This window comes from Dromiciops gliroides, chromosome 3 (genome assembly GCF_019393635.1).
Source record: "Dromiciops gliroides isolate mDroGli1 chromosome 3, mDroGli1.pri, whole genome shotgun sequence".
NCBI classification, from domain to species: Eukaryota; Metazoa; Chordata; class Mammalia; order Microbiotheria; family Microbiotheriidae; genus Dromiciops; species Dromiciops gliroides.
In genome coordinates this window covers 47,990,452-48,134,630 of record NC_057863.1, presented here as the reverse complement: position 1 = coordinate 48,134,630, position 144,179 = coordinate 47,990,452, and the positions used below count along the sequence as shown (strand labels likewise).

General features: G+C 40.0%; 2 protein-coding genes and 1 non-coding gene across 4 annotated transcripts; 2 read left to right on the top strand and 1 right to left on the bottom strand.

Moving 5' to 3' along the window:
• Nucleotides 1-43,641: 43,641 nt before the first annotated feature.
• LOC122752107 lies at nt 43,642-43,748 on the top strand. The gene has a single exon (XR_006355907.1). It is a non-coding gene; the product is annotated as a U6 spliceosomal RNA (small nuclear RNA).
• Nucleotides 43,749-49,547: 5,799 nt separating this feature from the next.
• On the top strand, nt 49,548-94,498 carry GYG1 (glycogenin 1). 2 transcript variants are annotated; one of them, XM_043991730.1, is made up of 8 exons: nt 49,548-49,789; nt 55,572-55,707; nt 59,854-60,028; nt 60,329-60,491; nt 78,632-78,758; nt 90,139-90,358; nt 93,273-93,323; nt 93,607-94,498. In XM_043991730.1, the coding sequence occupies exons 1-8, from the start codon at nt 49,783-49,785 to the stop codon at nt 93,778-93,780; spliced, it is 1,053 nt and encodes a 350-aa protein (XP_043847665.1). In that variant the 5' UTR covers nt 49,548-49,782; the 3' UTR covers nt 93,781-94,498. The 2 variants fall into 2 exon arrangements, with proteins under 2 accessions (XP_043847665.1, XP_043847666.1); XM_043991731.1 differs by lacking the exon at nt 93,273-93,323 and having other exon boundaries at nt 49,566-49,789.
• A 10,225-nt stretch (nt 94,499-104,723) lies between these two features.
• Nucleotides 104,724-140,433, bottom strand: HLTF (helicase like transcription factor). Its single transcript, XM_043995967.1, is given in 26 exon segments — nt 104,724-106,931; nt 107,586-107,666; nt 111,220-111,400; nt 111,672-111,784; nt 112,424-112,549; nt 115,577-115,755; nt 116,463-116,587; nt 117,978-118,157; nt 119,153-119,288; nt 120,632-120,770; nt 121,210-121,353; nt 123,678-123,745; nt 123,748-123,774; nt 125,506-125,592; nt 127,255-127,299; nt 127,379-127,458; nt 127,976-128,069; nt 128,438-128,510; nt 129,059-129,148; nt 130,177-130,368; nt 130,566-130,640; nt 131,982-132,079; nt 132,583-132,716; nt 134,725-134,891; nt 136,154-136,361; nt 140,162-140,433. Coding segments are annotated over 26 exon segments (3,015 nt in total). The 5' UTR covers nt 140,182-140,433; the 3' UTR covers nt 104,724-106,778.
• Nucleotides 140,434-144,179: the final 3,746 nt, after the last annotated feature.

The window sequence follows — 144,179 nt, the reverse complement described above, 5'->3', positions numbered from 1 at the left end:
GAAAAGATAAGTAAGGACCAGAGAGATCAAGAGATCACACAGGTAATAAGGAACAGAACTAAGAATGATTGATTCTAAGTGCTCCAACTGCAAATCCAACATGAATTTCCACTCTGCTCCCAATTCTCACCTCTCCACCTAAACTTCTCCCTCTCAGTCTCCCCACAAACCCTGCTCTCTATCTGCTTGGTCAATGATACAACAATCCTACCTTCCCACTATTTGGATCCCCCAAATATTCCAGTGGAAATACAATTGCAGTTGAAATCCAATTCAAATGATTTCCACAAACATTTATGAACTACATTCAGTGTTTTCATGGTCTCAGTATGAATAAGCTGCTACCAATGAGCCTACATGAGAGCCTGTCCATGCTGGCTCTGGCTTCTCTACTCTCCTGACCCACAGGCTTCTTTCCACTTACTAAACTGACATTATGTCTCCTTTATAACTCTTCTTTATACTGCTGGTGGCTCTGGTAGTAGTGACCAACTTAATCAAATAATTGACTTGGTGGTTTTGAAATTAGTGAAGTGGAATTAAGATGATCTGAGAACACAAGGTATGGTATGTTCATTTATCTATGTTTTAGTGTATAAATACATATCCAGCCTCAAGGCTTCTAGACATGATTTAAAAATTAAAGATAGAGGGTAGCTAGGTGGTGTAGTAGATAAAGCACTGGCCCTGGATTCGGGAGGACCTGAGTTCAAATCCAGCCTCAGACACTTGACACTTACTAGCTGTGTGACCCTGGGCAAGTCGCTTAACCCTCATTGCCCCACACACAAAAAAAAAAATTAAAGATAAATCAAAGATAAAACCCAGAATTCGGATGACACTTATCAATAGTCATATTCAATATACTCAAAAGGATTTGTGATCTCAATGATGTGATTTTGTTGCTGTTCGATCATTTTAGTCATATCTGACTCTTCATGACCCCATTTGGGGTTTTCTTGGTAAAGATACTGGAGTGGGTTGTAATTTCTTTTTTTCAGATCATTTTACATATGAGGAAACTGAGGCAAACAGGAGTAAGTGACTTGCCCAGAGTCACATAGCTAGTAAGTGTCTGAGGCCAGATTTTAATTCAGAAAGATGTTTTCCTGATTCCAGGCCTGGCACTTGGTAGATATGAGTGGGTTATGACACATTACAAACAAGGTATTATAATGGAACTCTGGATGTCACCATAGAAATACATGAAAGAAAAAAGATTGCTCAGTCAGTGGCAAGCGTAAGGGACAAGTATGTAAGTTATATTCTTTTATATGGTCTTGTTTAAATGTGACTCACAGGTACTACCTATCAGATTGGGTCATATGACAGAAAATGGGAAATGTTGGATGTTGGAGAAGATGTGGGGAAACTGGTAAACTAATGTACTGTTGGTGGACCTGTGAACTGATCCCACCATTTTGGAGAACAATTTGGAACTATGCCCAAAGAGCTATAAAATCATGCATATCCTTTGATCCAGCAATACCACTGCTAGGTCTATATCCTAAGGATATCCCCCCAAAAAAGGAGAAAGACCTATTTGTACAAAAATATTTATAGCAGCTCTTTTGTGGTGGCTAAGAATTAGAAATCAAAGGAATGCCCATCAATTGGGGAATGGCTAAACAAACTGTGATATATGATTGTAATGGAATATCATTGTGCTACAAGAAATGACAAGCAGGATGATTTCAGAAAAACCTGGAAAGACTTACATAAACTGATGCAAAGTGAAATGAGCAGAACCAGGAGAACATTGTACATGGTAACAGCAATATTACAATAAAGAATTATGAATGACTTAGCTATTCTCAGCAATGCAATGATCCAAAACAATCTCAAATGACTAGTGATGAAGCATACTATCTGCCTCCAAAGAAATAACTGATATTGTTTGAATACAGACTGAAGCATGATATTTTTCACCTTCTTTTTTTCCCTTTTATTGAGCTTTCTTGTAGAAAATGGCTAATATGGAAATGTTTTATATCATTGCTTAGCATCTCAGGGAGGGTGGAGGGGAGAGAAGAACAGACCAATAGAATTCCGAACTCAAAACTTTTTTTAATGTTAAAAATTTAACATGTAATTGAAAAGATATACATCTTTTAAAATATGTTTGAAAGATAAATGTGAGATGTGATAATAGATGTCTCTAGCATCTCCTACCCTCCCCTACCCCCACATCTCCAAGGAAGACTTTGTTTCCATCAGAAAGAAATGTGGAAAATTGGGGGCAAAAGCTGGTCACTTGGCAAAGGGAATAGGAGTGCCAGGCTAGAATTATATCCATCTGCTTCCTTAAATACAATTAGTCTAGGAGAAACAATCATGTGCCTTTCCTCTGTTGATTATTTCCAATTTGTACTAAATATAACTGGTTTGTACATAATTGTTTGCAAGTTCTTTTCCCCATTAGATTGTGAGCTCTTGGAGAACCAGAACTTTCTTTTGCCTCTCTTGCTTAATAAACATTTATTGATTGACTGACTCCACCTTTCCCTCTAAGGCAGGGGTTCTTCAGGGGTCTGGGAACCTGTCTTTTTGAAAAATATTTTGATAGCTGTATTTCAACATAATTGTCTTCTTTTGTGATGCTATATATTTTATTTTTTGTATTTAAAATATTATTTTGAGAAGAATCACTAAGTTTCCTCAGAACACCAAAGACCAAAACAACTTAAGAACCTGTGATCTAAATGTGGTCCTAGCTAAAATGATGAAGTAGGGGAATTTACCTATTAAACTACCAACCTCCCTGTCCTTTACCATTTTTTCTCTAATGGCACTCACTACTCTTCTCCCCACCCACCCCCCATAAGTTATCACAGGGATCCAGTGTCCCCCATCTCCCTACCAACAATTACTTTCCTTCATTCACACTGAGATCATAACTTATATTCTCATTCCTTCCAGAAGTATCTGTATTTCAACAGGAATCAAAGCCTAAACTGGAGCAATTGGGGTGGGCGGGGGAGAGGGTTTCAAGTATCCCAAAATGGAACCCATAGGCTTCCATTTTATTTATTCCTAAAATCAGTGCTGACTCTTTTGGATTTTACATGTAGTCCAGGTCATTTACACTAGGTTCATTTTGGGTGAGTTCAAGCAATTATACAAAAATGACTTGAGTCCCAAGCAGCACATTTGCTACCAACAGAGAGACACTACAGAGAGACAAATAGTAAAGCTTTTCACAGGCTGTCCCCTATTCCTGGAATGTTCGTTCTCCTTCCTCGTGTCAGACTTCTGGTCTCTCTGGCTTCCTTCCAATTTCAGCTAAAACCCCAAGAAGCCTTCCTCACTCCTCCTTAATGTTAATGCCTTCTCTCTGACTTATCCATGTATGCGTTTTCTCTCCCACAAGACAGTAAGCTTCCTGAGGACAGGGACTAGTTCTGTCTTTCTTTGTCCCCGGCACAAAATAAACATGCAATAAATATGTCTTGATTTAACTTGACCAGACTTCCTCCAAGGGACTCTCACCATTCTTATTATTGACCTAGCCTAGGGCTATTTGTGGCAGGGGAAAGGTAACAATTTCCTCAAACTTCACATAATTTTCAGCTCTTTTGTTAGTGAAATACACAGTTACAAAATGTCAGCATAAAGAAGAGTCAGAGCCAGATCTTTTTTTGTTTTCTACACACATGGCCTACCTGAGTCTACCAACATCCCTGACGGTTCAGTTGATATTTAGACTGGGTTGAGGAAATTCCTTTCAATGCCACTCATCCCCTGGTCCCTAGTTCCAGGGATACAAAAATGTCCCTGGAGCACCTACAATCCTAATGGATGCACTTAACCATAGTGTTGGGAAAACAAAATGTCTTGAAATCTTTGCCCTGTATTCCTAGGGTTACCACGCACCATATGCACCTTATTTTGTCTCATCTGCTTCTTGGACAATTCAGATGGTTAAAATAAGGAAAGAAAAAGAAAGATCCTGTGTTTCGGGCCTGCCAGATCTTTGCCTTTTCTATAGCCATAGATTGTCACCATCACCCAATCTGCTCCTTCACAAATGGGTGACAATAGTCAGGAAAAGTGCTACAAGGGTTTTGCATCAATACACTCATTCTATCAATCTATCAATTCTATCAATCTAATCTTTCCATCAATATACTTTTCACTATTACTGGGGAAAAAAACAAATCAAGGTGAAAAACAGATCAGAACTGCTGGACTTGAAAGTCAGAAGACCTGAGTTCATATTCCAGCTCTCTCACTTATTGTTTCTGTGACCTTGGTCAAGTCATTTCCCTTCTTTAAGCTTTATTTTCCTCACCTAAAAAAACAAAAAACAAAAAACCTGAGAGGTTAGACTAAGGTTCCCTTCAGCTCAAAATCTATGATTCTATAAACTTGTAGACTCATGACCTCTTCTCACAATTCTGTTCTCTTCCTCAATTGAAGCCCATCTACAAAAGAAACATGGGTCATAGAGAAGATAAAGAAAGTTACTTTCTTAGAGAAAAATGAATACTCTATGTAACATTGACTTAACCACTGGGGATAGATAGGTTCAATAGGTAAATATAACAATAGATACAGTACCTATGGGGGGGGTGCTACTCATTGTTAATAAGCTACCATTTTTCTTCTAGAAGATAGAATGATTTCTGTTGTACTAGGAAAAAAAGAGTTTATCTTTTTATATTTTTATAAGAGAAGTGCTTTCTAGCAAAATAACAGATGGTCTTTTCTACTTGTCATTGGAGTTGGAGTATTTAACAATTTAAATTTTTTAAATTTACAGCTGGAGTGGTTAACTTCCCAGGAACTTAGAAGTCATGGGTTGGGGGCAGGGAAAGAGGAATCTTACTTTTTTTTCCAAGGAAAATGGACATATTTATAATATTTAATGGGTGCAGTGGAAAGAATACCCAGCCTGGAGTCAAGAAGATTCCTCTTCTGGGGTGTAAATCCAGCCTCTGACACTTAGTAGCTGTGTAACCCTGGGCAAGTCACTTCACCCTGTTTGCCTCAGTTTCCTCATCTGTAAAATGAGCTGGAGAAGGAAATAGCAAACTACTTCAGTATCTGTGCCAAGAAAACCCCAATTGGGGTCACAAAGAGTCAAATACGACTGAAACGACTGAATGACAAGGTCCCAGGTGGTCATTTGTTGTTCCTTGTGCATGACAGTCCATCTCGGGCTATTTCCCATGCCAGGGGATGCTCTGCCTCCTGGTTTCCCTGGCCTCCTTCAAGATGCACCTTCTACAAGAGGCCTGTCCTTTTCTCTCCCCTCCCACAGAAATTAATTTTAATTCACACCATACATATCATTTCTATACATAATTATTCATGCGTTTTCTCTCCCATTCGATCGGCAGCTCCTTGAAGGTAGGGATCATGGTTTTTGCCTTGGATGCCCCAAGCTTAGCATAAGAACTGCCTGTCACATAGAAAGCCCTTAAGTGCTTGCTGACTCTTTGCCCAAAGCACTATCCAAGTGAACGAGGAAAGAAGGAGGAAACAGCAGAGGGCACTCACACCACAACTTCCAAAATGCTTTGGCTGTGGATTGAAAGAGTTTGCCCCTTGGTGAACCCAAACAAGCAGGAGCCGCATTCTTTCCTAGGTAGCTCACAACTGCCTCAGCCAAGCAGCGAGGAAAAGGGAAGATATTCAGGGGAGGGGAAAAAACTGTTTGGGAAGAAATGCCAGGGGCAATGACCAAGCGTTCTCCTCTCTGAGTTCTTAGGAGACAGTGCTCCTTAAAGACATTTAATAAGGAGATGCCAAAAGGAAAATGTCCCTACAAAAATGGTTCAGGTAACATTCTTGATGAAGATAATTATGGAGGGAAAATATGAGGAGGAAAAGGAGGAAGAGGAAAAAGAGAAAGGAAAAGGAAGAAGAGGAAAAGGTGGAGGAGCTCTGTGCAGTGGGAAAGCTCTGGACTTGGGAGCAGGAATGACGTAGATACAAATTGTTGCCTCTGACACTGTGTGAGTGTGATCAAACCACTAAACCTCTCTGATCCTCAGTTTCCTCATCCACAAAATGGGATGGATTAGAAGGACCTACCTCTCAAGGTTGTTAACAACAACAACAAAATGTATGTAGAGTCCTTTGTAAAACTTAAAACTCTCTATATTCAAATATAAGCTCCTAGAAAGTAGGGACTATCTGTTTTGTCTTTTTATCTTTAGCATCTTAGCCTGACTGCTGGTATACAGTAGGTGCTCAATAAGTGCTTCTCAAATTGGACAACCAGTGATCCCTTACACTAGGGTAGGACTATACCTGAGAACTTTTGGTCACTTCTCTAACAAGTGGATCAGTCCTTTTTAAGGGGAAGGAGGTGTAAAGACCTCTACAAACAATCCGGTAGCCTGATTCTTGAGAATCCTAACTTGTCTTACTCCCTGAAGAATCGATGATTATTATTCAAGAAGAGAAAAGTTCTTTTTTTTTCTTTCCCTTTTCAACACACTGTAGCAATCAACAACCTTCCTCCCCTGTCTCAATACAGTATAATAACCACAAACATTTTTCCTTCTCAATCCACTGTAGCAATAGACCACACACAGCCAACCCAATGCCAGATGGGCAGATACATTGAGGTACAAGTCACACCTCAATCTTTCTCCCAGAATACTACATCTCCAAAGGCAAACTCCATTAGAAAAAGATTTCACTGATGTGCAGGTTCATGGGCAAACTGAGTCATTTTTAGGTTTTAGCCCTTTGGAGGGACCTGAGATATGTCTTCCTCATCCCTACTTACAGATTCTTAGGCACGCTCATAGCAATCTTTGACATCCCATGACTCTCATGGATCTGTGATCTCATCAGTGTGAGACAGTAAAGATGGAAACTCATTGTTTTCTTTGCTTCATACGTTATCGGTCAAAAATGTTATCCTCAAGCCTACTAGTAATGAGGCTCTCTGACTTTTGCAAGGCTAGGCAAAGACAGCAGTTGTACAACCTATCACCAAGTCCCTCCTTGAAGCTTTTCCAACATCTTTGAAAAAAATCAGTACTTTGTCTTCAAGAACTGAGGGTCACCTCCAAGCCACAGTGTGACATCAAACTAGGACCAGAACCCCATTGATCAATCCACAGTTTCTGCACATGTCCCACCCTAGTCTTTTCTCCAGGGCTATAAGCCTTTCAAAATCATTTGCCATCAGAGATTTCCTTCATGTAGGCCCTTAGGGTAGGATCTATGTAACACTACAATTCAGTAATGACCCTAAGTCCATGAAGTTGACTGCCATTGTTTGGGAAACTGACTCAGTCCTGAAAGTGATGAACTGGGAATCACAGAATCTCAAAGTTGAACAGTCCTAGGCTAAGGACAGATCTGGGACAGAGAGGGAGCCTCCTCCTGCCCCCACCCCTTCCTTGTCCTTCTACTAAACAATCTGCCACTGCTTCTATCGGCATCTTAGTCCTTCATGCATCTCCAGACCCCATCTTCTCCAATCTACTCACAAACTTGAGAGACTCAAATTAGAGCATCATTTCTAGTCCTGGGTTCTACAATTAAGGAGAGATCTGGACAACTTAAACCGGTTGAGAGAAAAGCCACGGAAAGTGATTAGAGAGGCTGAAAAATAAGCTCTTGGGGAAAGGTTAAAGGAACTAAGATAATTCAGCCGAGAGAAGAGAAGGTTAAGGGGGTCACTTAATAATGGCTTTATATGCACAGTATGTGATGGGCTCTCAGGCATCACAGGATGATAATGAGCTGTTCCCTATAGAGAACAGAACAAGACAAATGGGTCCAAATGCATCATGGGGAATTCCTGTTAAAAGCAAGGAAGAATCTTCTGACAGAGCAGGTTGTTAGTGAAGAAATGGACTACTGAAGGAGGGTGTTGAACTCTTCAGGAAAATTTTTTCAGTTGTTCAGGGGTTTTTACGGATGATCAAATACAGGGAAGGACTTGAGGAAGGAAGGACTTTAAGGAAGGAATTATAAAGGAGGTGGTTCCCACCGAATTCAATCCCCTCATTTTACAGATCAGGAAACTGAAGAACAGAAAAAAGGAAGAGACTTGCCCGAAATTCATACAGATATGCAGTAAATAACACAGTCAAAAACAGGGCCAGTATTTGTTCGCAGGTTTTTTAACTCCAAATCTAGCCCAAATCCGCCTGAAGAGCACTTTCAATTTCATTGAAATTAACAAGGTACTAGGAAGAGCCTGGGTTTGGAGTCAGAGGACCCAGGTTCGAATCACTACTCAGCTAATAATAATTGTGTGACCTTGGGCCTTCATTTCTGTAAAATGATGACCCCTAAGGTTCCCTCCAACTCTACAGCTATAATCAGGTCATCTTCCAGGCTGCCCCTAGTACTAAATCTATGACACTAAAAGCCTTTCTCACGCCTGAGCAAATGGAGACCTGAAGAGGTTAAGTGAGTGTCCAGTACCCCCTGGATCACCTGGGACTCAATCAGACTAGCATTTCAGCACTATGCACTTGCCCAGCTTGTCCACACTAACACACAAGAATCGTTTTAAAGTTTAACTATGGTGGGGATGAGAACTTTCAAAAACCCCAACTGCAATTTTCTAAAATCAGATTATAAATGGATTTGGGTTTTGTGTGGTTTTTTTCTGTTTTTTTTTAGTGAGGCAATTGGGGTTAAGTGACTTGCCCAGGGTCACACAGCTAGTAAGTGTCAAGTGTCTGAGGCCGGATTTGAACTCAGGTACTCCTGACTCCAGGGCCGGTGCTCTATCTACTGCGCCACCCAGTCGCCCCTATAAATGGATTTGTACATCCAGAATAACCCTGCTGAGTGGCCCTCCGATAATAAATTGGGGGTGGGGGAGGGGGTCACAAAATAAAACAGGGAGACATATGCTCGCAAAAGTGTTTGCTGTTGTGATGGAGGAGATCTAGAGCAGAGTCCAGACTCAAAAGGGGTTCACTATGGATGGTGAGGTTTTACAGATGCTCTTATTTATGGATAACATTGTGTTGATAGTATCAAGCCTTAAGACATAGCAGAGCATTCTATAATTGTTTTAAAAAATATGGGCACCAAAAAAAAAAATATGGGCAATCCATCCACACAGGAAAGACCAAATGAATGAAGAATAATCATTGGCCAGATTTCAACATGCATTGAATGGAGACCTCTTATGGAGCTGAGAGAGAGAGAGAGAGAGAGAGAGAGAGTGAGTGAATGAGTAATTTCAATAAGCTCCAAAATGTATATATGACATACACATATATATAACCATATGATATATATATATATAATATGTATATCATATATGTAATGTATATGAGAAAGATAATACAGATGAGCCCAAAATTGAAAAGGAGAGTGGAGTGGATTGCTTTCCAAAAATTTCAAAGTATTTTTACTGACCCCAAGCTCCCATAACTGCAAAGGCCCATCTTCTCCATAAAAAATGGTTAACCAGTGTTGCTTTATGGCCACGAGACCTGTAATGCCACTAACTCCAAAGAACTAAAGATGAGCACTACACTGAGGGCAAAGGAGAGGTGCATGGTGGATAGGAGCAGCTGTGGTATAAGAAAGCAATGGGGGGGGGGGGCTGCTAGGTGTCTCAGTGGATAAAGCACTGGCCCTGGATTCAGGAGGACCTGAGTTCAAATCCAGACTCAGACATTTGACACTTACTAGCTGTGTGACCCTGGATAAGTCACTTAACCCTTATTGCCCCAGAAAGAAAAAAAAAAGCAATGTAGTATTATTGAGTTTTTAAAAAATCAATTATGTAGAATTGAAGAAAACTGAGGAAAACTAGTATGAATTACACTAAAGCAAAGTAAGTTGAACCAAAAAAAACCAATTTACACAATGACTAAAGCAATGTAAAAGAAAACAAGATCGAATGTTTTTAGCACTTTAATGGATGGAAGTCTGAAGTTGGCACAAATCACACTCCTCTCAGCAGAGGCTACTGGCCAACTACCAGTGCAAAGTGAGCTCCGTGTTTTCAGCTGGGACCTTTGTGCTAGTTTGTATGTTTTGTTTAACTGTACATCTTTGTTACAAGGGAAGGTTCTGTCGTGGGAGAGAAAGGACAGTTATTATTTAAATTGGGTTGAAGAAGCAGTGTAGTATAGTGGAAAGACTACTGACTCTAAAGGTGGAGAAAAGGGGCTCAAATACTATGTTATTTCCTACCCTTTGACCTCTCTAGAGTACACTCACATATCACTGTGGTATGTATGACCCTGGATCCAAAGACAGACTAACCCAGTTCTAGGTTACTCCTCACCAGAACATGAGCCATAACAGATGTTGTAATAGAGAATAAAGGGGTTGCAATCTATAGCTTCTGCATGAGTATCTACGCTCACAAAATTTCACAACTACTTATTGTTATTTTACCAGAAAGTTACTGGAAATTTCCTTAAAGAGCTATATAACTTGTCTTTTCCTTCCTTCCTTCCTTCCTTCTTTCCTTCCTTCCTTCCTTCCTTCTTCTTTCAGATAGGACCAGAAATTTCAATCCACATAGGGTGCTCCTAGGAAAGTAAGGGACTCCCGTACCAATGAAGAGTGGCACCTTTTCAACCTGGCGTACTGAAAGGGTGACCTGTCCAGAACACATTCATAACCAGTATGTGTCACAGACAAGAATTGAACCCAGGTCTCCCTGGCTCAAGGACCAGCTCTTTATCATTATGCCAGGCTACCTCTCATAAATTTTGCTTTTTAAAGGTCAGGAGCTTGTCATCCATTAAACTGTGCTTAGTAACATGATATCATGAGAATTAGTCTCCAAGGCTAATCCTAGGCAGCATCAAGAAGTGTGGGAGTACTGGCTCAGTTATATATCAATGCTCTTGCTTAACTGCTGCTATTGTTAGGAGCCTGCCTGCTTCCCAGTCCTGGGACATTATCATCGTTATCAGCTGAAGCCAAGTTATCTTCTAGCTATTTGGAATAAAGCAAACAGAATAACTTGCTCCTCTTTCCTGGGCTCCAGCCAGGACAATAAATTGAATAAACCTAATCAGTCATATGCATTTTTCATCTTCCATCTCATCTTATATAGGGTCACAAAGAGCTGGGCATGACTTAACCCAACAACAAATATCTACTATGTGCTAGCCACCGAGCTAAGGGTTGGGGTTACAAAGGAAGCCAAGACACAGTCCCTGCTCTGGAAGAACTTACCACCTAACCTGGGACGGGGGACAATGTAAAAACAATGATGTACAAACAAGATGTTTTGTTGTTCAGTCGTTTTAGTGGTGTCCAACTCATCGTGATCCCATTTGGATTTTTCTTTTTTTTTTCTTGTTTTTAGTGAGGCGATTGGGGTTAAGTGACTTGCCCAGGGTCACACAGCTAGTAAGTATCAAGTGTCTGAGGCCGGATTTGAACTCAGGTACTCCTGACTCCAGGGCCGATGCTCTATCCACTGCCCCTCCATTTGGATTTTTCTTAATAAAGATCCTAGAGTGGTTTGCTATTTCCTTCTCTAGCACATTTTACAAATGAGGAAACTGAGGCAAACAGGGTTAATGACTTGCCCAGGGTCACATAGCTAGTAAGTATCTGAAGCTGGATTTGAACTCAGGTCTTCCTGACTCCAGATCCAGAGCTGTAACCACTGCACCACCTCCCTGCCCAGTAGAAATAATATATATACAAGATAAACTAGAGTTTACTATGTGCCAGAAATACAAATATAAGTCTCCCTACCTAGAAAGCAAAAGAACAACCAGCAGTCTCCGATTGGGGGGGGGGGGGGTTCTCTTTATCTCTTTCCATTCATTTTTTTTTCCTGGAAGTTAGGAAGTCAGTGTGACCCAGATCCGTAATTAGGGAAGGGAGTAAGCATTTATATAGTGTTTACTATGTGCCACACTAAGCGTTTTTGACAAATATGACCCTCACAAACAACCTTAAGAGGTAGGTACTATTATTATCTTCATTTTACAAATAAGGAAACTGAAGCAAACAGAAAGTGACTTGCCCAGGGTCACACGGCCAGTAAGTGTCTGAGGTAAAATTTGAACTGAGGTCTTCCTGACTCCAGGTGTAGCATTCTATTCACCACACCAACTGCCTCTGCAGAGTTTAAGGGCAGAGTATCCAGCACTTTGACCCAAAGAGAAAAACTGGGAGAACACCAACACCTCCGTGGCACTTCCTCCTCCCCTGCCCTGCCCTTTGGAAGCCAAGACAAACCTTGTCCCCTGGCCCACCCAAGTGTGTTTCTTCCCCTGCCTGACCCGCTACCATCTTCATGCACAGCACCTTCTCCTTACCTGGATAGCCCTTCTCAGAAGCAGCAGCTTGTTTCTTCCCCTCAGTAGCAATATTTCCACCTGGGTAGCAAGCTTAAGGTTCCTCCCTGCTCTGAAGCTTTACCCCAGATGAACTTAGCACACTTTTATAGACAGATGCAAGTCCCAGGATATAAAGTCCCCCTACTAGTTCAATCAGCACCTGCTCTTCAAGGCCAGGTCTCCAGTCACTCCCTCAGGCTGCCTCTCTGGATGTTTATTAACTCAAATTAACTTCCAATTGGTAAAACACGTCGGAGAGATTCTCTTTACTAGTAAGAGGCTTTTCCTCTTCGATAACCCCTGGGTCCAGCTACCCCTTCTGGCTCTGCCCCCTACATCCTTCCACCCTCAGGGCCTCCTCTCATGGCTTTGTTTGGTAGCTGTAAACTCCCACTGCTTTTCCCCTTCCCACATGCCTCTCACCCACCTCTCCACTGAAGGGGACAAAGGTTTCCACTTTCCCCCCTGCCTGTATTGTGGAGACCAGAACACCACCCTACCTTAGATGTTCCAAGGGGGTCTTACTGCTAGGATCTCTAAGAAAGGAGGCAGTGTGGCATAAGGGTTAATGTGTTGAGCCTTAGAATCAGTAAGACCTCAGTTCAAATCTTGCCTGTGATACCCTATTGCTGTTTGACTAGGGCAAAGCCCCTTAACTTCCCAATTTCTCCAATTGGGTTGTGGAAAAAAAATAGTCCATAAAAGAGGGAATCTTTAAGCCTTAGAAACCTAGAGGAGTTGGGCTAATGCAGAATGTATATTTTATTTGCTAATTCTCTTCTTATTCTTGTCTGACCTGCCCAAAGCTTCCCATTTCCTTCTTTCTGGTTTCCTCCTTTTCCTTTTCTGAAGGAAGTGGAATCAAATCCCTCTGATTAGTTTCATTTTTATCTTCCTAAATCTCAAGATATGCATTAAAAGGATTTCCTGGGGGCAGCTAGGTGGTGCAGTGGATAGAGCACCGGCCCTGGATTCAGGAGTACCTGAGTTCAAATCTGGCCTCAGACACTTAACACTTATTAGCTGTGTGACCCTGGGCAAGTCACTTAACCCCAATTGCCTCACCCAAAAAAAAAAAAAAAGGATTTCCTGGGGGCAAGTATGTGGCACAGTGGATAAAGCAGCGGCCCTGGATTCAGGAGGACCTGAGATCAAATTCAGCCTCAGACACTTGACACTTAATAGTTGTGTGACCCTGGGCAAGTCACTTAACCCTCATTGCCCTGCCCAGAAAAAAAATTCAATAAAAGAAAAAATGAATGAAAGTGAAAAATAATATGCTTCAGTCTGTATTCAAACAATATCAGTTCTTTCTTTGGAGGTGGATAGTATGCTTCATCATTAGTCCCTTGGGATTGTCTTGCATCATTGTATTGCTGACGATAATTAGGTTCATTCACAATTCATCTAACAATATTGCTGTCACTGTGCACAATGTTCTCCTGGTTCTGCTCATTTCACTATACATCAGTTCATACAAGTCTTTCTAGGCCTTTCTGAAATCATTCTGCTTGTCCATCACAATCATATACCACGGCTTGTTTAGCCATTCCCCAATTAATGGGCAATCCCTTTGATTTCCAACTCTTAGCCACCACAAAAAAAAAAGGGCTGCTATAAATATTTTTGTACAAATACACCTTTTTCTCTTTGGGGGATGTCTTTGGGATATAAACCTAGCAGCAGTATTGTTGGATCAAAGGGTATGCCCTTTGGGCATAGTTCCAAATTGCTCTCCAGAATGGTTGGATCTGTTCACAACTCCATCAACATTGGCTTAGCAACATAGGATTCTTTTTAAAAAACAATTATAGTAAAATATCATTTTCAAAATATTGAAAAAATTTCAGGGACCCCAGGTTAAAAACCTCTGTTTTCAGACTTTGAGCCTTCATCTTACCTTCTTTGCTGTGGTTTCCAGGGTGAAGGTCATCAACAACCTTTTCTTCATACCCTCCATCTTCCTGGCTGCTGACCCCTGGCCTATAGCATAGGGTAAACCATTAGGGTCAGCACCTGTTAGGAATTTATCTGTACAATCCAGGAAAAGGGAAGGAGGGATTGTCTACCAGAGCATCTGTCTAGCTCAAGCTGGGAAATAAGGACCAAAGAAGGCATCCATCATTAGAATCAGCTTGGAGTTTATGGACTCTTCTATTTGCTGAGCCTAAAAACCATTCATGGAATTGATGGTTCCACCAAAAGCCTTTAATGGAATCCTATCCTTATAATTTCTAGATGGCAGAATAAGTGTTTATTAAGTAAGCCCTTGCTATGTGCCAGGCGCTAATTATCTTCCCCACAGTCCACTGGGTCACTGGAGTCCCTTGTCTACTGGAAGCTCTAAAGAAAGTATTTTATCATAAGCATGCCATTTTAATGCTGTGAGCCTAAAAATGAGACTTATTTATGCCAAGAAAAGTTTGAACCCTAATTAGAAAATGGAAAAAAAGATTCCATAAAAGTGTCATCTTTGAAAATTAAACAAATATTCCTGAGGAGAAACAATGTTCGTATTGTGGAAATTGTGTTGTTCTTGTGGTCAGAAGGCCAGGGTTGGAGTCCTACCACTGACACTGACTGTGCGACCTTAAGGAGATTTCTTAGCCTCTCTGAGCCTCATTGTCCAACATGTCCAAGACTGAACTCATTATTTTTCTCCCAAAACTCTCCTCTCTTCCTAACTTTCCTCTTACTGGTGAGAGCTCCGCCATCTTCTCAGTCACCCAATCCAGTAGCTTCACCTGTGTGACCTTGGATTCCTCACTATCTCTCATCCCCCATAGCCAATCTGTTAGCCAGAAATACGTAGATAGATCAGCCCTCCCTACCTAGAAAGCAGAGGAATGAATAGCATTCCAAGGGACAGGATAGAGATGAGTGGCTGGCTGGGAGAGACAGGATTTGAGTAACTATCTCCACTTCTTGGCACCCCGCTCATGCTTATCAAACTTTTTTTCTCTTGGGAACTCAACGAATGAGGGTTACATCCTTTGTTTGTCCTCCATGCTTTGTCCCTCCTTCTTTTCCCTTAACATTTCCCAAGAGGGCAGATGTTAAATCCAAATTCTGTTCATTAAGGTTCCACTTGTCATTTCTGAACTAATTCGCATTAATGCCACCTAATTCTAAATCAAGAATTGATTGACCATTACACCTTTCTGATCTGTGTAAGCACACATTGTCGTAGATGTTCTGATCTGCGGGCTTCATTGTTTTAAGAGAGAAGCCAGAGAAAAGGAGGTGGTGATAACAAGGTTATATAGATAAAAGTGAAAGGGACTAAGGGTCATATCCTATGTCTAAATTGTTGGGATTTCATCTTTACTAGGAGTTCAGGAGATAGAATTTTATTGATAGAGCATTTTGATTTTTATAGACCTCCCAAAGTGAGACAAGCATGGATCTTGGTATTCTCTTCCTAAGATCTAAAAAGTGACTGCATACTAAAAGAGGGAAGGAGGCATGGGGTCATCCCTGCTGTGATTATTCTGCCTTCTTCCATGTTTTCCTCTAAGCATGCAAAGAGAAATTATTGCATGTGGGTGGAGTGGAAGAGAGTAGGTCATAGATGATAGGAGAAGAAGAGGAGTGACTACACAATGCTGATGACACCTATATTCCAAGGGTGGGAGCAAGAGGGAGTGAATATCTCCTCCCTTTCCTGAAGTAGCTCAGTAGGTGAATCTTTTTCCACTTTCAACCAAACAACCCCTCAAACTTTCATAGGCACCCTACTACACTACCCTACTCTTCCTGAAATGGAAATTCCCAAAAGGCAGTTTCAAGACCCTCCAACAAAGAAAGGATACCTATGAAGGAAAAGTATGCTGAATTTGGATTCAGAGGACCTGGGTTTGAATCTCAGTTCCATTAATACCTAGCCATATGAACTTTGACAAACAACTTTGCATCTCTGTGCCTCATTTTCTTCATCTGACAGGGCTGGGCATGATGACCTGTAAGGTCTCCTCTAAGGGACCTAAGATCTAGATCTACAATCCTTTTGATGCCATGTTGCTTTATTAATACAGTAGGTGTTTTTAAAAATCTCAATCTCTAGATTCTTCTCCTTTGTGCCCAATTTGGAAAGTGAAATAAAATGCAAGTGCTTACTTTTGAAGAACTTCTTTGAAGAAAGCTACTGTTTAAATTTCAGATGATCTTCCCTTTAATATAACCTGTTGTACCATGTCACAAGGAGACAAGAATCCTTTTCTGATTCCTATGAAGGCTAATCGTTCGTTGTCTGGACAAAGCAAACTAATCTAGCTTGATCTCTTTAAATGATAGCTAGAAGATAGATAGCTAGATGATGAATGGACAGATGGACAGACAGACAGACAGATGGGAGCTAGACAGAGATGGACATGCAGATAGACAGATAAATAGATTAGATAGATGGGTAAATGATAAATATATACATATGCACATATACGTATCTGCCACCTGAGTCCGAAAGTCTGGAATATCTGCTAAAATATAAATAAATCTTATCTTGGTCCTGGAAGACCATGTGGTCAAGTCACGTGAGGGTGACAGGCAATTAGCAGACAATAGCATTTCTATGATTTATAAACTGAGAGTTGTCTAGGGGGGTGTGACTTATAGTCTAAGACAATTGCCTACGATACTGAGAGATTAACATAGCTTGTATACAACAAAAGCAGGCTTAAAACCAGGTTTAAGAGAGGTATAGATGGGGGTAGCTGGTGGCACAGTGGATAGAGCACCAGCCCTGGAGTCAGGAGTACCTCAGTTCAAATCTGACCTCAGACACTTAACACTTACTAGCTGTGTGACCCTGGGCAAGTCACTTAACCCCAATTGCCTCACTAAAAAAAAAAGAGAGAGAGAGGTATAGATGGATTGCAATTTCCCCGTTCCTCATCAGTCATGGATTGATCATTTCTTAAGTGCTCCTGAAGAATCAAACCTTGTGATGTTAACTTGAGAAAAGGAAACATGCTATAAAGAAAGAAGAGCTGACTTAGGATCAGAAGACCTAGGTTTGAACAATAAGTCTGCCACTAATTGTATACCAAAGTATTTCCTCATTCCTCCCCCACCACCTTCACCCCAAGAACCCTTCTTTGCCACAAAACAGTTAAACAACACCACCCCGTATACATTTTCCAATATATACACCATTCAGTAACTATAGTCCCCACACACATATACACACACACACACACGCACACGCACACACTTCTACTGAGAGGAAAGACAGATAAATCTACAAGACATTAGAAAAGTCTGAGGAAGAACTCCAACAAGGGAGGTAGATTCTTTGTGGATATTTGTGTAAGGTCATGGACAAGATTTGCACAGGATGAGATGGCATGGATTGGGATATTAACACTATCAGCTTAGGTCAGAGAGTAGAAACTATTGAGACCATAGACTGACCCAAGTAAATGAACACCCCTCACGTAAGAAAGAGCTCTATGCATAATAGGTCCTTGATAAATGTTTGCTGAATTAATGTTACTTGATCTTTTCATTTTCCACAAAAAAGAGAGAAAATGAAGACATGTATGTACTATGATCATTAGAACCTCATAATCAGCCTTGACTACATATGGTTCATATTCAGCAAAACCATAAAGTATTAACAAGTCTGAGTGCTTAAAAGATCTTGAGTGGGTATTGCTTGATTTGAGAAAAGCTGATGACAATGTACTCAAAGGACAATAGATTTGGTCATTCCTGAGGATGACACATGAGGCCACAATGAGCTGCTGACAACCTTGCCCACCCTGCTAGTTTTTCTTTTTTCCAAAGAATGTGCTTTTACTTTCTAAGAACAGTAAGACATACTCATCTTCACTTAATTTGGGGAAATGGTGCAATGGAAAATCTGCTATACAAACCAAGGTCAAAAATATATTCTTGCTAGCATGAAGGGTGATTCTTCAAAAATGTGAAATACTGTAGGAATTGTTGTTGGTCCTTTCCCACTTCCCCATATGCATAGTCAGCATTGGGATCTGACAACCTCCACTTTCTCACCCCCTACTATTCAACCCTGCAGTCTGGATTCCATCCATCCACCACTCTAGTGAAATCATTCTCCTCTCCAGAAGGAATCATATAGCATTCTTTGTGCCATCTCCATCTTCACTTCTGCAGCATTTGACGCTGTTGGACACCCTTTATTCTCAATACTTTATCATCTCCTTGTTGCTATGATGCTGCATGCTTGTTGTTCACTTCCTATTTCTGTCTCTTCTGCTGACTCCTCTTTCTCTTCCACCTCTCTAAATGTGAATGCTACCCCACTAAACTATCTCCCATAAGACTTTGTCTTCAACCCCTCTTCTCTTTTCTTAAAAATTATAGTTATTTTTATGAATAGAAATCTGTTTTCTCTTCCTCTTTACTCTCCAGCCCATTGAAAAAAGGGGGGGGAGTCTTTGTAACAAATACATCTTAGTATTATGATAAATTAAGAGTTGTGGTGGACATCAAGTCATGAGAGACTGGGGATCAGCCCCACTTTTGATACTTGTTTTGTTCACTTGTTCAATCATTTCCAACTCTTCATGACCCCATGGACCATACTATACATTGGGTTTTCTTGGCAAAGACACTGGAGTGGGTTGCCATTTCCTTCTCCAGTGGATTAAAATACATAGAGGTTAAGTGGCTTGCCAAGGTGTCATGTATATTAACACATGCAAGTCACACAGCTTCTCTAAGCCTCAGTTTCCTCATCTAGGAAGTGAGCATAATAATATCAGAAGAGCCTACTCTGTTGTTGAAAACTAAAGAAGATAATATATGATGATATATTAATATAATATATAATATAATACATGATCTATATATTTATTATTATATAATATATGATCATATAAGATAATATCACAAAATGCCACACAAATGTCATCTATTATATTTTCACCTTTTTAATGTAGCACAGAGAATTGCACATAGTAGGTGCTTAATAAATGCTTGTTGAATTAAACTTCATTTTCTAGATAAAGTAAAAACCTATCATGGAATTTCAAGATAATATGGGATTATTCTGTTCTATTCTGTAGCCTTTTGCTGTTTCTCTAAAGCTAAATGAGATCCCTGAATCTTTCTTTGGGCCAAAATAAGCCCATTTGTTGCAAGTGTAATAGCTGTTTGTGTTAAAAATTGGACTCATTTATAAATAGAATGGTTATTTCCTTATAGCAAAAGAACAAAATATATTCCTAACCTCTGCTCACATAGGATGTTAAGCACTCTCATTTCAAATAGAATTTCCGAATATGTGATGTCAGCACAAAGTGCTTACTACTGGTTAATATATTTTCTCTTTTTAAGTGGACTATTAAGTCCATTAACATTTAATGAAACAATTTTAGCTTTATACACAAAGAAATTCCACATTCTATGGGTGCCTTTCCATCAACACCCTAAAGGCAAATGGACATAAATTTAAAAGAAAAACAACTCTGACATTTCATTGTTTCACCAAGTGGCAAAGATCTCTAAAAAACATATAACCTCCAAAAAATTCCCCCTTAAAAACAAATGCGCTTTTTTTTAAAGAAAAGCAACCAGCCTAATCTGGTATTTAGTTAATTAACCCCCTTACCAAACATCACATAACATGGTTAGCTATTGATAACATGGTCAGTATCGATCTCACACTTTTCTCAAAATGTTTTTTTTATGTACACTAAACCTTTAATTCCATAATTACAAAGAGATGCTATGAATGTTTGTATATGTATATATACAATACACACATATATTTATTTATCTGTTTAAATAGCATATTTTCTCTTACCTCTCCAGTAATATATAAGCTTGTTGAAGGTAAGAAGTACTTTTCCTTTTGTCTGTGTTTGTCTGTGTTTCCCCAGAGCCTAGTGCTTTGCAGTTAGTAAGTGCTTCAAAAGTTCTTGCCAAATGAGTGAACAGATAAGTAAAGGATTATTACATATAAAAATTCTATCAGTAGATTTTTTTACTCTTCCACTGTCTCCACTACATAAAGGAGAAGTAGAGGTCCCCTTATAGTCAGAAACAAATACATTAGTTCTCAGCTTCTTTGGAGAGAAGTTAAATGCAGGACACAGCAGTTAAGGATAATCCACAAATTATTGCAAGATTAAAGGTCTATTCATAGATTAAGAGATCTTTGTTACATGTCTATTATGGAATATCTTCCCACACAAATACTTTTTTCTTCTGGTTTCCCAAATATAACCTTCAACCACAAATAATTCACAAGAATGAATGGTCAAGAGTTTAAAACCATCTTTCTATTATAATAATTATAGTAATTAGGTAAATATCAAATAGGTACAGGGAAGATATATAGCATATACATAGAAGAAGACATTTACTCATCATGCTTCATCCTTACCAACCTTCAAACCATGGGGTTTGGGGTTGGTTTTGGTCATGTGAGGGTTTTTTTAGGCTTATTCATGTTCTGGCCCTCTAGTCTAAATCTGAACCTATTTGAATGCTCCCTTTCTGAAAATCATTTTGGGGTTCTTTCAGAGGGGAAAAAAGTAGTCCTGTTTTATCCCTGTTTAACTTTAAAAAGAAAAAAAACATCCAAGAACAACCACCAAAAAAAAAATAAAGTGTGCTTGCATCCATTAATACCCATAATCTAACACCTTGTACAATACTGTCAATTTAGTGACACCATCCTCTCCTCCCTAACAACTGATTCTCCTGAACTCAACAAATAAAGGACTACAGATGCTGGGATTCAGGGCCACGTTCCTAGAAATTGTATTTAAGTGTCTAACGGAAAAGTCATATTATATATATATATATATATGTAGATATGTGTGTGTGTGTGTGTATATATATATATATATGTAGATATGTGTGTGTGTGTGTATATATATATAAACACCTGTCTTGAAAAAAAAGTCACTAGGCAGCTGCAGGGATTTGAATACCTTTGAGCAACTTGAATATCTAAAGGCTTGAGCTGGGCCGGTGCAGTTGAGGAGAGGCCTATTTGACATGGCAGTTGTGGAAGCTGCAAATGTCCCCCAGTAGGAAGCTGCTTTCTATAGACTTCAAAGCAAAAGGCAGTTAATTATCCTGCTTTCAGGAGAGGTCTGGACATACTTATGACAGCTGTTAGGCGAGGACACATGGGTATCTCAACAAGGAAACATCCAACTTCCCATTGTGTCATTGTTCTGTTCCTGATCACATTGGGAAGAAATGCGGAGGGCCTCAGCTTGGTTCAATTCAAATTAATCTAATCGTTTTCCCAGATGGCTTCTGAAGCACTAGCTTATTTCTCACTCTGTAGCCTGGGATCCACTAGGGCCTCTGAGCTGGAAGCTCACATGCTGTTTGCATATGCTCAAGTCCCATTTGGAATTCTGTGTGAAGGATGCCCATTTGTACCTTTTGCTTCCCATCATTATTGCCAATGCAACCTGGAGGTCTGGCAACTATGGGGTAAAGGAGAGGGAAGGAGGGGAGAGGACAGTTTTCCTTCCTCCTGAGCCCCCTTTGAATGTCCTTGCTTGTTGATTTTTATTCACAGAAAACACTGACTGCTCCTGACAGGTGGGGAAGGAGGATGTTCTCCATGGCTGACCAAATACAGTGGGTTGGATGGCTAACCAATTTCCATTCTTGATGTGAATCCAATATTCTGGCTTAATCACCAGGAATTAGTTCTAGGCTGGCCTGGTACAGAGTTTCCCCAGTTGAACCTAAGTTGCTCTTAGCCACTTTCCCCAGACACTTTAGCTCAACCATGCAGAGGAAATTCGGTTCTTTCTGGGCCCTCAGGAGCAGCAACAGCAGCAGCCAGGGTTGAGGCTGTAACTCATGCCCATAAGCTCCATCAGACCTTTCCCTCTTGGTTTTCTGACTTCTCCAGGATTCCTGCTGTCCAAGGTCACTTCCAACACTCAAATCTGTGATCCTCTGACAATGCCAAGCTATTCATAAGCACGAAGGGGAAGAAGACAGAAAGATAAAAGGCTAGAGGGGCTCACTGGACATGCAAAGAGAAGGGTATCAGAACTGGGAAAGTAATCAAAGAACAAAGCTCAATGTAATTCAATAATCATTTAATAAACCAGACATTAGGGAAGGATTTGAGGGGGGGACAAAAGTCCAGAAGTTAACATATGAAGAATGAATGAATGAATGAATGAATGAATGAGAAATTTGCTTACTTTGTGCCAAACACAGTTCTGAGTAGTAGTGTCACAAATACAAAAACAAAGGTAGGGGCATCTAGGTGGCGCAGTGGATAGAGCACCAGCCCTGGATTCAGGAGGACCTGAGTTCAAATCCGGCCTCAGACCCTTGACACTTACTAGCTGTGTGACCCTGGGCAAGTCACTTAACCCCAATTGCCTCACCAAAAAACAAAACAAGACAAACAAAAGAAAAAAGATAAAATCTACCTTCAGGGTGATTACTCTCTAACAAAGGAGAGTGGTGGACATGTTAGGACACTTTGGGGAATGACCTTCAGGACTATAGGAGAATAGATTAATACACTCCATCCAGGAACAATGATGGAGTTGATTTGATTCCTGCTTCTGGTTGCAATACTTGGGTTGGAGAAGGGGAAGGAGCAATACAGGTGAGAGAGGATACTGCAAGGGCAGTTAGCCAGACAGTGAAGAAAATACCAGAGAGGAGGGGGTGAAAGCAATGCATGGCTGAGACTTTTTTTCTGAAAGCTTTTCAGGAGATGCATTCACCAATCAGGATAGCAGTGCCCTTAGAGGGACATTTCTCCAGGGTAGCAGGGCAGTTGGCCAAGAAGAGCATTGGGAAAAGAAAAAAAAAATTACACTTGAAGAACTGAATTCTTTGACATGACCTAATCCAACTGCAGGCTTTTTTTTTTTTAAGTAGAATTTTCTGGTATTAAGTCCTATAAGTTAGTGAACTCATGCTCTTAAAATTGAAAAGTAAAAAAGACAACACTTGAACAAACACCACCCCCTCCCGCCCCAGTCATTTCTGACCTCTCCCTGCCCTGGGTTTCCAGCTATTCACCTCAATCAGCCCCATACTGTTTCCTGACATGTCCAGAGTTCCAAATGAAATCTTCCTGATTTCAAGCAGTTGGTAACTATCTGTGACATATGCACAATCACCTTCTGGGTGAAGTTACAAAATCCCAATTCTGTTCCTTTCCCTTCCCTCCTCCTTCCTCTCAACTAAGCTAATTCCCTGTGAGGCTTTCATTTTTCTCAAGTGTACAAAATGTTCCTAGGCTGCCTGGAAAAGTGTGTCACATGACTGATTTTGAGGGAAATATGTTAGAAATTTTAAAATTTGCTTTGAGCATGTCACTTGGTAACTGGCATGTCATTGACCAACAGTTCATCATTTTCTTCCAAAAGGCTGAACATGAACTGGAATTTTTTTTTTTTGGCCACTGCATAGCTCAAGAATGATTTAAAAAAAATTAATGTCCTTGCTTTCTTTGAATGGTTTTGCTTTCTTCCTGAGGAGTCTGAACACCCTAGAGGAACAAACTGGGCAAGCTTCCATGATACGAAGCAGCAGATGGGAGTACTCAGGGGATAGACCATCACTGTGCCCTCTCTAGCAAAGTTACAAAAGGTGCAGCTCAGCCACAGCCCACTGGGCAAATGTCTGGTTGCCTGCTGGGTGGTTTGACCTGGGCTTCTAAATAGGTGCTGGGAAGCAAGATCCATGAGTCATCCCATTAGTTCATCGATTAGACCTTGGATTTCATCTGTAATGGGGAACTCCTAGTATGGAAACTTCCTCCACTGAGCAATATTGGCAATTTATAGTCTTAAAGAGTTGCTTCAGGCAACAGAAGGTTAAGTGACTTGCCCAGAGTCATCCAGGTAGTAGACAGCAGTTAGGAGAACTTTGAGTTGTCAGAGATGTCATCAGGCCTGTGAAGAGCAGTGCAGAAAGGACTAAAAAGAGTAGAGGGATTCTCCAAGAATGTTTTTTGTTTTTTTTTAAGTGAGGCAATTGGGGTTAAGTGACTTGCCCAGGGTCACACAGCTAGTAAGTGTTAAGTGTCTGAGGCTGGATTTGAACTCAGATACTCCTGAATCCAGAGCCAGTGCTCTATCCACTGAGCCACCTAGCTGCCCCAGTTCTCCAAGAATGTGAAGAAGATATAGCCAGAGAGAGAGAAAGAAAGAGAAGAGAAAGAGGAGAGACAGACAGACAGACAGAGGGAGGGAGGGAGGGTGAGAGAGAGAGAGAGAGAGAGAGAGAGAGAGAGAGAGAGAGAGAGAGAGATCTTGATCAAGAAAAAAATGGAATAAAAGAAACATGTTTTTAGCCTCACTTTTGGAATTTTCTGACTTCTGAGAGAGTAACAAAGTGCTTAAGTAGTTGATTCTAAATATATTGGTTCCATTATCAGCAATGACAAGAGTAGGTCAGGAAGAGCCAAGATGGTGGAATAGCTTCTTCTTGTTGTTCAGTCATGCCTGACTCTTTGTAACCCCTTTTCAGGGTTTTCTCAGCAAAGATACTAGAGTGGTTTGCCATTTCCTTCTGAAGCTCACTTTACAGATGAGGAAACTGGGTCAAAAAGGGTGAAGTGACTTCCCCAGAGTCATATAGCTAGTAAGTGTCTAAGGCTGGATTTGAACCCCAGAAGATGAGTTTCCCTGACGCTAGGCCCAGTACTCTATCCTCTGTGCCACCTAATTGCACTAAACCTCTACTACCTAATGGTAAAAATATTTTGAGTTTAATTTTAATACTATGCCATTGTTGTCCTTTCTTATACCATCGATAAAGGCTTAAGTGTCTGAGGCTGGATTTGAACTCATGAAGATGAATCTTCATGATTCTGAGCCCTCCCCAATCCCAAGCAGATCTAAAAAAATGCACCAGGCTAAAACACAACCAGGAAATCCAAGAAAAAAAATCACAGTGAATCATTTTTTCCAGCTCAGGTCAGCATAATGAGAAAACCAGATAGGCATATAGACACTGAGGATGAAGTCGGACCAGGAGTGAGTCATGTGGAGTATTCTAGTCCAGAGAGAAGCTGAGCACCAGGGCAAAAAGTGGCAGCTCTGTGGCTCACTATCCAGACCTGGGCCATAGATACAAGGTGGACTGAGAAGACCTGTGTCTATGGGTAATATTCCAGTATCAGTAGCAATTGCAAGTCATAGGCTATGAACGAATCAAAGAGCAAATCCAGAAGCAAACAGCAGCTAAATGGTTTGGACTACAGGAGTAGAATGGGGTTTCAGTTCCAGCTTCTAACCCAGTATGAGACTGCAGACAAATAGGCAGGAATCCTAGACCAGCTGGAGCACTCGGCTTGGAGTAAGGAAGACCCAAGTTCAAATGCAGCCTCAGACGTGAGAATTGATTGTTTGTAATCAATATCTTGAAGGTTCAGTTAATGTGAGAAACCAGAATCTTAGAGACTCAATCCTGACTTCCCCCCATTCCAAAGTCCTTCTTGATAAAATAAAGTCAACTCTCCTTGGCCCTGGTCAGGGTTATAAGCTTCTAGAAATCTTGATAAGATAATATTGATCCTTCTAAATTCTTGTTAGGGCAATACAAATATGGTGTAGGGTAAAGACTAATAGTGAGCCCAAGACTGGGGTGGGGTCTGCTATCAGCCCTTCATTTTAATATAGCCTACCTCCAAAATAAGTTAAGCAAACAAAGGTGATTCGGCATCTTTCAGGAACACCTCCTCTTTGAATGGCGTATAATCTGTGACCCCACCACCATTAGGGGTCTTTGGTCTGAGAGAGACAGTAAATGGCTGTCCTTTTATTAAAAATCCACTGACCTATTTATAAAATGATTAAGTTACCCAGAAACTGTCTCTCATATTTTTAATCGTCATGGACACCTACTAGCTGTGTGACCCTGAGTAAGTCCATTTTTAAAAAAATCTGTTTGACTCAGTTTCCCAAACTATAAAATGAGGGTAATAATAGTACCCAACTTGTAGGGGTATTGTGAGGATAAAATTAAATATTTGTAAAAAGTGCTTAGGACAGTGCCTGGCATGTAGCAGGTGCTAAATAAATGTTTATTGCATTCCCTTTCCATTTCTCACTCATGCCAACCTATTTACAGCCTTATTTCCAGCTCCTTTTTATGTTTAATTTTTTTTTTTTGCAGGATGATACTGCTAAGAGTCATTAGTTATACTCTTTTATAATGTTTTGCAAATGAGCTCCCACTCTACCTGGGGAGCTATCCTTTGACAGCTAAATCTCCTCTGTTAGCAAGATTAAGGTTCTGTCATTTAGATAATAAATGTTTTCTTTTGCCTTCTTTGTTATGGTGACTGATTTGCATCCTCTAAATTTCTCAAGAAAATGGCAATAGGATTAATGCTTTTGCTTTCACCCATTTCCAACTTTTCAGAATTGACAGCTTGGTCTGCTCTAATGGTGTGTAGTTTCATGTGATTGCTTGCGTTTTCTTCTAAATGGAGTGTTTACCTTCCTAAATCTAGTCCATAGATGGACTTTCTCTCCATCAGGAGTGGCGATGACCCCTAACCTTGTGAGGGTTCTGTCTTTCCACTTCTATCTTCAGATACTTCCTCTATCAGTCCAGCCATTACCACTCAAGTGCGCTCTCCTACCAAGTCCAGTTGTCAGTGGGACATGTCTGATGGTAGCAATGATTCTCTTGGTCGTCTCTCAGAATATTCATTTACCTAAGATTAAAAAAAAAAACTAAGCACAAAAGTAACACAGGAAGCATGTGCTCATGGACACATAGAGATGGGAGATATAACAGCTGCCCTTTCCCCCTTCCTCATACCTAGCAGTTCATAACAGTTCTGCTTTCCCACGAGACAAGAAAGAAACAAAAGGGCTGGCCAAATGCAGGTCAATCCTTTTGTACCCAAACTCAATTGTGGCTCAACAGCTCATGAGTCATCACTTCTTCCAGTTCCCCAGACAACCAGAAGGTTCTTCTTCATCTGCATACAATACCAGATCCCCAGTCTCTCTGAACTGTGATAAAATAATGGGATTTAGCAGGTACTCAAAGGCCCACCTGGAGATTAATATAAACTGACCAGGCTGAAACTCTGGGCTATATAGGCCTTTTCTTAACTTTCTGAACCTGGCATGCTTTAATAAATGCTTAATGTCCAAAGACTAGTACTAAAGCTTCTAATTTAAGGCGACCACACATTTAAATTTTAAATGCCACAGAACCAAAACTAGGCTCACCAAGTTTCCACATGTTGGATTGGGCAAATGCTAGGAAGAGCCAAGCAAAGCATGCCCCAAGGACTGAGACCTGATTGGCTAACCCTCCAGTCCATTAAGAACAGTCAATTTCATCTTTGATTATTTCGTTTGGTGCTACTCACATACAGTGCCTTCCATCTCTCTTCTTTAAGAAAGTATTCCAGGGGGCAGCTAGATGGCACAGTTGATAAAGCACCAGCCCTGGATTCAGGAGGACCTGACACTTGACACTCACTAGCTGTGTGACCCTGGGCAAGTCACTTAACCCTCCTTGCCCTGCAAAAAAAAAAAAAAAAGTATTCCAGGAAAAAAAAAATGTTTTTTAAAGTGCAGGCAGCTAGGTGGCACCATGCATAGAGCACACTAGCCCAGGAGTAAGGAGGACCCAAATTAAAATCTGGCCTCAGACACTTGGCACTTACTAGCTGTGTGACCCTGGGCAAGTCACTGAACCCCAATTGCCTCACAAAAAAAACTATTCCTGAAAAACAATATAGACCATGACAATAATCATGTAAATGAAAAGGATGCTGAAATTAAACCAAATTCTGAGTAATTAGAAAAACCATTTTCCATCCTTTAGAACAAACATTGGAGTATATCTTTTCTCCCCACCCCAACCCCAGCAGAAAATTTGGGAACTACAAGGACAGACTATTACATACATTTCCTAATGAAATTACTACATCAATTATTTTTTATTAGCTATATTTAGTTCTGAGGGTGGAGCATGAAATCATGTATATAGGAATGACTATGATGTAAAAAACAAAAGGCATCTATAAAACATGTAAAAATAATGAGAATCACAAAAAAGAGAAAGTATCTATGATATGAGGTTACTTAATAGTGTAAATTCAATTCAACAAACATATTAAGTGCCTACTAAGTTTGGATGTGCAAGACACTGTCCTAGGCACCAGGGATACAAAGACAAAAACAAAATAGACACTTCCCTCAAGGAGCTTACATTCCACTGGATGCAGGGACAACATGTACAAATTTAAGTATATGCAACTTGATTTTTCTTTCTTTCTTTCTTTCTTTCTTCCTTTCTTTCTTTCTTCCTTTCTTTCTTTCTTTCTTTCTTTCTTTCTTTTTTTTTTTTTGGTGAGGCAATTGGGGTTAAGTGACTTGCCCAGAGTCACACAGCTAGTAATTGTTAAGTGTCTGATTTTAACTCAGGTCCTCCTGAATCCAGGGATGGTGCTCTATCCACTGTGCCACCTAACTGCCCCTGCAACTTGATTTTTAAAAGGGACAAAGCAATAACTGAGTGAAAGTAGGTGAGAGCTCCTGAACTCTGCTTTGAAAGAAGGTGAAAATTCTAGGTGGAGGTGGAGAGAAGGAGGGCTTGCATTCCAAACATAGATGAGTACTTGTGCAAGAAGAGTAGAGTGCATGTAAGAGGAACAGCTGTTTGGCCATGTGAAGGGAAGTGATATGAAAAATGCTCCAAAGGTAGGTTAAAGAGTCTTGAGGTCTCTGATTTCTTGATCATGATCCATATGTTTCTCTTATGCCCGGTTTCCCAACCAAGTCCCCAAATATAAAGGGATATGTTAACTTGACTTGAAGGATCTTTCCAAGGTATTTATAGACTAACTCTCTAATTCTCTTCAATAGATGCTTTTTCATAAGCTGCAATTATCTTCAAATTAGCATGCATATATATATATATGTACACCACGAGACAAGATGGCCAAATAGCTCATGAAATGTTTACTTGTGTCTTTGGCCACATGATGAAACTAAATCTGTCCACTATTTATTTGCCAATCTGAAGTAAGCCATTATTTCATTTAGCTATATTTTTAAATGTCCTTTTATGTTTCCTGATTCTATTTGTAGTAAGAATATAAATATAGATGTGGTTCAGTTCCACTAGTAATGTACCATCTTGAGTATATTCATAGGTTTCTGAGCTTACAGATCATCTTTACTCTAATATCATCATTTTGTAAATGAGGAGACTGACACTTGTGTAGGTTAAATAACTTGTCCAAGAAACAAAGCCCAAGATTCAAAAGCAGATCTTCGGATCCCAAATTTGGTCACAGCTGTCATGACACCAAAAACTCTCTCTCTTTTGTTGGTCATTGAACAGCAACGGTATATTGAATACCAATATATGATCCAAGAACTGGCTGGATTTTGGCACAGTGAATAGGTCATGGTACCAGGAGTCATCAAGACTTGGGTTCAAATCTTGCCTCTGGCACTTATTAACTGTATAACCCTGGATGAGTCACTTAATGGCCCTGGGCCTCAGTTTCCTCTGGATGCAGGGATAACATGTACAAATTTAAGTATATGCAACTTGATTTTTCTTTCTTTCTTTCTTTCTTCTGTAAAATGAAGAGGTTTGACTTGATGATTTCCAATATCCTTTTCAACCCTAAATCTATTAGTCTATGGCCTCATGGCCTCTTTTCTTTTCTGTTATTCTACCACACTTACTGTCAAAAGGCACCCAAAAAGCCTAAGAGCCGTTTTGTGCATTTTTACTTTTCCTGGGTTGTCGTGGCCCAAAAATAAATTTAATCACCTGGTGAAAAATCTTTTGGTGGTAAAACGTCCTCTACTTATAAAAGCTGGTCCTTAGAAAGCAGACAGATAGTCTATGGCTCAGTTTTTCTGTCATCTTTTTTTTTTTTTTTTGGTGGTGGGGCAATGAGGGTTAAGTGACTTACCCAAGGTCACACAGCTAGTAAATGTCAAGTGTCTGAGACTGGATTTGAACTCAGATCCTCCTGAATCCAGGGCCAGTGCTTTATCCACTGGGCCACCTAGCTTCCCCTATGGCTCAGTTTTTACTCAGAGCTCGTTTTGCTTGGTTCAATCTGCCAGAGCTCACGTTTCATTAGTTTTGTCTCCAAGAACCCAGTCCTTTCCATGCCACAATAAGGCAACATAGTAGGACTTTTTCATAATACAAATTTTATTATATTTAAACAATTAGATCACCATTATAATCATTCAGCTAGTAAAGTCTTTGAGAAGCAAGGACTCTCATTTACTGTTTCTTTTTTTTTCTTTTTTCTTTTTTTTTTTTTTTTGTCTTGGTAGAGGAAGAAACTGGTTCAAACCTTGTCTCTGGAACTTTTTAAATGCATGTCCCTGGGCAAATGAGTTAACCTCTCTATGCTTCAGACAGCTTTGGTGCATGGATTGGACCTATAATGTCATGGTATAGGGAATTCCATGGGTGAGGAAACTCCTACTACCCATACAAGTAGGCACCTTCTCTGCAACCTGTAGCTTTACAAAGTTGTCTGAGTCATTTAGAGGTTATGTGACTTGCCCAGGGTCACACAGTCAGTATATGTCAGAGCTAACTAAGACTTATGTCCAGGTCCTCCTGGTTTCATAGTCAGGTCTCTATCCACTGTGCCATGCTGCCTCAGGAATCTTGCTAGAATTTATTTGCTAAGTTATAGATGAGTTGTCAATCTGTTTTGGTGAAGGAAATTTCTCATGCTGATGAAATTGCAGATTTTTTGGGTACCTACCCGAGACCCAATCATTATTATAGAAGTGTTAATATAATTTTAATTGTTTCATATTCTTAGGGGAAATAAAAGAATAGAGGAAAATAGCTGATTATATGTGTAAGATCTCATCCTGAATATTCAGGGATATTGCCCTACTTTGTGACATAGAGCCCCCAGCTAAAAGTCATCTCACCCTATTCCCAGTTGTCTACATTTTAATTATTTCAAGGTCCCTGTTTTTGCAAAATACCCATGTGTGGCCCTACTCATATACAAAGCCTTTAAATATGGATTAGTATAGGACACCTTACATGGACAGGATCTGTGACATGTAGGGTGACAAAATGGGTAGAGGGTGAGCCTATGGAGTCCAGAAGACCTACATTTAAGTCCTTCTTCTTCTTCTATGTGACCCTGGGAAATTCATTTAACCTCTTAGTCATCCAGGCAACTCTCTAAGACTGCAAGTTACAGATATGCATTGGCGGTGGAAATTGTCTCCAGGGAAGTTTTCTAGGCCAATAAAATCACAGGGCTTATCTATAGGGAGCATTTAAAAATTATTTGTTGAATGGCAAGATTATAAGCTTCAGAGAGTCTTAGAATCTAGGGAATGATTTAATCTGTCAGCATCAAAAATTGGATATGTATTATTACTACTTCTTCCCCAATACTCCTATAATATAATATAATATTCTTACAACCCCAATTACACTAACACTGTAGGTTGGGTACCCCAAAGGTGACCAAATATTTCTCCTCTTAAATATCTATGTATAAACCTAAAAAACTGTCATTTCAAGTAATGTTACTCATGAGCCCCTTCTGGTATATTTCCCATTGATCATCAGCCAATGGCCCCAGTTAGCTTTTAGAAAAAAGATATATGCTAAAGTGGTAGAATAAGAATCATTGTTACAAAATATTTCTCTCCAAAAGTGCAGGGTAATCTCTCCCACAAGAATATACAGGGTAAAGGGAAAGAGTGGTCTTACATTTAAAGAACAATGATAGTAAGACACACATGAAGAGAACATGTGTTGAAAAAAGATAAACTGTTACAGGAGATGCTTTTTTGAGCTCATAGCAAGCATTCTTCTTAGGCTTAAGAAGCCTTAAGGCATCTTCCTTTCTCAGGTGTCTTTCTGTTTTTATGCATGCGTGTATCTGTGTTTGTTTTTGATCCATTGCTCTGTGCTCCAGGTCAGACTCACTGTCTCTGATTAGTTACTCCCTTCAAGTGAAATGCTCAGTAGAGTACAGTAAGAAAAATAAGATACATATATCAATAATTATAATATATAACAGAACCTAAGATATGCATGAGAGAGACACAAAGTGCTGAGGGGGAAAAAGAAGGGAGAGATTACTTCTGATTAAGAGAATCAGGGGGGCAGCTAGGTAGCACAGTGGATAAAGCACTGGCCCTGGATTCAGGAGGACCTGAGTTCAAATCCAGCCCCAGACACTTGACGCTTACTAGCTGTGTGACCCTGGGCAAGTCACTTAACCCTCATCTCCCCACAGAAACAAACAAAAAAACAAAAGAGAATCTGCGAAATCTTTTTTTTAAAAAACATATAAGGTATTTTATTTTTTCCGTTACATGTAAAGATAGTGCTCAACTTTTGTTTATACAAGCTTTACAATTTCAGATTTTTCTCCCTCCCTCCCCTCCCTCCCCCCTCCCCTAGACAGCAGGTAATCTGATATAGGTTATATCTATATATCTATATACATATACATATATATATACACACACACATATATATCCATAATAACATTAATTATATTTCTGCATTAATCCTGTTATGAGAGAAAAAATCAGGGCAGTAATGCAAAACCTCAAAATAGAAAAAAAAAAAACAACAGCACCCAAAACAAAAGAAATAGTATGGTTCAATCAGCATCTATACTCCACAGTTCTTTCTTTCTTTTTTTTTTCTTGGATTTGGAGATCCTCTTCTATTATGAGTTCCCTGGAACTCTTCTGTACCATTGCATTGGTGAGAAGAATCTAGTCCATCACAGTAGATCAACACTCAATGTTGATGATACTGTGTACAATGTTCTTCTGGTTCTGCTCATCTCACTCATCATCAGCTCATGTAAGACCCTCCAGGTTTCTCTGAACTCCTCCTGCTCATCATTTCTTACAGCACAATAGTATTCCATTGCATTCATATACCACAACTTGTCCAGCCATTCCCCAATTGATGGGCACCCCCTCAACTTCCAATTCCTTGCCACCACGTAAAGAGCAGCTATAAATATTTTTGTACATGTGGGTCCCTTTCCCCTTTCCATGATTTCTTTGGGAAAAAGACCTAAAAGTGGAATTACTGGGTCAAAGGGTATGCACAGCTTTATCGCCCTTTGGGCATAATTCCAAATTGCTCTCCAGAATGGTTGGATCAGTTCACAGCTCCACCAACAATGAATTGGTGTTCCAATTTTCCCACAGCTTCTCCACATTTATTATCTTCTTTTTTTGTCATTTTAGCCAATCTGATAGGTGTCAGGTGGTACCTCAGAGTTGTTTTAATTTGCATCTCTCTAATCATTAGAGATTTAGAGCATTTTTTCATATGGGAATAGATAGCTTTGGTTTCTTTATCAGAAAACTGCCTGTTCATATCCTTTGACCATTTCTCAATTGGGGAATGACTTGGATTCTTATAAATTTGATTTAGTTCCCTATATATTTTAGAGATGAGGCCTTTATCAGAAGTACTGGCCTCAAAAATTGTTTCCCATCTTTCTGCCTCCCTTCTAATTTTGGATGCTTACTAGCTGTGTGACCCTGGGCAAGTCACTTAACCCTCATCGCCCCACAAAAACAAACAAAAAAACAAAAGAGAATCAGGGAAATCTTAATAGACAAGATGGTAGCTACATAGGGTAAGATTTCATTTGATAAAAGGTGTTCATGGTAGAGTGTTAGAAGTAGGAGTGGGAATAGGAGGTAGACAAGGGGAGAGATTTAGTAGAGGAGCCATATTAAGCTAAAAGGGTAGTCCTGGGTTGGCTTGGGTAAGGTTTTAGGTGCCCAACTGAAGGCTTTGGACATTATCCAGTGAACAATATTGGATCATTTACATTTCACAAGGAATAATGTAACTAGAGCTGTGCATTAGGAAGATTAATCTGGCCCAAGATGGACTGGAGTTGATGGATGTGAGGGGAAAAGGAAGCCTAAAAAGCCAGTGGCTACAGTGGCCAGAGGAAAATGATAGATTATTAGTTTGTGGATCTTCATTTAAAGAAAATGAGTTGGGGCGGGGGGGGGGGGGGGGAAGGTGGGGCAGCACAGTGGATAAAGCACAGGCCCTGGATTCAGGAGGACCTGAGTTCAGATCCAGCTTCAGCCACTTACTAGCTGTGTGACCCTGAGCAAGTCACTTAACCCTCATTGCCCTGCCCTCCCCCCCAAAAAAATTTTTTTTAAATAAAGAAAATGAGTTTGGGAGCCTTGTCCCTTATGCCTCCAAATATTCCCAAGGGAAAGGGTGTGGGGCCTCCCCAAAGCCAGGGGAAATGAATGACTGGTAAGTATATGCTAATTATCATCTTTTCCAGGGTCCCCTACCAGAGGAATAATGATACCAGGACAGGAGGAAGTTTCAGCAAGAATTTCCAAGGTTGATTTGGGGGGTGTATAGATGTGTTGGAGATGGGAGGAAGAGCAAATAGTTAGAAAGAAGCAGCCCAGAAGGATGAGGAGGGCCTCTGGTCCTGGCTCTGTCAGTGACTGGCTATCTGACCTTGAGAAAGTTACATTCTCCCACCGGCCCTCAGTTTTCTCTGCTGAAAAGTGAAGGAGTTGAACTCCAAGATGATCTCTCAGGTCAATTCCAGCTCATTGTGTATCTGTGCCTGGCTCTCTGCCTCCATCCAGGGGCGAGCAATCGAGGTCTGCATTCTTGTGCCCGAAGGAGCTGAGTCATTGACCAGCTGAGCAGAGCCCAGAGCCATAGATACAGAAAGGGTTGTTACTCTGCAAAAACCACTCTAGGCCTATAACTTTCCCTTTTATTATTTTAAACCCTTGAATGTTTCTCCATAGTAATCACCAACAAAAAATACCAAACCAAAACAACAACAACAACAACAACAGATTGTTCAGTACTGAGATGGTGTGAAAATGGAAAAGACAGGGGAGAAGTTAAGAGCCTGTTTGTTTTTTGCAGGGGGTCTGGAAGAAAGAGGGTAGCCCAAGCAAAATACCAGAAGGGGACGCCAGAGAGTTAAAGCCTAGGTCTTCCTTGGGGAGGAAAAATGGGGACACAGGGTTACAAGAGGCCTGAGTCACCACATTCCCACCTAGGAGGCTAGCTGAGCACTAGAACTGGGATCAATGAAATCTGGGTTCAAATTCTGCCTCAGACACTTACTAGCTATGTACCTGTCAATAAGTCACTCCATTTATTCATCCACAGAGTGGGAATAAAAATAGCATTCATCATTCAGCATTGCTGTTAGGATCAAAGGTAATGTGTGAAAAGAGCTACACAAACCTTAAAACTCTCTAAGAAATCTGACCATTAAGAGCTGCCATTATTTGCAAGGCCTCTGAATATTTGAAAATCTATTTCTTTTCTCATAGTGCTCCTCATCTCCTAAGAGGCAGCCTAACACGGGGTTAAGTAAGAGCACTGGATTTGGAGAAAGACTAGTACTCTTTCCAATTCCAGTTCTGCTATCTATTACCTAAATGGTCTCGTTAGATTGTAAGCTCTTTGAGGGCAGGGGTTGTCTTTTGCTTCTTTTTGTATCCACAGTGCTTAGCACAGTGCCTGACACATAGTAGGTACTTAAATGTTTGTTGAGTGAATGCTCTTGAGTGAGTGAGTGAATGAATAAATGCAAAAAATATTAAGTGTCTGATAGTTAATTTCCTTTCCAGTTCTAAATCTCTGGTGCTTTTGGAGACACAGTATGTTGGCAAGAATGACAGATAGAATCAGCTGTATACAATGGAAATTTCAAGGAAGTTGCTACTAGAGGCTCCCTAGTGGCTACTTCCCAGCAGAGGTGTGCTGGAACCAGCTCACACCAGCTCAGGAATTGTCAGTGTGACTATTTAAACAATCAATAAACATTTATTACACACCTCCTATGTGGCAGGCACCATGCTAAGCATTTACACCTTTAGAAGTCAGCAAGTACTACAAGTTAGGGCTTGATTTATTGCATTGTTAATGGTACAGACTTGAGAAAATAATGGAGAAAATGTTAATAAGGCAAATTAAACTTAATAGAGTCTTCTACCTTTTCAGAGAGTTGTCTGTTAAACATTTAACAACACACCCTTGCCACAAGGTTGTTGTACGAGTCACCTGGGGTGGTGGGTGAGTAAAGTGCTTTGTAAGCCTTAAAGTGCTATACAAATGTGACTTATCACTACCTGTCCATAGACAAAGTTATGTTTCCCCGTATTTACCTTGTTTGAACATGCTCAAATTCCTTTTCTGAGATGGCATCTGCTTTGTGTAACGTGGCTCCCACCCAATCAATGTAAGAGAAGGGCCACTTGGTGCTTCCTGCTTGTTGCCTATGGAGGTCCTCCTGATTGATGGAGAACTGCTGAACTGGACCATGAACCGGCTTATGAAGACTTGGACTGGTTCCAGAGTTTCTACAGACAGACATGTCAGTGAACACTCCAGGGCAGGGAAATAGAAATGCATGAGAAGTCCTCATATCACTCGATTTGCTTGGAATTCTAGAGATGACTAGAATGTACCACCTCAGAGTAAAATTGTTCATTCACTCCTGGTTTGAGCTGAGCTCTTGCCTCCCTCCAAGATGAAAGCCTCATTCACTCATATTGTCTTTGGCATGGCCTAATCCACATACTTTCTCTGATTTCTGTTTGCCATTTGCTTAGATAAATAGCTTATTCACAACTCTCGATAATTTTTTGTGCAATCAGTGTTTGGTAGGAATATAAACTAAGAGTTACTCCTCCCTTTAAGATTGTCCCAGAGTGGGGGGGCGGCTAGGTGGCGCAGTGGATAAAGCACTGGCCCTGGATTCAGGAGTATCTGAGTTCAAATCTGGCCTCGGACACTTGACACTTACTAGCTGTGTGACCCTGGGCGGGTCACTTAACCCCCATTGCCCCGAAAAAAAAAAAAAAAAGATTGACCCAGAGTGGTGCTTTTTCATCCTGAACTAGTACCCCCTAGACTAGAGAGATATTTGAGGGACACCTGATCAATATAATTCCAGCCTGATACCCTCATATTAGGTTAAGAGATGGAATGGATATTTAATCCAAGCCAGTCATTTGTCAGATAAGGAAACTGAGGCCAGCAGGGATTAAGTGATTTAGCTGAGATCACATAGGGAGGAGAAAATAGCACCCTCAATAGCTGCTCCTGGGCCTGCCTGACCCTTCCCCTTGGCTAAAGTGCTGGTAGAACAAGCCCTTCTCTTGGCTCTACTTCTCTCCAAAGAGGTGAGCCAGACCTCAGACACCACCCACCAACTGTATTCATGAATATTGACAACCTATGGAATATGTGGCATGTGGGTAACACACATATATGATACTTGATATTATTCTGCTCTTTGTTCCCTTCTAGTCAATCCAGGCACATACAGCTGAACCAAAAGAATAGTCTCAGAGTCCGTGGCTCGGCTGAGCTCCCTAACCTCATTACCAGGGAGCCTCATCTGCTGTCCCAGAGAATGCTTGTCCTTGGCTGGCACTGATGAAATAGACCCACAAGCCAGCTGTGATATATTTGATAGGTCCAAAGAGCTTAACTACAGCTCCTAGGTTCCTGGTCACTCCCACAGATAAGCCAAGCTTTCTGTTTTTGTCAGCACCAACTTTAGCCATCTGCTGGTAATGTGGCAAGCAGATTTTGGTGATAAGCCTTACTTCTGAAATCTTTGAGGAGATGGGAGCCTCTGTGCTGAACAATTAGGGATAGTTAGCATGTGACTTTTGTTGTCTCCAAACCGAGGTCAGTCCCCACACCAAGTTGCTAATAAACCCCTAATCTCAGACTTTGGATTGTCAGAGCTTTATGGGGAAGGACTGAGTCTTGTTTTATCTTTGTATTCTCAGCACAGAGCCTGGCAGAGCCGCCTTGGATGACACTAAGAAACAGACTTGCTCTATTATCCATTACTTCTTTCATTTGTATTGACCCCATCCCAGCTTCTCTCCCCAACCCTGGCTTGGGTTCTGATAGTTGTATTTCTCCTGGTCAAACCCCAGGGCAGGGAACATTAGTTCCCTAATCCATTATCTACTACTACCCCTGCTCCCATTTCTTTGTCACTTTCCTAAAACTCAGCAGGGAAGGACATTAGAGTCTAAGCAGAAGGGTTTGAGAATTCTCCCTCCCCCACACTTATGTCATCCTGAGTTTTCTGACAATTCTCTTACTGCTTATTTGCTAGGGAAAAGATGCAATTTTTTTTCTTGAATCTTCCATTTCTTTTCCTAATCTAAATCAGTCTCATGCTTAGGAAGAGACTGGAGGGGTCAATAGGAAGAACTGTGCTATGAGAAAAAAATTTGGTAATATCAAAGGCAAATGAAAATAAAGGCTTGACAACTTTTAAGAATACTCTTGTTGGGGGGGGGGGGCGGCTAAGTGGCACAGTGGATAAAGCCCTGGATTCAGGAGTACCTGAGTTCAAATCCAGCCTCAGACACTTGACACTTACTACTTGTGTGACCCTGGGCAAGTCACTTAACCCCCATTGCCCCGCAAAAAAAAAAAAGAATACTCTTGTTGGGGGCAGCTAGGTGGCACAGTGAATAAAGCACCAGCCCTGGATTTGGGAGGACCTGAGTTCAAATCCAGCCTCAGACACTTGACACTTACCAGCTGTGTCACCCTGGGCAAGTCACTTAACCTTCATTGCCCCGCAAAAAACAAACAAAACAAAAAACAACAACAAACAATAATACTCTTGTTTTCTGGTCATCTTCTTGTCCTCAGCCAAGTCACCTCAAATTGCCCTTCCCTTCTCCCCTTACGCTGGAAATCATAACCAAATCCAAGTCCGCCACCACTTCTGGAAAGGATGAGACAATCCACTAATAGGTGAGACAATCTACCAATCTCCAGACAATGTCCTTCCTGGTCACTATTTCCATATATGAATCTCCCCATCTTAGAATAGAAATTCCTTGAGGGAAGGAACTGTTTCAATTTTGAATTTGTATTTTCAATGGCTTAGGACAGTGCCTGGCACAAAGTAAGAATTTAATAAATGCTTTTCATTCATTCATTTATCTACACTAAAAAGTGGTAAAAAAAAAATGCTAGTCGAGTTTCCTCCACAACATCATGAGCATCTGTCACTTCTCCACTGCCACAAACCCAGCCGATTACCACTTTACCTATTACTGAAATAGCTAGCCTCCATTTAGGCATCTTGCCACCTCCAGAAGCTTCTCCTCTCTAAACCAACTTTCGCATTGATTCCAAAATATTCCTTCTAATGTACAGGTCTAAGCTTTACCCAATTCAAAACACATTGATAAGGGCCAAACCTTGGGGAATACGAGGCACTAGTATGACTGTGCTGAAGGGAACTGACATCCATTTAATATCTCTGATAGAACCAGAGACCTGAGCCTCAAGGTGTACCTTAAGACAGTGAAATGGAGTGAGACAGAGAGTCAGAGACAGAGACAGAGAGACAGAAACAGAGACAGACAGACACAGAGAGACAGAGAAAGACATAGAGTGACAGAGACAGACACAGAAACAGAGATGCCAACTAAGACCTTCTGAATTCCTCTTTAATCAAATAAGAGCCTCCCATTCACTGCAAAGTAAGCAGACCAGAAGCAGTTACCAAATGTCTACGTATGCTCCACAGACTGTCCAAGGTAAGGATGTCATCCCAGCTCTCTCAGAAGCAAGCTTCTCAGACTTTCTGTGAAGGGAAGTTGCATCAACCAAGTGAACTGTTGCACTCAAGGTATACTTCTGACCCCCATTACATGTTTCCTCCCCAAGGCAACTGCAGCTACCCCAAAGAACTCTAGGAGAAAAATGGTCATTTCCAATGGTAGGACTGTCCCATGTCTGCATCTCTATGCTGCTGGTCTACAACTCTCCACCTTCCAGTGAATTTTCTCCTACTGATAGCTAGTTATGCTTCTGCTGGAAAACTCCCATTCCCTTTATCTTTGATGTTACAAGACATTATAGTATTCTTGACAGCATATTACTATCCATACATAGCTTCACTTGTCTGGTTTGCCTCCTGGAGATGTAAGGTTATATCATCAGAGGGAGGACTGTACAAGTTTCTGTAGGTGAAAGACATGTTCTGAGAGGCACTTAATGGTAACTGAGACCTCATCTGCCTCTCAGACACCATGGACACTAGATTTACAACAATCAGGCTACACAATGGGTCTCACCTCTGGAGTATTTCATCTCACCCCTATTTCAGTGATGGAGTTACAAGAATGCACTGAAATCCAGCAAACTTTTCTATCCTTGGGAGTGTCAATGATTAAAAAACTAAAGTTAGCCTTCTATGATCCACTTGTTCATAGCACTGCAAGCAGGGGAGGACCTCAAATTTCTAGAGTGCTGAACCAACCATAAGTTAATTGCATGTAAGCAGCTCTGGTTTTTAAAGGACCTAGGTAGTCTATTATATCTATTGAATCCCTGTGCTGTAACTCAGACTTCAGGATCCAGGGTAAGATGGTTTGGGAGAGGGAAAGGAGGAGGATGGACAATGACCCAAAGAGCACTTCAGACCAGGAAGAGACAGAGTGGGATTTGGATAAAAGTCTTAGTTTGGGATGTGCTCAGCAACTGCTTTTATTTTAACATGTTTACTTCTATTTTTATCAAATTGATTAAACACTTTTATAAGGTAATGGTCTTGGCAGAGGCAATCCAATGAGTCACAGCTCAAAGAAAGGAAATAGGGAAACTAAGCAGTTGGGAGGGGCACAATGAATGATTTGATTGGTGAAGACACAAATACACGCCCATAAACAAACACAAAACACCAAATCATCCTTGCCAGGGGGCAGAGCTAAAGAGACCAGCTTCCCAAGGATTCTAATAAAGGATCTGGCAGCTGAGCACTGCAATGGAAAGAGTCCTGTACCTGGAGCCAAAAAGACCTGGATTCAAATCCAACCTCAGACTCTTACTAGTTCTGTGTGACCCTCAGCAAGTCATATAATCACTATCTGCCTCAGTTTCCTCATCGGTAAAATGGGGATAATAATAACACCTGCCTTACAGGGTTGCAGTGAGCATGAAATGAGATAAAATTCATAAAGTATTTTGCAAACCTTAAAGCACTATATAAACGCTAGCTTAAAAAAAATCCTTAACTCACATCCATAGTACCCTCTCGTATTGTCACCAACTGCTGGGATGAAAGTCCTTTCCTTTACACTATCAATCCCTAAACCCCACCTAACAGCCCACCTAAACTGTGCCCCTCCATAGCCTATAACTTCCTAAGCCCTCCCATCCCATTGTCCCAAGCAGAACAGAAGCTCCTCCAGCCCCAGAAATGTTTCCTTAGTTTGTCTTTGAATCCCCAGTGTGTGGCACAGTACCTTGCACATTGTAGATATTTAATAACTTTGTTGAATAAAAAAAAACAAACATGTGGCTTCCTATTACTTAAAAGTTAAAAGTAAAATTCCTTAGGCATTGAAAGAAAGTCCTTCACAACCTAGCTCCTGCTCACTTTCTACTATCCCTTACTTCATGCATTCTGCATTCCAAATAAATTGCATCACCAGCTGTTCCCTGATTTGGCCCTGTCCTCCTGCACTTCTTTCCCTTGGGCCTGGAACTCCCTCCCTCCACATTTAAGCCTTTCTCTCCCTTCAGTGCTCAACTCAGGTGCTACCTCCTCCCTGAAGACTTCCCTGATGGCCCCCAGTTGCAAATGATCTGTGCCTCTTCATAGTCCCTTTAATTTTGTATCTAGCCCAATCGCTGGCTACCTTGTTTCATACTTACATGAGAAGTCTTACTTCATCTTTTTCATTGGGAGCTACTGGAGGTCAGGGTCTGTGTTGTTATTGGGTTTGTTTGTTTGTTTGTTTGTTTGTTTGTTTGTTTTTAATCTCTGGGTCCCTAGCAGCTAGCAGATGGCTTTCACATAGCAGGCACTTAATAATTGCTTATAGATTTGAATTGTGCAAGTGCTCTCCAGAACATGGTCATCTGCAAATGAAAGTTACTAATGACTGGGTGGATACTTGTAGCCTGTTGAACTGGAGATGATAAAACGGAGATGCACTCCTTCAAGGAATTGTTTGAATCCAAAGCAATAGTTATTGTCAATTATCTAAAAATCACCCACATTTTGTAAATCAAACGTCTTATGTTATTGCTGAAAATGAACAGGAAAAAAGATAGAACAACATTCCTTTAGAAACAAAAGTACAAGGGAACATTTATCCAATTAAAGGACACACATTTCAGTAACACTATTAGACCCAACAGAAATATGGAAGTATCTTTAGTTCTCTAAGAACTTCCTTAAACTTTGTGTGTTTTGTATCATTAACCTAATGTGGACAATAATATGGAAAAATCATCTTTGAGAGATCATCTGGTGTCGAGGTTTTGAGTTATTTTCTTGCCCTGCTTAATTTCCTTCCAGATACTTTAAGGGGTTTTACTATTTGTAAAATTCTCTCTCTCTCTCTCTCTCTCTCTCTCTCTCTCTCTCTCTCTCTCTCTCTCTCTCTCTCTCTCTCTCTCTCTTTCTCTCTCTCTCTCTTTCTCTCTCTCCCCCCCACCCCCACCCCCCATCCCTTAGGAAGTCTGTTGAAACCTATTGACTCTTCAGGATAATGTTTTTTAAATCCTTTAAAAATATAATAATAAAATTACAAAGGAAACCAAATATGGTCATCAAAATATTTTCAAAATAAGTTATAGGATGCCAGACTAAGAACCCCTTATCTAATATAATTTATTCTTTTCCCCATATCACTAGTATTGTGATGAAAATGAGGCCCAGGGTAAAGGAATATTTGTCCCCCTCCCCATAACATTATTCTATGCCTTTTGTATATATCCTATATTCATTCTTCAGTCAACATGCTGTTTTTCCCACTTGTAGATAAGCTTCCTGAAGTTAGAGACTTTGCTACTTTTTGTATACTATTTGTATCTCTGGGGTTTAGCATCATTCCAGGCACATAGTAGATACTTATAAACACTTACTAATTGATTTATTTGCTTAAAGTGTGTGTTAATCAGGAAGTTAAACTGGGACTACAGTTTGGAGCCAACATCCTCTCTGAAGGGATTGCCATTATCCAAATTTTTAAAAGAAAAGCTAAACAAATTACAGGTGGAAATAGATAGGAAAATTATAATAATTGGGGACTTCAATCTTCTCCTCTTAGAATTAGATATATCTAACCAAAAAAATAAATAAGAAAGAATTCAAGGAGATGAACAGAATCTTAGATAAGCTAGATATGATATCTGAAGAGAATTGAATGGGAATAGAAAGAGATGTACTTTTTTTAATGGTACATAATACCTTACAAAAATTGAGCACATACTAGGGCATAAAAACTTTTTAGTTAAATGCAGAAAAGCAGAAATATCAAGTGCATCCTTCTCAGATTATAATGCAATAAAATTATATTTAATAAGGGATCATGGAAACATGGATTAAAAATCAATTGGAGGTGTGCTCGCTTCGGCAGCACATATACTAAAATTGGAACGATACAGAGAAGATTAGCATGACCCCTGTGTAAGGATGAAATTCAAATTCATGAAGCATTCCATATTTTGGGGGGCAGCTACATGGCACAATGGATAGAACACCGGCCCTGGAGTCAGGAGTACCTGAGTTCAAATGCAGCCTCAGACACTTAACACTTACTACCTGTGTGACCCTGGGCAAGTCACTTAACCCCAATTGCCTCACTAAAAACCAAAAAAATACCAAAAAAAAAACCAAAAAATCAATTGGAGGTGGGGGCAGCTAGGTGGTGCAGTGGATAAAGCACTGGCCCTGGATTCAGGAGGACCTGAATTCAAATCTGGCCTCAGACATTTGACAATTACTAGCTGTGTGACCTTGGGCAAGTCACTTAACCCTCATTGCCCCGCAAAAAAAAAAATCAATTGGAGGAGGCAGCTAGGTGGCACAATGGATAGAGCATCGGCCATGAATTCAGGAGAACCTGAGTTCAAATCCAGCCTCAGACACTTCACACTAACTAGCCGTGTGACCCTGGGCAAGTCACTTAACCCTCATTGCCCTGCAAAAAAAAAAAAATCAATTGGAGACCACTGAACTTCCAGGGCAGAGCCAAGATGGTGGAGGAAAGGCAGTGAGCTCTCCAACTCATGACATGATCACTCCAAAAGCATCCAAATAATGCCACAGGAAAATGCCCGGAGCAGCAAAACTCACAGAAGAATGTGCTGAAATCATCTTCTAACCAAGAACGGCTTAGAAGGTCAGAAGGAGGGAGCTGCTGTGCTGATAAAGGAGTCGAGCCCAACCCCACAGTCACCCTGACACAGATCCAGTCCCAGGAAGGCCTCACCAGAGAAGGAGACCCCCAGAGCCTCTGAATCAGCTGAAGTGCCAGTGTCATCTGGAACTAAGCTAACAGTCTGGCAAGAGGGCTGAGCCCTGAGCAGGGGGGAGACTACAGGGGTCTATGCTGGTGCTGAGGCAGAATTTGGATTTTACAACCCTGCTGAGAACCAGGAGGTAGGCTTGAGTAGCAGTAGCCCAGGTGGGGGGAGGGGCACAGGCTCGTCAGAGCTAATAACCACAACACACAAAATTGGTTGATTAGCAAGTTGGTCTGGGGTCATCTAAGGACCAGGGAATAGGCCAGGCCAGTGAAGAACCTGATCCTCCTTAAATCATACCACCTGGGACTTCTTAAGGTTGGGATACTGCAGCCTGGAAACAGTGCCCCACTTTAAGGAGCTAAAAGTCAAGTAAAAGAAAGGCAAGATGAGCAGACAGAGAAAGGTGAGGACCACAGAAAGTTTCTTCAGTAACAAGGAAGACCAAGGGACACCCTCAGAGGAAGATTTCAACATCAGGGCCCCTATATCTAAAGCTTCCAAGAAAAATATGAATTGGTCTCAGGCCATAGAGGTGCTCAAAAAGGACTTTGAAGATAAAGTTAGAGAGGTAGAGGAAAAAATAGAAAGAGAAACGAGAGAAATGCAGGAAAGACATGAGAAAAAGGTCAACAGCTTGAAAAGTCAAATTGGCCAAATGGAAAAGGAGGTACAAAGGCTCTCTGATAAAAATAATTGCCTAAGAATGAGGATTGAACAAATGGAAGCCAGTGACTTTATGAGAAAACAAGACACAATAAAGCAAATCCAAATGAATAAAAAAATAGAGGGTAATGTGAAATATCTTCTGGGGAAAACTGCTGACCTGGAAAATAGGACCAGGAGAGATAATTTGAAAATTATTGGTCTACCTGAAAACCATGATCAAGGAAAGAGCTTAGACATCATCTTCCAAGATATTCTCAGGGAAAATTGTCCTGAAATTCTAGAAGAAGAAGCTAAAATAGAAATTGAAAGAATCCACCAATCAGCTCCTGAAAGAGATCCCAAAAGGAAAACTCCCAGGAATATTATAGCCACATTCCAGAGCTCTCAGGTCAAGGAGAAAATATTGTAAGCTGCCAAAAAGAAAGAATTCAAGTACTGCGGAGCCACAGTCAGGATAGCACAAGATTTAGCAGCATCTACATTAAAGGACCGGAGGGCATTGAATATGATATTCCAGAGGGCAAAGGAAATGGGATTACAACCAAGAGTCACCTACCCAGCAAAACTCAGCATAATCTTTCAGTGGAAAAAATGGGACTTTAATGAAAAAGAAGACTTTCAGATATTTGTGATGAAAAGACCTGAACTGAATGGCAAATTTGACTTTCAAATACAAGACCCTAGAGAACCATAAAAAAAAAATTGGAGCTGGGGGACATACCTGGGGTCATACAGTGGGTGACTGTCTTGTGTCTGAGGCCAGGTTTTGGCTGGGATCCCCCTGGGTCCAGGGGTGATGCTTTATCCACTGTGTCACTTAGCTAGGTGATGACATCTTTAGGGTTAAATTGAGGGGTGAAGGGAATTCACTGGGAGAGGGGGAAGGGCAGAGGTGAAATACTACATGAAAGAAACAGAAAAAGGTTTATGGAGGAGGGGAAGAGATGGGAGAGGAGCAGGGCAGTAAATGAATTTTACACTCATCAGAAAAGGTTCAAAAACCTTAAACTCATTAGAGCTGTCTCAAGGAGGGACTAACAGACACACCCAACTGGGTGGAGTAATCTATTTAATCTGGGCAGTAAATGAGCCTAACACTCATTAGAATTGGCTCAAAGACCTCAATTTCATTAGAATTGGTTAAAGGAGGGCAGCTAGGTGGTGAAGTGGATAGAGTACCTGCCCTGGAGTAAAGAGTACCTGAGTTCAAATCCCACCTCAGACACTTAACACTTACTAGCTATGTGACCCCAATTAACCCCAATTGCCTCACACAAAAAAAAAAGAATTGGTTAAAGGAGAGAATAATGTACACACTCAATTGGGTGAATAATCTTTCTAACCCTGCAGGAAAATAGGAGGGGAAGGGGATAAAGAGAGAGGGGCAAAAGAAGGAAGGGCAAAGTGGGGGAGGGGACAGACAGAAGCAAATCCCTTTTGAAGAGTGATAAGATGAAAGAAGAAGGATAATAGAATAAGTATCATGGGGAAGGGAATAGGATGGAAGGGAAACAGTTAACAATAGGAATCATGAAAAAGAGAAAAGGGGGAAAATTGTACAAGAAATATTTATAGCAACTCTTGGTGGAGGCTAAGAATTGAGAATCAAGGGAATGTCCATCAATTAAGGAATGATGGGAAAAGCTGTGCTATATGATTGTAGTGGAATGGTCTTGTGCTACAGGAAATGACAAACTGGATGATCCCAGAAAAACCTGGAAAGACTAATGAACATTGATGTATAGTGAAGTGAGCAGAGCTTGGAGGACATTGTGCATAGTGACAACAGTATTGTTCAATGAGCAATTGTGAATGACTTAACTACTCTCAGCAGTGCAATGATCCAAGACAATCCCAAGGAACTAATGAGGAAGCTTATTATGCACCCCTATAGAAAGAACTGATAAAAAGAATACTTGTGGATTGTACATATTGAGAGAGAGAGAGAGAGAGAGAGAGAGAGAGAGAGAGAGAGAGAGAGAGAGAGAGAGAGAGAAGCAGGGGGCTATTCAGTGGGGGGTAGTCAGCACAGGGGAGTTGGAGTGATGGAGAAAGTTGGAGAAAGCTGGACCATACCCTAAGGCAAGAGGCAACAACTTATTGTATTAAAAGCAGAGGAAGGTTGTATTGTTTGCATTTCTTAACCTTTATCATTTACATTGATTTTTATAAATAAATTCTGCTTTCCAGGGCACCCTGAAGAATGGTCATGGATGGAGCCCTTGCTTGAACAATTTTGCTTCTGGCTTCATTCAAAACAGCTCATTATAGTTTTGGACCATGTTGCTATAACTGTGAAAACACTCTTCTTTCATATCAAGCCAAAATCTGCCTCCCCACAATGTCTACTCCCCACTGTCAGCTCTGTCCTCAGAAGTTATGCAAGAATAAGCCTTCTTCCTGTCTCAAATGCCAGCCCTTCAAATATTTGCCTGTAACTATCAGGTCTTCTCACTCAGTCTTCACTCCATCCAAACGTTCATTATGGGATGGACTTTCCAGATCCTTCATCATCCTTCTTGAACACATTTTCCAATTTGTCAATGTCCCTCTTAAGATACAGGACTGAGAGCTGAATACATTTTTCCATATGTTAGAAATTATAATGAGAAGCAAGTATCTTCCTTGACCTGGATATTCTATTATCATGCTTTCATAATATGATTGCATTAGCCTATGGGGTTGATGCATGGGAAATATCAGCCTTTTTAATATATGTTGGTTAGTTTTGCTAAACTTTTCCCCCTCTTTTTTATTCTTTGTTATAAGGGATGCCTCTATATACAATGGGAAATAAAAGTTATATAAAAAACAAATATCAATAATTATTTTATTTTTTTAATTACATTATAGTTTTTCCAAAAGCCAGACCTTAACATTACAGAATCATGGAATGTTAGAATAGGAGGGACCTCTGTGTTCAGCTATTGAATGATTCTTTTCCAAAAGGAATCCCAATTTTAACATATCCTACAAATAGTCATTCAGTCTTTGCTAGAAGACTTGGGGGGGGACCCCACCCTCCAGAAGCACTTTCTCCTATGGTTGGGCAGTGCTAATCTATGCTACACTCAGCTGTCAAAACGATATTCCTAAAACATAGGTCTGACTATGTCACTTTCATGCTCAGTAAATTTCATTGACCCCTATTGATTCTAGGTTTATCTTGTTATCTTTAGGTCCACCTTTTTTTGTGTCATGGACCCCTTTGACAGTCTGGTGAAACCAAGAGGTCCCTTCTCAGAATAATGTTTTAAATGAATCAATTAAAACATATAAAATTTCAAAAGAAACCAATTATATTGAAATATAGATTATCAACGTTAAAAATGCAAGTTCATAGACCCCAGGTTTAGAACCCCTGCTCTGCATCAAACAAAATTTCCTCCCGGGTGACATTTGGCTCAATAGTTTTGGTTAGGCTAAGACAAAATGAAACAAAATTCATTCTAACCAAGGAAATGATTGTGGTACAGTGGGAAGACATTCTATTTGTCCTAAGAGAACATGGGTTCAAGTCCCCCTCTGCCTTTTACTCTTTTTGTGAACGTGGTGTTTTATCTGTAAAGTGAGAGGGTTGAACTAAAAGACAATGGATCCCTCAAGAATTACAATGAACCACCTCAGTCTTGGAGAAATGACATCGAAACATACTTCTGCAAACACCGTTTGCAGTGGTTACTCTGTCGGTTGGGTTTAACCTTAAACGTTTTTCTTTGTTACAAAATAGGGTTGTAGCATATGATATAAATACTATATAGGCAACAATAAAACTTTTTTTTTTCAAAAAAGCCCCCACCCCCCCCAAATGAAGGAGTTGGGTTAGGTGGCCTCTACAATCCTTCCCAGCTCCAAATTTGTGATTTTATGAACCCTTTGTCTTGCTGTATGGAAGACTCAGAGACCTAAAGATCATTAGAAATGTGGAGGTGGTGGGAAGGAGGATCCTCTGGAAAATGGGAATCCTCTGAGGTGGTGTTCCAAAATTCAGCTGCTACATGTGACTCCCCTGGCCCAAGAAGTACTCCATAATCCCAACAATGAAAGGGAATCAGCTGCGGTTGAGCTGCAAGGAGGTAATGGGCCAGTGCTCTGCCTCCCCCCACCCCCACCCCACCCCCGCTCCGCCCCCCCCCCCCCGACCCGAAGGCAGACTTGCACAAGTTCAAGATGCCCAGTTTCCCCACCTGCACACTGGGGGAGGGGGTGATTGACTGGCAGGACGCTTGTTGACAGTGGGCAAAGGAGCAGTTCTTCCCTAGTCCCAGTCCGGGGGACTGCCCGAAGGGCTGCACACTGGAGCCTCAGGGAGACATTTTGGCCAAGCCCCACCCGCGCTGGCTGCTGTGGTCAGCTGGAGCAGCCCAAGCGGCGACCCACGGGCAGGAAGGATGCAAGCTGAAAGCCAGCGTACGTGCTCCACGTGACCGTGTCGTATAAGACCGAGCTGACGGGTTCTTTCTGTTCCAGCTGCTCCTCTCGGGTGCCCCCTCGCCACAGCGCCTGGGCTCGCTGCACTCCGCAGCTACAGTCAGTGCCTCCACAGCTGCTTCGGCCCGCCCGCATCATGACAGGTACGTCCGGGCCCAGCCCAGGCGGGGCTCGGGGAGCCTCCCGGGGCCAACTGGGTCTAGCACCGGGACTCTGCGTGCTCTTTCTGTCCTTCCTTCCTTCTTCCTTATCTCTCCCTTCCCCTTCCCGGCCTTTCGTTTTCAATTTCACTCTCGGGGGCTTGCAGGGAACGCTATAGCCTCTAAGGGGGTACGATGGTTTGGGGGGGGGTGGAGAAGTTTGAGGTGGGTTTTTTTTTGGGGGGGGCACCCAGGCTGTTCTGCTTGGTGTGTCACCCTCCCTCCTCCGGAGGGCCCTGAGTAGGCGGAGGCTCCAGAGACTGGCTTTGCCGTGTTCCTAGCCAGGTGTCAGCGCACCTTGGTGATCCCATTCCCCACCCCCAGCCCAGCTGGGACTCCTTCATCTGAGTGATCACCCCTTTGCCAGTCGCCATCCCCTGCGCGTGCCGCCCCCCCCCCTTCCCTTTTAAAGGACTGACAGCTGCTGCAGCTACTGCTGGAGTGAGATGGGGGTGGGGGTGAGGAGGCAACTCGCCCCCCAACCCAGCTGAGACTCCCTCCTCTGAGGGATCACCCCTTTGCCTGTCTCCATCTCCTGCGCGTGCCACACCCCCCCTTCCCTTTTAAAGGACTGACAGCTGCAGCAGCTGCTGCTGGGGTGAGGTGGGGGTGGGGGGTGGGGAGGCACCTCGCCCCCCACCCCCGACATCCCCTCCTCCTGCGGGCGATCTGGGCACTGCGGAATCCCCCCAAAGCTTCTCCCTTCTCCCCTCCAAGGCCCCCAGGAAGGAACGAAACTATAGTTGCTCCTCTGGAAGGAGGCCCGGGTTGCGGCTCTACCCGGCGGTCTTAGGCATTGCATCGTCCTTGGCCCGCCCCTATTTTTAGGCCGGCCCTGCAGGGCTGCGGGGAGCCGGGACAGCCCGAGCCGGCACGAGGTGTCTGGCTGCCCGTCTGCCCTCCGGGAGCAGGTCCCAGGGATCTGGGACTCCCACTGACCTGAGTCGACTCCTTGTGCTCTTGCTTTTCGGAAGCCCACTTGTTGCAAATATGGAGGGCCAAGATGCTGCTTCTGATCAGAGACTGGGGCTAAAGGACGAGATGGGTGAATGGGGAAATGGCAGCAGATACGACGTGCAATCCAATTCTGCGCCAGACTAGGAGTTGTAATAAATGTGAAAGCACTGCTATTCTCCGGCCTTCTTAACCAGAGGTCCATAGAGGTCCATTAACTGGGTTTTTTAAAATATATTTTAATGGAGCAGCTAGGTGGCACAGTGGATAGAGCACCGCCCCTGGAGTCAGGAGTACCTGAGTTCAAATCCGACCTCAGACACTTAACACTTACTAGCTGTGTGACCCTGGGCAAGTCAATTAACCCCAATTGCCTCACTAAAAAAAAAAATGTATTTTAATAAGTGGTTCAGTATCGTTGGTTTCCTAGTTATAATCCTAGAGTTATAATTCTGTGTATTTTATCCATTTAAAACCATTACTCTGAGAAGGGGTCCAAAGGCTTCACCCCATTCCTGAAGGCTCCATGATACACAGAGAGGTTCATCACCCCTGTCCCACAACAATCATATTCCCTGTCCAGGATCTATCCTGAATAAAATTCGAGCCTAGAGTCTTCATTCTAAATCCTGACTCTGCCATTTGCTTGTGTAACCATAGACAAGTCACTTGATTTGTCTAGGCCTCCAGTTCTTCGACAAAATGAAAGCACTGGAATCAATGATCCTTAAAGTCCCTTCTAGCTCTAAATCCTATGATCAATCCTCTCTCTCTCTCTCTTTCTCTCTCTCTCTCTCTCTCTCTCTCTCTCTCTCTCTCTCTCTCTCTCTCTCCCTCCCTCCCTCCCTCCCTCCCTCCCTCCTATCACTTCCTGCCAGAAATCTTTGTATGCTAGGGATACTTTGTCCTCACTCTTCCTGGTTATCCTTTCTCCAGTCTTTGAATCACATTTACCTTGGTGATGGTCCTATATCATTCTTCTGAATAGTTGAACATAACAACTGAACAAGTCCTGTATCCTGGAGTGTTAAACCTCTCCTAGAAATTGCACAGTGTTTAACTGTTGGTTATTTTGAAGGATCGTTTCACAATAGAGGTACAGGGTACCAGCAGTCCCAGAAACTGTGACTCATTATGAACTTCCTAGGACCACCAACAGGCTCAGAAGATTTCCAGCTGAAAAGGAACCTGACAAGGCTCTTCATTTTGCAGATTTTGCAAATGAGTGAGACCAATGCCCTCCATATGTATAGTCTTTGAGAGCTGCCCAAAGCCACTGGCAGAGGTGAAGTAACCAGCCCAGTCATACAACCTGTGTGTGTCTGAGGCAGGGCTCTGAATCCTGTTTGACGTTGAGGTCAGCTGTCTTAACCACTATTTCACTCTACCTCGCATGGATCAGAGGAAAGGAAAACAAGACAGAACGATGACAAAGCAGCTGGCACTTATTTTCTGGCAGAAAATAAGAGAGGTAAAGATGATCAAATAATAGCTAGAGAGATCATCTACTCCCAGCCTTTCATTTTACAGATGAGAAGACCGATGGCCACAGAGTTGGGTGATTTGGCCAAGATCACACACAGGTAGCAAGCATCAGAACTAGGAACTGAACCTAAATCAACAGGCTTTCCATTAAACCCATTCCCCTTCCTTGATAATATGCTCAGAGACATGACATTCTTGCTCCCTTCTTCAGAGTTCTCCCTTTCACCCAGCAATCTCTCAGCTTAGCCACCTTCCTTCCCCTCCTTTCCATACTTTCACAACCATCAACCCTCTGCTTTGAAAATTGGTTAAAGGGATGTGAGGAAACCCAGGACTTCCTGCTCCAACAAATACCTAGCTTACTGGTAGAGAGAGATTGTCGAGTGCCAGTCAAAACTAAGCTTGAAGTATCTTCTTTATTCTGTTTAAATACTTTAAGTTGCTTATGAATGTGCTTTCTGCAGTTCTCTGAAAGGGACTGGCCAGTTAACATCTGAAAGGTGACACACAGGGTATGAGGCATAGCTAGCACCTAATTGAACTCTGTCACCAGGGGAAATCCTGATGTTCTCTGGGCTTCCACCACTACACCAGCTGAATGGGAAAATATTCCTTGGATGTTCCAGCTCCCATTTTAGCAGCTAAGTAGATAGTAACTCCCTGCAGTCTTTCCAGACTTGCGTGTGAGGCTGCAGGTTTCTATTAAGACAAATCACGGAGTGGGATTTGCCCTGTAGGGTCATTTTTTGAGAGAGAATAGTTCAAATGTTTTGAGAATTGGTCAAACAAAATCAATCTAGGTGTGTTATAGGATCCTGGATTTCAACTTGGAAGAGGGCCCATAGCAGCCACGGGAAGGGGAGCACGACATGATCAACAAAGAAAATCTGACCTCAAAAGCTGCCTCGGACACTGACGAGAGCTCTGTGACTCAAAAAAAAAAAAAAAAAAAGATATTTCATCTCTCTGAGCCTCCCTTTTCTCATCTGAAAAATAAAAGGGCTGGACTACATGGCCTCTTCGATCCCTTCCAGGGCTAAATCTATGTGGGTACTCCTCCCATTTTTCAGATGAGGCAAGTGAGGTTAGGTGACTTGCTCAAGTATCTTGCAGAGAGTTAACAGCCAAGATTTGAATCTAAGTTTTCCGACCCCCAATGCAGAGCATCTTTCCCCATACACAGTTCATTCGGCTCATTTCTGAGTCTCTACAAACTCTGATTTTCAGCATATAGTTGGTTACATGCCTATGCATGTAAACTGAAAGCTACAAATCAGATTAAAGACTCAAGTACTATTCTCAGATCATCTAGATTCCTGTTGGCAGTTGTATTTAGACTTGGCTTTTCATCTATTTTGAAGCCAACCTGACTATGTGATCTTTTCATTGCTTTTAATTAATTTTCAGATGCTGGCATTCCCCCGGGGACTGAGTCAGGAGCGTTTTTCCCTGAGGCTTTCTTGTGGGATGCAGATTGGGCATTAGAAGACCTGAGTTCAAGTTTATGGCCAAACAAGAGCTAGAAAATATTATGAAATGTAAAAGAAATGATTTTGATTACATTAAATTAAAAAGGTTTTGTATAAATAGAAGCAATGAATCCAAAATTAGAAGGGAGGCAGAAGGCTGGGAAACAATTTTTATAGCCAGTATTTCTGCCAAAGGCCTAAATTTCTAAAATATATAGGGAACTAAATCAAATTTATAAGAATGTAAGTCATTTCCCAGTTGAGAAATGGTCAAAGGATATGAACAGGCAGTTTTCAGATGAAGAAATCAAAGCTATCTATTGCCATATGAAAAAATGCTCTAAATCACTATTGATTATAGAAATGCAAATTAAAACAACTCTGAGGTACCACCTCACACCTATCAGACTGGCTAATATGACAAAAAAGGAAAATAATAAATGTTGGAGAAGCTGTGGAAAAATTGGAACACTAATGCTTTGTTGGTGGAGCTGTGAACTGATCCCACCATTCTGGAGAGCAATTTGGAACCATGACCAAAGGGCTATAAAGTTATGCAAACCCTTTGACCCAGCAATACCACTTTTGGGTCTTTTTCCCAAAGAGATCATAAAAAAGGGAAAAGGACCCACATGTACAGAAATATTTTTAGCTGCTCTTTTTGTGGTAGCAAGGAATTGGAAATTGAGGGGATGCCCATCAAGTGGGGAATGGCTGAAGAAGTTGTGATATATGAATGTAATGGAATACTATTGTGCTGTAAGAAATAATGAGGGGGCAGATAGGTGGCACAGTGGTTAGAGCACCAGCCCTGGATTCAGGAGGACCTGAGTTCAAATCCAGTCTCAGACACTTAACAATTACTAGCTGTGTGACCCTGGGCAAGTCACTTAACCCCAATTGCCTCAACAAAAAACAAAAAAATAATGAGCAGGGGCTCATTATTTCTCATTTCAGAGAAACCTGGCAGGACTTACATGAACTGATGCTGAGTGAGATGAGCAGAACCAAGAGAACATTGTACATAGTATCAACAACATTGTGTTTTAGTCAACTGTGGTAGACTTGACTCTTCTCAGCAATACAATGGTCCCAGATAGTTCCAAAGGACTCATGATGGAAAATGTTCTTTACATCCAGAAAAAAAGAACTGTGAAATCTAGATGCAGATTGAACCATACTATTTCTACTTTTGGGGGGGGGGTTGAGGTTTTTCCCTTTTGTTCTGATTCTTCTTTCACAGCATGACTAATGCAGAAATATGTTTAATGTGATTGTACATATATAACCTATATCAGATTATTTGCTGTCTTGGGGAGGGGGGAGGAAGGGGAGGGAGGGAGAAAAATTTAGAACTATAAATCTTATAAAAACAAATGTTGAAAACTATCTGTACATGTAACTAGAAAATAATAAAATACTTTTATTTAAAAAAAAAAAGACCTGAGTTCAAATAAATGAGAGAGTCATACTAAATGGCTGTGATGAGAATAAAAGTGAAACCTTATCTTTTCATTATTTAGTTACCCTACTAAGTGTGACCCAGGCTAATCTACCAATTGTTTATGGACTCTTTGTCCAGAAGCAAATGTGATTTCAGATTTGCTACTTTTGCTGAATGACAGTCAAAGAAAAAAGCTTTGGCAACAGGAGACTTCCCTGCACCATCTCCCTCCCAGAGAGTGTACTTATCTTAGCCAAAAGGCCATGAGAAGCAATAACCAATAACTGCCCCAGGAAGTAAACGGACTGTTCTGTCTTGCTTTTCCTTGATTCTGGGATAGTGTAATCAGCATCATCTCTTTTTTTCCATTAAGATCAGTCTTTTGTGACCTTGTCAACAAATGATTCCTACGCCAAAGGAGCCCTGGTGCTCGGCTCCTCCCTGAAAAAACACAGAACGACAAAAACGTTAACTGTGCTGATAACCCCACAAGTCTCTGAGTCAATGAGGTAAGACATTCCTTCTTCTATTTGTAACTTGTCCTCACTGGTTAAATTTCTGGCCTCTTTGGCATGCAGACCAACTACTTTTCAGGAACTATCTTATCAGTGCATAGAAAGTTTGGCTCCTAGATGAGGCAGCCTGGTAGAGTGGATAGCATGATTGATGGGAAGTCAGGGAACCCTGACACATCCCACTTGTCATCTCACCTTTGTGAGCTTCAATCTACTTCTTGGTAAAAGGAGGGCAATCATATCCCAGTACCGAGCTCATAGGGTTGTTGTGAGGCTCAGGCACTATACAAGAGCAATTCATTCACTTACCACCCATTTATCTATTTATTAGGATTAGAAAGGATTTTGTAACTGAAGCTCTTTTTGCTAGATTGCTTGAGGAATAGCAGGCTACAAGTCTTCCTCCTCATCCCCAACCACTTGTCCCACAATGTTTATTCTTTCTGCTTATGAGAAAAGCAAAGAAAAACTTATAAGCAACATTCCTAAATAAATCATTTTTAAGAGAGGAATAAGAGAATCATTCCAAAGAAATCAGTCCCTGGTTTTTTGTCCATGTTTAAAGCCAATTGGCTCCTAAGCAACTGGTCTTTCTGTTAATTGCTTTAAATACTTTAAAACTTTTACCTACAGCTTTTCAGAGTCACACTTCATTTGCCATCCTGAAATGGAATGCTGTCTTTTTTGGGGGGTAAGGGGGGCAGTGAGGGTTAAGTGACTTGCCCAGGGTCACACAGCTAGTAAGTGTCAAGTGTCTGAGCCCGGATTTGAACTCAGGTCCTCCTGAATCTAGGGCCAGTGCTTTATCCACTGCACCACCTAGCTGCCCATGGAATGCCATCTTAACTGGAATAAGTTTCTACTTTTCCCCCTTTTTTCCCTAGGGAAACCCTTCCGGTAATACAAAAGTAGGGGCATTATTGCTGGCAGTAGGAATGGCACTTTGAACCTTTGGAAGGACTGAAAGAACCTTTAATTTCCATCACAATCATGCTTAGTTGGTTCTGTGTCCTGGAGTCAGGAAGACCTGAGTTCAAATCCATCCTCAGACGCTTACTAACTGTGTGACTCTGAGCAAATCACTTAATCCTGTTTGTTTCAGTTTCCTCAGTAAAATGAGCTGGAGAAGGAAATGGCAAACAGCTCCATCATCTTTGCCAAGAAAACCCCAAATGAGGTCAGGAAGAGTCAGACACAACTGAACAGCAATTGCAGCATTCTTAAATGCCCTTTATTTGTTTGCACCTGAACTAGAGGTTTGCCCGTGCTTGAGTTCCCCTCTCCCAAAGGACACCGTCTGCTTATAGACCTGGTTAGTTCACCTTGATTTAGATGAAGTTAAAATGGAAATGTCTGAATTGGTTCCTTAGGGCTTAATATGTTTAAAAAATGACTCCTGGGGGCAGCTAGGTGGTACAGTGGATAAAGCACCAGCCCTGGATTCAGGAGGACCTGAGTTCAAATCCAGCCTCAAACATTTGACATGTAATAGCTGTGTGACCCTGGGCAAGTCACTTAACCCTCAGTGCTCTGCCAAAAAAAAAAAAAAAAGAATTACACACACACACACACACACACACACAAATAACAACTCATTCTAGGAGCTCTGGTTGGTGTTTACTCTCCCTCCAACTGTCTTCTGAGAATTGAATGGGTTCTGTTGTGAAATTTCAGAAGTCAAACCCCAAGATCACCTGAAAAGAGAGCATTCTATAGCCTCCTAAAACCTCTGTTCCTGGGGGACAGAGAAGCAACTTCCTACTGTGCAGTCTTTTAATGAAAAGGTGTACAGGCAGCTAGCAGGACTGACCGAGTCTGGGGCATGGCTTGTTTTTGCTAATTACTGGGTGAACTGGTATAAAAGAAATGCTTCTCCCTCCCAACTTCAGGAATTGTTTTTGACATTTACTTCAGTAGTTAAGGTAATGGGGTCGATTGGAATGAGCCTTGAAGCAGCAGCTCAGAAGCCAGCAGCTTCTGCTCACTGTGCCCTTCTGCCCTCAGGGGCCAAACAGATGAGGCCTAATCCCTCCTACAGTGAGGCTTCACATATTTGAAAACGGATATCGTGTCTCCTCTGAGGCTCCTCTTCTACTTCAATTCTATGGATTTCATTCTTTGAATAGTCAAGATATTGGGATTTTTTTTTTCTGGTTTGGTTTTTGTGGTTGGTCTTGACCTGTGATTTTATTTTATTTATCATTGTGAGGAATGTCTGGTATGGAAGCTCTTTCAACCATTGCAGATCAGCAATTCTTCTGTGACTGAGTTAGTCAACTTGTTGCCAAGGGCACTGAGAAGTTAGGAGACTTGCCCAAGGTCACATAGTTAGTAGGTGTGGGAGGTGGGATGGGAGCCCAGGGCTTCCTATTAGACAAGGCTTGCCCTTGGAACTGTTACTGATTTTCTGTTCGTGGAAGTTATGGTCACTTGTCCCTCTCAAGAACTTTGTTAAACTCCCATTAGTTAAGTTTCTGTCATAGTGAAGATAAGAACATATCCCACACTGTCTATCCATAGACCAAAGGGAGTAATCCCTACAGTTCCTAGCCTGGTGCTAGGCAAAATGTGGCAAATGCTTGTTAAAGGAAGCTGCATAATCTAGAAACTTGAGGGCACCAGAAAATTAGGCCGATTGCTTGTCTTTGCCGACCTCTGAGATCTGTTGTGATACACAGTTTCATATGTCTAATGTTCATGACTTCTAACTATTTTAGGGGGAAATGTAACTCTATATAACTCATCTCCAGGAGAGTAAGTGAAAGTGGAAGGATCTCTGATTTCAGCAGTGGGAAACTCCTTGTCCAAGTATTCCCTCTGTGATTTAGTAGATTGGTTAAGTATTTATTTATTATGTGTGTACTATGTAGCATTTGGTGCTCGGGGTAGAATCAGAGACAATGATAGAATAGTCCCTCCCCTCCAAGAGCTCCCCTTCTACTGGGAAAATAAAACATGTGCACAAACAAGTCTCTACAAAATGTAGGGGGGCAGCTAGGTGGCGCAGTGGATAGAGCACCGGCCCTGGAGTCAGGAATACCTGAGTTCAAATCCGGCCTCAGACACTTAACACTTACTAGCTGTGTGACCCTGGGCAAGTCACTTAACCCCAATTGCCTCGCTAAAAAAAAAAAAAACAAACCAAAAAACCAAATGTAGGGATGACCAGATAATGGGTACAGGGGGCTCCCTTTAACAAAGCAGTCTAGTAGCTTCTTCTTACTATGACAGAAACTTAACCAATGTTTAGAAGGATCTGTAGAAGAATGAAAAGAATGGGGAAAATAGAATTTTATTGGAGAGAAACGCCCATTTGCAAATAGTTAATAATCATATTTGCAGGTGATTTCTTTGGTTTGCAGATCAGCATGTTAATTAATACACTAGAAATAAGAGAGTAATGCCGTGGTTTTTTGTTTTTGTTTTTGTCTGGGTTTTTGTGTGTGTGTGTGTGTGTGTCATTTTTTTTTTTTTGGTGAGGCAATTGGGGTTAAGTGACTTGCCCAGGGTCATACAGCTAGTAAGTGTCAAGTGTCTGATCTGGATTTGAACTCAGGTCCCTGACTCCAGGGCCAGTGCTCTATCCACTGCGCCACCTAGCTGCCCCAATGCCGTGTTGTATTAGCAGTGTGATAAAGCCAGATGTGGGAGGGGTGTGAGGAGAGAGAGAAACAATGACCAAACCTCCATTGTAAATTTTCATGACATTGTGATTCGAAAGAAACAACAGATACAATGAGGTTGAGAGGAACAGTTTGTCCTACAGTATTACAGAATAGGTGGCATAATGGAGGGAAAGTTTATCAGAGTAACCAATTGATAGAAAAGGGATAAGGTATAGGGTAGCGGAAGTAGCAATCTTGTGTCACAGTGGAGTTAGTAGTTCTGCTTTTTTGCTTTTCTAAAGAATGTCGAGCCCTATGAACTGAATTTTATTTATTTTTGTTGAACTTTCTATTTCATTTTGAATTCTAAAATTATTTAAAATTTTGAATCCTTTGTTTTTATATGGATTTTATTTTGAACATGTCCCTTTTCTATTTCCTGCCCCATAAGCCATTTCTTATAACAGAAGGGGGATAAAGAAGAGGGAAACAGTTTAGCAAAATTAACCCACCCAACTGGACTTTCTTTTAACAGGAAAGTTTTAAAGGAGATTTTTGATGAAGTCATCATGGTCGACATCTTGGACAGCAGGGATTCAGCTCATCTAACCTTAATGCAAAGACCTGAACTGGGGGTCACGTTAACCAAACTGCACTGCTGGTCACTAACTCAGTATTCAAAGTGTGTGTTCATGGATGCAGATACTATGGTGAGTCCAGATGCCCATGGTGGCTAAAAAGGCTATATATAGTAACTGAGACCTGTTAAGTGTTCAGAGGAATGCAGCTAAAACTGGCAGTTAAGGGTGATTAAAACATTCAAGTGTCAAAATAGACAGACGACAGAAGAGTATAAACAGGTCATCTTAAATCCGTCCCTTTTTTTATTGCAAACTGGAGCTTCTGACAAGTGCTACCTTGATGCTGTGAGAATTTAGTGTGAGAAGATTGTAGTTGATGGATATGCCAGGGAAACTTCCTATAGATTTCCTGTTTTCCTTTTGAATTAGGTACTGACAAATATTGATGAGCTTTTTGAGAGAGAGGAGCTATCAGCAGCACCAGACCCAGGGTGGCCTGACTGTTTCAATTCTGGAGTCTTCGTTTACCAACCTTCCATTGAAACGTATAATCAGCTGTTGCATTTGGCTTCTGAACAAGGCAGCTTTGATGGTATGTATCCTGTCCAGTTGGGCATCTAATGAGATAGCTTTATAAATTCTAATAGAAGTTCTTTCTGATGACTTTATGATGTGGCATCAAATCTAGTTGTATCATGAAAATTATTTTGTCTACCTACCCAGTTACTATAGAAATGTCTTGGTTTTGGTTTGCTTGTTTAATTGGAGTCAAGGGAAAACAAGTTTGGTCTGCGATGGCTTTCAGAATATCTAAATTCAATCTGAATGCATTTTGATTCTTAAGGACCTGAATATCCCATTCCACTATTTAAACTGAGACAGAATTTCTTGATCAAGGCATGCCTTTTCTAATACAAAATTAAAAGTCTCTGCAGAGGCTTGTAAGAATCATAGAGGATTAATTCTCCACCCCTCAGAAAAGACAATGATTACATTGAGGTGTGTGTGTGTGGGGGGGGGGGAGACAGAGAGCCGGAGACAGAGAGAGAGACAGATAGATAGATGGATGGATGGACAGACTGACAGAAAAACACATTCCTGGGTTTGGAAGGGACCTTGAGATCAATTAGCCCAACTACTGTCTGAAGCCATCCAGGATAGCACTTCCTTCATCCTCTGTTCTAAGTGATACAAATTTACCACCACACAGGCCCAATACCTTGAATTTAAAAGAAACTGTTCACTATAGAAGAGGATAGGGACCAGATCTGGGATTTCAATAGCGTAAAGAAATTTCCAGGTGTGGAAGCTCCCTTTATCAGTCAGGTCAGTGTCTTCTCTGCAAATTAAATTCTTAGAAACCTCCCTAGAGGAATGAGAGTTATGTCTTACTCAGAACTGGAGAGCCAATATGGGTCAGACATCCACCTTGAATACCCAAGCTTCTTGGTCTTAAGGTTGGTTCTCTCTTCTCTACCACTCTACCTCTTATGAAACTTCAAAGAAAGCAAGTTTGGTGCATTGGCTTCAAACTTCTAAAGGTGGGGTTGGGAAGAAAATCAAAGATCTGCATGCACATTTTTCTGCTCATAACTCCTATTTTCATTGAGCCTGTTAGTTGAGTATGATGGAAATCAATCTCTGTTACCAAATAGGAAAGTGACTGTGATACCATCCAACATCAGCAGCTGAATATCCAACAGCTTTGCACCTGGGTAGGATCTTCTCTCATTTTATTGGGGGATTCTGTCACTGGAACCAATGGATTGGTCACCTTTCTGCAGTTTCCCAACCATGACCACTGGATAAATCATTAACAACCATCAGTAACCACCAGTAATTTTTTCTCTCCATAAAAGTCCTTCTGGGGCAGCTAGGTGGCACAGTGGATAGAGCACTGGCCCTGGAGTCAGGAGAACCTGAGTTCAAATCCGGCCTCAGACACTTAACACTTACTAGCTGTGTGACCCTTGTAGTTGATGGATATGCCAGGGAAACTTCCTATAGATTTCCTATTTTCCTTTTGAATTAGGTACTGACAAATATTGATGAGCTTTTTGAGAGAGAGGAGCTATCAGACCCCAATTGCCTCACCAAAAAAAAATTTTATTTAAATCCTTCTGAACAGTGACTTGTTATCAAAGATCTGTCTTAAAATGACAGTTGAAACACAAGCAAGCTATGGTGGGATGCCAGAAAGGCTGAATTTAACAGCATCCACCAGTTAGGGTTAAACTTGGGTTCCTCTTCCCTCCGGTCCCTTCTCCCAGACCAGCTTTCTTTCTCTGTCTTTAAGAGCTTATATCTAAGACCTGCTATCATCAGAAGCACAGAATGTCAGAGCTGTGGGACACCTCAGAGCTCAGCTGGACCAATCCATACTTGAAATTCATACAGCCAGCTTTTGGTTATATAAGACAAGTATTTAAGTATGTAAGAGAAGAAAGTTCTGGGGGAAGCTAGGTGGCTCAGTGGATAAAGCACCAGCCTGGATTCAGAAGGACCTGAGTTCAAATCTGACATCAGGGGGCAGCTAGGTGGTACAGTGGATAGAGCACTGCCCTGGAATCAGGAGGACCTGAGTTCAAATCTAGTCTCAGACATTTAACACTTACTAGCTGTGTGACCCTGGGCAAGTCACTTAACTCTAATAGCCTCACCAAAAAAAAGAAAGAAAGAAAGAGAGAGAGAGAAAGAAAGAAAGAAGGAAAGAAACAAAGAAAGAAAGAAAGAAAGAGAAAGAAAGAAAGAAAGAAAGAAAGAAAGAAAGAAAGAAAGAAAGAAAGAAAGAGAAAAAGAAAGAAAGAAAGAAACAAACAAACAAATCTGGCATCAGACACTTGACACTTACTAGCTGTGTAACCCTAGGCAAATCACATAACCCTCATTGCCCCACAAACAAACAAACAAATAAACGAAAAGTTCTGACAGTTTCTCTTTTCATGGAAATATTTCTTTATTTTAATCTGTAACCTTGAAATTAGACAACAAATATGGGTTCTTAGAACTAGGGACTATATGTATTTAAACTAAGAGTTCCCAACTCTTTTCATTCCTCAAACCTTTAGGTTTTCAGTAGACCTTTCCATACCCTTTATTCAATGTAAGAGGAAATAAATTCTAATGCTTGCCATGTACTGTACATTGTTAAGGGCTAAAATTCTAGCTAAACTGTCTAAAATATCTAATGAGTGGTCGCCAATAAATTATAAGCTTTAGCAAGAGTTAGACTTTTAAGCATTTATTAAGGAGAATAAGAATTTGGTAAAGAGAGAGAAAGGCCTAGATTCCTATCTATTAAAGGGAGAGCACATTTCTAACTCCGCTCTCCACCAGAGTCCAGAGGAAAAAGAGCAAGACTGAGCGCCAGTCTCTTCCTTCCTCCTCCCACTAGTCCACGTCACTTCCTGACGCCAAAGAAAAGACTCCTGGTCTTGCCCTCAAAGACCTTCGCTTCATGGGCGGAACTCTTCTACAGTAAGTCTCCAGCAGGTGGCATCATTCCAATCCTTACAACATAATAAATAAAATAGAGCTTAATTAAATTTCCATAAACAAAACTTTATTTGTTATATTACGTTTTAGTATTATAAAGTTGGGAGCTGTCCAATGTACACATTTTTTCACAGGCATCATGAGTCTTGGAATATTTCAGTTAGATAATAGGATTATTTACCAAATATTCCCCAGGCCTCCTTGACAAGTTGCTCGTGCCCCAGGTTAGGAACCTCTGTCCTAGACTCCCCATTAGACAAAGGTTAATCAGTGTCACACGAGTTTTAAAGGCTGACTATCTTGAATCAATAATGTTTGAAATAGCTACTGATGACATTTTTATAGAGAGCAAAATTCCAGAACTTTCTAAGCCCTTTGTAACTCTATAAAGTGTTTTCTCTACACACGTGACTTCTTATTATTACTTCAGGAAAGTGTGGGCTTTATGTTTGAGCAAAAGGAGCTTCTAGGTTATTCAATTAAGTCATTTCCTGAATGTGTAACAGCATTGTTCTGCGTAGAATTTTTAAATTGGTACAAAGCCTTTACCCTTGAAGTGTAATGCCTCAGGCAATGAGACAGAAGATTTTGGAAGTCCCCTTGTAACATTTTGTTTGTTTCATAAAGATGCCTGAATTACATTGCCCATAGTTGGTTTTCTTGTTTTATTTTGTTTTGAGCTGCACTATTATTAAATTCCTCTACCAAAGCTCTGATCCCTGAGTCTGGGAGGGATTGAGGTAGCCTTTGGTTGAAAGTCTATACCAGTGGAGCCTGAAATCTGGCAGGATCTGCCAGGTTAGAAGTATGGGGGACAGCTAGGTGGTGGCAGTGGATGAAGCACTGGCCCTGGATTCAGGAGGACCTGAGTTCAAATGCGGCCTCAAACACTTGACACTTACTAGCTGTGTGACCCTGGGCAAGTCACTTAACCCTCATTGCCCTGGAAAAAAAAAAAAGAAGTATGGACCCACTGAGGGATGTAGTATCCATTATCTATGGACTAGCCTAGCTAAATGAGCACAGGCTTGGCCACTGAGTACTGAGTTGTTTGTGGGGGCCTCAGTTAACTCTTGGGATGGATCATCTTCATGAGCTTCCAGAGGAACTCAACTGAGATGATATGTGGCCTAGAGCTCATGTACTATGGGGATCACTTGAGGCAACTGCACATGTTTAGCCAAAGAGGGGAAGGGGAGACTCAGGGGGAATATGAGAGCTACTCAAGTATTGGGACAGCTCACACATAGAGGGCAGAATATAGGCTTGCTATGTTTGCCTCCAGAGGGAAGAACTAGGAATGATGAATAACTTTTTTGTGTGTATGTGAGGCAATTGGGGTTAAGTGACTTGCCCAGGGTCACACAGCCAGTAAGTGTTAAGTGCCTGAGGCTGGATTTGAACTCAGGTACTCCTGACTCCAGGGCCGGTGCTTTATCCACTGCGCCACCTAGCTGCCCCGATGAATAACTTTTTAAAGTTCCAGGTTTGGGGTTAATATCAGGATGGTTGAGCATGTAGAAAAGAGAGTTCTTTTTCAGTTACATATTAGGCTAATTGGCTGTGGAGTCCCTTCTGACTCTGACATTTGGTGACCTACTGAGCCTTCTGTGGTGTTGCTTCTTCATCAGTGGGAGGACAGGCAGTAGTGAAACCAGGAATTGTCAGGGTTATTTTCTTAAATCGTCCTTTTGAGTAATAGAAGGAACAGTTACAGTTATTTGTGGGTCATGACCCCTGTGAAGTGAACTTTCTCTAAACTAAGACGCCATTGTTTAGATCCTGCAATTTGATCTATTGTTCACAGGTCTTTCTCCTACCTGTAAATAAACCAAGTCTCTAAGCCAAGGCATTTCCCAAAAGCCTTATTGGTCTTTTTATGGAACTCAAGTAAAGCATTACATCAATATTTTTCTATCCATAGCCTGGGGTGCTAGTTCCTTGTCACAACCCCACAGTAAACTCGTAAGCAGTTAAGTTTATCTCCAAACTTTTTAAAATTTGGACTGGAATTCAAAGAGGAGACTGATTTGTAAATGAATATGTATGTCACGGCACAAATAGCTTGTCAGCTTTGGTCAGGCTCTTGAATTCATTGAGCAAATGAAGTTTTGACCTGGTGTTCAGTGACACTCCACAGAGGTTGATGACGGCTAAGCATTTGCAACTAACTTGTTTGTAACCTCTGATGCAAAGGAATACAGTCACCCTTCTTACAGCCTCCACTTTGCTGCCATGATGTTTGATAAGACATAATCTGGATATAGTAAAAAAAAAAAAAAGTTAAACATCTGATTTGTTTGGTGGTAGGATTTTCTCCCCCCCCCCCCCCGCCCCCCTGCAGTAAATATCTAATTGCGTAGAATTGAAAGTAGAAAATACTTGAATATATTTCCTGGTTCTTCCCCTCTGTTGATTAGCTCCAACTATCCTTGTTTGTACATAGTTATTTGCCAATTATCTCTCTCCCATGAAACTGGGAGGTCGTTGAGAGCAGGGACTGGATTTGCCTTTCTTTTTCTTTCTTTTTTTTTTTGGTGAGGCAATTGGGGTTAAGTGACTTGCCCAAGGTCACACAGCTAGTTAAGTGTCAGGTGTCTGAGGCTGGATTTGAACTCAGGTCCTCCTGACTCCAGGGCCAGTGCTCTATCCACTGTGCCACCTAGCTGCCCCGATTTGCCTTTCTTTTTATCCCCAGCACACAATACCTGGCCCCTAGGAGGCATTTAATAAATGCTTATTGATGGACAGCTTCTCCTTCTAAGATTGACAGAAACACAAAATAAGCAAAAGGTCTTAAAAGAAAACACAGGCCAGAGGGGACTGGACAAACTACCTCACTCTATTTGGCCAGTAATTTACAAGGAGATGAAATCCCATTAGGTTAAAGAACTGATCCCTGCCAATTTGACTTCTGCTGAGCCAAAGGATCTCCATCCCCCACTCTGAGGTGGGAAGCTGTTGAAGACCTGGGCTTCCTTCCTTGGACATTATCTTCTCCCACCATCTTTAGGTGCTTCTGCTACGTTAGTTTGTCAATAGCCCCTCATCTCTTGCCCCATCTGCCTTCTTTTAGCCAGTCTCTACCCCCATATAGAAGGCAGGTAGATAGATAGAAGGCAGGTAGAATTGCATAGATAGATGCAATTTCTTGCTCTTGGTTTTGATTTTGTGTGAAAAGGAAACATTTCTCTCTGACCCCATAGTGGATCTTCCCCAAATTTCCCCAGGACTAAAAAACATACTTCTGGTAATTTATGAAACAGAGGGAATTTATTCACATTATATATAATAATACTCTCTAGCACTTTCAGATTTGCCAATGGTTTTATATAAAGTTCTCACTTGATCCTGACAACAACCCTATGAAGCAGATGCTAGTATTACCCTATCCCTTTTGTAGATGAGGAAACTGAGGAAGAAGGGAAGGAAACAAGCATTTATGATGCAACTTTCTATGTGCCAGGAACTGTGCTAAGTGCTCCACAAATATCACATTTGATCATGACAAAAACCTGGGAAGTAGGCACTATTATTATCCCCATTTTGCAAATGAGAAAACTGAGGCAGACAATGGATAAGTGACTTGCCCAGCATCACACAACTAGTATGTGTCTGAGGTGGGCTTCATTCCAACTCCCAACACCGTCCACTGAACCACCTAGCCAACAGAAAAAGAGATCCTAGTGCCATGGGCGCTAGTCAGAAGTTATGTGATTGGCACTTGGGGGCCCAGTTTTGTGGTAGGTGCTGTGTGAGTCACATAATAAAGCATTCAAACACATGGTATGGGAAGAGCTTCCTGTACATGGGGAGATAAAACATACACTTCTGCTGTGTTTGTATAAAATTGGGGGATGGGCCATTGAAAATAGGGGAATAAAGAGAAAAGATGGTAGCATAGACTGGAGTGGTTGAAATATATTTCATGGAGCAGCTGGTCTTGAAAGACTGATTGGAACTGGGAGATGGAAAGAAGTATGAAACATCAGCAATGAGTATGAGGACTCTAGAAGGCTAGAACTGTAAAGGAAGCTTTGAGGCCATCAAGAACAAATCCTTCATTTTACAGATGAGGGCAATGAAGCCCAGAGACCTCAAGCAACTTACCCAAGGTCACACATGTAATAGGAAGAAGATTTGAACTCAGATCTTCCCACTCCAAACCACGAAGTCTTTCCATTCTACCATTTTGGGTTTGACATGTCTAGGTAACAGTGAGTTGCATGCTGGCAGTAAGAGGTGACATAGAAGTGAAAGAATATCATTTTAGCCTTCTAATTTGAAGTGGCTCTCTCTCTATATATATATATACATATATACATATATTTATATTTATATAAACATGTGTGTACATGCATATACACACACATACATATATACACACATGAAGGATTCAGTTAACATAGAGAAACATTTATATTTATTACATATAATATAATACAATAACATAGAAATATTATCTCTATAATAAATATTTTAAATATTATTCTATATAATTCTATAATAATATATCTATAATGTGTTACATATAATATTTAATAATATACCTATATTATATAATAGATAAGATATCTTAATTTCTTTTTTAAATTTATATTTAATTAAATTAAATATAATATATAACTAAATATATAAATTAAATTATATTTAATTTAAAACATTTATTTTATACTCTATAATAATTATACAATAATATATCTGTAATATATTACACATAATATATAATATATCTATATTATATTGTAGAGATAACATATATTATTGAATTATACTATATATAATAATTTATATTATATCTACATAAATGTTTCTTTGTGTTAACCGAGTTCTCTGTCCACCAACCCCTCAACAAACTGGACCTTTTACCTTCAGTTGACTTTTAGGTAGGGAGTAAAAATGTAAGAAAGTAAGCTAAAAGTAGGGAATTATTTTAATTTTTCTTCAGAATGACGCAGAGTCAGTGCCTCTTCTTCATTTGTAGCCTTTTTCACTGTTAGCTGGTCATATGGTGATGCACTTATCTTCAGGGGCCTCTAGTTACTAAATACGGCAAGAAAATGGACTGAGCTTTCCTAGAAAGGTTTTAAACAACAACAACAACAGAAATGGTTTGTAGCCTTAACCTCATTTAACCAGAAAGTTCAACCTCTCCCCCCATACATTTTCATTCCCGGTCTTATTTAACTGAAATTGCAGTGGACTTATCCTCAAAAGGGACCGAGGGGGGTGGTTAGATCCCTCCCTGTGAAAAGAGAGTTCCTGCCGGGCAGGGCCAGGTGCCTCACTGAAATGGAATGATAACAGAGATGATTTTATTGTCTCCCATAGCGGTTGTGATTGTGTCAAGAGGGTTCTCTCCTTCCCTGAGGTCTAACTACAGCTGTTGGAACCCTAGCACTTCAGTTGTTGTGTTAGGATCGTCTACAGACATCCCTCAGGTCAATGAGGTGGCACATACCAGCATTCCGGAGCAGTTACTTCATTACTGACTTGGCATTGAAGGTCCTTTTCCCTCCTTCCCACCCCTACCAAAAAAAAAAAATGTTCCAATAATTCCTGGCTGTGAAAATAAAACACACCAAATATTTGTTGGATATTCCTCCCAAGAAAGAATCCTAAGGCTATTTTTTGCCTTCACGTCTCTTGTATCTCCAAGTATCATCTTTTTAAATGTGGTTACCTGTGCCCTTTCCTTTAGAACCAGCAGAAGTTCAGGGGATCAAAGACTTAGAACGAAAAGGAACCGGAGAGGCCCAGTCCAATCAACCACCCACTTTATTTTTCAATTAACAAGCATTTATTTTCTCTCCCCACCCCCAGTTAAAAAAATTGCACAGTGCATACTGAAACAAACCACATTCCCACAATGCCCGTGTCTAAAAATGCACATCTCATCCTCTATCTTGAATCCATCCTCTCGCTCAGGAGTGCCACACATTTTGTGCATTTTAAAGATCGACAGACTTGCCAAAAGTCACACAGGCCTAAACCTTCTGATTCGTTCCTCTGTTCCACATCACCTCTGTCAGAGACCCTGTTAACAATATAAGGGTGAGGAGAGCACCTGCCACTTCTGCCCCGTGTGTGGAGGTACCTTGTAAAACAAACCAACAGGCATTTTTTTTTCTAAAAATATAGGCTGTTTATTTATTTGAATCAGGACCTTCCTTAGCACCTTGAAGACCAAAATGTATGTCAGTCAGTAATGAAACATTTATTAAGCTACTATGTGCCAGGAAAGTAGGTAGTATAGTGGATAGAAGACCAAGGCCTGGAGTCAGGAAGATCTGAGTTCAAATTCAGCCTTAGATATTTACTAGCTGTGTGACCATGAGTAAGGAGGGTATTAGGAATGGCTTTCTGTAGAAAGTGGGCTTGTAGCCGGGGCTCGGAAGAAGTCAGAAAAGCCAGGAGGCCGAGATGATGAGGGAGAGAATTCCAGGCATAGAGGACAGCCAGGGGAAATGCCCCGTCGGGAAGTGGAATGTTCTGTTATAGGAAGTTCAAGGAGGCTGGTATCACTTAACACTAATAGGGAGCTTAGGAAGAAGGGAGTATTTGGGGCAGAGGGGAGATCACGAGTATTTAAAGGAAATGACAGAGGTAAGCCATTGCCCATTTAAGGCGGAGTCTTGGTCATGGGATTTGAGGAAGTCTCCATCACAAGGATTCAGCCCCATTTGTTATGAATCTAAAAGAGATCTAACAATTAAAAAAAAATCTATTTGTATTTTGATAAATAAATTATAACCAATTTGCCCAAGAAATGCAGACTCCTGGGAAAGGCAGTATCAACTTGTTTCCACTCTGCCATCTTCCCTACAACAATAGTAATGGCCACTACCACTGGTAACATTTATAAAGGGTGTTCTAAAAGTTTCAGTGCATTAATATAGTGCTTAAAATAGCTTAAAAAGCAGTAAGACTTTGGGGATACCTAGTGTTCTCAAGTTTCCAAAGGGCTCTCAGGTGAGCCTCACAAACAGTCCTGGAGTCAGCACAACATCTATTACTATCCCTCTACACTTGAGGCAAAAAGACTCAGAAACATGTAGTGACCTGCCTTGAGAAATGCCATCAGAGATGAGATTCACACCTAGATCTTTATGACTTCCTGGTTAGGTACTTCGAGTGGCTCTTTTTTTTTTTTTTTTTTGCAGGGCAATGAGGGTTAAGCAACTTGCCCAGGGTCACACAGTTGCTTAAAAGAGTTAAAAGAGTTGCTCTTTTGTAGGTGTTGTGACAGCCCCATCCAACCTCTGTTCTTGGTTTATCCTTGCATAAAGAAGGGAGAAAAACCCTTTAATCATTTCACCCAAGTAGGTGATACAAAATTCATGATTTTGGTTTTTTTCTTGAACAAAGCAGCTATCTCACCTCACATCCATATGTCAGGTCCAATTAGTGTCCCACAGACCAAAACACATTCTTTAGTAGAGAGGAGAAAGAGTTGAGACAAAGCCCCACATTTTTCTGACTGGTTCCACACAATTGCCCTTCAGAACTGCTCACAGGACTAGAAGGGACCTTGGCATGTGATCTTCTTTGCCCTTCCCCCACTCTCCAGCTTTAGGAAAAATCACTATTGAATTTAAATGTTTTTTAATGTTAATATATATATATATATATATATATGAATTAGAGGCATTGTGGTGTACTAAATAGTCCAACTTGAGACCCCACAAGACCATCGTTCAAGTCCTATCTCTGACATATTTTAACTGTATGATGCTGAGCACCTAGTACAACAGGTACCTCTCGAAAACAAAAATTCTTAACCTGGGATCTTCCAATTTGCTTTTAAAACTACTTTGATGATTGTCTTTCACTTCCTTTGTAATCCTTTGTATTTTATTTTATGCATTTTAAAAACCCTTCTTTTGAGGTGGAACCCATAGACTTCACCAGATTCCCAAAGGGATCCATGAACACCTGTTCTAAGGCACTTAGTTACAGAGGAGTTGCTAGTGCATCACAGAAGGGAATTTCCACACTGACAGGAATGCCCCACAGCTCCTGGAATTGCCCCTCCTCCCTGTCCCATGATGATTTTTGTTCCATAGGAGTAGAGTGGCCAGTGGCTGATACACCAGTGAATTTAATAGTACCAACTCTAGGGATGGAAACAGGAGCCAGAGACCTCATAACTGAACCCTAGAAGAGAGAACACTTGATTGATATGAATCAGAGGAATGTGACAGTTTGGGGCAATAGTAGTAGTGCCAGGCGACGTGGGTGACCAGATCTCTTAACCCCTTAAGCATGTGAACCTCTCTGAACTTCCTATAGCTTGTCTGCAGGCCTTTAACGAAATGTACACCAATCCCCTACCGTGCCTTTCACTGGCTATGGTTTGACCACTCAGGACTTAGGTTGTGAGAAACTGACTCCTCCAAGTTCCATTTAAATATAAATCACCTTATGTTTTGTGGGTAAGCCACAGTTAGACCGGCTCAACGGCATTTTGCGGGGAGAAGTATCAAGAATCAATACTTCTATTTAATCACTTAGCACCAAGATCATAGATTTAGAAGGAGCCTCAGAATCCATATAATCCAGCCTCCTCTTTTTGTATATGAGGAAGCTCGAAACCTGGGAAGATGAAGGGAGGATTTGAATCGTCAGATCTTACTGCTTCCCAGACAAATTCTCTTTACTCCAGACAAAAAGGAAATATTAAGAGTAACTTACATTTATAAAACACTTGGAGTTTTGCAAAAAACAGTTTCCCCACAATAGCCCTGTGAATTAGACAGGGTAAATATTGATTATTTCCTATTTAACAGATAAGGAAACTGAGGCTCTCAGAGAATGGAATTTGAAGTTGGATCTTAGATATTAACTCGGTACTATAAACTAATTTCCAGAGATTTTTAAGGAAATGGGAGGACAAATTCTAGGAAGTTTTCAAATATCATATTCATCCTCAGTATTAAACCAGGGTTCAGTATATAGTTTAAGTAACCATGGTAACATGTCCCATGAAGTGTTAACACATCATCTTATAAGTGCATCATCTATTTTTTTTTTCCTAGAGTAAGTTTTATTGATATCTTTTGTTGTTGTTTTTTTACATCACAATAGCTTTTGGTAATACTTCCTTTTCTCCTCCTATTTCCCCTAACCTCCCAGTGCATCATCTTTCAGTAATGTAGAGATAGCACCCTCCTTGAAGAGGAGGATCCTGAAGCTCCATATGGATAGAAAACAGGGCTGTGTACTTTTAAACAGATGGCATACGAGACAAGTCCTCCAGGAGTTTTCAATCTGTGACATGTCTGCCAGCCAGCTAAAAGAGGACATCATCATCGGAAAAGTACACAAATTAAAAATGGATAACTACCCAGACTGTTCCATTTCTGACTCGTAAAGTGGGCACTGTGATGATAGTGTCTCCATAGTCGCTAGTTTCCCGGTCCTACTCAGCCACCTTGAGACTGCCATGCTGTGGGGTGGTTAATAACTGCATTTGGGCAGCCGAGTGGAAGGATGAGAAACTCTTAGAGCCGCCTCTCTTTTTTCAAAACAGGTGCCCTCTGGTCCTTTCTGCAATTCTTCCACCTATCTCAGACACACCCTCAGAGCTGGCAAGGATTAGGGCAGTTAGGCTACCTGGGATTGATTGTCTGCATTTAAGATGATTGGAATTAAAACAGCCTTAGCTTGTCAGATTAAATAAAGCTGCCAGATTGAAAGACAGGTCTTCACTGGTGTGTAATTCCTGGGGTTTCAATCATGAAACCAAAGTCATGTTTATGATTTAGGATCTGGAACACTAAGTTTTGTGTGTTGGAGGGAGGACTTGAACTTCTTGACTCCAAGGTCAGTTCTCTCTCCACAATTTTATGCTCTTCTCCTTTTCTCTCTCCCTTCTCTTTCCCTCCCTCTCCTTCTCTCTCTCCCTTTCCTTTCCCTCCCTCTCCTTCTCTCTCTCTTCTTCTCTTTCTCCATTCCCTTTCCCTCCCTCCTCTTCTTCTCTCTCCCTTTCCCTCTTTATCTCCCTCTCCTTCTGCCTCTCCCCTCTTCTCTTTCTGTCTCCTTTTCCTCCCATTCTCTTTCCCACCCTCTCTCCCTTTTCCTCTCTAACCTCCCCTCCTTCTTCCTTTCCCTTTCTTCCTCTCTCCACCTCTCTCCCTCTCCTTCCTCAGTGTTATTTTGAATCATGCTCTAATTCAAGGTCAGACAGAGAAAAGGCAATTGCTACTCTTTAATAACTGATGAAAGATGAAAATTCGACTAAATGTTTAGCTTCGAGAAAGGAAGACTTAAGAGGAGCATCATTGAAAGAGAGGGGCTGTCAAGTTTATTTGGCTTATTCCACTTGATCCCAGAGGACACAACCAATGGTGAGAGACAAATGGAGGCATTAGGTTAAGGACAAAAGCTCCTAACAATTTGAGCTGTTCTAAAGTTGGGAAGGGTTGCCTTGGGAGGTGGTGAGCTCCCTATCACTAGAAAGCTTTATCAAAGGTGGAATGATCACCTGTCAGGTTTATTGTTCAGGGGATTTTTGTGTTGGTATGGGTTGGTCTAAATGGCCTTCAAAGTCACTTCCAACACTAAGATTCTATGACACAATTAAGAAAAGACTTTAGGAAATTGAAGAGATTAGGACAGCAAGCCATTAATTGCACGAAATGAATGAACCCCACTGACTCCGTCTTGATGACTGTGACTCAATTCTGGAGCTAGCTCAGTTCCCTTTCTATTCAATTATGGGTCTAGTTTAATTTCTGTCTTGTGAGAAAACTTGATTCAATTGTGGGAACTGTGAGAAAACCTTATTGCATTGTTTGAACCTCGCCCTGCATGTCTGGGAAGCTGGACCTCCTCTATCTGCTGCTTAGAGACCTGTAACTAAGGACCCAGGTTACACTGACCAGAAACCCAGCCAGACCCAAAGATGGATGCAAGGAGTTGACTCACAATTATACAGCACAGGCAACCCATATGTCTTTATCTGAAAACTGGCCCCTTATTGGTCTATCAGTTATTGTTTCCATGTTCTTTTGATTGTTCACAGAAACTTGGCGGGAGTAGGACACCTCTTTTTCTGATATCAGGGAATTTTACCTGTTCACTCTCCCCCTCCCATCTTGGAAAGTCCCAAATCTTTTATCCAATTAGAAATTTGATGACCTAATGTTGTATGGTTTCCTTTTAATTAATTGGCCTTATTTGATTGGTTGGGTTTTGGTTTTTTTAGGTGAGGCAATTGGGGTTAAGTGACTTGCCCAGGGTCACACAGCTAGTAAGTGTTAAGTGTCTGAGGCTGGATTTGAACTCAGGTTCACCTGACTCCAGGGCCGGTGCTCTATCCACTGCGTCACCTAGCTGCCCCTGATTAGTTGTTTTTAATGCTTAAAAATCTGTCTCCCCCTATATTTGGGATCCAGCCCAAGCTGAGGTGGTCTGGTCCCAATTTGTTAGTCATTTGGCATGCATTGCTTAATAAATCAATTTGCTCAGAAGCTTTATTTCCTCAGTCTTCTAATTTTTCACCCATCACAGTGGAGGGACTTTGGAGTTCTTGTTCTATACTGTATTTTATATTTAAAGTTTTTTAAAGTTATTAATATCTTCTAGTTTTATATCACCTTTATTTCTAAACATATCCCACTTCCCTTCTTCCCCCTAATTCCCCACCCCACCCAGCAAATTATCTTGTGTAACAAAGAATAAAAAAGTGGAGAGTGTGGGGAGGAAGAAGTTCAAAGTCTCATGCCCTTAGTCTCCCATCTCTGCAAAGGAAGGGGAAGAGGTATATTCCCTCATCTCTCTTTCAAAGCCAGGTTTGGACATTATACTTATGTAGTGTTCAGGATCTTCTTTTTTTTTTTTCTTTTTAGTTCTTTCCATATATATTGTGGTCATTGTGTACATTGTTTTCCTGACTCTGCTCAATTCATTCTCCATCAACTCATGTGTTTTTCCATGGTCATCATATATTTTGGCATAGTAATATTCCTTTATATTTGTGGACACAATTTTCTTTAGCCATCATCTCCTAATTGATGGTCATCTACTTTTGAGTTATGTGCGACTTTTTAAAAAAAGCATAATAGGGGGGCAGCTAGGTGGCTCAGTGGATAGAGCACCGGCCCTGGAGTCAGGAGGACCTGAGTTCAAATCAGGCCTCAGACACTTGACACTTACTAGGTGTGTGACTCTGGGCAAGTGACTTAACCCCAATTGCCTCACTAAAAAAAAAAAAAGCATAGTAGGGGGGCAGCTAGGTGCACAGTGGATAGAGCACTAGTCCTGGATTCAGGAGGACCTGAATTCAAATATGAACTCAGACACTTAACACTTACTAACTGTGTGACCCTGGGCAAGTCACTTGACCCCAATTGCCTCACCAAAAGAAAAAAAAGGCATAGTAGGGCAGCTAGGTGGCCCAATGGATAAAGCACCTGCCCTGAATTCAAGACCTGAGTTCAAATTTGGCCTCAGACACTTGACACTTACTAGCTGTGTGACCCTGGGCAAGTCACTTAACCCTCATTGCCCCCCCCCAAAAAAAAGGAAAGAAAAAAGCATAGTAACTAATTTTAAACTAATTTTTTATCTTTTTTTTCCTCAGATGTACTTAGCAGAGGACTCCAGTGTATTGTATTAGATTTGTTGTTCTTCGGTCATTTTAGTTGTATCTGATTCTTTGTGATGCTGTTTGGGGTTTTCTTTTCTTTTCTTTTCTTTTTTTTTTTTTTTTTTAGTGAGGCAATTGGGGTTAAGTGACTTGCCCAGGGTCACACAGCTAGTGTTAAGTGTCTGAGGCCGGATTTGAACTCAGGTACTCCTGATTCCAGGGCCGGTGCTCTATCCACTGTGTGGGGTTTTCTTGCAAAAGATACAGGAGTGGTTTTGCCACTTCTTTCTCCAGCTCATTTTACAGATGAAGAAATTGAGGCAAATGGGGTTAAGTGACTTGTCCAGGGTCACAAAGTGACTAAGTGTCAGAGGCCAGAATTGAACTCTGGGAAGTTCTTTCTGACTCCAGGCCCAGTGTTGTATCCATTGTGTCACCTAGCCACCTAGATTAACTTTCTTTATTACCACCTGCCCCTCCTGTATATCTTGGGCTCCTCTCTTCGCTTCTTTCAAGAGTTTATTTTGCATTTATCTAAATCCTTAAAATATGTTCTTTTGTCTTCAGTCACTAGGTAGATTTAGCTGTATACCCTATACCCAAAGATATATTTTCTGGATGCCTCTGATGTTTTCAGGGTATCTGGTGACCCTAATGACAGACTGGAGGTCTTTGGGAGGATGGGGAATTACCCCAATCTCCAGATCTTTATTCCAAATTGAAAATGAGATTCCCCATTATAAGTGCTAAATTTAATATGGGGAGAGTTCATTGGGCTGCTCGCCGTAATATTGGGGTAAGAAAGGAGATTAACAGCCTCTTTTCGTTTTTTGTTGTTGTTGTTGTTTTGTTTTGTTTGTTGTTTTTTGGTGAGGCAATTGGGGTTAAGTGACTTGCCCAGGGTCGCACAGCTAGTAAGTGTCAAGTTTCTGAGGCCAGATTTGAATTCAGGTTCTCCTGAATCCAGGGCCAGTGCCCTATCCACTGCGCCACCTAGCTGCCCCAACAGCCTCTTTTCAATAAACAAAACAGGATTTATTAATGGGAACAAATTTAAAACACAAGTGAGGTTAATAAAACTAGGGACAATGAAAAGGGGAATAGGGGAAGGAAAAAAAATACAACCTGCAAACTCACCACCACCCAGAATCTGCAGTTCCAATGAAAACCAGCTGCGCAGTGTTCCCCAGAATCCACCAGACTGGCATCTCTCTCCTTCTCTCACTCTCCCAAGAGTGAGTGTCTCCTCGGCCTGGCTTCCTCCCAGAAGCCCCCGAGCAACCGGAAAACAGAGCCGACCACACACACACACACACACACACACACACACACACACACACACACACACACACACACACAAGCTAATTGGCAGCTTTGATTGACAAAACTCACAGGCCGCTCTGCAGCTTCAAGCCAACCAGTTTCCGGACACTAAAGTCACCTGACTTGTCCTCATTATAATTTGGCGAGGCCCATGTAGGCGTGCGAGTGCCCACCATGAGCTTAGCACACTTCTGGATGCTAAAGCCACCTGACTTGTCCACGTTATAATCTGGCCAGGCCCATGTAGGCAGGTGTCCAGCTTAAGGTTAGCACGCACGGGTGCGCTCAGGAGGGTCAGTGTGCACGGGCGCACACAGGGTGGGGGGGGGGTCCAGCACCCATGGGTGCACACGATGGGGAGGGGGTAGCACCCACGGGTACGCACGAGGGGGAAGGGGGATTAGTCAGCATGCACAGGCGTGCAGGGGGTGTTCCTAATTTTAGCCAAAGATGGGATCATAGAAACCCCAAATCACAATTCCTTACACAATCAAATTTCTAACAGAATCTTTTCAAGCATTGGGAAAACCATGTGGTGGTGATGGAGTCGACTGAACCTAGTATGTATTTAGGAAGGAAGGTTTTAGTGAAAGAACTGCCCACACACAGCCTTCTTGATCTGACCACTGCCTTCCTGTCCCCATGACCCAAACTGCTGCCTGGTCTTTAGAAGGGGGAGCAATGTACTATAGCTCTTCTTCTCAGGACCTCAGTTTCCTCACCTATAAAATGGAAGGGTTAGATTGATGACCTCTGAGGTCCGCTCCATCTTTGGTATAATTCTGTGAAACAATAAAACCCCCAAAGACAGAGTTCACATTCCCTGTTCTTTCTTAGCAAGAGTTTAAGAAGCAGAATTGTCTTACGGAAAGCTCCAAAAAACACAGTTGATTTATATGCCCTGGCTGTGTATCTGGTGATCAGCCTTGGCTCATTTATATTTGTTTTGTGATTTAGTACAAACTCTTTCTGGCTGGACTGGAGATTTCAGCAAGCTGAGTGAGAAGGGAGGAATGGATTACCTACAGCATTTGGAATTCTAGTGGGCTAGGTTGTTCCTTGGTGAGACAATAAATGCACTGTAGACAGCACCCCAAACAAGAAAAACTATCCTAATACCCCTTTTTTCCCTCATTTTCTCTTTATTCTCCTCCCTGGCCTGAATCAGAGAAGAAAGTATTTCATAAAATGCCTTGAATAAGTGCAACTCGAGAGTTTGATGAATTCCCAATGAAATTAGGCACTATTTGTGAGAGAACTGTCCTTAATATAGCTGTCCCTGAAATCTATTAATGTCCACTTTTTCCTACTTTCCTTTTCAGGTGGGGACCAGGGTTTGCTGAATACCTACTTTAGCAATTGGGCAACAACCGATATCAAAAAGCACCTGCCATTTATTTATAACCTAAGCAGCACTTCTACATACTCCTACCTCCCAGCATTTAAAATGTAAGTAAAAACTGAGTTCCAGCTTTTGTTCAATGTGGGGATGGTGGGGGCTTCAGGAGAGGGTTAGGATTAGGCTTGTACAAGCTTAGTGAAAGTAAAAGGGAGAGACAGTGGATCTTCTCACAAAGGTTTCAGAGACCAGGGCACATCGGGTACCCATGTTAAGCTGCAAGCTTGGTGTCAGTAGGTCCCCCAGTATCCTAATATATCTTAATATATCCTAAGTGAGCTTTCTCACAGAGAGTCTTCACCAAAAAAAGTAAGAAATGGCAACAACGAAGTGGGACATAGTGTTATCAGATCTCAAGCAATGTCAGATAGTAGTGATGCTTTTAACTATTTGTAGCTAGTTTAAAAACATAGAAAAGTAGGTCAGTGGAACAGACTGGTTAAGAAAGCAAATATAATAGTCCATTGATCTCTGAGCCCCAAAGAACAAACTAATGAAGGAAGGGCTCACTATCTAACAAGAACTTCTAGGAAAACTAGAAGACACCTTATACCTTGTGCCAAAGGAGGTTCCCCGGAGGGGTGACTGGACCCTCGGTATTCCTAGCTTTGATCCCCAAATTGATTTTTCTCCTCACCTCAATTTCCACATCTGCAAAATGGCAGCAATAATAGCACCTACCTCACAAAGTTATTGTGAGGATCAAATGAGATAACCTATGTGGAGTACTCTATAAACCTTAAAGTACTATATAAATGTCAAATGATGATGGTGGTTGTTGTTATATCCCGAGGAGCTTAGATCCTATCACTGTTACCTCGAGACTTTGTTCTACTTGAGTTGAAACAATGGTTTAAACTTTGACTTTTTTGTCTTGAATGTAAGCCCACCATAATCTTTGTCCATACTTCTACAACACCACAGGATATATGTGCTTCTAACAAAATTGCTTCTTAAATATAGCTTTTTATTAGAAAATCTAATCAGGTATCTCAAGTTGACACTTCCACTGAGAAGGGCTTGCTTTGGCAGTATATATATTTCCGTTGAGCAAAGGGATGATTTTCTCTTACCATAAATGTAGCACCACAGTGGTCAGCATGCTGACTTTCTCAGGGCATAAGATGAGTGAAATGTTTCATCCCTCACCCTTGTTGTTATGGCTTTTGCCCATCTTCCTGGTCTTAAACACATCCTTGCATCTCTAATAAAAAGGTTTCATCATGAAAGCTCTGCCAACGTGCCTCAGATAAAGATCGTGGACCTCTGGTCAATCTTTCCTTCTTAATTCTACAAGACCCAATGAGTAGCTGCTGATTAATTTGGCTGATGCTTCTTTCATTGGCTTTTTCCTTGAACCAATGTGGTCTTATGGTACAGAAGATCTGGGCTCCAAAGCTGGCTTGGCCCCACTCCTCATTAACCCTGTGCAAGTAGCTTCTTCTCTGGGGCTCATTTTCCTCAGCCAGAGAATGAGGGAGTGGACTCAGTGACTTTCAGGGTTCATGATTGTATTTAACTTGTCGTTTCTGCACATAAGCAAACAATGACTCATTTGGTCAGCTAAACAAGAACAGCCAATATATGCATGTAAGGGGCATGATTTATTAGGAGAAGCCTGTGTCCCAATTCTCTCCAGCACCTGGCCTTTAAAGTACAGACCATCTTTACTTGGACTTAATCCTTTCAATCCTGACTTTATTTCTACATTGTCTTATCCTCATAGTATACCTCATGAGTCCAGGCAACCCAGTCCTCTATCCCTTTTATTTGTGTTTATCTCTGAAGTTCCTTTCATATTGATATATAATCAACATATCTTGATCTTATACATACCAAAGGATCATATATTTAGAACTGGAAGGGTGCTCAGAGACTGCCTACAGTGCTCAAAAGAGCACTGAACACCCTCATGTTCAGATCTCACCTCTGATGCTTGCTACCTGTGAGATATCTTGGGCAAATCAGTTTCATTATCTGTAAGATAAGGGAGTTGGAGGGGATAACTTCTGAGATCTCCTTCTAGCATCAGATCTGTGACCAGGAATGTAGTCCCAGAAAAAATAAGTGATTTGCCCAATTTGCACAAAAAATGTAAGTGACAGAGCTAGGATTTGAACCCAGCCTTCTGATTTCCTCAGCCTACACTTATTTCATTGTGCCACATTACTCCTGGATAAAGGAGTTAGTTATGACCAAAAGTTATACACAGAGTAGCAAAAAACATTCTTTCAATGAGTAGGTATAATTCACATTGGAGATAGGAATATATCAGCATGCTTTCTCTGATATCTATGAAGAGAAGGATGGTGCTACAGACATGTTGTAAAAATCCCCAGGGTTTCTCAGTTCTTGTAACAGGCTTTTTCTATGGCTCAGGGGAGGGTGGGGGAAAAACCTCATAGTCTGCTGAGTTATTTTCTTCATTCTAGCAACATATCATTTATTTGTAACCTGGAGAATTCCCTTAACTTCATGTCCTCCCCGTCTGTAATTCTCCAAAAGGAAGTGAAACAAATTTATTGACTTCCACATTCCACATGGTAAAAAGTCAGTGCCAGTTTGTTAAAAAATGGCTTTATAAGTATGATCTGAACTTTGCTATGCAAAGAGCCAGGAGAATCAGGAGTGGGGAAGCTAGACAACATCTTAAGGTGTAAATATGCATGGGGACACACTGCAAATCACCCTTAAATATACTTTTATCACCAGGAAATTCTAGTCTCCATGGTGCCTAGATATTTATTTTGTGACCATTTATTTAGGTTGCATATGTCCCAAGAAAGGTTCAAAGTTTCTATTGGGTAGTAAAAGAGGGTATGAAGGAGTCCTGATTTTCTAAACCTTGGCTAGGGTGCATAAATGCCAGTGTTCCAGCTCTCACTGTGCTGTAGGACAAAAATTCCTTCTCTCCCTTTTGCTTTCAAGGTATACTTCAAACAGCATAACTATTTCTCTAGATCAGAAGTTCTTAACACAGAGGTCCACAAACTCCATCAAACTATTCTTGAATAGATTTCAGGGAGTCAATAAATTCTGATGAGGAAAAAAAATGACATTTTTATTTTCGCTAACCTCCAACTGAAATATAACATTTCCTTTGATGAACGTTGGCACAAACCACAGTAGTATTAGGCTGATGTTAGGGTCTATAACAACAACAAAAAAAGGTTAAAAATCCTGTTCTAGTCTACTATCGTACGGAGTTTAATGTCACTTGATATTTTGGGACATCCTGGCTGTTTCTGCTCAAAACAACCTATATTATAATAGGTCAGAATTTTTTTATTAAAAAATAAAAGAATAGGAAATAAATAAACTAAACAGAATTTCTATTTGAAAATCTATGGGAAAAGTATAAATGATGGCAGATAAGATATCACCCTTAAAAAAAAGAAGACCTATTTGGAGTTTATTAAAAATCTATTTTTTTAATAATTTTTTTTCTGTTTAGAATTTATTTTCAAAATTACATGTAAAAACAAATTTTGACATCAATTTTTAAAAACACAACCTATATTATAATAATTCAGTTGCCACATAAAGACTGAGGGCATGGTGTAAAAAAAGGACTTTTTGTTCACATTTGCAAGTGACTCACTCAGGATCACTCTAGCATTTGAAACATCATTTTATTTGGAATTAAAACATAATACCAAATTCTATTACTCATTTAGAAAAATCAAATTATCACTGGATTGCCATAACATTAAAATCACTATTAACAATTAAAATCATTACATACTACTATATAAGATAGTATTAAAATAGAACTAGAATTTTTAAAAAATCAAATTTAGTAAATGAATAATGAATGTTGATGATTTAAAACAGCCTGAGGGGGTAGTAGCACAGTGGATAGAGCATGGGCCCTGGATTCAGGAGGACCTGAGTGCAAATCTGGCCTCAGATACCTGACACTTAATAGCTGTGTGACCCTGGGCAAGTCACTTAACCCTCATTGCCCGCCCCCCCCAAAAAAAAACCCCAAAAAAACAGCCTGAGGAGAGTTTACCTGAGCAACAAAAGTTATTGAATTTTCCTTGATGACTGGGATTGTTTCATTTTCATCTTTGTCCTCCCAGTGCCTTGCATAGTGCCTGGGCATAAGTGTTTTAATAAATGTGATATTGATCTCTGATTTCATGGATGCAGGTGTGGTGGGTGAAAGATGAAATGACTGAGGAAACAAAGGTCTGATCTTCCAAGCATATTGATTTATTAAGTAACGAATGCCAATTGCTAAACAAATTGGGACCAGGCCCCCTCCACTTTGGCACCGAGACCCAAATACAGGGGGAGCCAGATTTTTATGCATTAAAAACATTTAATCAAATAAGCCTAATTAATTTTTTAAAAAAACAATTAACCAGGATACAAAATTAGGTAATCTGATTTCTAATCAGAGGAAAGATAAGAGACTTTCTAAGTTGGGAAAGGGAGAGTGAACAGGTTCGATTCCCACTCCTCCCAAGTGACTGTATTCAAGCAAAGGAGCATGGGAACAATAACTGATTGACTACTACAGGGCCAGTTTTCAGATAAAGCCTATGGGTTGCCTGAGATGCATAATGGTGAGAAAACTCCTTGCATCAATCTTTGGGTCTGGCTGGGTTTCTGGTCAGCATAACCTGGGTCCTTAGTTACAGGTCTCTAAGCAGCAGATAGAGGAGGTCCAGCTTCCCAGCCATGCAGGGCGAGGTTCAAACAATGCAATAAGGTTTTCTCACAGTTCCCACAATTGAATCAAGTTTTCTCACAAGACAGAAATTGGACTAGACCCATAATTGAATGGAAAGGGAATGGAGCTGGCTCTAGAACTGAATCACAAGATAGAGTCAGTGTGGTTCCCTCAATTCCCACTACCATTTACTGTTCTAATTCCCTCAATTCTCCCTTTTGATTCATGGGGGAGGAGGGAACTTCACTCTCCCCCCAATGGATTACTTATCTATAAAACATCTGTAATATTTTTCATATATTCATAATCAGAATGACGTGAATCATACTACAGATCAAACTACTTTAGGGCTCACAATGGACTAATTTTGAAAAGAGCGATTTACATATCAACAAAGTAACCAAGACAAACTCAGCATAAACATGGAAAAAAAAGGCCAAAGCAACACAGCAATGATCATCGCTATTAAATAACATCAAATCTCCTTATATCCTAGTAACACACTCTCAATGCTCATTAAATCATTTCATCTTGAGTCCCAGATGTCCTACATGTCTTCTCTTGGACATTGTGGAATAGGGTTCATTCTCAGGATAGCTACAAAGGGAGTTCTACTTCTCTTGTTCTAAATCACTTGTAGAGATACTGTGATGTTTAAAATCTAAATTGTGGTCGCCTAAAATTAGAAGCTTTAGTACCAGTCCTTGGGCATTAAACATTTATTAAAGCATACAGATATTCCCATGGAGTTCAGAAAGTTAAGAAAAAAGCCTATTTAGCCTAGAGTTCTAGCCTGGTCTGGTTCTTCCTCAAGTCCTCTGCCACAAGCCTGCTTCAATCAAGAATTCTCCCACAAGCTGATTGTGGAAGCTTTTTATAGGTCTGGAACAGAGGCGGTCCTTACACACTGCTTCAAGCTGATTGGTTGGCATCATCCAAATCCATTGGCTTTGAAGGTGTTCTCAAGTTGAGTTCACAGTCTAGCTTCTGAGAACAATACCTTCTTAAGGGCTAGCCAGGTGTGATTACAATCCAGTTAACTTGAAGTAGGCTAATCAGCAGTCAATCACTCTCACTTGGTTCAATCAGTCTAGATTAATCTCCAGGTGGGTCTTTGAGTATCTGCTAAATCCCATTATTTCATCACAATACCTAGATACTTCTGCTGAAATCTGCCAGTAACAAGATTTAATACAATTTAGTACAATCTCTTAAATGTGGTTTTCCAAACAGCGAGCTACCAGTGAGGAAACAAACTTTACCAATCCAGATCTGAAATCTTGGTTTTCTACAGAGGATCAAGATGGCATCTCTCAAAGCATTTCCTCCACTGGTATAGATCACTATTTGTCTCCTTGGACAAGACCTGCCCAATGCCTTTGCTGTTTCCTTTAGATTTCTCATGGGTCACAAATTACCCACTCAGCCTTATCTCTCTCTTGTTCCTTCCATCCTCATTCTGCATCCATCCAGTCACATACATCCCTGGTGGTGAGCTCACCATTTCTTTAATGCAAGTCATGGCTGGGCAGCCCGCCATAGTCTACTTAGACCTACTGGGCATCTTTCTGTTGCCTGTTAGGTTAATTTTAATTCTTTCAAATATTTCATGGCTTACATGGCGTCACCAAGACAATGTTGATGAAAAGGTCATAAGCCCTGCTCTCCAAAAGTTCATGCTCCAGAAATTCCAAGTCATTGTTTGCTTTTTTACCATGTTGGCTGATCTGAGCCTTGGTCCAGTGATTATGATCCAGCCATGTGTTTATATCGTTAGTGCCTCTAACTTTGCAGTTTTTTCACTTCTGTTATCCTCTCTGGTATAGAATTGGCCACATATGTTAAAATGCTTATTTAACTTGTTAAAAAAAATATTGCATTCTAGTGGTGAAACAGTAGGATTAAAGGATCATAGATCCTATGGTACTAAACCTAAACCCTCTTGTTTTACAGACGAGGAAACAGAGGCCAAACAAGGTTAAATATTCATGGTTACTTAGCTAGTAAGTGTCAGAGGTAGGACTTGAACCCATGCTCATGATGTCCTTAAAACTCTAGAATATTATTCTTTTTGCCACCCAACTTTGTTTCTTGGCAGCTAAATAGCAAAGTGGTGGGTTTAGAATCAGAAGACCTGAAGTCAAATCTGGCCTTAAACACTTTGCTAGTTGTGTGACCCTGGGCAAGTCATTCAACATCTGCCTGCCTCAGTTTCCTTAATTATAAAATGAGAATAATAGTATCATCTGCCTCTCAGGGTTATTGTAATGAAAAAAACGAGATAATATTTATAAAGTATGGTGTCTGGTGCACAGTAGGTGCTTAATAAATGCTTGCTCCTTGGTCAGCCCTTTCTCTTTATTCTCCCTGGTGGTATTATCATTCAGCTCAACATACATTTATGGAGAACCTATTCTGGACCAGGTGCCATGCTAAAGACTGGAGATACAAAGACAACAGTAAAACAAGTCCTGCCTCAAAGAGCTTCCGCCCATGTGCATAGATCCAAGATCTGTAGAATAAACGCCCAGTAATTTGGGGTGTAGGGAAAACACCTAGATCTTTGTCATTAAAGTCACTGGCTTAAGGGGCAGCTAGGTGGCGCAGTGGATAGAGTACTGGCCCTGGATTCAGGAAGACCTGAGTTCAAATCTGGCCTCAGACACTTGACACTTACTAGCTGTGTGACCCTGGGCAAGTCACTTAACCCTCATTGCCCTGCCCCCCGCCCCCAAATAAATAAATAAATAAATAAATAAATAAAATGTGTAATTATTTATTATTTATGTGTGTTTGAGGGAGAACCAAGTCGTGATTGAAGGTTCATCCCTTATGCAGTTCCTCTGCAGGATCTAGGTTGTCTGGAGTCCTGCTCCTGTTCCTGAGCTTTGGCTATCAGGGACAGGTGTAACTAAGTCAGACTGACCCCAGGTGCAGGTGTATCCCCTCCACTCTTGTACACTGGCGAATCTTAGAGGGAATGAAGAGCTCCCAGGGCCGTCATCATTGTCATCATCGGGATTTCCATAGAAATCCTCTCTCCTGCCTCTACGTTACCTTATTCATTTCCAGTTCCAACCAGTCCTGGGTTTAAATCCAGCTCTGACAGGCAGCTCGGTGGCGCAGTGGATAGAGCACCTGCCCTGGAGTCAGGAGGACCTGAGTTCAAATTTGGCCTCAGACACTTAACACTTACTAACTGTGTGACCCTGGGCAAGTCACTTAACCCCAATTGACTCACTAAAAAATAAAAAAATTTTTAAAAAGTAAATCTAGCTCCGATCTTCTAAATTTGTTAACTAGGAAAGTCATCCATTAAATTCTATCTGATCTTTGGGTGACTGCAGGTTGCTTAAGGATTACTCAAACAGCTAAGCTAAGCAGGATTGTAACTGGCTCCCACTCAAGCTCTGTCTTGTGATCTGGATGTCTCTTTCAAGATTCCATTTGGTTTAAAATTAGAACATTTATTTTAAGAAATACATGCAAGCTGAAACAAATCCCTAACACTGAGTCAGAAGGGATGGCCACCGGTAATTTAAACGCTATTGTGATGTCTGCCCAACTTTTCCCCCCTGCCCAGATATTGAATCTCATAAGTCCTTTGATGAGTCAGTAGCCTTTCCTTGCTAACCTTGTATCTAAACTGAGGTCATTTGAATTTTCTTATCTCCTGACATCAAAATGTCTCCCCTTCCTCTTGCCTTAGCTGTCTATGAAATAAAGAGTTTTGCTTCCACCACAGCCATGCAAATTCTTCCAGGGTCTGATTGTGGAGTTAGACTGTAAGCTTCTTGAGGGCAGAGAAGATACCCCTCTGCCTGTTTCAGAGGCAGCTGGTGGTGCAATGGATAGAGCTCAGGGCCTGGAGTTGGGAAGAACTGAATTCAAAGTTGGCTTCAGACACTTACTAGCTGTGTGACACCTGTGCAAGTCATTTAACCTCTTCCTCAGTTTCCTCAACTGCAAAATGAGGATAATACTATTTATTGCCTACCTCCCAGGGTTGTCCCAGTGGTCAAATCAAGTAATATTTGTAAAGCACACTCCCTGGTACATAGTAAGTGCTTAATAAATGCTTCCTTCCATACCTTCCTGGCACACAGTAGGTGCTCATAAATGATAGATTACCATGTTTTGTTAGGTTAGTGCATAAGGTGTAAACAAAAAAATAGGTAACACCATGTTAACTTTATTAGATCTGTGGCCTCTGAGTGTGTTTGTTTTTTAAGAAAGGAATACATTTTATTTATTTATTTATTTATTTGTTTGTTTGTTTATTTGTTTATTTATTTATTTTTAGTGAGACAATTGGGGTTAAGTGACTTGCCCAGGGTCACATAGCTAGTAAGTGTTAAGTGTCTGAGGCCAAATTTGAACTCAGGTACTCCTGACTCCAGGGTCGGTGCTTTATCAACTGCGCCACCTAGCTGCCCCAGAAAGGAATACATTTTATTGGAATTTTAGCTCCTATGTGCCTTATTCCCTGATTATTTTGAGATTATGGCAGATGAATGAGGGATCAATATGATAAGAACCTGTAGTTCTTGGCCAGAGCCACTCTGCCCTCCCCTCCACCATCACCTGCACCGCCACACACATTTTTCTTTCTCCTACAAGCACCAGAACTACTTGCCTCATTGGTATAAATCCTCTTTGATAAAATTACTTCATAATATGAGCCTAAGTTTCCTTACACGGTAAGTGGGGATTTATAAACATTCAACAAGCATTTAATAAGCACCTACTCTGTGCTAAACACCGGTTATACAAAGACAAAAACAAAGCAGACCTTGGCCCCAAGTTGCTTCTATTCTTTTGGGGACAAGCAATATAAACATAGGAAAATAAATACAAATTGTGCATAAAGGCTTTGTATTTTGGAGGTGGGGGAACCCAGAGAACACCAGAAACTCGGTGGGATCCAGATAGGTTTCTTATAGGAGGGGGCACTTGAAATGATCTTTGAAGGAGGCTAGGGATCCACAGAGACTAAAAGGAAAAGGGAACATGCAGGCTTTTTGCAGGGGGGAGGGGTAGAAACAGCAGGGTTGTTGTGGGAAAGGGGGATTTTTTTTTAATTAATTTTTTTTAGTTTTCAACATTTGTTTAGATAAGATTTCCAATTTCAAATTTTTCTCTCTCCGTCCTCTCCCTCCCCCCCTCCCCTAGACAGCAGGTAATCTGATACAGGTTACATGTATATATAATAACATTAGAATGTTTATTATTATTAATGGTCATAATTATTAAGGACACCCTCCCCTTTCCTGTGAGCATTTACCTCATCTCACTGAGCATTTCCGCCAAGAAGAGACTCGAGGTTTTGAGTTATTTTCTTGCCCTGCTTAATTGCCTTCTAAATACTTTAAGGGGTTTTACTATTTGTAAACTCTGAGGAAATAAACAGGCCTTTAAAATAACAAGCCAAAATGGTCTTCCCTTTGGGTTTCTCTCTCTCTCTCTCTCTCTCTCATGCACACGCATAGAGACACACACACACACACACACAGATTTAGAGAGTAGAATCGAGGCACTCTCTCATATCTTTCCCTTGCACCCTCCCAGTTACATGGGTTCAAATTGCAATGAGTAAGACCCACACAGGCATTCACAGCAGGACAATAGGTGCTAATAGGATCATTGGGCCAAGTAGAATTCATTTTCCTCTCTGAAGAAATAGGAGTGGGTCATTGTCCCTTCTAAGAATCCTCCTACATCAACCAGGAAGGTAAGTTAGATCTTAGCAAAAAGCAAGATGCAAAACACTTTCAAATAAACCACATGGGAACTCAAGAGTTGAGAAATGCAGAATCATTTCATAGCTGGATTACAGAAATACTGGTTTTCTGCAGAAATATCTCACAGAGCAAGCTGATGCAACATTTCCCATCCGGCCCTTTTACTACATATGTATTATTGAGTTTGGGTTACTACTACTACTACTCCAACCACCACTACCACCACCACTACTAGCTAGCTGGCTGGAGTTTATATAGTGCTTTAAGGTTTACAAACCACTTTACAAATGTTATCTCATTTTTTTTATCCTTATAACAACCCTGGGAGGAAGGTGCCATTATTATCCTAATTTACAGTTGAGAAAAGAGGCAGATGAAGGTGAAGTGACTTGCCCTGGATCACATAGCTAAGGAAGTATCTGAGGCTGGATTTGAACTCAGGTTTTTCTGATTTCAGGCTTAGCACTACTGCCTATTTCAAATGAGTTGTGTGATGAGCTAGGTTCAGGGGGTTTGACCACCACTTGTAGACCAGAAGCCATTTATTCCTTTCCTTGGTTTTACACTCCCTTCTGTCTCAGGTAGGTGTTTCCCATCAGGGAGATGAAGCCCCCTGGAGGCAATGGTAGGAGGTGATGACAGCAGGGACAGGGAAAAAGGGTAGACAACTGGACAGTCAGACTGTTGTGACTCACTGCCTCCCACATGTACCAGGTACAAGTCTTTGCTTTTCTTCCAAAGGTCCCCTTCAGAATTCCATTTGCTCTGTGATCTGATTACCCCAACCCCATGGTGATCTCACCTTGGAAAATAGGACCACCAGGTGACAAATCTCTTATCTTCCCTGCGGTAGAAAAAAGGACCCTTCATTTCATCCTACCTCAAAGACACCGTCTTTGTTGGCCACCACAGCAGGAACTTCTATTGCAGCCTAAAAGACAGTAAATGCCGCAGTTTTCCAGTCGGCCCCGGGAATGATGATTTCTAGTCTGTCTGTTCACTTGTCAGGTTTGGGGTAAATACAAAAGTTGTACATTTCCTGGGACGAATCAAACCATGGAACTATACCTACAACCCCAAGACGAAAAGTGTCAGCAGCGACATTCATGACCCCACTATGATCAACACAGAATTCCTCAACTTGTGGTGGGAAATCTTCACCGTCAACATTCTGCCTTTACTCCTGCAGTTTGGAATTGTTAAAGACACCTCCACAGCGCTTAACAAGGTAGGGTTTGTTTTTTCTTTCTTGAGTGACATAAATGAAGTTTCTTATCTGGTTTGAAGTTGCGAGGAGATAGCAGGTGAAAAAGAAAAGAAGCTAATCTAATTAAAGCCATCAACTTAGTATCTCAAAAGTGCAGCCAAGGTTGAATAATAACATTTACAGTAAGGAGAGTGATAGTTAGCCCATTTGCTTATTGAGCCTGAGCAGTGTTGCATTTGTACTCAGCGACCTGTTGGGTAACGCAAAGGAAATTAAGGGAGTACAGCTGGCCTCTACTTTCAAAGATCTAAGAGTATAACAAGGAAGACAAGACAAGCTCATGTAAGAGCAAAAAGACAGAGGCAAAGCAACACTGGGAAATGTATTAACACAGACCTTCCTCTGTCTGTATGGCAGGAGATATAAAATGTTTTATCCAAGAAAAATGAGTACATCTCATCAAATCTAATTGGGCACAACATAAGGGCATTGCCAGGAGGATTTTGAAGCAACTGGAGCTAACTGGGGTTCATCTGGAAAGCCTTAATAGAATGAAAGAAAAAAGAGACATGCTTTGATCAAAGGTGGGTGGTGACTCATTCAAACCTTGAAGAGAAGTGGGCTGGGGAAGCAGATATAGCTAGAGTAATTCATAGTAATAATAACCAGTGATCACTTTATACTGCCCAATGCTTTATTAAGAGATCTCAAGTGAGGCTGTACTTTTTAAATGACACAGGCTATATCTCCCAATGATGGATGCTCTAAACCTTCACATGTTTTGGAAATCACAGTTATCCAAGCATTCTTTGTTTAATAATTTTTCATCTGTATAAGAGGCTAAGCAAGATGTTTGCAGTGAGGTTGCTGCATGAAAATAACATGGCAAATGTCCCCTTGGCATTTTGGTAGACACTAAGTTGTCCAGCCTTTAGGCAAGAGCTGTGAAAAAGAATCTGCTTAGAGAGAAGACTTGGATTTTTGTTAATAACCCTACCCTACACTCAGCTCCTCCTCTGACATAAGCAATGTTAAGTTCCCTTTAAGATTCCTCCCTTAGGAAATTGAGGATGAAGTTGGAGTGAAATGTAAGATGATAGTGAGAAGTGCAATGAAGAACAGGGGTGATGGAGGGAAATAGAGTCAGCTGATTAGTCATAGAGTCTCAGGTCACTTATCATCCGCATCTTCCGATGCTTGCCTTCCTTCGGGCCATTCCTCTGTTCCCCACCTACAGTTAGAAAAGTCACAGGCACAACTTTGGGCTGCCTTTGTGAAGGTTTGAAGAAAGGAGTTTGCCCCAGTTTTTAAATCTGTTAAGTGGAAAGTCTAAACTAGATAATCCCCACATTTCCTTCTAGCCTTGACATTCATTTAGTGATTCTGCACTTCTAGAAATGAGATCTTATTTCCAAAGGATTCAGCATGGGTTCAACTTTTTTTTTTTTAAATAAATGTCAGTTTAAAGAAGAAACAGTGGCAGCTCTGTGACCTTGTGGGCAGAAGATCTAGCCATCCCTACAACTAGGAAAAGTTGTTAGGAGGGGCTTTGAATGCAAAACAAGGCTAAGGGCTGTCAACCAGGGATTAGAAGAGGTCCAGGACCTCACTAACTCATCCTCCATTAAGAAATAATTAATAAGAGGAAGCTAAGTGGCACAGTGGATAAAGTACCGGCCCTGGATTCAGGAGGACCTGAGTTCAAATCCGGCCTCACACACTTGACACTCACTAGCTGTGTGACCCTGGGCAAGTCACTTAACCCCCATCCCCCCCCCCAACAAAACCCAACACAAGAAATAATTAATAAGAGAACAAGATCAGAGTGTATGTGTGGGGGGCAGCTAGGTGGCACAGTGGATAGAGAACCGGCCCTGGAGTCAGGAGTACCTGAGTTCATCAGACACTTAACACTTACTAGCTGTGTGACTTTGGGCAAGTCACTTAACCCCAATTGCCTCACCCCAAAAAAAGAAAAAAAAAGAGTGTATGTGTGAGAGACAGTGAATTCAGGGGGTGACAACTGGTTAGTCTCTCCCTTTCAGCTCTATATCCATGAGCCTATGAGTCTCAGTTGTAAGGATCAAAGGGCAGCTGGTTTGTATGGGCCAAAATGAAATTTGGGGGACTGGTGATTATTACTGGTGAAATGATTCTCTCATGCTAGCCTATTATTGGAGGAAAGAATGACAACTGTACATTGCTCAGTCACTTTCTTATTTCTGTATCAGGGTTGCTAGTATGTTCTCACTTCACAATGAAAACATTTTAAAATGAATTGAGAGAGAGAGAGAGAGAGAGAGAGAGAGAGAGAGAGAGAGAGAGAGAGAGAGAGAGAGAGAGAGAGAGAGAGAGATATGCAGTATCTCCAAACGAGGATGGTATAGTAACCAAGAGCATGGATTAGGAGCTGAGGAACTTGGGTCGAAATCTCAGCTTTCCTCCCTTGTGACTTTTGGCAAGTCCTTTCTCCAGGTCCCATCTCTCTCTCTAATGGGAGGATTGGATCAGATGATCTCTGAAGTCCTGTTTAGCTCCGTTTGTAATCCTGTGAATTGGAAGGAGGAGCCTTGCTGGAGCAATTGGGTTTCACAAAATAATAAATAGGTTTGCCCTATAATTTATACAGAGCCTTCTAGGATCGCTGGACCCCAGATTAGGCCAAAGATGGGTAACTAGGGCACTTAGAGATTAAGCAGACTGAACTGACACAAATTGAGGGGCTTTTTCCTCTTCCATGAGTTTAGTAAGTTTTGGCTTCCAAACTCATATACCTTTCCTGTGTGGAGCAGCTTTGTTGTTGGTCTTGTATTAAAGCTGAATGTCTGTGAGGTGCTTTAAGCTCACCATCTTTCCAAGCCCATGCAGATAAAGAGCTTACAATGAGACATGCTTTCCCTCATCCATCTTACCCTCTCTGATGAACTGTTTGCAGCTTTCGGGTTTGACCTATACTCTGGCTTTCTCTTGTGGCTTCTGTAGAAAGGTATGCAGACCTCAAACCTAACCCTAATACCTGTGCCTTTCGGATATTTTCACTGAGAACAGTGTTCATTTTGCTAGGAAAATATGACCTTTTTAATGTTGTTTCTTGATTTATTTTTACGTTTTCTTTCTTTTTTTGGGGGGGGGGGAGGCTGTTTTGTTTTGTTTCTTTGCATGACAATTCACCCCCAGCTTCCCTTCCATTTCCTGCATTCTTTAGAGACTTTAAAAAAAATTGTAATTTCTACCTCTCACTGAGGCCTTGATTATTTTTCTTCTCCTAGGAGGAAGTCACAGATGCAATCTCACGTATGTCCATTGGGCACCTCAATCCTCCTTCCCAACCATTTGAATCCTCAAATAAACGCAAGGAGCGGTGGGAGCAAGGCCAGGCTGATTACATGGGAGAAGATTCCTTTGACAATATCCAGAGGAAACTGGACACTTACCTCCAGTAGAAAGCACCTCCATTTGCTCTGAGCAAACATTGGCCACACAGGACTGGTTCCAGATAATTTAGCGTCTAGAAGAGTGTATATGAGTATGGTTGTTACAGTTGCTAGCAGCTTTGACGAAAGCTCCACATTTGAAGGTTAATAGTAGTACTAAAGGTGAAAACTGGACAAAAGTCAAGAAGTAAAAAGGTTCACTTTCTGCTCAATTCATTGCTGAGTGACTCCTTGCTCAGTCATTCAGAGAAAATTTAAGAAATTTTCTATTGCATGCCAATTACCAATTAATCTGATGAGAGAGAATGAAGCTATTAAGCTATCTGGCTCAGCTCTGGAAACCTGAAGAAGCTGGGCTCCAGTAGTTCTCCTTTATCTTCATGAAGACAAGAGGGGATGGCTCTACTATTTGCCTTGCTGTCTTCCCTGTGGTAGATAGATTTCAGGATAGATCAGAGACTGTCTTAGTGGTCTCAATTCTTTTTATGGAAAAGCAATGTAACACTGTCAAATTGAGTCACACATTTCATAACTGCTAGCCACAAATGGTGACACCTTTTTTATCTCTTTAAGAAACTGAAGATTTTTTTTTCACCAGTTTTCTTTGTACAGTAAGGTAGCAGGCTGGAAGGCAGTTCTATATGTTTTGGGGATGAGATTGAGTTTTCTGAATGCTTACCTCCAGTGTCACTATGTACAAAAAAATAAACACTTAACAGTGAATTAATTATTGCTTGTCTATCTTGGTTAAGAACTAGTTTCCTTGAAGAAAATAGTGCCTGACTTGTACTGAGAATTCTCATATTCTTTTTTTCCCAAAAAATATTGAGTAGCTTAAAATGGGATTAGCTCCTTTATGGCCACAGCAAGTCCCAAAGTCCATGTATTATAAGGGGCTGGGGAATAGCATTGTCTGTCAGTGGACAAGAGGGAGTATCCACACCATTGAAATTTTGTACAGCTCCTTTGCATATTGTGATTATATGTATACATACACATATACAGATTGATGCATATGTGTATATGCATGTCTATTGTGACATATAATAGACATGTGTGCACATATGTAGAAGGAGGGAGAGGCAGAGATAGGAGACAGAGAACAGAAAGTCATTTTGAAGAGCAAAGTAAGATTAGAAAAGTCCCAGAAGACATAACTCTTTTGCAAACACCTAGGGGCAAAAACAATTCCGATGAATAGAGTCATTTTTGATAGTGTGATAAGACCGGGTAAGTAGATGGAAGATAATAAACTGTGATTATCTACCCTGACATCTCAGCTTTTGATTATACTATGTGTGACACACTCTTTGAAAATTTAAAAGATATCAGCTCAACCACTGATAAGTGGGCATCCTGACAATTAGATGCTAAAATATTCAACTGTGATCATTCATTTCACACCAATATATGGATTATAACAATATTCCACAAAAAAACCCACAAAAAACCTAGGCTGACATTTTGAATTATCATCCTAGATTATGGAATGGAAGGTTTGCTCATTAAATTCCCAGCTATTTCTAAGTTGGAAATGATGACTAGCCCCTGGCAGGAGATGAACAAGATTCCAAAATGATCCTTAGAAGTTTGAAATGCCCCCTAGTACACTTCCCACTGGAGAAAGCCACAGAGAGCATAATGGCTAAGAGGATAATGGCTTTCAAGGTCTGGAGGTTTACTGGGTCCACAAACTAAGAATGCAGTAACAACAATATTGGCTAGTATTTATATAGTGTGTTAAGTTTTGTAAAACTTTCTTCATATATCATCTCAACCCTCCGAGTTATGTACTCTTTTTTTTATTTTTTGGTGAAGCAATGGGGGTTAAGTGACTTGCCCAGGGTCACACAGTAAGTGTCAAGTGTCTGAGGTCAGATTTGAACTCAGGTCCTCCTGAATCCAAGGCCAGTGCTTTATCCACTGCACCAACTAGATGCCCTGTTATGTACTCTCATTATTCCCATTCTACAGAAGAAAGAAAACTGAGGCTGAGAAGTTAAGAGACTGACCCAGGGATAAACTGCTAGTAAGTGTCTGAAGCAGGATTTATAACTTGGGTTTTCTGTGCTCCACCCACTGTGCTGCCTTCGTTTTTCTAAAAATAACAGAGCACTATTAAGATCCCCAAAAATTCAAGTCCTCCTACCTCCTATCAGGAAACTACAATGTCTCCTCATAGTGTGGAGATGACCTTGGCTATATGCCGATGGAGCACCAGCTCTGGGAAATCCTACCAAGATGAAAAGTCTCCACCTTGAATCGGTGATTGGATATGTTTCTCTCTCAAAAACCAGACTACGCTAAATTCATAAAGGTTATTGACCAGAGATTGATGGCATTTGGGTGGTAGAGGTGTGCCAAAGCTGCTCATGAAACTGTCTATTGAGGTATCAGTGTTGAGGTCTGCACTAGTGGAACAGTTCCCATAATGATGAAATTGGGAATCTTTTGAAAGCATGGAAATAAAGAGAACCTAAAAGGAGGACTGAGGAGACAGTTCTTTTGAACTTGAGATGAAAACTTAAGGATGTGGGCTCAGAATCCTAAAGATACTAAATGACTATAATTCAGCATTTCTGAAGGTTAAAATGAACCAGGCTTATCTAGGGTACAAAAGATAACAAAGGAAGAGTTGGTATAATGACCTTTAAGTATTTGTAGCATTATAATGTAGGAAGGGAGGAACAGCAGCCAGCCTTCATCTTCCCACTGAGAAACCGTACAATAAAAAAAAATTAGAGCAACTATTAGAGAACAAGAGTCAAGAGTTGTTTGCACTTAAGTAGGTTAAAGATGGATATGCCTTCCTTAGAAGTCTTTAAAAACAGAGATTCTCACCAGTTGGTGTTAGTTCCAATAAACAACCCTTCAAAGTTCATTGTAAACCATCTTTAAATGCAGTGATTATAGATTTCTGCCTACCTAAAATAGCAAAATAAACCCAAATTTAATACATAACTAATGTCAACAAAGTGAGCAGTTAGGTGGCACAATGGATAGGATGCTGGGCCTGAAGTCAGAAAGCCTCATCTCTGAAAGTTCCAATTTGGCCTCAGACCTTTGGGCAAGTTACTTAACCATGTATGCCTCAGTTTCCTCAACTGCAAAATGAGCTGGAGAAGGAAATGGCAAACCCCTCCTGTATGTGCCAAGGGGGTCACAAAGAGTCAGAATTGTCTGAACAACAAATGTCGAAAAAAATCTAATGATATCCTGATCTTAAATACAGCTTGTACTGTTGGCACGGTATTTAAGCGTGCAATTGCAATCACCCTGCAAATTGACTACAGACACAGAGCTTGTCCTTGAGGAACATAATCCATTTAAGGTATATAAAACTGATATGAACAGAAACCTTGAGAACCAAAGTAAAACTTTTTTCAAAAAAAGATTCCAAATATAAATACATTTAATAGAAGGGTGGTAGAAGCTAGGGCAAATCACTACCACTTTGCCAATTAATTAAAGGCAACTTTCTGGAAGAGAATTAAAGAAGCTTTTGTGTTGGAATTATGGGAGAAGGGCTGTTCATCTCTACAATGATGCAAACCATTAGGTCTTTCTAGCTTTGCCAAACATATTCTTGAATATCCCTGAATTTTTCAGAGTAAGATAAAGGTAACTTTTTAGTTTTGGCTTTGCCTAAAGTTAGATTTGTTGTGATTCATTCCTATTAGGCTTTATAATACTTACTACATGCCAAGAACAGTGTTAAATGCTGGGATACAAATGCAATGAAAATCCCTACTCACCAGGAGTTTATATAATGGAGAAAACAAGTGTACATGTACATATACATATACATGTTGTTTGTATGCATATCTATGCATGTATACACACACACAAAGTGAATAAAAATAAATACAAAGTAGTTCATTGCAAGATAAGTTCAAAGAGAGGGCACTAGCATTTGGGGGAAGCAGAAAAGAATACATGTAGAAAATGATGCTCGAGCTACATCTTGAAAGAAAAGAAGAATTTTATGAAGTGGAAGTAAAAGACCACATTCCAACATACACAAAAATTGACCATGTATTAGGACACAAAAACTTCACAGTCAAATGTAGAAAGGCAGAAGTGGTAAATGCATCCTTTTCAGATCATGATGCAAGAAAAATTACATGTAATAAAGAGTCATGGAAAGATAGACTGAAAATTAATTGGAAACTAAATAATCTCATCCTAAAGAATGAGGGGGTCAAACAACAAATCATAGAAACAATCAATAACTTCATCAAAGAGAATGACAACAATGATAAAACATACCAAAACTTATGGGATACAGCCAAAGTTCTTAGGGGAAATTTTATCTCTCTAAATGCTTACATGAATAGACAAAGAGGAGATCAATGAATTGGGCGTGTAACTAAAAAAGCTAGAAAAAGAACAAATTAAAAATCCCCAATTAAATACTAAATTAGAAATTCTGAAAATCAAAGGACAGATTAATAAAGTTGAAAGAAAACAAAGAGATGGTTTTATGAAAAAAATCAATAAAATAGAAAAACTTTTGGTTGATTTGATTTAAAAAAAAGAAAACCAAATTACCAGTATCAAAAATGAAAGGGTGGGGGGCAGCTAGATGGCGCAGTGGTTAAAGCACCGGCCCTGGATTCAGGAGTACCTGAGTTCAAATCCGGCCTCAGACACTTGACATTTACTAGCTGTGTGACTCTGGGCAAGTCACTTAACCCCCCATTGCCTAAAAAAAAAAAAAAAAAAATGAAAGGGTGGGGGGCAGCTGGGTGGTACAGTGGATAGAGCACTGGCCCTGGAGTCACGAGTACCTGAATTCAAATCTGACCTCAGACACTTAACTAGCTGTGTGACCCTGGGCAAGTCACTTAACCCCAACTGCCTCACTAAAAAAATAAATAAATAAAATGAAAGGGTGAATTTACCACCAATGAAGTGGAAATTAAGGCAATAATTAGAAGTTATTTTGCCCAATTGTATGCTAATAAATTTGACAATCTAAATGAAATGGATGAATAGTTACAAATATATAAATTGCCCAGATTAACAGAAGAGGAAATAAAAGACTTTAATGTCCCATTTTAGAAAAAGAAATTGAACAAGCCATCAATGAGCTCCCTAAGAAAAAATCTTCAAGGCCAGATGGGTTTACAAGTGAATTCTACCAAACATTTAATGAACAATTAATTGAATCCTATATAAATTATTAGGAAAAATAGGTGAAGAAAGAGTTCCACCAAATCCCTTTTATGATACAAATATGGTGTTGATACCTCAACCAGGCAGAGCCAAAAGAGAGAAAAGAAATTATAGACCAATTTCTCAAATGAATATCAATGCAAAAATTTTAAATAAAATATTAGCAGAATCAATGCAGCCAAGATTAGAAGGAAAGCAGAAAGTTGGGAAACAATTTTTACAAGCCAGTGTTTCTGATAAAGCCCTCATTTCTAAAGTATATAGGGAACTAAAGGAAATTTATAAAAACGCAAGTCATTCCCTAATTGAGAAATGGTCAAAGGAGATGAACAGGCAGTTTTCAGATGAAGAAATCAAAGCTATCTATTGCCATATGAAAAAAAAAAAATGCTCTAAATCACTATTGATTAGAAAACTACAAATTAGAACAACTGAGGTACTGCCTCACATCAGATTGGCTAATATGACAAAAAAAAAAAAGGAAAATAATAAATGTTGGAGAAGCTGTGGAAAAATTGGAACACTAATGCATTGCTAGTGGAGTTGTGAACTGATACAACCATTCTGGAGAACAAATCGGAATGATGCCCAGAGAGCTATGGGGCTGTGCATACCCTTTGATAGTTCAGTATTTTATTATTTTCCGGTTACATATAAGGAGAGTTTTCAACATATTTTCATAGGATTTTTAGTTCCAAATTTTTCTCCCATTCCCACCCCCCCGCCCCGCTCCTCCCCAAGACAGAGAGCAATCTTATATATGTTATGCATTGTTTAAAATCTAAATTGTGGGTTCTAATCTGTCCCCCCTTCCAAGTCTTGGAGGGAAGCTGGCTAAAATCATTGATAAATTCAGCAAGAATTTAGGCTTTTAAAGATTTATTAAAATATATTATTATAAGTTAGTGAAGAGAGATTGAGAACAGATTCCTTATAGCATGGAAATCCTAGCCTAGATCTAATTTGGTATAGCCAGAGAGAAAGAAATCACTTTCCTTTCTAGCAGCCCATGTGAAATCTCTCACCACCAAGCCTGTGTCCGAACGACTAAGAGGGGCCCCCCCTGTTCTCCTTCTGCTGTCACCAAGCCAGTTCCAGATAAAAAGAGATCCTGAGCAGCTTCTCCCAGAAGCTCTCTGTGAAACAGGAAACAGGGCCATCTACACACACACACACACACACACACACACACACACACACACACTCAAGCTAATTGGCTGTTAGCTTTGATTGACAAGTCCCACAGGTGGTTCTATAGATGTAACTTCTGGATGCTAAAGTCACATGGTCTCTAAATCACATGCTTTCTCCTCATGGCGGAGCTTCCCTACAGTATCTCTCCGGCAGGGGTGCCATTCCAATTTTCACAGTTATACACGTGCAATCACATTAAAGGTATTTCTACATTATTCATATTGTGAAAGAAGAGTCAGAGCACAAGGGAAAAACTTCAAAGAAGGGGGAAAAAAAACCAGCTCCAAAGTAGAAACAGTATGGTTCAATCTGCATTCATAAACCACAGTTCTTTTCTCTGGATGTTGAGAACATTTTCTATCATGTTCTTTGAAATTGTTTTGGACCATCGCATTGCTAAAAAGAGCCAAGTCTATCATATCACCATTGTTCATCATACAATGTTGCTGTTACTGTGTACAATGTACTCCTGGTTCTGCTCCTCTGTCAGCATCAGTTCATGTAAGTCCTTTCAGGTTTCTCTGAACTCCTCCTACTCATCATTACTTTTCACATTTTTTTAAACTTTGTATTCTAAATTTTTTTTCCTCCCTCCCTATGAAATCCAGCAATTCAAGTCATACATGTGCAGTTATGCAAAGCATCTCATTAGTCAGGTTGTGAAAGAAAATGGATAAAATACTTTTAGAAAGAGGAGCTAACAAATAAAATTATACTTCAGTCTGTATTCAGATACCATCAGTTCTTTCTCTGTAGATGGTTTGCATTTTTCATGTCCTTCTGGTATCACCCTGCTCATCATTTCTTTCAGTTACTATTACCCTCCATCATATTCCCTCCCCTTGATATTCACGCTATCTTCCTTCACCCTATCCCTCCTCGAAAGTGTTTTGCTTTTTACCGCCCCCTCCCCCAATCTGCCCTTCCTTCCTTCCCCTCCCACTTTCCCTCAGGGCACAATATATTACTATACCCACTTGAGTGTATATGTATGTTACTCCCTCTGAGTCAATTTTGATGAGAGTAAGGCTCACTCACTCTCTTGCTCCTTCCCCATCTCCCCCCACTCCATAAGCTTTTTCTTATGTGAGCTGTGTTTCCCCAGTCTACTTCTCCCTTTTCCTTTCTTCTAGTGCATTACCATTACCCCTTAACTTTATTTTGAAGATGTCATCATGGGTCAGCTAGGTGGCACAGTTGACAAAGCACCAGCCCGGGAGCCAGGAGGCCCCGAGCCCATATCCAGCCCCAGACATAAGCCACCCCTTCCTGCCTTCCCCACAAAAAATAAATGCTTTACAGATATTCCTTCATATTCAATTCACACCTGTGCCCTCTAAGTATATTCCTTTCAGTGGCTCTAATGCTGAGAAAGATCTTATGAGTTACAAGTATTTATCTTCCCATGTAGGAATATAAACAGTTTAATCTTTTACTATCCCTCATTTCTTTTTCCTGTTTACCTTTTTATACTTCTCTAGGGTCTTGTATTTGAAAGTCAAATTTTCTATTCAGTTCAGGTCTTTTCATCACGAATGCTTGTGCATACCCTTTGACTCAGTAATACCACTACTGGGTCTGTATCCCAAAGAGATCATAAAAAAGGGAAAAGGGCCCACATGAACAAAAATATTTATAGCAGCTTTCTTTGTGGTGGCAAAGAATTGGAAATTGAGGGAATGCCCATCAATTGGGGAATGGCTGAACAAGTTTCAGTATATGAATGTAATGGAATACTACTGTGCTATAAGAAATGATGAGCCTAAACTGATGTGGATATGACCCTGGTCTCTCTAAAGCCATGCCCAAAGGACACCAGTGCTGGCAGAATCCAATAAACTAGAAAGTCTTAAGAGTACTGACTTAGTGAGATTGTCTATGTCCCATGCCCAAGGCCCAGCTTAGTTATGCATGGAGGCTCATTAGCAGCAGGTCAGTCATCAAATGTTTTTGTTTTTCAAATCATAGCAAGTGATTTAGATCCTCTATTAACTCTAGAGGGAGCCAGAGTGATAAGAGTAGCCTGTAACAATGCCAACAGACTTTGGGCAGAATTGTTTTACCATTAGCAACTAGCTTGCTTAGAATCCTAAAGTTAACGTTTCTGCAGTTTTTACTCTCCTACAAGAATGCTGTACTAGGCTGTAATTAATAGCAATGGCCTAAAGAGGGATATGTAGGGCCTACATTGTGCTTTGCTAGTTTGGTCTCCTTTTTAATTTTCTCTTCTCTAGCTGTTATTTCCCGCAAATGAGTGAATTTCAATCTCAGATTTCCACCCTCCTCTATTTGTGGCTCCTACTCTGCTGTGGGCTAAGAAAAGTGATGATAGGATTTAGTCATAAGAGACTTCAAGGAACAACGATCATACTTGTTCAATCCCCTCATATTATAGATGAGGACATTTGAGGGCCTAGCCCAAATACCAGAGATGGATCAATCATTAAGATTAGAGATTTAGATATGGCAAGGATAATGACCTTGAGGAATAGTTTTGTTTGGGGGTGAAAAAAGGATGAGAACCTTTGCTTTAATGAATTAGCTTTCCCTTGATACATTTTTAGTAAGCAATGCTAATTCCTTTTCTAAGATAGTTTAATTTAAAAATTGTAAAGACACTTCCTTATACATATGGAAAGAAGTAGAGCACTAAATGGAAGACATTAAGAAATAAATGAATTACAACAGTCAGCTTTGTTATCCTCAGCGTTTGTGAAATACATGGCTCAGAATAGGGTTATAAAGTCAATTAACATTTATCAAGCACCTACTATGTGCCAGGCAGTGTGCTAGGCATGAGTCACGCAAATGAACAGGTATCTGCCCTTAAGGAGTACATTCTTCTTGCCTTATCCAGTCTAACAGTGTTTTAAAAGCTGTAATGTAGAGGACATCTTTTGCACACACCAATAAAGTACTCTCAGCTGATAGGTCTATTTGGGAGATGTACAAAACCACTCTGATTCAAATAATACCACTTATACATGAAATATTTACCTCTTTTGCTTTGAAAGTGTAAACAAGCACCAGTTGTTACTTCTTTAAAGAGAAAAGAAATCTGATATTGAGGACACAGCAAATTAGCTTTGAAAACAAAACATCAGGACAGCTTGGTGCAGTGGATAAAGCACCGACCCTGGATTCAGAAGGACCTGAGTTCAAAGCTGGACTCAGACACTAGACACTAGCTGTGTGACCCTGGGCAAGTCACTTAACCCTCACTGCCCCCCCCAAAAAACCATATCAGTTGTTGGGTTGAAGATGCATTTTGACAGAGATGTTCATTAAGCTGGAATTATTAGCCTTCAACATGATAGGCATATGAAAAATCAGTCTCTCTCTTAAACGGAGTGCCTACATAGACATTTAAGTTGGTTATTAATAAGTTTGTCAGTAAGCACCTATTAAGTACCTACCATGTGCCAGGCACTATGCTAAACACTTGGGGACACAAAGAAGGGCAAAGACAGTGCCTGCCTGCCAGGAACTTGCAGACTAATTGAAACACTGATGTGATCAACATGATATTCACACCTTAGTTTTCAAGTCTATTAAAACTTTGTTTTCAAGAATTAAAAGAAACAATAGGGAAAATGCAGGGGTGTATGAAATAACTGCCCCCTCCCCACTCCATTACTCAAGAGCTTAGAAGAGGTATTTTTAATTCTCTAATTATTCCAAAGGGGGAACTTAGCTGTTTTGTGTAGTCAAGATTTTTTTCATATAAATTTAAAAACTTGTCTATCCTTTACAATAACAAGGTGCCTGGTCTTTAAAGTTAGAAGACTTGAGTGCAAACTGTTTTGGTTTCATCCATCAGCTCTACACAAAATGAAGGGCCAGATCACAATGTATTTCCTCTAAGCACATTAGGAGAAAATAGATAGCCACTTCTTAACCTTTTGCTTCAACTCTTCCCTTCATGAAGTAAGTGATTTATCTTTAGCTTGGAATGAATTAGATTCCTATCCCTCATATAAACTAAATCTTGGCCAATGAGGAGAAATGAAATGGCTCACAAACCCCACCAGTGTCAGTGCAGGGACACCCCCCCCTCATCAGAGAAAAGGATCTACAAGAATTCAGGCATTTTCCACCAACACCTCTTGACCCTGTTCACTTCCCAGGTGAGTGTCAGCACCAAGGTCGATAGTCCTTGCTGGCCATGACCACAGCTGCAGGGAGGAGCAGGCCCAATAAACCTTAGTGCCTTGCCATCTAATTTCATTATCCTACAATTCTGGGCAATGGGCACAGGCTATCCTTATCTCAAAAAAGAAACTCAATTATGAAATGGTAAACTGGGTCACTTGGACATGCAGCTGTAAGACCCTGGATAGCCCTTGGTCCAGGTAGCCAAGAGCTGCCTTCAATGAATGGTCTCTATGAATCTCAGCCATATATGATCCAATGAGATGACCTCACTGTTGGCTCATCACTCCATTTTTTTTTACACTGTGCTAGAAGAAATGGAAAAAGCCTGTGATTTATAAAACAGGTGTCATCTCCCTTGAACGTGATATTTAATAAAGTTATTTGAATTTTTGGAAAAAATTACCACTAAAAGTTACCGTACTGAAGAGGCCAATGGAATCAATTCTAAAATTTTTATTGATTTTAAATGTAACACAGAAATCCAATCCAGACTACAAATGCGTAGGGCATAGCATCTACCTTTTACAACAAAATTGTTCACAGTGAGCTTCTTCTCTATTGCAGAAACTCAACCTGGCTCATAACATAGCACTAACTTAAGTTAAATTCCAGTATCTATCCCCAAATTTCAAAGTAGTTTGCATATTTTCTTTAACAATACATTAAGTAAATATTTGTACTTTTGAAAGAACTCACCAAAATAAATATTGGAAATGAGGGAAAAGAAACTCGGGAAATGTTTGGGAAAGGAAACAAGGGAGTCCTTAAACTGGGAGGGAGAATGTGTTGTCCAAGTCAATCCGATTTTGCTCTGTAGGAAGATTCAGGTTCTGACCTATGTTTCTCAACCCCCAAAGATTCCTCAGCCCAAGATCAGTGGAGCTTTTCCTCAGTCTGCTCCTTAAACAGCTACCGAAAGTTGGTGGAAATAGCCCCCAACTCCCATTCCCCAACCCAGGGAGAGATGCCACCAAACTCCTAATCTCAGCTAGTGTGAATCAACTGTTGTTGACAATGGCAGAAGAAACCAGGTAGGGAAATGCAAGCTTAGCTGCCAGCATACCTGACAGGAGTCGATTCTAAATTTAGGCTTTAGGGAAGATTTATTCCTAACCTTGAAACATATATACCACAACTTTAAACTGCCTATAATCTTCCTTGCTCTTTAGTCAGGTGACACCAAATACTATAAGTAAAAATTTAAGGTGCTTTTATATCTGTACGAAAAATGAATCTTCTCTCATCACGGTTATTTATGCATCTTTTCATTAAAAAAAAAAAAAAGGAGATTTTCTAAACTATTTCCATATGGAAGTAACACTGACTAAACCTGATCACTGAATTTATATATATATATATATATATATATATATATATATATATATAGCACTCAGAAGATCATCTGGAATTCTGTGACAACTATTAATAATTTCCTTATTAACATAAAGTAATAAAGATGACTGGGTTTCTATGGGCATAAGAATGAATTCTTAAAAGTTCCAAATATTCTGATGTTAACATGCACAAGAGATAAATTATGACTCAGGACCAAAATATAATGGAATCATAGAACCTTAGAGGTGAATGGACCACATAAGGTCATCTAGTTCAATCATCCACCCAAATAGATTGCAATTTTACATCAAGTAGACTTCAGAATTATAAAAGTTTACAAAGTTATTTTTCAAAAAAGCTTCATGAGTGAAAACTATCTACTTACAGAAATGTCTATTTTTAGCATTTCCATAATTTAAATCGTCAAATCAAATAAGGTGGAATGATTTTTTTCCCTGTATGTATGACCTAAGTACCAAGATACATTTTAAACACTTTATATAGTGCTACTTGACTATAATGGGGAATGTACTGCTATAACACAGTTTCTAAACTTTTAACTACATAAAATTAAGTTGTTGACCCAGGCTTTCACCTCTCATAGAATTTGGTTATGGATGCAAAGATTGTAACAGAATAAAGTACCAATGAATCAATTCACTACACATTTTGTGTATGGATCTTGGGAATTAAATTTAGGGAGAACGTTTGAATCTATTTCATCAAAAAAAGCACAAAGAAGAGACTGGAGTGAACAACCATAAGAGGTCAACATGAAAAACTTATTTGCTCAAGAAGTGTGAAAGGCCTGACATTCTGTCAAAAGTGAAAAAAGCTGTGTGCCCGGTGGGAACTGGTTTAAGAATACTTAGGACTGGCATCATGAAAGTAGAATACAAAAGTAATTCTCTCTCATAAAGTTATTTTAGGTCACTGTACACAGTAGTACTTATTGCTATTTGAACTATCATTAAGAACAAGTTCAGATTCAGAAGAGATAACGGCAATTATCTTGTCACTAATAAAGATGTTCTGTACCTTAAAAAAAAAAAAGACACAAATCACAGGTTCCAAATTACCTCTTCCAAAGATTTTGTAAGTCTGTATTTGACCAGTTAAACTCATCTGGCCTAAAACCATACAAATTACAAATCAATTAAAGTTTTGATTTCATTAATTTTGGCTTGTTTCATCTCACTAGCATTAGGCTTTTTGGTTCCAAAGGCTCCTGCAGCAAGTTCTCTCTTTTTGTTCTGTATTTTCAGCATGTTTTCTTCCACAGAGTCCTTCACAATGAACTTAAAAAAATAAAAACAAACAAGGCTTTTAAAAACCACACTTATTAAACACTTCTGCTCATGGGTTTCACTCCTCAGGTACAAATGGGGGAAGGGAACCCAAGAGGTAACTAGATGGGAGGGGTGGATTAACTAGCTGGCCTATGAGCTAACCCTAACCCTATCCCTAACCCTAATGCTAACCCTAACCACATGGAAATATCATGGCAACTGGAGAAACTAGGAATTACTCTTCTCCTCCCTTGTCCTATGTATGGCATCATAATAAGGAAGTTGAGAATTATTTCTTTAAACTACTTCTCAATATGATTCTCTTATCAGTCAACTAAGACCCCTATGGGGTTATGAAAAGTTTGGCAGTAAATGTTTGGGCTATACACCTATTATACATCCCTGTATACCTGAGGTTGCATAAAAATCTCTTGGGTGAAAAAGGGTCGTGAGTGGAAAAAGTCTAAGTCCTGAACTAAGTAACTTAAGGCCCAGGTCTTAAGGGTGGAAAGCAAACTCCAACTATGATGCCTGAGAAAAACAACTTTCTATTCACAGGAGCCAACTCTCCCAGAGCCCCAAACCAGGGGTCAATATGGCCCTCTGAAAGCATGATGGACGGCATTTTAAAAGACCAATAAAACAAGCCGTATACAAACAGACCTTTGTGATAATGACTTCCTGCTTCTGGCCAAGCCTGTGGCACCTGTCAAAGCACTGATCTTCGGCAGCAGGATTCCAGGCCTGGTAAGAAGATATTTTTAAAACAGTTTATTCTGATTGCTGTCAATCTACTTTTCTTTTCTTACCCATCTTTCAAGGCCAAGTTCAAACTCCAGCCCTTCTATGAAACTTGCCTCATGCTTCGAGTACACAATAATCACTCCAGTGTCCAACTCCTTTTGTACCCGTTGTCTTATACACTACAAAAATTGATACAGTGGATCAAGACAGAATGTTAACGTGATACTGTTATGTACACTGATTTGTGAACTAGTGGAAGTTGTTACTAAGAACTGACACTTTGTAGTGCTTTAAATTTAAAGGTCTGCAAAACACTTTATGTCTATGATTTCATTTGTTCCTCAACAACTTGGTGAATTAAGTAACTACAGTTAAGAGAAAAAAGGTCAATAGGAGTAAAGAAATGGAGGGAAAGTTAAAGGTAAAGGCGTGGAAAAGCCAGAGGAATTCTAAAAGTTATACAGATGGAATAATTTAATGAAGAAGCTTGGTGTAGATTGGGGTGTCCAACATAGTCTGCAACACACCTGAGTGTATGCTGAACTAGATTTAATAATGTAATTGGGAAATATTTTAAAAATAAAAATACAATGAAAACAATAACTAAGTTAGTATTGTAGCCTGCAGGGATCCTCTCATACAGATTAGTGGTCATTATTTCTCTTCCCCTAGCCTAGAGGACAGATCCTCATTCTTTTTTGACAGAAAATGAATCTTGGAAAGGTTGGGGAACAATAATCCAAGTCAGAGGCAGAGGTAGGATGTTCAGTTAAGTGACTCCTGACTCCACTACTCTTCCTATAACAGTTGGCTGCCTCTCTGAAGAGTATGTAATCCTGTTTGGTAATATCAACACGCTCAAGACTTCAGAAATATGATTAATGGATATTAGCTATGTTTTGGGGCTTGGAGAGTTCCCTTTAGAACAGAAACTATTAAAAGACATTCCTATGTGAGCAGCGTTCTGAAAGGGGAAGATTATTTGCCTTGTTCTGTGACTTTTATTCCTTTTTGGAAGAATTTTTAAGTCAAAAGAGAGATGAAATATTCCTTTTAAAAAAAATTTTGTTTAGGAATATAAAAATCCTATGGCTGCATGTTCGATTTGTTTCTAAACATCTGAATCAAATAAACCTATAAAGACTTAAATCCTTTCTCTCTGAACTGGTTTTCCAGGTCAACGGTATCAAACGCAAATAGAAAGGAATCCTTGTAGGCTCCATCCTGACTCAGAAAACCAAAAATTAACATTACCTATGTTGTATTATATATTTCTAACCCAATGTTCATTAAGAATTCAAAAGAACTTTAAGAACTAAACCAGGGGGCGGCTAGGTGGCACAGTGGATAAAGCACCAGCCCTGGATTTAGGAGTACCTGAGTTCAAATCAGGCCTCAGACACTTGACACTTACCAGCTGTGTGACCCTGGGCAAGTCACTTAACCCCCATTGCCCCGCAAAAAAAAAAAAAAAAAAAAGGAACTAAACCAGGTATATTTTCTGAAGGATGCCTTTAGTGTAAAAAAACTAAGCAGCATAGTTTAGGAGACTAGACAATTAAAAAACAGAAATCAAAACAATTTTGTGAGTTTTAAGAAAAAGTAACATGATTTTCCTTACATACTTTTGTAATCCTGATAACAGTTCTATTTTCCACTAAAATATGTACCAAATCAAATCCTACCAGATGAAGTAAAGTCAGTAGAGATGATTTTAACAAAAACATGATGCGGCAAAATAAATGAGCCAATCTCTTTTTTTAATATTCATTTCCAGCACATCATAGGACAAAAAAAAATTTAGTCCAATTTCTTACGACTTCTATATCTTAATAATAGTGATAACCTCTGGTCATACTGAGAGTATTGCAAGTTTCTGCATCAAAGACTATGTTGTGTACATATTAAAGAAATTATACCAATATTCATTTTATGCCTACATTACACAGTAGACCAGGGAAAAAATATCATTTGTGGATTTTCTCTGGTACTATTCCAATACCCAAGAGCCAGAGAAAGTGAAGAGTTGGTGACTCGGGTTTAAGAAGCTAAAAAGGAGTATATGACTACATAACCAAGGTAGATAGTTTGCTTTAGCACCCTTTAACAAGTGGCCATGTTGTATTGTTTTGTTTTGTACGTCCCTGTCATGACCTCTAAGCCTGTAAGATTTCATACTGTTGCCATTTCAACACTAGAAAAGCTAAGGGACCAGGAGAATGGAATGAGGTTGAAGACCTAGAAGCGAGAATGAAGAGGAAATAAGGAGACAGGGAGAAGTAGAAGGATGTACTGTGGTCAGGGGAATTTTTAGGGTTCTAGTTAGTTCTCAGAGATAAAATGGTTATCAGCAAAAGGGGGCAGCTAGGTGGCGCAGTGGATAATGCACTGGCCCTGGATTCAGGAGGACGTGAGTTCAAATATGACCTCAGACACTTGACATTCACTAGCTGTGTGACCCTGGGCAAGTCACTTAACCCTCATTGCCCCGTTCCCCCCCAAATAAATAAATAAAAATGGTTATTAGCGAGGCAGCAGCTCTTTGCTAAGGATGCAGCAATTCTGAATGTAAACCTTTCCTCAGACACTAGCTGCCTGCCCATGCAATCTGATCAAAGTCATTTAACCTTCTCAGCCAGTCTCCTCACTTGCCAGAGGGACAATAAGTGAACCTTATTTCATGGGTTTATCATGAGGCTCAACTGAGCCAATCTGTAGAATGTATTTGGCAAAGTATGTAAGTTGTCTATAAATGTCAGCTACTCCTATTATTATTGTGGAAAGAGAACTGGTTTTGGAGTCACTGAGTTCAAAAATCCCACTCTGCTACACGTTACCTCAGTACAAACCCAAGCAGGGAACCACCTCTCCAGGTATCAGGCTCCTTTCTATAAGGGGGTGAACTAAATGATCTCTAGGGTTTATTCTAGCTTGAAATCTATGGTACTATTAGAACAAAAAAGGTTTGTGATGTTTGAAGAGTAAGTTTAGTTTTTAAAAACGCCATTAAATCAGAACTTATTTAAAGAACTCTAGTTCACTGAAGCATTTTTTTCTATAAATGATAAACTCCTATAAAGCAGCCTCCTCACTTTTGAATTTTCTCAATCAGGTTTTATGATAGCGTTGCTTTGTTTCCATTTGTTATCAACTAAACATCCCCTTAAAAACAAAACAAAACAAAAAAATCCCACAACAAAATCTTGAAAAGGTATTTGACTTATTGGCCCTAACCAATTCATAGCTATGTGACTTTGGGTGATTCATCTATGATCATCTATGTGTCCTAATAGTCAATACGCATTAATTATATTCAGCATTTATTAATCACCTGGTATGTCTAAGGCACTGTTTAAATGCTGGGAATACAATAAGTCCCTTAATATCTGAGGCCCCATTGTATTGTGAGACTGACAAACTAAAGTATGTAAAACCACAGTCATTCTACAAATGAAAGGCATAATTATTAACTCCTCAATGAAAATATTTGGTGTTCTCTCTATAATTTCATTTTTAAAACATTCCTGTCATGTATATATCTAAGATTACTTACTGGATCCATTAAAAATACTCGAGAGGCTGCGCAAAGATTCAAACCAACTCCACCAGCTTTTAGAGACAGAAGCATTATTGTAGGAGATCCTGCTTCAGTTTTCTGGAAACACTGAATTGACTCAACTCTCTTCTTCTGAGCCATGGAGCCATCCAAACGAGTAAAGACAAACCCAGATGCTCTTTAACAAAAATAAGAAAAAGACTTACTTGGCTGTTATTAACAACAGTCAAGTAATCATTGCCACACATAGCTTTTCTGATAAGTTCAGGATTTAAAACAATATTTTATGTTGTTACAAAAAGTTCCTAATTATTAGCTGTACAAAAGTTAAATGGGAAAAAAATAAAAATCGGTACTTAAGTTAATAAGACTGCCTTTCTAATACAAATTTCATACAGCAAAACACTTAAAATCTTTTTACTCAAAGTGATAAACACTGTTCAACTTACTTAAGTGGTGTTTCTAATAAAGACAGGAAAGTTGTGAATTGAGAAACAACTAAACTTTTGATTTGGGGGTTCTTCTTTCTTAAGTCAATCAAAGCATGCATTAGAGCATTGATCTGAAAAAACAAAATTGTATGTAACCCATCAAATTCCACTTTGAACCGTTAAGAATTATGCTTTTAAAATTACTCTGAAAGCTCAATATTTTAATTATAAATGGGAAAGGAAAGATCTTTCACATTTATTCTAATTTCAAAATCTCTCCAAATGTATAATATTTCATTGATATCACTTTTTCTTACAAAATATCACTAAGTATAAAAACTAAAACGGAATAATTACAATATCAGTTATCCTTTCTTCAACATTTTGTTTCTTAGAAACTAATATTAGAAATCTAAAGTATAATAAATTATGCCTTTCTCTACCAAAAAACAAACCCACCCACCCCCACTACCTATTAGCATTCAAATGAAAGTATAAAATTGAACTGATCTCTGGGGGCAGCTAGATGGCGCAGTGGATAGAGCACCGGCCCTGGATTCAGGAGTACCTGAGTTCAAATCCGGCCTCAGACACTTAACACTTACTAGCTGTGTGACCCTGGGGAAGTCACTTAACCCCAATTGCCTCACTAAAACAAAACAAAACAAAACAAAACAAAAAAATTGAACTGATCTCCTAGTTCAAGTGCAAATGAATCAAATACAAATGTTTTTGTATGTGTCATATATTTATCAGTCTTTGAAAATTACCTTTGAACTGGACATCCATTCCAGATCTGTCTTTTTCTCAGTACTACAGTTCAATTCTTCTGGAGGACATTCTACCAGATTTTCTGCTCTTAAGTCATTTCTGCATAAAGGGCATTTGGCATTTGGCTGTAAAAAAAAGACATCAGAATTCTGAACATTCCTAAGTATTTTAAAAAAAAGTATTTTAATACTATTTTTGTATTATACTTTTAATTTTGCATTATTATTTTTAATATTAAATAATATTTATATATTTGATATTAAATATTATTTTGCATTTTAAAAATTTTGTACTATATTTTTGTATATATATATAGCCCTTGAAGCTATTTCTCTAGAAACTGAATATTTAGCATTAATATGAAACTAAAGTATTGGATTAGTTTGGGAGCGGGGCAAAAGATCTTGAAGTAGTAAGTACATGGCACAATCACAAATTTCAGACTAGTCCAGAATTCAAAGACTCAATTAAAAAATAATTATAGTTTTGAAAGGTACATGTTTATTAGAAGTATCAAAATCAAAACCAATTTTGTCTTCTCAAGTGAAAAACTGGTTGAGGTCTGGTAAATCTTATAAAGTTTTTTATTCAAATGGAAGTGCTGTTTGCCTTATTACTCAGACCTACCTAGCAATGAACAAAATTTTATTTTAAACAAGATCATAACTTGTTGAACAAATGCTTATATCCACAAGCCCAGCTAAAAGAACTACTTATTTGAAGTACCTTACAGGACAATTTTAGCAAAATAAAATAATCTGGACATTACAAACCATCATTTTTCTACTAAGAGTTATGCTTTTAGAATAGACTACTGAATAGAGATCAATGCCCTCTGAAAAGAGTTTTGGTAAGTGATCAGGCTTGTATTTCCTTTATCTATCTCCACTCTGACGTGATCTCTTTTCCTTTTGGATCTCTTCTCCTGCCCTGAGAGATACCACATTCTTGTCCTTCTGGCTTTGCTCCACACATCTTGACAATGATCTCACTCCCCTGGCTTCTATTGTCACCTTTCACACCTAATGTGTGTGAAGAGGCAGTATGGTGCAGTGGAAAGAATGATGGACTTGGGAGTCCTGAGAGACTGGATGACTGTGACCAAGGCATTAACCTAAGCCTCAGTTTCCTCAGCTAAAATACAGGTAGTATTTACAGTACCTACCTCAGTACTGTTTTTGAAGATCAGATGACAATATAAATAATGCTTTGCAAACAAAAAAAGCTCTACATAAATGTCAGCTATCGTGAATACCAGCTCTGCACCTGCGACTGTCTATCAGATATCCCTATCTGGATCAAACACATTTATTAGGTGCCAACTTAGTAAAAGGGGCTGGGAATAGAACAAAACTCGTCCCAGTCCACATAGAGCTTATTTCTATTTAAAGAAACAGCACATGTATAAAAAAGTGTGAGTGTGTGTGTGTGTGTGTGTGTGTCGGACAATTTGGAGAGAGGAGCATCAGGAAAGTACTCACACCAAAAAGCGGCCCTTGAGCTAAGCCTTGAACAGAACTAGGGATTCTAACAGGTAGATGAGGAGGGAAGGGACACTCCAGATATAGGAGATAAGCTATGTATGCAAAGGCTCAGCCGGAGATGAAGGCTGTAGTAGTCAGGTTTGACTAGACCATGAAAAGAGGGTGGGAATGGAGACACAATAAAAATGGAAAGGAAAGCTCTTCATTGTAAAGAGCTTTAAAAGCCGAACAGAAAAGTTCACTCTGGACCTTACAGGGAAGGTCATTCCTGTTCTTTAGGAACATCATTTTGGCACCATGATAGGTATCTGGTTCTGAACTGGACAAAGGATAGACTTGAAGCAGGGAAACCACCTAAGAGGTTGTTGCAAAAAAAAAAAAAAAAAAAAAGAAACAAATTAGATACTCACTGACTGAGAAATGGCAAACTGAATAAAATGCAATATGACTGTGCTGTAAGAAATGATGAATGGGATAAATATAGGAAATCATGAAAAGATCTGTATGATCTGATACAGAGGGAAGCAGCAGAATCAAGAATAAAAGCAATGACTAAAAAAACCCAACATAAACAGAGCCACCAAATACAAAAGTCAGAAGTGAATGTTGTAAAATTCTAAAGAACAAGCACATGTACAAAATATGAGATGTGAGAAGATTTTCCCAACACTACCCCCTTTAAAGGCATAGGTGGACCACAAATAGTACACAATGGGCATATTTCAGACTTTGGTGTATTCACCAGTTGTACTCATTTCCCCCCTCTTTTTGTTTTGGTCATAAAAAATATGATTTGTTACATGGGATGGCTCTCGAGGAGGGAGAGGGAAAAGAGTTAAAACTATAGTGATGAAGGGGCAGCTAGGTGGCACAGTAGATAGAGCACCGGCCCTGGAGTCAGGAGGACTTGAGTTCAAATCCAGTCTCAGACACTTAACAATTACTAGCTGTGTGACCCTAGGCAAGTCACTTAACGCCAATTGCCTCACCAGAAAACCCCCAAACAAACAAAAAAACCCACCAAAAACCCCCAAAACTATAGTGATGTAAAAATACTCTATTCCTCAACATAAATCTGCCCTTTCTTGTATCCACACCTTTGCTTCAGGTCCCTCATCTGCTCAATTTTCTGTGCAGCTTTTTTTTTTTTTAAGTGAGGCAATTGGGGTTAAGTGACTTGCCCAGGGTCACACAGCTAGTAAGTGTTAAGTGTCTGAGGCAGGATTTGAACTCAGGTACTCCTGACTCCAGGACTGGTGCTGTATCCACTGAGCCACCTAGCTGTGCTTCTGTGCAGCTTTTTAAACTACTACCTCAAGAGTCAGCTCTGCATAAAGGATTCCCTAACCAGCCTCCATCATCTTCTTGGACCTCGCATAAGTACTGTTTTTCACTTCTTTAAAACATTTATTTTCTTTCACCAAATATAAGCTCCATGAGAACATAGGTTATTAAAACATTTTATGCTCCAAGTCTAGCACAATATTCTGCACAAAATGTCTAATAAATATCTGCCTAATTAAATTAAACTGAACTTTGCTAGAATAGCAAAGTATGAATGGCTCATAATTAAATTATATAGTTATTCTTTAGGGAAAAGATTTGTATGAAATTTTGACAAATTGTCATCTGAGTCATTAGTTTAGTATGAAAGAAGAAAAAACTAACCTGCTCATTCTGAATTACTTGACAAATGCATGGTTTACAAAATACATGTGCACAATGTGTTATCACAGGAATATTTAGAGAATCCAAGCAAATTGCACACTCTTCATCTGAGCCAGAGCTCAGAATTAACTTCATCTTGCTAATCAACTTCTTTCGTAGTTCTTCAGGTGTATCATCTCCTAGCATGGTTGGGTACAGAAAGCAAATTAATTACATGTGGCTTCCCTTAATGACTGAAAAAGTTAATTTACATGAACAGAGAATGCATTATTCTATTTCACAGGTTAGTTCTATTATTTAGATTAGAAAATGTAACAACACTAAACAGTGCCCCCAAACTAGAGCTGTACAAATAAACTACACTGCACACAGGAACCTCACTGTGCACACCCTACCCTGAAGCAAAGTTCAGAGAAGGCAGATCCTGTACATTAGAGCAAGGAAGGGTCACAGCAGCCATCTAGCGCAACCCCCTCATTCTGTAGGTAGGGAATCTGAGACCCAGCCAAGGCAGATGACCTGCCTGTGGTCACTAGATGCTGCAGGGGACAGAGACAAGATCTGGAAGCAGGTGCTGAGTCCAAAGCCAGTAAGTGCTCCTTTAACAACATGGCGCTGCCAGATACTGAACCCTTAGGAGGTTCTTTGGGGCAGTAACAGGAAAAACCTTATTAGTTAACACCATTTCACCTACAATTCGCCTCTGCAAAAAAAATTTCCCAATACATTATTTAGTCCAACGTATTATCATATTTAAATGATTCCTTCAGGCCTATTTTGCATTCAAGAAAAATTAAGCAAAATATGATCATCACAACCAGCATGTCATAAGAAAAATGAAATGGTCACTTACTCCAACAGCACAAACCCGACAACATCTACTAACCTGAGGGACCACTGGAAGATGATGTGTTTGTAAAGAGATGAGGATGACAACATAGTTGTCTCAATCGGAGCAAAAGGCCCAAGACATCTGCATAGTGTGCGAGCACAGTGCCTTCGTTAAAGTACCTAGAGTATGAAAGTCAAAATGCAACACGTTATGAAGCTACTGCAGTTTGAACGACACACAAACTCTGCACACAGGCCCTAAATGTGCTTGTGTGTGCACACACTTCTTCCACCATAAAAGATCCTCCGATGCTATTATGTCCCAGTCACTTATCATGATAATGGTGCCTCTGGCCTAATTATCACTTAGGTTCATAAGCATAAATTTAGAGCTCCATGAGATCTCATGGAGCTTATAAATGAGAATAAAAAGTGCTTCAAGAGAGGTAGTGACGTGCCCAAAGCCCCATGGGTCATCAGTGGAAGAGCTGGAGTTGACATCTAGGTCCTGAAACCCACGCTCTTTACACTAGACTTACTTTGCAGAAGATCTCAAACTTTCCAAATCCATTTCACTCAGATGCCTCCCTTACCTGCCACTACCTTTCTCATTATTACAATTATTAGTAGTTCACCTTTACATATCACAGCACCACAGAGCTCATTCTAGAGGAATCTGAGAGTTCCAAAGCACTAGCCTCACCACCTCACGTGACGCCCACCTCCTTCGAATTCTTGCGTATTATTCAATTTGCCAGCCCTCCTCTCTGCCCCACAGACGATCCTGGTGATCTTGTGATCTTTCTCAAGCCTGGGGATGCTTCCGTCCACATAAACTGAGCACTGCTAAAGAGGGAGGGGTCACAAAACTCAGCTGCCCTGCCCCTTGGCCAGATCAACTCTGACCTCTCCAGAGTCAGCCTTCACAGCCTTACAGCTCATGATGCTTTATCAGATGGAAACTGCAAGGAAGTGAATTTAGGCTTGGTTAGGGGGAAAAAACTTCTAGCAGTGAGAATGACCTCTAAGTGAGATGAGAAGCTGCTTGGTATAGTGTATAGAAGATGCTCGCTGAGACAGAAGATCTGAGTTCAAGTCCCATCGACGACCCATATTTGCTATGGGATATACCTTCAGTACAGAGAAGCTGCGGATTTGCAAAGGAACAAAGTACCTCCTGAGGAGCTTTCTCCTGAAATCACAAGTCTAGTCACTATCACAACTACAAAGTTGAGCAGAAAAGCTCAAACTACATCAGGGAAGGGAAAAAATAAGTATCTACTATGTACCAGGCCCTGCACTTGAGCACTTTACAATGATGTCATTCTATCCCCAATTTTACAGGTAAGGAAAGTGAGAAAGTCAGCTATTAAGGGACTTGCCCAGTGCTACACAGTATCTGAGGATGGATTTGAACTCAGGTCTTCCTGACTACAGGAACAATGTTCTAACTACTGTAACACCTAGCTACTAGATGTTTTGATTCATAGTATATTTCAATTAGAAAAATATAAATCTTTTAGGAAAAAAAAAATCAGTGTTCTTTGCACATGGTATTCTTTCTCCATACCTGCCAATTGCAGCTCTGCCTTCATTCTTTACAGACTGGTAAATTTGTCTCTCTTCTTCAGTAAGTGTAATGTGCTGAATAAATACTTTACGCTCTGGTAACTCCAAAACAGGTTTGCCTTTAATTTTGCTTGTTTTTGTCCTTCTAAGGGTAATATTTTTAATCAGGGACTGTAAACGCCTAGGAAAAATAAAAATAGACTGCATGTACAAGTCATTGCTTTCAGATATACAATTTGGTAATAACAAAAATATACACTGTGGTTTAGTGGAAATTTATACAGTTTATTTCTATTTGAAATCTTAACCAACTTGAAAGTCACTGAAGTGCTTTCAGACATCTGCTACATTAAAACACACACCCACACACACACCCCCACACACCCCCCCTTAGCTTATTCTGCCAGCTTGATCATTTATTTTTTTCAACTGCTTTCCTAGTTTTCTATCACTTTTCTTTCTTCTTATATCCTATTTTATTATCTTTTTTGCCTTATTTTTTCCCTCCCCTGCTCTCACTGCCTATAAGTGCACCACCTATTTAAATATCTCACTTTTGTAAGTAACAATGACTTATTTGAGGATACCCGTCATTTTCAATCCATTCTACTTGATTTATACTGTTAAAAACATTTAACAGTTGTTGTTTATATTGCTCATTTGACAGAAGCTGTGTTTCCACATATTTGTTTCATTCCCCAAATGAGAACATGAACTCTTGTGAGTGGGAATGATACCTAATTCTAGCATGTTGTGGTTATTCCAAAAAAATGTCACATGACAACAATCAGCTCTGTTCTTATTTCACCTATGCTGTTTTCTTTTGTTTACCATACTTTCCCCCTTCTTATGCTTTCTCCCTGGTGTGTCCCTTTCTTCTCCTCTCTACCTATCAAAGATAGCTAAAAAGGAAATAATAATTACTGTAAAGTCTCTCCTTAAATTTATCCCTGGATCTGCCTTCAACTTCCACCCAGTTCTGCTCTCTAGATCCACACAGAACTAGTGTTAAGCAATGCCCCTAGAAAAGGCTGAAAATGAGAAGTGCTGAATGCAAAGACGGTTAGTGATGCATCTGGGAGGAGGATAGTCAAACATCCCCAAAAGAATAACTGTTAGCTCCTGGGGCTCCACCAGCCCTCACTTAAAAAAAAAAAAATCACAGATACTGCATACCGAAGGCCCCCCTCATCTCCCATTGTGACAGGACGCTGGATTGTCCGGTGCCACCATTCTCTATCAGTAAATGGCTTCAGTTTTAAAAAGGAAAGCAATGACCACAAGTCCTTTAATGAATTCTGGATTGGAGTACCTAAAAAAAAAGACATTAAAATTTCTTTAGTAAACAGGAACTTAAATATATTTTAAAGCTACTGCAGCAACTCCATGAGCCTCTACAGAACTTCAAAGAGAACCACTATTCTTCCTACACTTTGGCTATCTCCCAATTTTTAAATTATCTATCACTATAGAACAGAGCAGGCAAAAATAATAAAGTCCTTATTTTAGTCAACCAGTTCAACATGGTTCCTCATCAAAAGTACTTTAATTAGTCCAGCCAACAGAACATTTTAATTTGATTGTCTTCTATTTTCTTTTCAATCAGCAATAAAATGGTCCAAAAAACCCCACAAAACACTGAGTACTGAGCCCCTACACTTTTAAGAAAAATTCCATTCTGGATTCTGTAATTCTGAATTGTGATATCCATGCTTATTACCTAAAATGAAACGTATGCTAAAGCCTTTTGGGAAACAATTGCTACAGGAGCTATCTCCTGCATATGCCTGAAACGTCCTACAATTTCACTAACTTATTTTCCAATAAGGCCTCTAAAAATTAGTTATTTAGTTAGTTTTTCCTCAATTACATATAAAGTTATTTTTTGAGTTCCAAATTTTTCTCCCACTCTCCCTTCCTTCCCCCCTTCCTGAGGCCAACAAGCAATGTGATTTAGGTTATATACATTACTATCATGTTAAACATATTTCCACATTAATCAGAACAAAAGGAAAAAAACATAAGGAATAACAATAATAACAAAAAAGCAACAACAAAAGTGAAAATAGTATACTCCAATCTGCATTCATACTCCAGAGTTCTTTTTCTGAGTGTGGAGAGCATTTTCCACAATAAGTCTTTTGGCACTGTCTTGGATCACTGTACTGCTGAGAAAGGTTAAATCTATCACAGTTGATCATCACACAACATTGTTGATACCGTGTACAATGTTCTCTTGGTTCTGCTCATTCACTCAGTATCAATTCATGAAAGTCTTTCCAAGTTTTTCTGAAATTCACTTGCTTATCATTTCTTACAGCACAATAGTATTCCATTACATTGATATATCACAACTTGTTTAGCCATTCCCCAATTGATGAACACCCCCATAGTTTCCAATTCTTTGCTACCACAAAAAGAGCAGCCATAATTTCAATACATTTTTAAAAGTGACTAAAGTGGGGGCAGCCAGGTGGTGCAGTGGATAAAACATTGGCCCTGGATTCAGGAGGACCTGAGTTCAAATCTGACCTCAGACACTTGACACTTACTAGCTGTGTGACCCTGGGCAAGTCACTTAACCCTAATTGCCTCACAAACAAAACAAAACAAAACAAAACGTGACTAAAGTGAACTTTGACAATTGCAGGTTACCTGTCAGTACCCATCTTCTTTCAGCCTCCAGATCTAATGCAGCTTTTGTTTGTTGAGCATTTGGATTTCGTATAGTATGGCCTTCATCCAAAATTACTCTTAGCCACCTTATTTTGTGTAATGGACTGTCCCCTCTGCTCTGAAATAAGTCATAACAGCTCATATCAACTATTGATATAAACTCCTTAAAAATGCAGCAAAGAAAAATGAATAGTAAATGAGCAAGATATTTTATTGGTAATGCCAATGAAATTAGTGGGCACAGCAAAACCACCCCATTTTAAGCCAAGTAGCATAATCCTTGATGGAATTTCAATTTTGCTATTATAATGTTTTAAAATTTTTAAACCTGACTTTGGGATGATAAGCAGATAATCACTTTTCTGGAAGCACTAGGAAACTCTGGGTATCAAAGTATTAAGTCCATTTAAAAAAAAACAAAAAACTGTACCAGACATTCTCTTTATTATATTATAAACATTTATAAATTTTATAACATTTCCTAGTGTCATAAAAAGTAGAATAAAGAACCACTGAAAATCTCTGATCACAAATAAAGCAATGTCAAGTGTACTTACTCCATAATCATAAGTTAAAATATTATATGTAGTCAATACAATATCCTGTTTTGAAAGCAAGGCAGGGTCTTTGCTTCGATCAGGACCATAGTAAACATACAAATTCAAGTGTACGTCTGATTTGATATGCTGTCCAAACTGGTCCTAAAAGAAAAAGTGGTTTTAATCAATAAGCATAATACTAAGCTTATTAATTTAATGCAATATAAGAGCATTACAAGTGAAAAAAATTAAGTGACATATTTTTTTAAAACCTTATTAATATCTTTTTAACATTACGACAATCATTTCAAACCTTTCCCTGAAGGCAGAACTCTCTCTTGCAACCAAGATAAAAAATTAAGTCCTCTGCCATCCCATCATGAGGAAGGAGGAATTGTTTCATTATCTGTTCTCCAGTACCTTCATTAGCCTTTAAATTACCCAGATGATCTTTTCAATTAGATGATTATAGTCTGTGTATATAGTTTTTAGTTCTACTTTTTTCATGCAAAATCAGTTTATTCAAGTCTTCCCATTTCTTCTCTGAATTCCTCATTTCTTATTACATATCAATATTCAATTATATTCATGTACTTAAATTTTTTTCAGTCATTCCCTAACAGATGGACACCCACTTTGCTTCTAGGTCTCTATTATAAAGAATATGCTATGTTTATATTGGTACGTACAAGGATTTTGTTTCGATCTTTGACTCCCCTGACATATATGTCCAGTGGAGGAATTCAAGAGATTGTTTTCTTGGAAAATTCAAAATTGAAATTCTGAGAAGTCGACTAAACTCACAGCTCCACCAAAACTGTACATAGAGCATGTTCATATTCTAACATGCATTACTGCCAATATTTGTCATCTTTGTCAATTTATGTAATGAGTTAAACCTCATGGGTAACTGAAATTTGCAACATGTATTATTATATGAAAAATGTTTTCATGTGGTCATTGATAGTTAAAATTCCACTTTGATCTGTTTGTTCTTATCCTTTTACCTTTTCTTGGGGAGATATTTTTTGAAACTGAAATAGAAATAAAATCACCATAAACTTTTTAGAAACAACTCATTAATCCAACTACAAAATAGAGAATTGCCTGCTCTTCTCTTACTAATGTCAATTCCTTCCTTTTTAAAAGGTTCATCCTTGTATTGAGCTGTATTAGAAGATAGCACTATCACAAAGAGACTACTACATATGTACATTTGTAGAAAAGGGGGAGTAAAGGAGTACAGGCATACTCTGCAGTCTCTCCCAGCCTCCCCTGCGCCCACCCCTAAAACACCACTCTGCAGTTCCCATTAGTACACCTCTCTCCCTCAAGCACATATGAAAAGAGTTAAGCTTGGCAAAGGTTAAGAGAGAAAGGGGATGCGGAAAAAAAAAAATCCATGATGGCTTTTATGTATTAATTAGTAATTATAATAGGTAGAAGATGACAATTTAAAAGGATAAAGAATGCTAAATGTAAATATAGTAAGTTTGTTTAAAAGGCCAAAGACAAAATTTGACATTATAACTGGATGGCAAAGTTTAAGAAGCTATAAGCATAGAAATGAAGAGGGAATTAGTTCCTACAACAGGACAGCCCCAATTGTTTAAAAAGCTCTTTGCTTCAAAACATCTGTACAGAGCATCATTCTTAGGTAACCATTCTTCAATTAAAAAACAAAAAAAGGAAAAAAATTAGCTCTAAAAACCTCTAACCTGGCTTCCTTCTGTCCTACTTACTCTCTCCTAAAAATGTTTTCTTAACCACATCCCAGAAAATCCAAAGACCTTTTCTCAGTTCTCACTCTCCTTAGTTTGGCTATAATGATGATAATGATGGTAAGAGTTGACCTTTGTATAGCACTTACCATGCCGTGGTACTATGCCAAGCTTTCTAATTATCATCTTATGTGATACTCACAACCACCCCCATTTTTCAAATGAGTAAACAGGCAAAAGTTAATTGTGTGGGGCAGCTAGGTGGCGCAGTGGATAGAGCACCGGCCCTGGAGTCAGGAGGACCTGAGTTCAAATCCGGCCTCAGACACTTAACACTTACTAGCTGTGTGACCCTGGCCAAGTCACTTAACCCCAATTGCCTCACTAAAAAAAAAAAAGTTAATTGTGTGCCCAGGGTGACAGAGTTGGCATGTGTCAATGGTATCCCCTCAGATAATACCCCCCTTTATTATTTTACTTTGGCTTCTGTGAAATACTTCTTTTCCAGACTTTGTGGTGAACAGTTTGCCAAGTGCTCTTGGAGTTTTATACATCTTTAAAGACAACTAGCTATATTTCCATTTTTATTTTTTTGCTTAGGATGAAGGTAGTGTTTATTTCAGCAAAACTTCCAATTATAAGTAAAATATAACAGAACTGGAATAATCTTCCAAACCATAATCAGTGTATTTCCAACCATATGGCTAAAGTGACTTACAAGTTAATTTCATATTAAAAAAATAAAGATGTAGTAATAAAACTTACAATCCAATTGCTTAAAACAGAAAGAGGACAGATGATCAATGTTGCTCTTGGTTTCTCTGTGCTGTCAATTTCTTAGAGCACTGTACTATGGTAGCTCCTGAAAGAATAAATTATCATCAGTAGGAACACAGCCCTTCATGTAGTTTACTTATGTTAAAACCACTCAAAATTCATAAAGCAGTTTACCCTTGCTGAGATCATTTAATGCAAAATACTCCCCATGCATCTCCTCGCATTATTTATCCTTATGACCAATACCATACACTGAGAATTCTAAGCCGTACAATTTAAGTCCCAGCTGATGGTTGATTCATCTCATGGTTAATCTAATTATACCTATAAATACTATGTGCAAAGTCACTATGGTAGGCACTAGGGGAACCAGGCATTCCAGCTGGCTACAGTAGTATGGAAAAGAAAGTAGCGTAAGATACTAAAATGAAATCCTATTGCACCCATTGCTTAGCAGGATATTCAACCAAACTAAATTTGTCATAAAATAAGTTTCTATTTTTTATGTTATATATTACAAAATTCAATAAAAGGAACTAGACTTTTAAAATAATTTCACAATAAAACAGCAACACAAAATATTCATGCCATACTATATTAATATTCCAGAACAATACTGACAATAAAAAATGAGAATCCCTAAAATTCTCATCAATGACTAAGTGTCTCTCATTTTTCACTCTCTTCTACTGTTGTTTGTCCTTTGTTCTAGAAGACGACCATAACACCAGGGAGGTGATGTCATCACTTGCAATGAACTGGATTTAAGTGAGGAAGGGCTGTGCAAAGTCACCAGCCTCACTTTTTCCTCTGAAGCCATCTGGCTCCAGTGGCAAGCTGTACATCAAGACAACTGGAGACAGCCCTGGATCCACAGGGAGACTTTGGCCTTTTAAACTAAGGCCTTTCCCAGGTCTGAGGCAACGCCCATTCAAGGCTACGTAAGAGAAAAAGGGGCAAAGAAAGGCCTCTTTTACCTCTACAATTTCTATCAACTCCTAAAGTGCCTCAAACTAAACAATCTGCAGTTTGCAAGTAACCCAATTCTTTAAATCTTTTGGGCACTTGTTTTCTCTAGACCTCTTCACCAAGTTACATTGTGAGTTTGTTACAATGTAGGTATATATAAAGTTAAATGAAATGTTTTCTTGCCTAGCAAAGACAGTGATCCCAGCTTGTAACCAGCAAATTTGTAGAGTCTTGTTCTCAACCTAAAGGTTTTTAAAACTTATCTAACAACTAACGTTCTCACAACTCACTGTTAGCTTAACCTGGCCAATAGTATACAGATGCCAGAAGAGGTAGTGATATAAGTACAGGAACCTAGGATGAAACTGAAGAATTGGAAGGGACATGAGAAGCCATCTAAACCAACCTGATTTCATACATGAGGAAATAAAAGTCTATAAATTATTTTCCCAAGGTAACACACATAGACTTTAAATCAATGTAAGGGAACAAATTAAATTGAAAACATTCATTTATCATCTAACAATTTCACAAAAGGATGATTTCAAACTAAAATATTACAATCCAAAAGTTCATTCAATCTTTTGCCGAAATCAACAAAATTAATCAAATTGTCTTCGTGGCCATCACAGTTATTTATAGTCCTTCAATCTGACTTAACACTGAAAAGTTCAAATCCATTTCTCCCAACTCTACTACAGAGTACAGAATACAGTATTTTCTGCTACAAAGACATACACAGATATAGAATCTGCAATCATACGTAATACATGAAAAAATGCCTCACATCATGTTGTTTCTTGGTTGAACTAAAAACAAAAGCTGAAACATCAGCACCACTGCTGACCTTTTTTCATGGCTTTCTTTTTTACCAGAGGAGCAGATGACTCAAGTGCACATGCAAAGTCTGTATCTTCTTTGGCCTTAGAAGATCCTGAAGAAAAGAGATGGTACCATCAAGTCAGACTAAACTTTTGCAGGGGGGACATAGAATACGAAGCCATTACCATCTCTCCTAGACTCTGTCAACACCAACAAGGTTGGCCTGCTATTCCATGGTAAGTGATCTACAATGCTGTTACCTACATCTCAGCACAGGAATAGAGAATTCTGCTCTTATGTAGATTTGTAGACCATTCTCAGATGAGCCTACTCAGTTTTTGGATCAGTCATTAGCAGTCTGCTGACACTAATTTCATTTTTTAACACAGTAAAACTCCACTACACTTTGATGGGGGTGGCACTATTTAAACTAAGAAAGGGCAAAAAAATTTTGATATTTAAATTTTATACGTTTATACACAATAATATGAATTAACAAAGTTTTCAAAGGGGCAGTATGAAGAAAGAGTGGCAGGTCTAAAGTCTGAAATACTCATCTTCCTGCGTTCACATCTAGCCTCTAGCTGTGTGACCTTGGGCAAGTCACTTCACCCTGTTTGCCTCGAGTTCCTCAACTATAACATGAGCTGGAGAAGGAAATAGCAAACTTTGCCAAGAAAACCCAAAATGGGAGTCAGAGTCAGACACAACTGAAAAACAAATGAACAGCGTGACTGGTAAACAGATAAATAGTCTGGATGAGTAAGGAGACTTGAATTCAAATTCTAGATCTACTGAATGGCTCTGGGCAAGTCACTTGTCCTAGCTATAATTTCCTCCTAGGTAAAACAAAGACGTTGACTAGATTCCCCTAGGATTGGACCTGTGACTTCACTGTACAGTAGAGGGAATGAACAAAGAAGAAATTCCCTCAAACAATTCAGATTGGCTCCTCCTCTGCAAGTTATCGTCTTAGTTTTGTCATGAACCCCTTTGGCAGTCTGGTGAAGCCTACAAATCCTTCTCAGAATGTTTTTTTTTTTTTAGTGAGGCAATTGGGGTTAAGTGACTTGCCCAGGGTCACACAGCTAGTAAGTTGTCAAGTGTCTGAGGCTGTATTTGAACTCAGGTCTTCCTGACTCCAGGGCCAGTGCTCTATCCACTGCACCACCTAGCTGCCCCTCAGAATGTTTTTAAATGCATAAAATATAGGATTGCAACAGAAACCAATGCCCTGAAGGCCCCAGGATCCATAAACTCCATCCTAAGAACCCATGTGAGAGTTCCCTAAGAGTCATAAGTGACTTGCCCAGGACATTCTGTCACTGCTCTCTAGACCAAAGCTTCTTAAACTGTGGGTTATAACCCCATATGGCATCACATAACTGAACATAGGGGATCACAAAAAAATTGGCAACAGTGAAAGGTTATGTATACTTATTTTATTTACCTATACACCCGGGGTCACAAAAATCATCCACCTGACAAGGCGTTGCAAATGGAAAAAGTTTAAGAAACTCTGGGCTAAACACTCAAAGATGCTGCCTTGCTGGCTTCCTTAACCAACGTTAGCAAGAGATACTATTAACTACTATAATTTGTGAGTCACTAATTTGTTTAATAAATCTCTTTTTCAGCAACAAAAGAAGAGCAAATTTGAGCTAAGTCCATGTGCAATTATAAATTCCAAGTCAGTGATAAATAAATTAGTAAAATTTACTGAAATATTCTTTCATCTAAATGGTAAAAAGAAAAATACATAAAGGACACATACTTTTAATTCTGCCTTTAGTCACCATCTGTTCCTGTCTAGGTCTGGCTGTAAAAATACATAAAAAATTGTCACAATCAATTAGCATATGGGACAAAATAGCAAATCAAATGGTATTTCAGGTTACCTTTTATTTTATGTGGTAGTTCATTTAACTCCACCTCTTCTGAATCACTGCTTTCAGTATACTTAACAGTGGCTTTTCTTCTAAAAAAGAAATGTTTTGAAAAAACAGCAAACACATGAATAGGGTACTAGACACCCGAGTGACAAGTTAATTATGAATTTTGGTCCTGAAAGTTACATTTGCCATGAAAGAAACAGGTTTCTTACAGTAGTAGTTTTTTAAAAATTGACAACTAATGGGAAATAATTGTACAAAGCCAAGTTGGGTATTTGGGGGCTTCTTTGTAAGATTAAACAAATCATTTTCCCCCATCATTTAACCAGTGAAAGCTCAAAGAGCCTGGCCAGCAGCACCTTTATTCCAAGTCTAGAAAACACAATAATCTAGGACACTATTCTGCTGGATCTCTCATCTCATTCATGTGGGCATTCTAGGAGTGCAGAATTGTCACCTCCCAATTTCTCTCCATGCAAGATGAGTTAAGAAAGTAAGAATTGGAGATACCATGTCAGCAAATTTTTAAAAAAATTTAAGTCATTTCCAAGAAAAAAGATTACGTTCTTTGAGTCATTTTCAAACCCCAGCAGATAATTTTACCTTTTGGGACGGGTACTTGTAAATTCTGGCTTGAAATCTTTACTTTTCTCCTTGACATTTGAAACACTGGGTTCTTCACTTGCAGCAAATTCTTCTATTTAAAAGTAAAAGATACATATCATATGAAGCAGTGATTAAAAAATATATGCTGGGGCAGCTAGGTGGCACAGTGGATGGAGCACTGGCCCTGGATTCAGGAGGACCCAAGTTCAAATCCGGCCTCAGACACTTAACACTTACTAGCTGTGTGACCCTGGGCAAGTCACTTAACCCCAACTGCCTCACCAAAAAAAAAAAAATTATTAAAAAAAAATATATATATATTAGAATAAAAAAATCAGACTATCCTTAAGAAATGCATAGCTTAACCCTCATTTTAAAGAATTATGCATCAATGGACACTAGAACTAAGCCATTAGGTTGGCAATATTTAAACTGCACACTTTAGGATTAAAATTTTACCTTTACACAGTTCCTTCACTTGTTCACTGTCATCATTTTCTCCATGTTTTGCAGATTTATCAATATTATGTTCCTAAATGAAAAGACTTTCTTTAACGATCATAACTTTAACAGAGTCTGAAGGGAATTTTGGTTCAAGCCACATATGAAAAACAATCCCTTCTACAAGATATGCATTCCTGCCTTTCCTTGAAAGCCCCTAGTGAAGAACGCCCTAGTCTACCTCCCAAGGCAGCCCATTCTACCTCTGGAAAACTCTATAGTGAGGAAGTTTTCCTTCACATCAAGCCTAAATCAGTCCCTTTAAAACTTCCATCAATTGTCCTTAGGCTGAAGCTTCAAACAGGAAAAACTACTGTAAACTATAATACTGTTGGCTCCTAAATTAAGGTAATCAGAATGAACAGGTTTTTTTTTAAACTTCCAAACAAATGTATAGTAATGGGCTTTTTTTATGGCTACAAGTCATGCTCTTAACATGTAATAGATAGTGACAGAGAACTAGGGCTATGAAGAGTTTACTGAGTTGAAAGAGTAACAGCTTCCCCATAGCAGAGCTACAGTTGTGCAGACTGCTTTCCACCAACATCTCACAGAACAAAACACTTTCAAATACTCCACCTCCTTCAACTGATTAGTTTTTTCAACAGGAAGGGGCTTGCCATCATAGAAGTTGGTCAGGATCACTGCAATGGCTGCAAGAGTTTTGCCCTAAAAGGAAAAAAAGTCTTTATAAAATCATCTATCTAGCCAAATTTGGAATTCATTACTAGAAAATGCCTCACAAATGTTTTTCTGGGATGATCCACAGCCAAGGGACAAATATATTGGACCAAAGGTGCCTATGAAACACAATTTATGCATTTCATGGGTCCCTCTACAAACTCTAAATATATTTGTGACTCAATAATCTGACATTTGACAAAGTATGACTGGCATTAGAAAAATGACCCTCCTGTCACCTATAAAAGATATGGGGAAAACTGACTATTACATAATATCAAGCATTTCAGAAATGTACTATTTAATTCTTTATGTACCAAAATTTTATTGAAATAGTGCTAGTTTAAGTAGCAAAAAAATTAATATTCAACTCTTGAAACTCAGTTACCTTTGAAACAAGGTCTAATTAAGTTACTTGCTGTTATAAGCTCTTTTTCCTAGTGTTGAGAAGCTAGTTTCCACAATGTGTTATTAAATATTATGACATAAATAATATGATTTGAAATAAAAATATGAAGGATACAATTTTTTTGAACTTTAAAAAGCAAATCAAGGGAGAAGTATATTAAGTCCAGTGATTTTTTTATACTTCCCCCAACTGTTTTATAGATATAGAAACATAAACAAGAAGTAGAAAAACAGCACGGAGAAATGCAGATGTAAGTATCTAACACACACATAGTACCTACCACAGTGCTGAAGGATAGGGTATGAAGATAGGACTTTCTGTAAATTGAAAATTACTTTTCTTTCAAATGTTTCATCCATTCTAATTTTAAGGGAACTTACTGTTTAATTTGAAGCATTAAGATACAGATTTTACATGGTAGAAACCATAGCAAAGTTTTTTTCCCATACATTCAAAAATGTATCAAATCTGGATCAATATACCTATTTCCATTTAATGAGTATTTTTTAAAACCTATTAACAATACCACACTTTTATTCTCACACCCAAACCCTTCTCGCTTGTCCCCAAATATTACTACAAATTCTAGGGAGAAAAAAGCAATTACCAAACCCATATCATCAGCTAAAATTCCTCCAAGAACATTCTCTGGTGGCTCTTTTTCAGAAAAATTGGTAATTGTGTTATAGTAGGAGTTATTTCTTTGTTCCCAAAATGGAGGTAATTCTTTGCTGTTTTCACGTGAAACCATCCAAGCCAATGCTTGTTTCTGGTGTGGAAGTAATGATGTTTCAATAGCCTACAAGTAAAAGAAATCTCATAAGACACAGCATAAACCTTTTCTTTATTTTTCCACAGAAACCAGTTAAAAGGTTAATACAATGATCAGGCTTTTAGAAAAGCAGGTCAGAAATGTCCAAGATGGTACAGTACTATTTTATAGACATTTAAAACAGACTAAGTCGTTCTCAATAATAAGTACATCAAACTCAATACCTCAGCTGGTTCCATTTCACGAGTTTTATCATCTTCTTTTAAATCTTCAAACAATTTGTCAAATTCTGTTTTAAGCTACAATATATAAACAATCAGAGAAATGCACATTATTATGGGGAAATTCAAAGTCAAATAAGAATTAAACTTAAGAGGGTACCTTTAGCTTACTTGGCTCTATGAGAAAAATGTCTGTGCATTAAGGACCCACGATTTCATGGCTACTTAGCTTGGGAGATTCTACCAGGCATATTTTACCCTGGATAGAGGATTGACTGGGGCTCAGAGAGGTGAGTGACTTTCCCATGGTCACAGGGCTAGAAGAGCATCAGAGTCAAAATTTAAACTATCTTCCAAAGTCCAACTCGGGTATTCTATTTCACTTTATTACCCTTTCTCTATAAAAGACATAAATAACATAGCAATGCAATTTCCAAGTTATACATTCTCAAAACAAAGGCAATGTGGCAGAGAAGAAAACAGCACAGAACTGGAAGTCAAGAAATCTGACTTAAAATCCTGGTTCTTTCTTAGTAACTACAACCACAGGCAAATTACTTCATGCCACTGGGTCTCAGTTTCCTCCTTTGTTAAAATGAGATTAGATAATCTTTAAGAGTTCTTCCAGTTCCAAATTCAAAGCTCCCATTAGTAGCTACGTTGATATAACAAAATTCTGGAAAGGGAGTAAACTCAACCTTTCACATATTTTAAGTGTATTAGGGTTCTATTTAAGCAGTTGCGTTGCTGACCAGGGTTGAGCCATCCCGATTGTCTTTGAAGGCAAAAGTACATAGGCCATCTTGGCTTTCTCTACCCTCCCTTTCACTTTTCCCAACCTTCTGCTCAGGGAACTCTAATCAAATTAATACTACCACTGTTTCTAGAAAGGATATCATCAATCAGCTCCCATATGGCTCCACTCAATAACCCTATGATTACCCAGTTCAAAACATTCTTTGCTGGATACCACTCTCCTATAAGTCTCCTATTAAAATTTAGGTTGCTTGAGGGTAGGCACCATTTCACTTTTGCACTTAGAACACTGCTTGGCATATGCTCAACATTTAATAAAAAGTTTTTGATTCATTCACTAGATGGGATGGGGCACATAGTCAGGAGAAAAGGGCACACCAACACAAAAGACTTTGCACATGACAGAGTGTTTACGACAGATAACAAAATAAGGCTCTTATTCACAGTAGTTTCATGCTTATGCTCTAAGCTTAAGTGGTACATTCATAGGGACTAAAATTTTAAAAAGTTATATTCTAGTCCGGTAACACAAAAAGCAGAAAGTAATGGTGTAAAATGGTTAAGAGGTGGGCACTGGTAAACATGGCAAGGCCAACCAAAGCTAATTATGAGAGAAAGGACACTACTTTAAGGCAAAACAACCCAAAAGATAAAGAAGCAAACCTGTTCAGTTGTCATTTGTACAGCTGCATGAATAGGTACACTATAACTTGGTCCAGCTCTTTCAGAACTCCAACCACTATCAAAATTAAATCCTGAACCTGTGTCCCACAAAACAAACCAAGTTAGCAAATGCAATGATAATAACTTTACATATACAAATAAAAACAATTTAAAACATACATGTCTCACTAAAAATCTCCTGGCCAAGAGAAAAAGTTTAATCCTAACCATCAAAGACTATTTTACATTACTCAAAGCAAACCACCGAGCAAATAAAAAGCCCTCCTCCAACAACTCCTTGAAAGCCAACACTTAATATTTTTGATTCATAAAAGCACATATTTAAATCCCAGTAACCGCTACAAAGAGACAACAGAACAAAAAGTTCAGATTTTGAAACTTTAACAGATAGATACTAAGCCCTTATTGAACTCAAAGAGCAAGGAAATAGGGAGACAAAACAAAATTACTCCACCCAAAACAGGCATGTAAAATGTAATGTAAAAATGTAATTTTTACATTTTTAGAATCAATTTGACAAATTCAACCTGAACAGAAAACAAAGTTAATAATATATCAAAATATGAAGTCTTGAACTTACTTTTTGGTGGAGGCCCCAATTTAAATCCATGCTTCTTCAACTGATCTAAAACTGCTTTCCTATTTTCTTCTTTTCCCCAAAAACTCATCTGAACAGGCATAGTAAAAGCATTGCTTGCTCCATAATGGACCACCCTACAAAGATTTGGGAAAAAATGAGGGACATGGGAAATTCTTTCATTTTCATTAGCTTTTTTCTGCATAAGTATTAAAACTACTAAGTATCTTCATTAAATTAGGCCTTTCAATTATATAGAGAAAGAGAATGACGAACTACTATAATGAAAATTCCTTCTCTGCCTCAACGTTCATTCCTACTAAGACTGAGAGAACTAAGAAGGGAAGATACAAAGTGGGAGTTGAAAAACAAAGGGAAAAAATAAATAGAAAATAAGAGAACAGGTTAGTTAAGAAACAATGTTAGAAGAGATAAGACAGTGCAATAGGAGAATTTCTATTAACAGTATATTTTTGGAATGTAAGGTAACTTTAGATTGAACTGTAATTATAAAATTATAATATAAATGGACAGAAGGGTAAAAAAGAGAGTTAAAAACCTACCCTGCTAGAAGAATTTTAAACAGTTTGGAACATGAGAGATTAGAGAGGATTTGAACAAAAAAGAAGGTATATAACTGATTGAAGCTGATCCTGCACAATTGCCAGAATTAAGTATTGATAGAATTAAGGATTCTTCACACTAGCAACACAAAATCCTTCCCATTTCTCCCTATACTTCCTTCAGCTATACAGAGACTATGACAAGCAAGACAAGGAATAAGGATAAGACTCATAATTAAACAGGTTTTATTTCTTTGGCAGAAATGCCTAAGAATCCAAGGTATTACTACACATTACCCTGTTTCTGAGGAACTTAAAAACAGAGCAAGTTTCTGAAAAATAATGTCTTCATAATATTTATTACTTCCATCTTATGAAGGAGAAATTTAATACATAAAAAGAGTCAGCAGCTTATTTACAGAATCAAATGAATTTATATAGTGCTTTGCAAACTTAAGTCATGATATAAATCTGTTACTACTGACAGCATTATTACTATTACAGTGTCAAAGCAAGGTATAACATCAAGCTTTTAAAACCACCAAGCATGCTACTTGAAAGAACTTAAAAATAAAATCTATTTGTAACTTACATATCCAAAGCTGGATTATATAGTGCCATTTCATCCTCTAGTTGTTCTATATACATAGATACATTGATATACTTTTTGGATTTACTTCAGAGCAACCAGCAGAGCACCAGACTCATTAGAGGGTGCTCAGCTGCTGCTTTTGCATCTATTGTTTTCAACAGCAGCTTTTAAAAGGCACTGAAATTTTAAGTTGTTTCAAAACCAGAAAAAAGCAGTCCAAAGAAACACTACTTTGTTGTTCTGGTTACAAGATCAGAATCATCACTGAACATTTATTATTAAGCCCTTATTACATACATACAGACATCTACCACACTAAGTAAAACAGTTAAGTAGTGGTCTCTGCTTTCACGCTCACAAATAAAGGGCAGGCCAAAATAAATAAAAAATACAAGATAGGCTATGGTGTCAAATAAATGATAGACAGCAAATGCTTCCTATGAACACTGCACAAAGTAAGTGAATTTTTTATAACCAAGAAAACCTTACTTATATACTATCTGCATGTAGATGCTGTTTCCAAAGGTTAAACTTCCATATAAATGTCACTATTAATATGGTTATTAGATGGAGAGACTGAAGTTTAATACTTTAACTGAACTGTTCCTATTTCTTTTGCCTGCCATCAATTAACAATTATTCTTAACTTGCACTGCCTCTTCCCACATACTACCCCAAACATCTAAAAAAAAGTCATCTAATGCCCCGTCACCTACCAAAACACACAGAATTTTAAGAAAATAAAAAGGCATGGAGATGGTGTGTGAAGAACAGAAACAAATTCTCAGCTGTTTCATCTGTTCATGAGCATCCCACTTGCTGGAACTTCTGGAGACACTTTCACTGTTGATCTTCAACCACAACACTAGCTATGATAAAGGGTAGTTAGTACTTTATAGATTTAAGACGATTAATTAGCAAAGGAAAAACATTGACAACTTCAGAACTAGCCTAAAGGTATTTGTAAAATTCTTCAAACCAAATTCTTACCCTTCAACTTGGGCCAATTTGTTGTCCATGATGTAGGCCAAAGGAGCTGCAAGTTCTTTCTTTATATGACCCACCTGATTTCCATTGACATTATTTACTTTCACTGCATTTTTGTCATATGGATTATTAGGCTCTCTCTGGAGTGCCACCATTTCATTATTATTAACCTAATAAAAATATTAAACAGAAAAGTGACACACTTAGTTTATATAATACTTTAAACTGTACTGCTCAAAGCCGACAGTATAGCACCCAGAGTATTTTTTCAGACTATGGCTACCTATTGGTGCCTTCGCTCTCTCTCATACAATGAGGTATGCTCAATTTTCTGGTACTGCCTTTCCTTTCCATAGCTGAAAGGAGGGCTCATGACCATATAATTCATAAACCCCCCCAAATTTGCACATTACCAACACTCTTTCTTAATTTTATAGTTAACACTGTTTTGAAATTTCCAAAATATAGTCCTATATTTCTAAGATTATATTAGCCATTGCATACAACTTAAAATTCTGTCACAATAGCTATAGCTTTGGAAATTGTTTTAAATGCTAATTTCATCTTTATTAGTTCATCAGTACTGCTCCTGCTTTCATTCTTGCAAAGTTGGCCATCACAAATACAACAGGGGCAGTTAGGTGGTGCAGTGGATAGAGCACCGGCCCTGGATTCAGGAGGACCCGAGTTCAAATCCGACCTCAAACACTTGATACTTACTAGCTGTACTAGCTGTGTGACCCTGGGCAAGTCACTTAACCCCAACTGCCTCACCAAAAAACCCCCCAAAAACCCAAGTACATACAATATTTCAGTTTAAAAATAAAAACAATCCGCTTTGATGGCAGCTTATAAATGCCAGTGAGGTTATATATGATTGAGTAAAAGCAAGAGCTTAAAGAAACACATCACATAAAGACCAAAAGTAAAGATTCAGAAAAAATGCATAGCCAAAGAGGCACAGAAAGATAGTAAAAAGAACACTAGGGGGCAGCTAGGTGGCGCAGTGGATAGAGCACCGGCTCTGGATTCAGGAGTACCTGAGTTCAAATCTGGCCTCAGACACTTAACACTTACAAGCTGTATGACCCTGGGCAAGTCACTTAACCCCAATTGCCTCACTCAAAAAAAAAAAAAAGAACACTAAAGCAAAGCTAGAAAGACATTTAAATGGGGACAAAAAAGGGAAAGATACAATACAAAAATATGTATGATAGGTCTTTTCAGATACTATTGACTCCCTTTATTTAGCATGTAATAATTTTTTTTTAATTTCTTCCTTATTACCAAACTATTACCTTGTAATTAATCCAAGGTAAGCCCTAGCATGGAAAACTGCATTTGCTAAACATATTCCCTTTGAAAATACCTCTTCAACTGCAGGATTAATACCAGGACTATTAAACCAAATGAACCACCATATTCCACTTACCACTCCTGTGTAATATCGTAATCCAACCACATGACCTCTCAAAGTTCCAAATAAAACTGAATCTAGATCTTCATCACCAGCTACAAAGTCATCTGGAGGGATAATGTCTTCAGGATCGAAAGGAGAAAATAAATTGGGATACGCGCAGTGTGAAAAACTTCCATGGACTCCATATTGGAAAGACTGCAAATATTTCCAAAGAGGATCTCTATTGAAAACAAAGGGGGGAGGGGGGATTAAGTATTTTGGATGAAGTTGTCCTTTTTATTAACTATAAGCAAATTATTATCCAGTATCATAAAGACAATTTACATATAAGGAAGGTTGTAGGGCACTGGTTTGGGAGTCACTACTTTTCTTTGCTGTTGCCACTAACTAAATGATCTTAAGCAAGTCCCATTACCTATGTCTTCATCTATAAAATGAGGGGTGAGAAGTAGCATAGTAAAATTGGAAGGGGAAAAATAATGGAGCTTGACATCAAAGGACTTGGGATCAATAAGGTCCCTTCCTGCACTAAGATTTCTCCACCTTTTAAGTGACTAGCCCACGGTCCACTTAGGAGCTCTTTTTGCCACGGAGTCTAAACTACACTTTTAAGAACCACTGGATTAGAAAATACAGTATCTATATTACCTGGGACCAAGCAAAGCATTTCCAGATTTTATATATCCTACAATTTTAATGTAAAGTGTTCTAAATCCCTAAAGCAGGTTCCAAATGTTTTCTTTAGAACACACAAGTAAAACCCATTTTTAGTGAATACAACTTTAATATACTATTTTATAAAGAGCTCTCTCTATATCATTGTGAATGGATTTTTGAGAATTTTGCCCATTTGATTTTTTTTTTTAAGTGAGGCAAGTGGGGTTAAGTGACTTGCCCAGGGTCACACAGCTAGTAAGTGTTAAGTGTCTGAGGCCGGATTTGAACTCAGGTACTCCTGACTCCAGGGCCGGTGCTCTATCCACTTCGCCACCTAGCCGCCCCCCCATTTGATTTTAGTGAATCTTTTTAATATACTACCCTCTTCTGGCTCACATCAAGTATGTATACGCCAAATATCCCAGTCATCAATCCCTTCCTTAAAAGTCACCATCTCTACTTGGTCCAAAATAACTAGACCACTGGCTCCTCTCACAAAAAGTCCAATACCTCTTGACCTTTATCTTAGGATCTATCCATTGGTATAGTTCCTCTCCTTTCCCCATTCTTGAAATATGACCTGCTCAAATTCTTTCCCCATGATCATAGATTGCCTTTAATACATCTGTAACCCCAGCCATGAAATGTAAAGTCCTATAGAACAAATGACTTCATGTTTCTTTCCATGTGACTGACAACCTATTTACCAAAAAAATTATTTTAATTCAAAATATATGCTTTATATTGTAACTTGTATGTCAAAGTCTAATGAGGGAATAAAAAAATGTGCAGAAATAAGGCTATTAAGAAATAGCTTACCCTCTACTATACAAGAGTATGATCTAAGGGCAATGGCAATTTTAGAAATATCAAAATGATGTTCATATGGCACAGAATTTTATCAGATAGCCATTCTCTTCCCCAAAACTGATTTATAATTAATAATAATCATTCTTTAGTTTTATTGTATTTGCAGAGCATATGCTTGCTACCATGGTCTTCCCTCCAAAGGTATCAATCAGTAAACTTAAATATGTCAAAAAATAAAGATCATTAATGACTAAGGTCACCTTCTAAAACAGTTCTGGGTCTGTCAATTAAAAAAAAACACAACCTTTGTGCTAACTGTATTTCAATGCAATTATTTTCCTTTGTAATCCTATGTATTTAAAAATATTATTTTGAAAAGGGGTCAAAAGGCTTAAGAACACCTGCTCTTGATTTGTGCCAGGATTGTAGCAAATTCTTGACATGTATACATACACATACAGATACACACATACATATGTGCCAACTCCTCATACAATGCTGCTGTTGGATTTGGATTTTGAGGATAGTTTGTGGCCAATGATTCAAAAGTAACCAGTTCTATTAAATGACTCAGTAGAAGTAAAATCTTCCATAGACAATAATCATCACAGCTAACATTTATGTAGCACTTGCTTTGTGCCAGGCTAAATGCTTTACAATGATCTCATTTGGTCCTTACAACCACACTGGGAGGTAGGTACTTTTATTATTCCCATTTTACAGCTGAGGAAACTGAAGCAAACAAGAGACTGGGCCAGGGTGACACAGCTTGGTTATGTGTCTGAGACCAAATCTGAACTCAGATCTTCCCGACTCCAGGCCCTGAGTTCTATCCATTCTGCCACTTATGCCTCATAATACTATAGTACCATAATAATACGATTCCATTTAAAAACAGATTTCATAATATTTATCATGTATTCTCTCAATCAACATATAATGAAAATACAAGAATCATGGGGGGGGGGGGGGTTTACCATTTCTTGCATAAAACCACGTATCCAAATTATTCTTCCAGTACCAAGCTTTTTAAAACTTCAAGATGTGACGCTGTTTTTAAAATCTGCATTCTATCGATATACAATTTTCACGGACAAATTACATAAGCAGCAAAATATTGATTTTTTTTCTTTAGCTCTTTTCTCTACTCACCTCCCAGTGTTTTAACTGTCAGTCACCTCTCCCCAAGCTCCTGTTTGCCCCTCCTGCCAGTCTGGTAACCATCCTCTCCCAGACCCTCACAGCTCCGAATGCCTCGTTTTCCTCAAAGGCTAATGGTATCACTATTCTATCAGGCCACTGACTCACCTTTTGCCTCTTTCTCCTTTGCTCCCATTCACGCCTACCTAGTCAACAAGTTTTTAAGAGTAAATCAATAAAATGCAACCCTCTTTTCCGTTTCTACGGTGCATTCCGGGGTCAATACCTTTCACAATCGACCGCCTCCCCCTACAAATCAAGTTGAATCTTTCTAAAGCACAAGACTGTTCAATCCTTCCCTGCGCCGAGAATAATGGCGAGTTGGCAAAGGGACTCGTGTGTCTCATCCCCAAAACCGTCCACAGCTTCTTCCGATTCCTGAGTCTAGCATCCACATTCTTCCTGCCCTCTAGCCCTGCCCAGCGGGGCGCCCGCCTCCTCTCCCAAACTTCTCCCACTAGTCCCGTCCCAGGACACCCCCTACAGCTCCCTCAGAGCTCGCAAAGCCCGCCTCACTCAAGCGCCCCCTTCTACCTGCAGGCCCGGGACACCTGGCTCCGACCCCCCCCCCCCCCCCCCCCCCATTCGTTTTCTATGGGCTTCTCTCCGGCGCTCCGGGGTGACGGGCCAGCCGGCTACCGCCCAGGGACCCGTCGGGATACAGACACCCCGACACTGAGTGATTCTGGTGAGATTCCGTAGCCAGACCCCCACTGTACCCCGCCCGCCGGGCCCAGGAGCCGCCCCGACCCCGGGGGAGGCCCGGCGGGAAGCGCAGGTGAGCCGCGGCCCCAGTCCCCGCCCCCCGGACGCTCCCAGAGTCCGGGCACCCCGCCCCCCAGTCCCGCCCCGCCCCGCCGGGACGCCCCCAGCACCGCCCGCCGCGCCCCGGAGGGGCTCGGAGGAAGCAAGTTTTCCCGCGAGCGCATCGGGGGGACTCACACTTTAAAGAACACCTGGGGTGCGTCCGTCCTAAAGGGGAGGAGAAAAGAGAGTCCTCTGGTCAAGCCGGGAGCACGGGGAGGCTTCTTTGCAGTTGGGGTTTTGTTTGGGTTGTTGGTGGCTGTTTTTCTCCGTACCCCCTGGTGCGGATCCCTTTAAACGGGACGCCCCGAGCGAGGGAAGCCGTGGGCAGGTGAGGGGCAGCGAAGCCGGGGGCCCTGCCCTTTCCCCCTCCCCCGCGCCCCGGGCCAAGGTCTCGGACACGGGGACCCCCCGCTGAGGGTCGGGGGTGGGGAGACGCGCGCAGGACACCCCACCCCCCGGCACGCGCGCGGCGGGGGATTCCCCGGGGGGGGGGTGATTTGGTGATGGGGGCGCCAACCGTTACCCGCCTCCCCCCAGCCTCTTCACCTCCTGAACATCCAGGACATGGCGCTGGGCACGAAGGCGGGGTCCGGGACCCCGCCGCTCTCAGGCCCCCCGGGCCCGCCTCGCCGCCGCCGCCGCCGCTCGGGTCCGGGCCGCGCCGCTGAGGAAAAGCGGGGAGAAGGCAGCGAGCGCGCCCGCGAGAGGGACGTGAAGCAGAAGCTCGGGCCGCCTCTCCGCCCCGCTCCGCACCTCCCCTCACTCCGCCTCTGCCTCAGCTTCTGTCTCGGCGGCGGCGGCAGCGGGCGACGTCGCGTCCCCTCCTCCGCCCGTCGTCGTCGAGCGACGCCGCCGTCTCCCTTCCCGCAACAAACCCAGCCCCACGATCCGAGGAGACTGACAGAGACACGCCCCAATCGAGGGCAGGCTTCTTCCGGCCTCGCCCAATCAGCGTGCGGAAGAGGAAGGCGAAGACCGCCCCCGCGCTGCAATTCAAAGAGGTGAGTGGGCCGGGCCCCGCGCGGCTGGTTTCATCCGGGCTTTTCCCCGCCCCCTGGGTTGGCGCGCGGCGCTGTCCCTCCCGCCCCGGGGACTGGGGAGGGCGGACTCGAGGGCTGGTGGGGAGGGGTAAGGACTTGTGATTTCCAAGCTTGAACTAAAATTGCGTGGGCTTCCCGGCTCGGGGCACTCCTACCTGCACCTGGGCTCAAATGAGACCCTCCAGCCCCATGTGCTTCCTGCAAGTCAAGCGGCCGCGAAACCCTGGGGTCGCCTTGAGGGACTAATGCACCCCGAACGCTTCAGAGTTGCCCAGCCCCGGAGCCCCGGAACCCAATGTTTCCGGTGCTGTCCCCTAGGGAGTCCTCGAAACTAAGTCTCTTTTTGCCTATCTTTGAGATTCTTGATCAGAACTTGGATGCACGGGTTACTTGTTTTTTGACCTTGTGATTTGTTTCTAAATGATTTCTTTTTTAGAAAAACAAACTTAAAAAACCAATAAAGTTACAAAGAACGTACATTTGATGGAGGCATGACAATACCCACCCTTTAGGGAGGTTGTGTTAGGTGCGTCTCGTAGAATTACATTGTTCCTTCCCGTGTAGGAGTTCCTTCCTTTTGTTTCCCACGCCCTGGTGGCACTCAGTAGGTACAGAATTAATACCTGCTTGGGTGGAATGAATGGGATTGCAATTTTTAAAAGAGGGAACCTGGGGGGGCTTTGGGTAACAATCATCTCGGAATGTTTGCTCTCTTCGAACGTTGTTAGTTTCAGTTGTACTCAAGAGATCACATAGATTTTTTAAAATCTATTTGAAAACCTCTAGTTCATTCAGTTGTCAGAGTTGGGTGACAGAGGGCCTTTAATGATTTATTTTGAGCTAAGGTTCCCAGTGATGAGGACCATCAAAACAAAGGCTCGATGACCCCAGAGGGAATTTTGTTCACAGTCCAAAACGGACTCGATTGCCTTTGAAGTCGCTTCGTAGGCGAGATTCTGCGATGTATAGAAATGAACTCAATTACTCTAGGATCAAATGAACGGTTGGGATTATTTTAGATTTTGAGTGAGCGAAGCTGGGTTCAAAACCCAGTTTTATAATAAGGACTATGGGCATATGGCTTTTCCTATGATCCTAAGGCTCTCCAAGTCTTCTCCTCCCCCCCCCCCCCCCCCCCCCCCCGTCTGCTTATTAACAAGGGAATAGATGTAATTCACTGCTCATTTAAGGAAGAAATTTAAATTATGGAAGTCAGTTTTACCAAACTATTAATAAATTTGATGGGCACAGAAGTGGGTAAATAATACGGTTTTGAATGCAAAATTTGAATAACGTCATATTGAATTTATGGCCTGCTACATTACCTCAAATGATCCAGAATTTATCATTCCAATTTACCTAGCAAGAATTAATCATCAAGTTCATTCAGTAGGTAACACTCAAGCCAAGTTCACCTGTGTAGTATCCAGTAGGAAAAATCCCATTTTCTGCCCCTCCAACCAGTCATTATAAATGTTTCCCTCTGCTGATTTGATGTTATTCTTCTCAAAATTAATTTGTACAACTCATCCCTATATATGAGGGGATCAGGAAATGAGGGGCAGCTCCATTTTTCATCCATAGGTAATGAACACATACATATCCCCCATCCCTGTGACTGATGAGAATCCTCAAGTTCTCAACAGATATACACATATACATATGCACATCCATACACATACGTATATTTCATAACATTTTTCATATTCTCTAAATAGATTTATGATGTGTGGTATATAAGCATATATGTATATATTTGTATACATATGCACATGTGAATTATATTATTTATATAATTTGTATTAGGGTGGTTATATAATTTATTATAATTTTATGTGCTATCATTTCTATTAATATTTCATTATATGTATACATATAAATTATATGATGAATATGTAAATTGTACAATAAATATGTACACATATAAATTATATACAAATTAACCTTCACAGTTGACTCACCCTTGTATCACTAACAGAATGTTGGAGTATTATCATCATAATCAGTAACTATGTCTGAAATCTAAGGCAGGATCCTGGAATAGCTAGCTGTTTTTGTTCTAATACTGGTTACCACTTTCCAGAATCCCCTTTCCCACTCCCAGATTCCCTTCCACTTCTGTGGATTCCCACAGAATCCCCTTATCAATGGAAAATATTTACACATTTTGTATTTCAAGACCTGTTTCTCAGATCCTGCTCCCCAAAATCCCCTGGAGGCCTCAGGATGAGACCCAGTAACCTTTGACAACTCTACTGTAGTTCCAAGGCCATGTTTCTTTCTTAGAAATTGTTAGTCTTTGTTTGATTCCATTACCCAACTCCTACTCTCATTCTAAAGCCCCAGGCAGGGGGTTGAAACAAATCTTCTGGTTCCTGTGCTCTGAAATTGTTCTGAAACACCCACTTGGAATTTCTCCAGTTCCTGATTTTCCTTAGAGTAAACATTTTCCTTTAAAAAAAATAGTAAAAATCATTACAGACAGAATCTTGGAATAATGCATAATAATAAAATGATCAATATTTATTAATTTATTGGACTTGGAAGGGTCATCTCAGATGCCATCCTAGTCTAACCTGTGTGTGAATTCGACTACTCTCTACAACATAATAATAGCTAGCCTTTGTGTAAACAGTGTAGATTGTAAGGTTGCCAAAGTACTTCACAAATATTGTCTCATTTGATCCTTATGACAACCCTGTCGTGGAAGTGTTGCTATTATCCCCATTTTACAGATGAGGAAATTAAGGGAGACAAAAGTTAAGTGACTTACTCAGAGTCTGTGCCTGAGGCTGGATTTGAACTCAAGATTCCCACACTTTAGGTCCAGGTCTCTACCCAGCTGCACTGCCCAACTGCTCCAATATGCCCAAGAAGTGGTCATCCAGCTTTTGCTTAAAGACTTCTAGTCGGAAGTGGGGGACAGGAGAGAGACACCCACAATCCATGATGCTTTTAAATAGTTTTCACCATTAGGGAGCTGAGGCTGGTTTTGCCTCTCCAGCTCCAACCAGTTACTTATAGTTCTACTCTCTGGGAGAAGCAGAAAAAAAAGTCTTAATTAATCCCTCTAACCCCTGAAAATCCTCAGAGTTGTTTTTTTGTTGTTGTTGTTGTTTTTTAATGACCACTTATGCTCCAGCTCTTCGCTTCAGTCAGGCTAAACAGCCCTACTTCTTTCTGTGAGTTCCCATATGACATGATGGTGGTGGTGGTGGTGATGATGGTCCACTTTCTGAGATAAATTGTCGTCTACACTGCCCCCTCCTTCCCGAGCATCACCTTGTACTTGGGAAAATGGAGGGGGTTTGGGACATAAGTGTAAAACTTTGCATTTTGATTACCTTGCAGGAGATTCAATGATAGATTCCTCATTTTGTACTTAAAGCCCCCTCACAGGATGCTTGTTTCAGAACTTTGTAACTCATGCTTCTAAAACACTCCTTTCCTCTCATTTTCATGTAGCCATTATTTCTCTTTTTATTGTTGTTGTTGCTATTTCTCGCTTCCATTAACTAAAATAA

What these genes read in the sequence shown, in the direction of transcription:
- GYG1 (XM_043991730.1), top strand. An exon ending in TGAACAAGGCAGCTTTGATG is followed by an intron (nt 60,492 to 78,631) that starts GTATGTATCCTG and finishes TTTCCTTTTCAG; the next exon opens with GTGGGGACCAGGGTTTGCTG. An exon ending in CTTGTGGCTTCTGTAGAAAG is followed by an intron (nt 93,324 to 93,606) that starts GTATGCAGACCT and finishes TTCTTCTCCTAG; the next exon opens with GAGGAAGTCACAGATGCAAT.